The 144,179-nt window shown below is 37.4% G+C and overlaps 1 protein-coding gene and 1 pseudogene across 1 annotated transcript; both read right to left on the reverse strand.

Moving 5' to 3' along the window:
- Nucleotides 1-22,209: 22,209 nt before the first annotated feature.
- On the reverse strand, nt 22,210-86,899 carry LOC130868510 (protein SET-like; annotated as a pseudogene).
- Nucleotides 86,900-95,324: 8,425 nt separating this feature from the next.
- On the reverse strand, nt 95,325-97,701 carry LOC130867966 (heat shock protein HSP 90-beta-like). The gene is given in 2 exon segments (XM_057760191.1): nt 95,325-96,922; nt 96,925-97,701. Coding segments are annotated over 2 exon segments (2,160 nt in total). The 5' UTR covers nt 97,628-97,701; the 3' UTR covers nt 95,325-95,465.
- Between the last annotated feature and the right edge of the window lie 46,478 nt (nt 97,702-144,179).

Genomic DNA, 144,179 nt, shown 5'->3' on the forward strand with positions numbered 1-144,179 from the left:
ACTAACCAAGGAAATGAAAGATCTATTTGACAAGAACTTTGAGTCTTTGAAGAAAGAAATTGAAGAGGATACCAGAAAGTGGAAGGATCTCCCATGCTCTTGGATTGGTAGGATCAACATTGAAAAATGGCAATTCTACCAAAGGCAATTTGTAAATTCAGTGCAATCCCCATCAAAATCCCAGAACTTGAAAGAACAGTACTAAACTTCATATAGAAAACAAAAAACCCAGGATAGCCAAAGCAATCCTTTACAATAAAAATACTTCTGGAGGCATCACAATCCCTGACTTCAAACTCTAATACAGAGCTACACTTCTTTTTTTTTTTTTTTGGTTTTCGAGACAGGGTTTCTCTGTAGCTTTTTGGTGCCTGTCCCAGAACTCGCTCTTGGAGAACAGGCTGGCCTTGAACTAGCAGAGATCTGCCTGCCTCTGCCTCGCGAGTGCTGGGATTAAAGGCGTGGCAGAGCTACACTTCTGAAGACAACCTGGTTTTGGCATAAAAACAGACAGGAGTACCAACCTAACTGAGTGGAAGACCTGGAAATTAATCCTGGTACCATAGAAACTGAGAGAAACAATTAATAAATGGGACCTCCTGAAACTGAAAAGGCTTTGTAAAGCAAATGGTCAACAAGAGACTGCAGAATGGGAAAAGATCTTCAACAACCCCCACATCAGGCAGAGGTTTGATCTCCAAAATATACAAATCAAGAATTTATTTAGCAAAAGAAGAAATAATCCAATAAAAAATAAAGAACTAAACAGAGATCTCTCAACAGAAAAATCTGAAATGTCTGAAAGACACTGAAGGAAATGCTCGACGTTATTAGTCACCAAGAAATGCAAATCAAAACAACTCCAAGCTTCCATCTTATACCTGTATGAATGGCCAAGATCAAAAACACTGATAACAACTTATGCTGGAATGGTTGTGGGGTAAAGGAAACATTTCTGCATTGTTGGTACGAGTTCAAGCTGGTACAGCCCCTTTGGATATCAGTATGGTAATTTCTCAGAAAATTAGGAAATAACCTTACTCAAGACCCAGCAACACCACTTTTGGGTATATACCCAAAGGATGCTCAATTGTACCACAAGGACATGTGCTTAATTATATTCATAGAAGCATTGTTTGTCATAACTAAAACCTGGAAACAACCTAAATGTCCCTTAACCGAATAATGCATAAGGAAAATGTGGTATATTTACATAATGGAATAATATACAGCAGGAAAAAATTGACATCTTGTAATTTACACTCAAATGGATCAAGTAAGAAAACATCACATTGAATGAGGTAACCCAGACACAGAAAGACAATTATCATATATACTCACTCATAAGTGGCTTTTAAACATAAAGCAAAGAAAACCAGCCTACAATTCACAGTCCCAGAGAACCTGAACAATAGGACCCTAAGAGAGACATATATGAGTCCAATCTACATGAAAAGTAGGAAATTACAAGATCTCCTGAGTAAATTGGGAACATGGGGACCAAAGGAGAAGGTTGAGGGGAGGGGAGAGGCAGGAAGGAAAGCAGAAAAAAATGTATAGCTCAATAAAATCAATAAAAAGGAAAAAAAGAAAAAAACTTCAAAAGTGTATTAAATTGTCAAATAAAAATTTAACAAACAAAAATACTTTCATGATAAATTGGGGCCTTTTAAAAACTCTCTAATGTTCTCTAAGTAGCAGAAAGCAAAGCTAATTTCCAAAGAAATATATTTTCTGTAGAAAAAGACCACAAGAATATGCCTAAATATAAGTATATTTAAATAATAATAAAAATTGGTGATTCTAAACTTAAAAGGGCAGTCATTTAGTCATGATGCTCTCTAAATGTCATATGTGAAAGAAATCATGAAAACAAAGTGAAGATATTTTTCCTAAATGACCTTTAGTAGTAATTACAGTACTTAATAAGAAATTCAGAAGTTTTCTCTTTAGAACGTGCCACTCTGGGGGCTAATAGTGTTTCTTGAAGATAGTTTAGTCAGACATTAGTGCCCTTAAGAATCAGTGGGTTGGTGTAATAGAACTGGATATTTATGTTTTGTTTTTATTCTTCCAGACAGTCATAAAATTAGTTGTCAGTTATCAGTCAAGTTTGAAAAGATTTTCCAGTATAGTTAATGACATCATATTATAATATTTGACAGAGTGTCTTTAGAACATTTTCATCCTGAAAGTTTTCCTTAAAGGCAGTCAAAGAGATTGATTATTATTGAGATTTTAGAATTAGACTTAGTTTATCCTTATATATCAGTCCATATGGCACTAAATATTGTTGATATTATTATACTATATGAGACTACATAATGAGAAACTACATCAAGAGCTGAAAATACCCAAATTAATTATTATGTAGTTATATTATGGGGTCTTAGAACAGTTTTATATTCTCAATTTCAAATAGGAAGATATTGTATTTGGGGATTCACACTTTTTATTTTTTTCAGTGCAATTGACAAAAATAAGATTTTAAAATTACAAGTAATTCTTTGGCCATCTACATATGATTTTTTCCTGCTAACATATGTACATTTTCTTTAAAGCAATTTTTTAAAAACTTTGCTTTATTTAGTGAATATGTCAGTAAGAGTAATTCAGTGATCATCAATGATCAAAGATACTTCTAATGAAAATCCAGACTTCTGAAACCATGTGTCCTATTATAGCAACTAAGAATGTAACTTTCTGGAGAATATCTTCTTTTTCCAGTATTACACACAGGTTGTACCAAATATGAACTAAAATTTGAAACAAATTAGATGATCTAAAACTTTTAACTACTTGGTAGTTACTAGGAGGAAAGTGCAAGCTATTAAGGTTTAATGACCATAGTTGAAGAACAGCTTAACACTTGCTTTCATAAATGATAAAAGCATATAGAGAAAATCAGCCTCAGCCGGGCAGTGGTGGCGCACACCTTTAATCCCAGCACTCGGGAGGCAGAAGCAGGCAGATCTCTGTGAGTTCGAGACCAGCCTGGTCTACAAGAGCTAGTTCCAGGACAGGCTCCAAAACCACAGAGAAACCCTGTCTCGAAAAACCAAAAAAAAAAAAAAAAAAAAAAAGAAAGAAAGAAAATCAGCCTCAGTATCTCTCAAGAAATTGACAGCATCTTCCTCAGAGAACAACCAAAGGTGACCGCTCTTACTAATTGTTAGCATTCAGCATAGTACCTTGCATATTGAAGATGTATAACATTTCTTATATTAAATGCTTGCAGTGCTTCATTGCAACAACATTTCTCCCTACATGGTTTTTATTTTGACAAGTCAAACATGAATCATGTCTCATTTTCTGAAAACAGGAGAAGTAACTGTAGCTATTCCAAAGCAGAAGAACAGAAATTATTTGGCTTTTGAAATAAATTGAAGATGAAAGCTTCTGATTGAATCACTAACAAATATATTTTATAGAGAAATTGTACTAAGTAAACAAAGTGAAAGTGTTGTTCTAAGAAAAATATAACTCAAAATAAAAATAAAATGGGAGACATGACAGAAGATATTATAAAAAGAAATCAAGCAAGAATAAGCAATTATAAGCCCTAAAAATTGACAATTTAGAAAAAAATGGATACATTCTTGGAAACACATAGTATAAAACACCAAATTAAAAAAAAACTAAAAAATCCACATAAAACAAAAAGGAAACTGAAGTAGTATTTTAGAACATCTTATCAAAAAGCATTACTAACTTTTCTGCTGTATTCCCCTAAATATTTAAAGAAAGTTAATATTGTTGGTCATTTTTTTTAAAATATTTAAGAAGTAATATCTCTATACTAATTTCCTTTAACACTATATTAAAACAGATAGAGCGTTTATATGTATTTTGGAGATACAATGTTATAATTAGATAAATTTATGAAATGTTTGTAGTCTAATTATGTAAGTCATTTTTACATTTCTTCAAATACTTAATATTTGTCTGTACTGGATACTTTCATTTTCATGTGATTTTGAAGTATATGTATTCTTTATAATGTTCATAGAGTGTTGTTTGAAGTTTTTGTCTTACCTGGTTCCCACAGTCATTAAATCCCAAAGAAATCACACAGGGGTCTACATTAGTTATAAACGGATTGGCCCATTAGCTCAGGCTTCTTATTAACTCTTATAACTTATACTATCCCATTATTATTGTCTATGTTAGCCACATAGCCCAGTGCCTTATTCAGTGAGGCAGTCATATTTTCTTCTTCTGGGGATGAATCTAGACTGCAGAGGAATGAGCTTTCTTCTTCCCAGAATTCTTCTGTTCTCATTGACCAGCCTCTACTTCCTGTCTGGTTTTCCTGCCTATACTTCCTTCTTGGCTACTGGCCAATCAGCATTTATTTAAAGTTTAATTGACAGAATACAGACCATTGTCACACACCACTTCCCCCTCTTTAAAAAAAAAAAAAGACAAGAACTCTGAATCTAATATCCTTTGTTTAGCTTTTCTCCTGATCATTAGCTGTAACAACTTGTAGGCAACATGTTAAACAAAGGAAGATATCCATAGTCCATTATTTGAGAATGTGAGCGTTGTATTCCAGACTACTCCCTGCTGGTTGGGGCACTAATAATCTTATGGGGACCTAAAGGAAATTTAGAATTATCATCAATTCCTGACTAGAGAATCCTGTGAGGCTTGATCATCTCGGGCAGTAGTCTTGAATCTGTTCTGGATGTAGAACTCAAACATCTGGCCCATTTATTCCTGCCAGAGATTTCTCAGGTGGTCTTTTTTGATCAAACCTGATTTTTCTTAATTCAGAAAAAATCCATATCTTCTCATTCTCTGTCTAAACAAAAGTAAAACCTCTTCTCCAAAGTAACATATCTTTTGACTTCAATTTTGATGTCAAGGTATTTTAAAAATACCTATCTTGGATTAATTAAATGGCATTTATAAGCAAATATCTTTTAGAAGCTGCTCCTTCCTCAGCATTCATACAATTCAAAGACAACATAATAATATACAGTATCCAGACTCTTTGTGTATTTTCCATCTTTATGTGGCTTTATTTTAACATCTATTTCTTTTATTTTTACTTTTAATTTTTGGCTTTTGAGACAGTTTCTCTGTGTATCTTTGGCTGACCTGTAACTCCCTCTGTAGATGAGGCTGTCCTTGAACTCACAGAGGTCTGTGTACCTCTGCCTCCCATGTGTTGGTATTAAAGGTGTGTGCCACCACACTCACCTATACTATTTCTTAATTTTAAGGACTTTAACCTTTAGTCTGCATATATATTTAACACACTGTAAACCATTTAGAGGTTTTCTTCATCTTTGATTTTCTCTATACTTTATATCTCTCTTCTTCTGAACACATGAGTCTTTAATTTGATAAGTGATATGGTTAAGGATAAATCCATTGCTTTGGCAGTTGGATCCGGCCCATTTCTTAACTTTCTGAGATTCTAGCCTCATGGAAGAGGTACCAGCTGTAGCCATGTTTATTGCCACAACTCTATTGTATTTCAAGGTCCCTGCCAGCAAGCAAGCTTCAGCAGTGTGCTCACAAACCACATCCAAATGCTCTGTAGCTGGATATCTGCCCAAAAGAGTCAGAGTTTGCCCTGGTAGAACTGCCCAGAAAGCCGGCATTTAAAAATGGCATGGCTTTTTTTCCTGTTATGGTTGAAAACCAAAAAACATGTGGTCAGCTTTTCATCAACACCATTTAAGTCTTTTGAGGTAGGACCTTTTAAAAGAGCTGCAAAGTTTTTCAGCTAAACTGAGTCAGGAAAACTCTCTTATTTTTTTTCTCTTTATTTTATTCTTTTTTAATTAAGATTCTACCTCCTCCCTGTTTCCCATTTCCTTCCCCCTCCTCCCACACATTGTCCCTTCCCCCTACTCCCCTCCCCCACCCCTCACTCCTCTCTCCCTCCCCCCACTCCATTCCCCCTCCCTCTAGGTACTGAAGAGCAGTCCAAATTCCCTGCCCTGCGGGAAGACCGAGGTCCTCCCACTTCTATCTAGGTCCAGGAAGGTGAGCATCCAAACAGGCTAGGCTCCCATAAAGCCAGTTCATGTATTAGGATCAAAACCTAGTGCCATTATCCTTGGCTTCTCATCAGCCTTCATTGTCCGCCATGTTGAGAGAATCCGGTTTCATCCCATGCTTATTCAGTCCCAGTCCAGCTGGCCTTGGTGAGCTCCCAATAGATCAGTTCCACTGTCAGAGTGGGTGGGTGCACCCCTCATGGTCCTGACTTCCTTGCTTGTAATGGCGTAAATGAATGCAGACAGATTGTAAAAATATATACAGCTTTAATGGGGAAATAGACTTACAGAACCACAGGTTCCCGCGGAGAACAGGAAAGCAGAAGAAGGGGCAGCTGGGAGCACGCCCGGCAGATTTATATGTAAACATTAGCCCAAGGCGAACACGCCCCCAATGGCAGGGCTTATCCCTACATCTCCCCCTTTTGTCTAATTAAGATAGAACTAAACCAAATACAACTATATACAATAATAACAAATAATAAACATAACAAACAATATAGAGAACAAAAGTTTTGCTAAACATTCTATCTCAAGGAGTCTAAATAATGTAGAGAGTAACTACAATTATATAATCTTCAACTCCATCAAAGATCTGAGAAGGGAATAAATATTACTTAACAAATGAGATATATTCAAAATGTGCAACAATTGATCATGTATAGAAGTTTGCCAAAACACATGGAACTCATCTTTCTGATCATTATTGCTTGTAACAGTAGGCATGGGGCTTCCTAATTGTCCTGACGAGGCACGTTCTCTTCAGTAACTGGAAATGACTGAACCATGCTTGCCATGGGGGCCTGTGAGGCCCCCCTCTCACGTTTCCCGTCTGTTATCAGGTTGCCTTGTTTATCTCTTGTAGACCTGCATTCATTCTTCCAATGTCTGCCTTTTCCACATCTTCTACATAAATCTGAAGGCTGAGTCCTCTTATTTCTGTTATTTCTAGAAGATGCATTATTATTATTTCTGAAAATCCATTGTCTACAATTCCTTTTCATATGACCCATTTTGCCACAATTAAAACATTTGGTATTCTGATGTCTCCTTTTACCATTGGAAATTGCTTCTTCTATCCATGCTTCAGTGCCATAATCAAATGTATCAACATTCAGTGTATGCAAGACCCATTCTTCTAAGGGCGCTGATCTGAGCTTTAAAGGCCCCAAAATCCTTTTGCATTCCACATTTGCATTTTCATAAGCCAAAGACTAAATCATTATACATCTTGCTTCTGGGTCAGATATCCCTATTTGTACAGCTTTAGTTAGTCTTTGTAAAAAGTCAGTAAAGGGTTCTCTCTGACCCTGTTTAACACTGACAAATGATTCCATTCTCTGTCCTGGGTCTTGTACCTTGTCCCAAGCCCTTAAAGCTGCTGTAGTACACATGGAGAGTGTGTTTTCATCCAAATTAGCTTGTTCCTGAGGGTCGGAAAAGAGCTCCTCTCCTAGAATTTAATCTAGGGAAATCTCAATTCCCTTTTGCTCTTTTCTGCTGTTCTAAAAGTTTAGCCTCTTGCCTGAATAAGCATTTCCATTTCAATTGCAGTCCACTCTCAAGGACCGCAGAACTCAATTGTAGCCAGTCAGAGGGCGTTGCTCTGCTTGTCATGGCCAAAGATTTTAGCATCTCTTTAACAAAAGAGGCATGCTTCCCAAAATTCATAAAAGCCTTTTTAATTTCTTTGAGATCATTCATACAGACAGGCTCCCATGTATCTTCCTTGATGACCCTAGGGTTTCTGGAACCAACCACTTTCTCTGTTGTTATTACTGGAAAGACAGGTAGAGCTGTAGGTAGAGCTTTGCGGGAATTGTCCCCGAGAGATTTACTCACAGATGTAGTTAAAATTTGCCTTTCTACCCCTTGCTCTTCTTCATCAGAATTTAGAAATTCCTCACTCTTTTCAATTCTATTCACCATTGCCTTCTTCAATGTCTGAATCTCCTGTTCATAATTATGTTCCAAAGCCTTCATTGTGGATTCTAAAGTATGAAGTTTGTCCATTAGAGATAACATCACATCTTTGGACATAATTTTTATAACATAAACCGTGCCTTCTTGTATTGACAATCTTTCTGCCAATCTGTCATAAGCTTTAGACAAAATCCGATTGCCACATTCAGTGGCTTTGATTCTCTCAGTTAATGTTTCAGTTCCTACATAAAGAGACTGAAGCTTATGATCCAAATCAGCTGTTCCCTCTTCCATAGTAATGAATTTCTCCTTAATATTAGTCGTTAATGTTTCAGTTCTTACAGAATGGGACTGAAGCTTATGATCCAAATCAGCTGTTCCCTCTTCCATAGTAATGAATTTCTCCTTAATATCAGCCATTAATGTTTCAGTTCCTACAGAAAGGGACTGAAGCTTATGATACAAATCAGCTGTTCCCTCTTCCATAGTAATGAATTTCTCCTTAACATCAGCCTGTACCTCTTCTAAATTTTGCTCATTTTGTCGAGTTGTGTTAAACAAAGATCTGTTCTCTGCCTGAAGAACTTCAAACTGATGCTTGAGAAGATTGTTGTCATTCTCAATTGCTTTAAGCATTCAACCTCTGCCTTAAGAATTCTGGATTCGTCTCGTAAAGACTTTATCATATTTCTATTATCAAACCATATAGTACCAAGGAAAAGTATGAATCCCAGAAAGATCCATAGCTGTGGGTTGACAGACACCTCTTGTAAAATCTCCTACATGGTACAATAAAAAAGGCTGTTAAAGTCTTGAATGGTAATACTTTCAGACATTTTTCTTATTTATAAAAGAAAATTATTTACCTGTAATGACGTTTACCTGCCAGTGGTGGCTAAAGAAATGCACCTGAGTCCACATGGTCTAAGCTAGAGATGGTCTGAAACAATTAACTCAAAACCGAAAATTATTGTACTGCCTGAGAAGTTATATTGGTCGCAGAAGGGGTCACTTTGTATCAGACCAATTCTGCTGCTGTGGCGGCTTTTGCTTCAAAACCACAGGTGCTTCTGCTAATTCAGGCAGCGGGGTTCTGCTGCAAACTTAGCCAAGGCAGGCAGGGAACGGTTAACGTGCTCTGGCCCGAGTAAGTCTGAAGGACGGGGGGAGGGGCACGCAGGCTAGGCATATATGGCTGAGTGGGGGTCACCGCTTTCGACTGTATCATGGCCTGGAGTGGGGGAAGCGAAAGCAAGTCGGGAGTGTGCTGTGAAAGCTAGCGGGGTATGCTCACAGGAGCCCAATTGCGCTTCCTGAGCTCCTGTAGCTAACTTGCTCGCAAAGGCTGGGAAAGATCGAGCTTGCACCCACCGTGCTGGGGTGGGAGCAAAATAGCCCCACGTTGGGCACCAAAATGTAACGGCGTAAATGAATGCTGACAGATTGCAAAAATATATACAGCTTTAATGGGGAAATAGACTTACAGAACCACAGGTTCCCGCGGAGAACAGGAAAGCAGAAGAAGGGGCAGCTGGGAGCACGCCCGGCAGATTTATATGTAAACATTAGCCCGAGGCGAACATGCCCCCTAGTGGGAGGGGCTTATCACTACACTTGCTCATATTCACCCTCTTTCTGCTCCTCATTTGGACCTTAAGAGCTCAGTCCATTGCTCCAATTTGGGTCTCTGTCTCCATCTTGATCCATCGCCAGATGAAGTATATAAGGTGATATGCAAGATTTTCATTAGTATGGCTATAGGATAGGGACATTTCAGGTTCCCTCTACTCAGTTGCCCAAGGTACCAGCTGGAGACATCTCCCTGGACACTTGTGAGCCTCTCTAAAGTCAAGTCTCTTGCCAACCCTAAGATGACTCCCTTAATTAGGATATATATTTCTCTGCTCCCGTATCCACCCTTCCTTTATCCTAACAATCCCATTCCCCCAAGCTTCCCCCATCCTACCCTGTCACGTTTCTCACCCCATTTATCATTAGCCCCATGCCACCTCACCCCCAAGTTCCCAGTTTTTGCCCGGCAATCTTGTCTACTTCCCCTATCCAGGCAAATGACTATGTGTTTTTCTTTGGGTTCACCTTCTGATTTAGCTTCTCTAGAATCACAAATTATATGCTCAATGTCCTTTCTTCATTGCTAGAAACCAATTATGAGTGAGTACATCCCATGTTTATCTTTTTGGGTCTGGGATACCTCACTCAGGATAGTGTTTTCTATTTCTATCCATTTGCATGCAAAATTCACGATGTCATTGTTTTTTACCACTGAGTAGTACTCTAATATGTATATAGTCCACACTTTCTTCATTCATTCTTCATTGAACGGCATCTAGATTCTTTCCAGGTTCTGGCTGTTACAAACAATGCTGTTATGAACACAGTTGAACAAATGCTTTTGTCATATGATAGGGCATCTCTTGGGTATATACCCAAGAGTGGTATTACTGGGTCTTGGAGTAGGTTGATCCCAAATTTCCTGAGAAATCACCACACTGATTTCCAAAGTCGTTGCACAAGTTTGCATTCCCACCAGCAATGGATGAGTGTACCCCTTACTCCACAACCTCTCCAGCAAAGGCTATCATTGGTGTTTTTGATTTTAGCCATTTTGACAGGTGTAAGATGGTATCTTAAAGTTGTCTTGATTTGCATTTCCCTGATTGCTAAGGAAGTTGACAATGTCCTTAAGTGTCTTTTGGCCATTTGAATTTCTTCTGTTGAGAATTCTCTGTTCAGTTCAGTGCCCCATTTTTTAACTGGGTTCATTAGATTTTAAAGTCTAGTTTCTGGAGTTCTTTATATATTTTGGAGATCAGACCTTTGTCTGTTGCAGGGATGGTGAAGATCTTCTCCCAGTCAGTGGGTTGCCTTTTTGTCTTAGTGACAGTGTCCTTTGCTTTACAGAAGCTTCTCAGTTTCAGGAGGTCCATTTATTCAATGTTTTCCTTAATGTCTGTGCTGCTGGGGATATACATAGGAAGTGATATCCTGTGCCCATATGTTGTAGAGTACTTCCCACTTTTTCTTCATTCAGGTTCAGTGTGGTCAGACTGATATTGAGGTATTTAATCCATTTGGACTTGAGTTTTGTGCATGGCGATAGATATGGACCTATTTTCATTCTTCTACAGGTTGACAACCAGTTCTTCCAGCACCATTTGTTGAAGATGCTTTCTTACTTCCATTGAATACTTTTAGTTCCTTATCAAAAATCAGGTGTTCATAGGTTTGTGGGTTAAAATCAGGGTCTTCTCGATTCCATTGATCAACTTCTCTGTTTTTATGTCAATACCAAGCTGTTTTCAATACTGAAGCTCTATAATACAGCTTGAAGTCAGGGATGGTAATGCTTCCAGATGTTCCTTTATTGTATAAGATTGTTTTGACTATCCTGGGTTTTCTGTTTTTCCATATAAAGTTGATTAATGTCCTCTCAAGATCTGTGAAGAATTTTGATGGGATTTTAATGGGGATTGCATTGAATCTATAAATTGTCCTTGGTAGAATTGCCATTTTTACTATGTTGATCCTCCCAATCAAAGAGCAAGGGAGATCCTTCCATTTTCTGGTATCCTCCTCAATTTCTTTCTTCAAAGACTTAAAATTCTTGTCAAATAGATCCTTCACTTCCTTGCTTAGAGTTACCCCAAGATATTTTATGCTATTTATGTCTATCGTGAAGGGTGATGCTTCCCTGATTTCCCTCTCTGCTTCCTTATCCTTTGTGTATAGGAGGGCAACTGATTTTTTGAAATTGATCTTGTATACTACCGCGCTACTAAAGGTGTTTATCAGCTGTAGGAGTTCTTTGCTGGAGTTTTTGGGGTCGCTTATGTACACTATCATATCATCTGCAAATAATGAAAGTTTAATTCCTTCTTTTCCAATTGGAATCCCTTTGATCCACTTATGTTGTCTAATTGCTATTGCTAGAACTTTAAGCTCTATATTGCAGAGGTAAGGAGAGAGTAGACAGCCTTGTCGTATTCCTGATTTTAGTGGGATGGCTTTGAGTTTCTCTCCATTTAATTTGATATTAGCTGTAGGCTTGCTATAAATAGCATTTATTATAGTTAGGTATGACCCTTGTATCCCTAAACTCTCTAAGACCTTTATGATAAAGGGATATTGAATTTTGTCAAATGCTTTTTAGCATGTAATGAATTGATCATATGGTTTTTTTCTTTCAGTTTATTTATATGATGGATTACATTGATAGTTTTCCGTGTGTTGAACCAGCCCTGCATCCCTGGGATGAATCCTACTTGATCATAATGAATAATTTTTCTAATGTGTTCTTGGATTTGGTTTGCCAGTATTTTATTGAGGATTTTTGCATCGACATTCTTGAGTGAGATTGGCCTGTAGTTCTCTTTCTTGGTTGAGTCTTTGTGTGGTTTTGGTATCAGAGTAACTGCATCTTCATAAAAGGAATTTGGCAATGACTTCTCTGTTTCTATACTGTGAAATACATTAAGGAGTATAGGTATTAGGTCTTCTTGGAAGTTCTGGTAGAATTCTGCATTGAAGCCATCTGGACCTAGGCTTTTTTTGGTAGGGACGTTTTTATAACAACTTCTAATTCTTTGCGACTTACACGTCTATTTAGATTGTTTACCTGGTCCTGGTTTAACTTTGGTATATGGTACTTATCTAAAAAAGTGTCCATTTCTTTTACATTTTCCAATTTTGTGGCATACCGGCTTTGTTAATAAGATCTAATGATTCTCTGAATTTCCTCTGTGTCTGTGGTTATGTCTCCCTTTTCATTTCTGATCTTGTTAATTTGGGTATTCTCTCTCCACCGTTTGATTAGTTTGGATAGGGGTTTATCAATCTTGTTGATTTTCTCCATGAACCATCTTTGTTTCATTGATTCTTTGTATTGTTTTCTGTGTTTCTATTTTGTTGATTTAAGCCCTCAGTTTGATTATTTCCAGTCTTCTATGATGGAGCAAGGTCATTGGTTAAAAAATAAAGAAAGTGCGCCCAACATGGAGCTCGAAACCACAACCCTGAGATTAAGAATCTCATGCTCTACTGACTGAGCTATCAGGGCCATTCTGTAGTAGGAGCTGCAGGCTTCGTTCCTGCCACTCAGCTCCTGGTCACCTGGCTAGCTTATACCCCGAAATAACAACACACACACACTGTATTCTTTTTAACACTGCTTGGCCCATTATATCTAGCCTTTCTTGGCTAACTCTCGCACCTGGAATAGCACATTTCTAATAATGTGTGTAGCACCCCAAGGTGCGCTTACCAGGAAGATTCTAGCCTACATCCATCCTGGGTTAGAGCTTCATCGTATCTGCCTTGGCGATGAGCTGCATGGCATCTGTCTCTGAGAGGAGCTGCCTTTCATCTGAGCTTACTTTGTCTTCCTCCCAACATTCTGTTCTGTTCACTCCACCCCCTATGTTCTAACCTATGAGGGCCAAGCAGTTTCTTTTTTTTTTAACCAATGACCTTCCTCCATCACTTCTACTCCTCCTAGGTGAGTCTGCTTCTTTTTTTTCTAGAGCTTTCAGGTGGGCTGTTAAGTCTCCAATGTGTGCTTTCTCTGTTTTCTTTAAGTGGGCACTTAGTGCTATGAACTTTCCTCTTAGCACTGCTTTCATAGTGTCCCATAGGTTTGAGTATGTTGAGTCTTTGCTTTCATTGAATTCAAGAAAGACTTTAATCTCTTTCTTTATTTCTTCCTTGATCCAGGTGTGGTTAAGTAGTTGACTGTCCAGTTTCTATAAGTTCGTAGGCTTTCTGGGGTAGCATTATTGTTGAATTCTAACTTTAATCCATGGTGATCTGATAAGACACAGGTGGTTACTAATATTCTTATAACTGTGGATGTTTGCTTTGTTACTGAGTATGTGGTCAATTTTCGAGAAGGTTCCATGAGCTGCAGAGAAGAAGGTATATTCTTTCCTATTTGGGTAGAATGTTCTATAGATATCTGTTAAGTCAATTTGATTCATTACCTCCCTTAATCCTCTTATTTCTCTCTTAGGTTTCTTTCTGATTGACCTGTCCATTGGTGAGAGAGGAGTGTTGAAATCTCCTACTATTACTATGTGTGGTTTGATGACTGTCTTGAGTTTTAACAATGTTTCTTTTACATAACTGGGTGGTTTTATATTAGGGTCATAGATATTCAGGATTGAGACTTCATCCTGATTAATTGTTCCTGTTATGAGTATAAAATGTCCCTCTCCATCTCTTCTGATTGATTTAAGTTTGAAGTCAACTTTGTTAGAAATTAGTATTGCCACACCTGCTTGTTTCTTAGGTCCATTTGCTTGATAAACGTTTTCCCAGCCCTTTACTCTGAGTAGATGTCTGTCTTTGTGGTTGAGGTGTATTTCTTGTAAAGAGCAGAATGTTGGATCCTGTTTTTGTATCCAATCTCTTAGCCTGTGCCTCTTTATGGGTGAGTTGAGTCCATTGATATTAAGTGATATTAATGACCAGTGGTTGTTAATTCCGGTCTTTCTTTCTTTCTTTCTTTCTTTCTTTCTTTCTTTCTTTCTTTCTTTCTTTTTTCCTTTGGTAGTAGAGTTTGCGTTTTTTCCCTTCTTCGAGTTGTGCTGGTGAAAGATCATTAGATGTCTGAGTATTGTGGGCATTGTTGGACTCCTTGGGTTGTGATTTTTCTTCAATTACTTTCTGTAAGGCTGGATTTGTGGCTATGTATTGTTTAAATTTGTTTTTATCCTGGAAAATTTTATTTTCTTCATTTATAGTGAGCAAAAGCTTGGCTGGGTATCGTAGTCTGGGCTTGCATCCATGGTCTCTTAGTTTCTGCAGTACATCTATCCAGGACCTTCTGGCTTTCATAGTTTCCATAGAGAAGTTAGGTGTATGTCTGATAGGTTTACCTTTATAAGTCACTTGACCTTTTTCCTTTGCAGCTCTTAATATTCTTTCCTTATTCTGTATGTTTTGTGTTTTGATTATTATATGGCGAGGAGATGTTTTTTCTTTTCTTCTTCTTTTTTTTTCTTCCAGTCTATTCAGTGTTCTGTATGCTTCTTGAACCTTCAAAGGAATTTCTTTCTTAATGTTGGGAAAGTTTTCTTCTATAATTTTATTAAATATATTTTCTGGACCATTGAGCTGTACTTCTTCTCCTTCTTCTATCCCTATTATTCTTAATTTTGGTCTTTTTATTGTGTCCCAGATTTCCTGAATGTTTTGTGATGAGAATTTTTTGGTTTTGCTGTTTCCCTTGATCAGTGTGTTTATTTTCTCTATGGTATCTTCAGTTTCTGAGATTCTTTCTTCTATCTCTTGTAATCTGTTGGCAGTACTAGTCTCTGTAGTTCCTGTTTGTTTACCCAGATTTTACATCTCCATCCTTCCTTCGGTTTGTATTTCCTTCATTACTTCCATTTCATTCTTCAAGTCTTGAACCATTTCCCTCACCTGTTTGATTGCTTTTTTTAATTTCTCTTAGTTTTCTTGGGTATCTTTGAGTGATTTATCCATTTCCTCTACCTTTTTGTTTGTAATCTCTAATTGATTATGGCAGTTTTTTGCCTCCTGTTTAAGGTCCTCTATTATTTTCATATAATTCACTTTTGAGTACAATTTTTCTAATTATTCTGGCGTAGGGTGTACAATTCTTATTTTGTGATTCCTGGATTCTGGTGATGTCATGTTGCCTTTCAGGTTGTTGGAGGAATTCTCGCATTGGGGCTTGCCCATCTCTTCCTTCAAATGGAGACAGGAGAGGTCTGGTGTCTTGGTCCAGTCTTTGCTGTGACTGACTCTCTGGGTGTATCTCCTCAGTGTAGAAGCAGGAACTGCTCCCTTCCAAATGAATTCCTCAGCTCCGAAACATGGACGCCTGGTAGTCCAATGATCCACGGACAAAAGAGCGAATGATGGGGGCAGGGCTGGGTTGAGTAGAATACAAGACCTTGCAGCACAAGCTGAAGGTGCCTGCGCTCCCTTTTGGGCGTCCTTGAGGCCTGCCCGGTAGGCAGGCACTCTCCACTCTGAGTGAGTAGCCTTAGTGTAGGAGCAGGAAACTGTTCCTGAACAAAGGACCTTGCAGACAAGGCAGGCTTGCGGGGGGGGGGGGTCATATGCAGAAAAGAAAGCCCTGCAGCAGGAGCTGAGGGAAGGGGGTTTGTGCTCTCTTCCGGGACAGTCTGCTCCTGGATAGCACACACTCACCCATCCAGAAGGAACTCCTCAGCACCTAAACAGGGACGTCTGGTAACCCAATGAGCCGGGAACAAAAGGAAGAACGTGGCGAGTAGGGCGGGGTCCAGTAGAGCACAGGAGACCCTGCAGCCCCAAGCTGAAGGTGCCAGTGCTCCCTTGTGGAGGACCTTGAGGCCTGCCCGGTAGGAAGGCACTCACCGCTCTGGGTGAGTAGCCTTAGTTTAGGAGCTGGAAAATTGTTCTTGAGCAAAGGACGTAGCAGACAGCAGGGCAGGCTTGGGGGGGCCTGGGGAGCTGGGTCGTGTGTAAGAAAATGGGCCCTGCAACAGGATCTGGGGGAGGGGGGTTTGTACTCTCTTACAGGACAGTCCGCCCATGGACAGCACACACTCACCCATCCAGAAGGAACTCCTCAGCACCTAAACAGGGATGCCTGGTAGCCCAATGAGCCAGGGACAAAAGGAAGAACATGGTGGGCAGGCTGTGGTCCAGTAGAGCACAGGAGACCCTGCAGCCCAAACTGAAGGTGCCAGTGCTCCCTTGCGGGGAACCTTGAGGCCTGCCTGGTAGGCAGACACTCTCCACTCTGGGTGTGTAAATTTAGTGTAGGAGCTGGAAAATTGTTCTTGAGCAAAGAACCTAGCAGACAGCAGGCAGGAAACCTCTCTTAAATGAGATGCATTTGCCTCTAGCAAACAAAGCCCACCTGAGAAAATGCTACTAGCAATAAGCAGTGCTTACATCTATTCTTTTCTTTTTAAATTATTTCCTTAGCTCTCTCAGGCTTTATGTGGATGTAGTTGCCCCATGTTAGGCACCATTTGTTGTCTGAGAGTTTTGTCCTGCCTGGTTCCCGCAGTTGTTAAGTTCCAATGAAATTACACAAAGGTCTATATTATTTATAAACTGATTGGCCCATTCACTCAGGCTTCTTATTAACTCTTATAACATATGCTATCCCACTAATCTTGTCTGTGTTAGCCATGTAGTTCAGTACCTTATTTAGTGAGGCAGTCACATCTTGTTTCTTCTGGGGCTGGGTCAGGACTGCAGAGGAATGTGCTTCCTTCTTCTAAGAATTCTCCTGTTCTCATTGACCAGCCTCGACTTCCTATCTGGTTTTCCTGCTTATACTTTCTTCCTGGCTACTGCCCAATCAGCATTTATTTAAAATATAATTGACAGAATACAGACCATTGTCCCACACCAATAGAGGACAGTGTCTGTCATTTGTTATAAAACACTGTAACTGATTCCTTTTCTCCAACTCTACTTGGTATCCACTATTAACCTTTCTTTGTACTATACTATCTGTACCTTTCAAGATTATAATGATCATTTCACTCTCTATACTTGTATGAGATCTACATACCTTTCAAAAGTGAAAGATAATATATAAAATATATGTACTGATCAACACTGGTATCTAAGGCTCAGGAATCATTAACAAAGGGGGGTCATAAAGAAAGTAAAAGCCAGACTATCACGGAGTGGTGTTTGCTTTGTGTACTGGCTAGTTTTATGTCCAATTGACACAAGCTTTAGTCATCTGAGAGAAGGGGACCAAAAATGAAACCATAAAATCAGGCTGTGAGCAAGTCTGTGAATCACTTTCATAAACAGTGGTTGGTCACTACTCATATGAGGAGTAATTAGTTGAATCATATTAGCTTTGTTTTCCTGGTGTCATTGATACCTCTCTCTCCTACAACCTTTCCTCCCTCTCTTCCACAGTATTCTAAGATCTTTTTCTAATATTTGACTATGGGTATCTGCATATGCTCCCACAGAGCCTCTTTGGTGACAGTTGTGCTCTGATAGATGTGTAGAGCAGAATATCATTAGAAATCATTTCTTTACCTTTTTACCAGTGGTTTGGTTTTATCCTAGGTCTCTAGCCTCTGGTATCTGGCCATTAACTGGCCACATCCAGAAACTTTGTGAAACTATTCTTCCAGCACATCTTGCATGCAGGACAAATTGTAGGTTGAAGATTTAGTGGTTTGATAGATGTCTCAGTCCCACCAATGTAAGCCTTTCCCAGTTATAAAAGATGTCCTGTAGAGATTCCATATTCCTGCAATACTAGGAGTCTTTTCTAGGTTCACCCTCATAAACTATAGGGAATTTCTACTGCACTAATTTTCCCGAAATGACCCCCAAATTCTGACATCTCTCCCAGGAATCTGTCCATAATCTCTTCCCTTCCACTATTTCTTTCCTTTTATTACTTTTTATGGTTAACATCTCTAATACCACATAAAATAAGAATGATGAAAGTGGATATCACTATCTTGGAGATTTTGTGAGATGAAACTAATTTTACTCTATCCAGTATTAGATTTGCTAAGGATCATATATTGCCTTTTATATGTTTATGAGTGTTCTTTGTTCTAGAGATTAATACTTGACAGTGTTATTTGTTGTTGAGTATAACTTTAAAAACTTTTTCTCTATGTATATTGAAATAATTTTTTTTGTTGTTGTTTAATGTGCTTGAAATAATGGACTCTTTTTACCAACCTTTACATGTTGACTGATCATTATATCCCTGGAAGAATTACATCACAGCCTAACTAAGCATTTTGTAGAATTGTTTTTCTTTGGCTATTCTATTCATTTTGTTATTTTTTAAACTTATTAATCTATTTTCATCAAAATTACTTTGTTATTTTGTTATAATTTTTAACACATTATCCATTTCTAATTTTATTTATCTAATCCCCATTTTTTTAATCTAGCAGATGTTTTACAATTTGCATCTTTAAAAAATGTGGTGGTGGTGCAAACATTTAAGCTGAGCACTGTGGGTTTGAGAGAAGCCTGGGTTACAGAGCAAGTTCATGGAAAGGCTTCAAAGCTACACAGATTAATCCTGATCAAAAAAAAATAAATAAGTAAAACAAACAAAAACACCCCAAATCTGTCAACTTACTCCTTAATAATCATTCCATCAATTGTGTGAATGTCTTTTCTGAATGTGTTTTTTTCAAACTACTAATTTTGGTTCTAGATTATAGACCCAAATGCTTTTTAGATATTTGATATAAATAATTAGGTTGTCTACTTGAAATATTTTTCAATATAGCTATTTGTTTTACTACAAACTTTACTTTTAGTACAAGTTCTGATCTATTGCATGGGTTTTTAAGCTCTTGAACAAGTGAACTTCACCATATCTAATGAAATAAACCAAATATAGAAAAATTTGACATACTTCCCTTGATAGGTGGAATATGTATTTTACATAAATACAGAAAATCATATTAAAATTTAAAAATGGGATTTATAGCTAAATAGAAATTGGTCACACTATTGGATGTCAAGTGGAGCTGAGGGTGTACATCCACTAAAGTAATGTTAGAAACGAACAAATACAAATAAATATATGTAGCTCATCCAAGGAGGTAGAGAATATACATTAGCATACAGCTCAGGTGAATTTCCTTGAGTCCAACAACCAACAAAGTCACAACTCATGTGTAGTTAGGCCATAATGTATTCCTGGGGAAAGGGGTGAGAAGGTGCCACGTCATCAACAGTCCAGTGAAAGGAATAGAGCAGACTCATTTATTTAACAATGGGTAAAATCTTCTGTGTCTGCCCCGTACACAGGTGTTCCTATCTGTTGATATTGCATGGCCAACCCCCCCATTGGCTGACATAATCAGTTCCTGATGCTAAGCCCTCAGGCAGCATTATATGGTCGCCTCTCAATGGGAAGGCACAATCAGGACCTCTGACAGCACCATGCAGACTTCAGGTTGGCTCCTCTTGGACTGGTATTCCTTAACTTCCCACATATCCACCCCTTTTTATTATATGGATGCTCAGTGGGTCCCAGAGTTCTTTGTTCTGTCCTTGTTGACCCTGCCTCAGGAGAGTTCACCAACTTTACTGTGCCTACCTTAGGTTGGCCTGCCAAACAAGCTCTTACCCATTATTGATTATTAGCTCTCAAAAAACATTTATTCCTGGAAAGCTGCCATGGTGGGGGAGAACAAGCAGCAGATAATCAAGCATGAATAACCTTCTATGAAGAACTGTGAAGATGCTGAAGAGCCATTAACACCTAAAGAGTCACCTTAGCTGTTATTCACTTCTATCAGATATGTTGCAGAGACAGTTTAAGAGAATAATGATTAGCAATACTAAACTACCAATTAATGTATATGTAAGCATCCAGGAGGGATGAAATAGCCTTTTTTATTATGTCAAACTTTTTAAAAAAGATAATTGTCAAAGGCTATATCTTCTGCCCTTAATAAATTTATTTTGGGGGGACAATGCTTCAGGAGAACTTATTATGAGCCATTGTGAGCCATGTTACAATTACAATTGATCATCACAATTGATAATTCAAATGTCAACCCACCCGAGAAATTATTTTCAGATGGAGGAATCCCGACTGGCAATGCCAGTAGGGCACTGACTCTGAAAATTGTTGCTATCATCTGTAATTTTATTTCTGCAATAACAGCTATGTTATCTCCCCAATACCATGCATTTTCATGTAAGGTATACGAGTAACCTCATGAATACATCTCAATTTATGGGCACACATATTTGTAGATGGTCAAAAGGATGAATTCTCTCTATAATATGTTCTTCACATTATGGAGAGAAACTTAGAAGTCTGTTCTCTATCATTATCCTGAGAGAGCAAGCTATTCATACATGTGTCCTTCTGGACAGATCACAAATGGAATGTACATAGATTTTACTTAAGAAATTGCAGGGTTATGGCCTTGTAAGACCTAAGCCTTCAGAAGATTTATGATAAGTTAGGGTGGTATTTCAGGTGGCTGTCCTTGTTCTATCTTAGTCCTTCAAGAGGCCAATAGCACCTAACTGGCTAACATTATCTGTATATTATTAATCACACTTAAGGAATGAAAAATAATGCACATATTCTTTGCCTTTTCCTTAGATATCTCATTGGTTTAGATTTCTCCCTTTTTAAACTGTGGGGGACAGAGCTGTAGCTCTGTTTAGCTACAAAGTAACCAATAAGTTTTGCTACATTTCCTCAAAGAATGCCTGTGTCCTTTAGAATTTTCCTTTTTTTATTATTAACAGGCTGCTAATGAACCTGTGTGTGTGTGTGTGTGTGTGTGCTGAGAAATTCATAGATAGAAATAAAATATATGAGAAATGGTTGAGAAGAAATAAGAAGAAAAAGAAGGAAGAAAGAATGAAGAGTAATTATAACAGGAATGAATTGGAACAGAGTATTGTAAAAAAGAATTGGGATTTGGAATTGAAGCAGAAAATTAGAGAAAAGAAACTATAAACAATTAGGACAAAAAATATGGTACAGGGAGTAAAATAAAGAGGAAAAAATGAGGAGAACAAAAATGGAAAGAACACGTGAGAGAAGATTCTTTTCATACAGCCATCAACCGTTAGTTCACACACTTATTGTGGCTTCACTTTTGAACCCTGAGTCAAGACTTTCAAGATTGGCCTTTAAAGGTATTCAATAGCAATGAGAGCAACAAAGAGGAGCATATACATTATGCATCCTGGGTTATTTACTTCTTTGTGGAATCAGGCTGATCCATGGTTTGGTGTACATTTCTTACCAGGATCCATATTGGTGTCAAGGCAGTCTGATGAATAACACAAACATACGCTCTTCCATTTGTTAGTGGGAAGGCTGGTCCTGCCATTGGATGGAGATAGGATTTCTCCATCTTACCAGAGGCAGGGTTGTCTTCCTTGGCAGAGATTCCCAATGCTTATAATGTGCACTGACCCCCCTGTTATCAAAATTGAGAAAGTTCATATGGAAAAGAACCTCTGATAACACCAGATGAGGATCTCTCCTAGCCTCTGGCAAGATAGTCATGGCCAAGAGCTCCTTAAGAACTCTGTTCTCTCCACAAAAGCTTGTCCCTGTGTACTGCAGGGGATGTCAGTAGTATGGGAAATCTTCCAGGACCCCAAAAAGTCATTGAATTGTTGAAAGGAAAAGGCATGGCCTTTATAAGTCTTAAGTACCACCATGACTACCATTGCTTATTTAAGGGTGTTAATAGTGTTGAATTGTTAAAAGGAAAAGGCATGACCTTTATCAGTCTTAAGGTACCACCATAACTACCATTGCTGATTTAAAGACCTTGATAGCATTGACAGCTTCTACCTAGAAAGGGCAAGGACATAAACAAAGTAAGGTATCTATTATAACTTGTACATATTCAAGTTTTCAAAAGGAGGCATAGTGACAGCTTCTACTCAGAAAGGGCAAGGACATAAAGAAAGTAAGGTATCTAATATAACTTGTAAAGGAGGCATAGTGGATATATGCTGGAAAAAGTTGTAGTGGTCACTGAGGAGCCACATGGCAAAGGACTATTATTCTCACCTTTATGTGTGACCATAAAAATGGATTTAAACTAGAAGAAACAGAAGCAGGGCCAGAGGTGGCAAGGAAGAGTTGGCAGTTGGCTCTGCATCCCGAACAGCATGCTGGGCTTTGGGGTATGGAGGCTGGGGTGCTAACAGACGGTTCAGCCTGAGGGACTCCAGGTGATTATGGTACAAAGGATTGGTATTGCAGATGAGGCAGGAGTCAGGCCTAGGAATGCAGCTATATGTTTTAGTCTGACAAGGTGCTGGCCAATGGTCCTGTCAACAATTCTAATATCCACAGACATCATCACACCTATCCTGATTTCTACTGGATTAGCCCCTTTGCTGACCTTCTCAAAAACCTCCTTGGCAATAGAACATGCCAGAATAGTAGCAGTGGTAGTGCCGCCCCCCGCATCTTCACTTGAGTTATTGGCAACAACTTGAAGAAGTTTAGACCTGATATTTTTAAATTTATCCTTTAAATTATTTGCCTTTGCAACACTAACCCCATCTTTTTATACTTTGGGACTTCCCCAACTCTGTTCAATAATCATTGTTCTCCCCTGTAGTCACATTGGTGGGCAGGGCTTGCCTAGGTAGCTGCCCTTGTGTAGGAGCTCAGTGGGGTCTAAGCCTCCAAGCAGGTTGTTGAATCACAGAGATTGCAATGAAAGAAAGGGACTCTGACTAGATGAGCTCAAAAGCTATACTAGAATTCCCTGTTCCATATGCCAGATGTAGCTGGGTTCTAACATCTTCCTGCAGGAGAGGGTGAGAAGACACAATGTCAATGGATACAGATACCAGGAGTTTAGTTATAGATATACAACAAACTTATTTATTTAACAATGGGGAAAACATTATATATCCTCCTAGCCCCTGGATGTTCTGATCCATTGACATAGCCTAGATGTCCGTCATTGGTTAGGCATGATCAGGACCCTTGACAGAGCCTCTTTCTAGACACTCAAACAGCATTGGGTGGTCACACCTCATTGGCTAGGGCACTAGCAGGACCTCTGACAGCACTAAGCAGACTCCACATGTGATAGTTTGAAAAAGTTGTTAGATAGGAGGTATAGAGCCTAATGTCTTCTTTGGTGACTTTGGGTCTGATTTTGAGATAATAGTTCTTATTCCTCCTATTTGGAATAGTAATGAATATTGGAAGTAGATGAGTTGTCTCAAATCTTAAAACTCATTGCTATGTAGAATTTACCTTGACTCTCGTATGATGGAACTTGGGATTTTAAGGGAAACAAGATCATTAATACTTTATTGGACTATAGGAGACTAACCGTTATTATATTTGGGATAATCATACATTTGGAATCCAGGAATGGAACGTAATGGGTTGGATATGGCTTGTTATTAAAATGATCACACTTTCAAGATTTGATTGCAAGCAGTAGAAATGTGAGATATTGCAGGAATTTTAGATATAGGTCATATCCTTAGGTTCTTGGGTAATTTCACACACCATTCTTATTAAGAAATAATTTATTTCTTATTGACCTTATTCTAAAATGAGAAAATTTCTACAAGATCTTGAAATTGTACAAAAAATCACACTGTCTTCCAGTTGGGTGATTGGTCTTTTATTACCACCTAAACTTTTCATGATTGTGAAAGAAAATACCAAGACTGTCCATTTTTAGCAGAGTAACAAAGTGAAAATAGAAGAGGGACTACTAAGAAGAAAGAGAATATTAAAGACAAGGTTAAAAAAAACATAAGATGGCAGCAGCTAAGGGTACAATTGAAAGAAAATAAATATAAAAATGTGATCACAGAACCTAAAACTTTCTTATATCTCAGAAAGCTGCGGCACAATGCTTCTTCAACCCTTGGCCAACTTGTGCTATATGCTTGTCTTAAATATGTGAACAAATGTAGAAAGACAACAGTTCAGAACAAAGCACATTTACAAAATTAGATGTTGTGATAGAACAGTAAGAAATTGAAGGAAAGAAAACTATAAGAGTTCAGTTTGTCACTGTGTCATCACTTGCCTGATATAGGTACAGCCTGTTCCATGAATCATGCACACCTCATTGTTGGTAGACAAAAGAGAGAGAGAGAGAGCATTGGAAGTGAATATTCCAAAGAAACTTTTGTTTCTGAAAACCATTATGCTAAGTACTCAAAGAAAGAAATATCAAGACAGTATAAAGACTGACTCTGCATCTATAGGAGGCAAGTGATGACATCCAGATGTCATCATTGTATAGAAGCTAGATATATAAGTTTTGGAAGTGGGTGGTAATGTAAGATTATTCTTTGAAATCAAATCAAATTAACCCTAGGGAATTCATCAGATTTGAATAGAAATCTATAAATTATTGAAAGATAATATTTGAAAGCCACACAATCAAAGAATTAATTTGCAAAAGATATTAGGAATCAAAACAATTTGATTGCTGGAAAGCAAATTAAACAATTTAAAAATGAGAAATTGAAGCTTTTACTTTATGAAAGAATTGTTAACAGAAATATCAGTGTTTATCTTGTGCTTTGCTGTCCCTTTAAGGGACAAGCCACACCCACTCCCATTACCTCTGACCTGCCCGCACCATCTTCCTTTTCCCTCTTTTGTTTCTTCAGCATGTGCACGCGTTTCTTCTCTTCCCCTCTTTCTCTCTTTCTCTTTTCCCTCTCTCTCTCTCTGCCTCTCTCCCCCAATAAAATGTTTTATGCCTATCTCTGTGTTTACGTGTCTGTTACCCGCCACCACAGGCCGCACGGTGTGTGCCCTCCCGCTGGTGGGAAACTGTCGCCACTTATCGCTGGCTCTGCCAGCCTGCCTTGGGAAACATTTTAAGAATAAGATTGGTGCCACGTGACTCCTAAACTGGGTTCTTTTCCACTTCGCCAGCTTTCCTAATTGCTACAATCGGCTCTTCTTTTGGTGAGTGTCTCCCCTTCTGCTACGGTTGCTTTCGTTCTGCTGCGGTTGCTTTCCTTTGCCAGAGCCATGTTTGGATTGGGTCCCGGGGGCCGGTCCACCCGCGTTAGCACCGCACACTTCCCGTGCAGTGCATTCGACTGGAGACTGGGTCCTCAGTGTGTTTATCTTTTCTTTCCATTTCCTTTCTTTCCTTTTTTCTCTTCTCTCGACGGTTATGGTTAAGCGTCGCTCGGAGTGGTGCCCCCAGCCTTCCTGGTTTCTGGGTCGCCAGGATCCAGCTAGGCCATAGCACCCCACCCGTGGACAAAGGATGCTTTTCCACGCGGTCCTGCGTGTTCCTTCTGTGGGTTTTCACGATTTTGGCTCTGGATAGCAACCGGCTTCCCGGCTTTTTCAATTCCAGCCATGGCATGGTGCAGTTTTTTTTTCAGTTCCAGCCTCATGGTGGTCGCCATCTTGGCTGGGAACCAGGCCACGTGACCACACTCTCCTGGTTTTACTCTGCCTCTTCACCCATTTCTCACTAAACTCCTCATGTTAACTCGGTTAAATGTGTTTTGAGCAGGCGTCCACATTGCCCAATTCTTGTTCACTCTTTCTATGTATAATAATTGTTTATTACATCTCATTTCAGACTACAAAACATGAGTCTCATATTTAAAACTGGTATGTACCTTTAAGTCTCTTAAGCTGTTCTCTACCATTGTCGGTTCTGCCACTAACCTTATATTACAAACAGTTCTTTGCCCTCAACTGCTCAGAGATCTAGGGAATGTGATATTTAAATACTTAATTATTAAAAAAAAACTTTTCACAACAAAAAAGGGACAGGTTGGCTCCTAGCAGCAGCTCTCTGCTCCCTCCAAAGAAGACAAAAGACAGACACGTGCAGAACAACGTCCTTCTGCATTTCGCTTCAACTGCAATGTGCTGACCATTGTGCAAACCTGCCTTTCGTCTAATGTAAAGACCTCCAGACGTGGACGAAATTGCTGGAATCGACAGCCTAGCTGCTCAGGTCAAGGTAGGCCTGTCTTCCTACAGATTTCTTAGCCCACAGTTTCTTCTGCAGCCTGACAGGCCCTGCGCTAAACAGCAAAGGTCAAATACAACCTTCAGCGACCAGGAGGACCCCCCATAAAAAGAGTAGCTCTGAGTGCCAATCAAGTAAGCTCTCTGTCACTTTTTAATCAGTAACTCAAGTAAAATCTTATCCTTCTCAAAGATCTCTGACAGTTTGACAACTGAGAGGTTTCGCCAGGTTGAGGTTTTGCAAGGTGACCTCACCAAAAGGGAGCCGAATTAAGAAATCCATCTTAAACAGGTCAGATACCCCCTCAATTCCCTGGTCCTAAAATTTTTTTTTCTTAATTTAACTTTGTTTTTGTTCTGCCAATACCTTAGGGACACCAGACAATTTTCATGCCACAGACACCAGTCAAAGGCAAAGAAACCAGCCATGCCAGGATGCGACCAGCACCCAGCCTTCTCTCACGCCCCCCAAAAGACGACGCCCACAATCAGCAGGAAGCAGTCTTGAGAGTTCGCCGCCCCAGTTTCTTTGGGCTGTGGTGTCTCGTCTCCTGCTTTTTATTATAAGGAAGACCTGGGAATGTTGTGCTTTGCTGTCCCTTTAAGGGACAAGCCACACCCACTCCCATTACCTCTGACCTGCCCGCGCCATCTTTTTTCCCTCTTCTGTTTCTTCAGCATGCACACGCGTTTTCTCTGACTCTTTCTCTCTTTTTCTTTTTCTCTTCCCTCCCCCTTCTCTTCTCTCTCCCTCCTTCCCTTTCTCCCCTTTCAATAAATGCTTTTATGGTTACTTTCTGTGTCCATGGGTCTGCTCACAACTGCTGTGCATTGGGAACTCTGCGGGACCCACCAGAGCTTGCTGCTCCATGAGCCCGCGGAGTGCCACCACAGGCCGCATGGTGCGTGCCCTCCCACTGGTGGGAAACTGTCGCCGCTTATCGCTGGCTCCGCCGGCCCACCTCAGGAAACATTTTAAGAATAAGAGTTTTAATGGGGAAAAAGAATGCCCTTAAATACACATCTTATGGCAATAAACAAAGACCTCACTACCAAGAATAGTTTACATCTCATTAATTCTTTTATCAAAATGGATCAGTAGATATCCCCAGTGGCAGGTTATTGTTAATTTAATTAGTTACCATCTACACGATGGCAATGCTCTATTACTTAATACATCATTAACTTACAAGATCAAACATGGGAAAAATTGAGTTGATCACCAACTGGAAGCTTCACTTTTACTGACTAGCATTCATAGAGCTCACTATTAAGGGTGAAAAACAATCATCACTATCACCAGCTAAGAAACTTAAGACCTATAACAGTGACCTGCCTGTAAATTATATTGATTGATACAATATTGTGACACATGTTGAGGGAGTAACTAACCATTTTATTGTTGTTGGTGTAAGGTTCACTCTATGACATGGAACCCATACCTGACATGGTTAATGAAATGAAGAACATGAGAGTGCATAGGTTATGGACCCTAGTGTGAAACCTACTACTATTATTTGCTACAATAACACAGTAATAAAATGAGTTCTAATTATGTATTGATATATTCTTAGATAAGTTCATCCCTCATCCCTCACCAGAGAAGCTTCTTCTTTCAGTAAATGGTACTTAACACAGAGACCTGAAAATTGAACAATATGTATTGAAAAGGAGATCTTGGTTCACTCATTTCTAAATAGGATGTCTTTACCAAATACCTTACCTTAAAACTAAGAGGAGGAAAAAGATTATAACAATGAGAGGTGGACACCTCCAAGGAAAAATGTTTTTAATATATGACATGGATGCTACACATATTAATTCAGAAAGACTGTGACAGGATGCAAAATACCTGCACTAGCTATAGCCAGAAGAATACTAGCAAAGAGAAATGGAAGTAGACACAAAATTTCACCCCTAACCAAGAAGCTATTTGAGACTGATAGTGAAGGGGAAAGGGAAAATCAGTCTTTTCTTTGGATGACATTGTGTTTATCAATCATACAATGTCGCAGGCTTCACGTTAAAGAATAATTCATGAGCCGGGTTGTGGTGGTGGACGCCTTTAATCCCAGCACTCGGGAGGCAGAGGCAGGCGGACCTCTGTGAGTTCGAGACCAGCCTGGTCTACAAGAGCTAGTTCCAGGACAGGCTCCAAAACCACAGAGAAACCCTGTCTCGAAAAATCAAAAAAAAAGAAAAAAAAAGAATAATTCATGAACACAAAACATACTCCATGTTTTTTTTTATGATTTCTCTTTGGTTTGGTTTGCTGTCTTTTGTGTCTTCCACATTTTACTAATTGATTAATTTTAAGAGAGAAACAGAACATGAAATTGAATGGGCAGGGAAAATCTGGGGGGATTTGGGGAGAGGAAAGAATATGATAAAAATATAGTATATGAAAAACATATAAAATTGATGAAAATGGATGCAGCTCATACATGTTTGGTAAGAATAAAAATGAGTACAGATAAAAGTGAAAACATTGTAAAGATTTCTAACAAACTTAAAATATAATCACCATATAACCATTAGTCTTTTTCTGGGTACTTATAAAAACTATTTAAAGTCAGCTTGTCAAAGGTATAATTGCATTTCAGTGTAGAGTGTAGACCTATTGAAATTAGTCCATGTATTCAACATACCTAAATATTTATCAAGAAAATAGAGAGAATGTCACATGCAAGGGGAAATTTGTGTACCTCCAAAGAAGGAAAACATGACTGTTTGATAACATACTTATAATGAAGGTCACTTTGATAAATGAAACATATTAGGCGAAGAAAGGCAATTGCTACATGTTTCAACTTTTAAATACAATTTAAAACAATATATCACACAGAAAGCTAGAGTCAATGGTGCTTACAGATGCTAGTGGAGAAATGATGGTAGTTAGGACATTAAATACAATATATATATATATATATATATATATATATATATATATATATATTATATAGCATGGTAAGTATACTTAGCAACATTTTATCGTTCGTTTCAAATTTTCATTGGGAGTAACTTTCAAATGTTCTCATTGCAAAGTAAGTATATGAGTATATTATGTAAATGAATATAAGTAAAACTGGTGGAAATCAGTATGATTTGATTAATATAGAACTGCAGCCTACTACCATATTTCATTACAACTACAACTTTCCAAATCAAAATTAGTTTTGATTATATTTCTTTATTTTAAAATGAAAAGTGCATCAAAATCAAGTATGCAGTATAAAGCATATGGATTACTATGGCTTCCAGTGGGCTTCTGATGTTCTCATAAATTTAGTGTTCAGTATTTACCCTTATCCTATTCACATTGCCAAGTGAGATCAGGAGGAAACACCACATTTACTGGGATCGTAGATCTAGCTGGCAAAGTAATTTCTTAGATTTACTTATGCTTCTGCAATATTATACTACATCTTCTTCTGATAATATCATTTTTCATAAGGAAAAAGTAAATTTTAGTTATACACAGTTAGTTATGGTTACAATATTAAGTGAGAAATATTTGAGAAGATAAACTTCTGAAAGGAAAGTAACCAAACAAAATAAGAATTGTAATGCTATAAGAAGGCAACACAATCCTAATGAAATCTCCCAGTTCAACAGGAAGTTCCTCTGCAAAGGTAAGTATCAGAGATATAGCTGTTTGGGAAATAATGATCTTCCCATTGTGGTACTGTTTAATAGTTACGGTTTTGGTAGAACCTGAAAGGGCTAACAGCTGAGGGATTTCATTATGTATTATTGGTTATTGAGTTTTGCATGAAATGGAGACTCATGCAACATATATCTAAAAGTTTATATCCACTGCAGTTACTGTAAATGAAGCCTCAACTTTGGTTTCCCAGCTGCCCAGACCAGAATAATCATGAAGAAACTGTATTAATTACAACACTGTTTGACTGATGTCTCAGGCATATTTCTAGCTAGCACTTAACACTTTAAATTAACCTTGTTTTATTGATCTATGTACTGATACATGGCTGTGTCACTATGTCATTTTCTATGTCTTATTTCCTCAATGGCTGGTTGGTAACTGCCTGACTTCACCTTCTTTCTTTCTGTATTTAATTTCCCCATGTACCTATAATCTGCCCTGCCACAGGGAAGCTTCTTCATTAAACAATGATAGTAAATATATTCGTAACATAAAGAGGGGGAATCCCATATCAAATTACCATAATGCAACATTTTTAATTCAATTCTTTTTTTTATTGTGTGTTATGTTATATCCGTGCCATTGCCATTTCATATTTATAATGAATTTACATATAGTTTTGGAATCAGAGTGAGGGATGCACCTTCTTATTTGTGTCATCAATCTTTCATCTTCAAAAATGCATCTATCTTATGTGTAACTCAGACACTCTTAGTCTTTACTATTTCTTGACAGATTTGCTCTTTTAGGAAAGTATAAATTTTAGAGAACTTCATTGTGGCATAATCTGAGGGCCAAGTTGACTGCTCTAGTTTTTTGTCATTTAGAATCCTTGTGTTCCAGATTTTACTTAAGCTGAATACATCTGTAATGCTTCAATATGCTTAGCAAAATAGTCACATAATATTGAACACATTTTATAAAGAATTATATTTAGCAATCAAAATATTAAATAATTTAAGTCCTTGAATGTATATACTAGAGGGGCTCGCAGGTGTCCATTGAGATGTCCCCAGCTGGTACCTTGGGCAACTGAGGAGAGGGAACCTGAAATGACCCTATCCTATACTGATGAATATCTTACATATCACCTTAGAACCTTCATCTGGCGATGGATCGAGATAGAGACAGAGACTCAATTTGGAGCAACGATCTGAGCTCTTAAGGTCCAAATGAGGAGCAGAAGGAGGGAGAACATGAGCAAGTAAGTCAGGACCACGAGGGGTGCACCCACCCACTCTGACAGTGGAACTGATCTATTGGGATCCCATCAAGGCCAGCTGGACTGGGACTGAATAAGCAGGGGTTGAAACTGGACTCTCTGAACATGGAGGACAATGAAGGCTGATGAGAAGCCAAGGACAATGGCACTAGGTTTCGATCCTAATACATGAACTGGCTTTGTGGGAGCTTAGCCTGTTTGGATGCTCACCTTCCTGGACCTAGATAGAAGTGGGAGGAACTTGGTCTTCCCGCAGGGCAGGGAATTTGTACTGCTCTTCAGTATCGAGAGGGAAGGGGAATGGAGTGGGGGGAGGAGAAGAGGAGTGGGGATAGGGGGAGGGGAGTGGGGAGAGGGGGTAATATGTGGGAGGAGGTGGAGGGAAATGGGAAACGGGGAGCGGAGCAGGTGGAAATTTTAATTAAAAAAGAATAAAAATAAATAAATAATGATAATAAAAAAAGAATATTAATAATGCTGTAAAAATTCTATTCATTCCATTAAAATGATCTGTTATAACATATATATATACTCATGTTATAATAACTATCTGTGTTCTACTATTTATTTTTAAAGAATAGAGTTAAAAACAATTTCATTAATAATGATTTTTGATGATTTTCTTGACAATGTGCAGCATTTGTGACTGAATTGCTTGTCACTGTATTGATAAGCAATGAATGATATGTATATTTCTAGTTTTGTATACTCAGAATTATTCGACACTTGAGTTTTTGCTCACTACAATTCAAGAACAATCTCCCTCAAAATTATCACTGTGTTTTATGGTGTAGTAATACATTCAGCACTCAATGTAGTTAGAAATCTCTTACATCATGAAACATTATTTATCTGAGATAAATGTGCCATACTACAATGATGCATCAATATGTGACACTGGTACTTTGTCCTTAAATGTATACAAAAACTCCAGGAAGTAATTCTCTTCTTTGAATTCATCAATATCTAAGAGATAATTTCCAAAAAATCTTCTAAGAGTATTTCCGAGACCTGCAAGGAAGGAAAATATAATCGAAAAGAACAATAGCAAGACATCATGGTTTAAAGACAGCAAAAGTGAATTTTTTTAAAATAATAAGAAAGATACTATACAATTTTAGTAAGAAAATGATTAACTATACTTATATTACTCCCATATTAATTTTTAAAATAATACTAACAATTATGTGCAGTATACTAAATATTATTTTCAGGCAAAGGAGACATGAAAAAACTGATAAGCACCTAATAAATTACATTACAAAATAAATAATTCAAAACTTCATTACAATTCGAAAAACACATCAACTTCCTTATACTGTACTAACTCATTGATATCATAAAAGAGGAAAGTACACAAAATCCTATGAGGTACATGTTTCATGCATTGAAATTACATACGTTAAAATTCTACCTTCACTATGTCTTTGAACTGTTTTTGCAATGACAGAAGATGTACTCACTCATCAACTTTTATTGACTACAATTGAATTTAAACTGTTCTGGATTGCTTGTTTTATTTATTTACTTACTTTATTATTATCATTTTTCAGATGACTGATTTCTAAGGAGAGATAGAAAGTGTGTGGATTCAGGTGGCTGGGAAAGTGGAGAAGATCTCAGAGGACTTGGGGGAGAGGAAACTGTAATCAGAATATTTTGTATAAAGATAATTAGATAAAGAAAAAATTAAAAAAGAATGTAGCAAGCAATACAAGTGAAGTGTTTCCTTCTGTACATCTGCCAAACTTTCTTTACTTTCAGTTAACTTTTAATCGTCACTTTAGAATAAACTAGTAAACATGGTTCTGTCAGTTATCACTGACACTCATTGTACTTGTTAGTTTTTATCAGTTTTGACACAAGCAAAAGTTAGGTTGTGACAGGGAACCTCACTTGAGGAATTTCCTCCAGCAGAGTGGCTGATGGCATGTATCTGGAACATTATAATGATTGATGGTTTGAATGGGAGGGCACAGTCCACTGTGGGTGGTGTCACACCTGAACCTGGTGATGGGCTGTATAAGAAAGCAATATGAGGATGCCATGGAGAGAAGACCTGTAAACTCTTTCTCTACTTCCATGGATTATAACTCCCTTATTGTTTGAATTGTTGCCCTGAATTCCCTCAATGATTACCTTACCTGATATGTAAGCAAGATAAACCCTTTGTTCCCCAAGTTGTTGTTGGTCATAGTATTTATCACACCAGTAGAAAACAAAACTAGGACAGCCATTTAAGCTGGAAGTTTAGGTTAAAAAAGTTGAGCCTCATTCTATTGTTCCAGAAAGCACCTAATAACATGTTAAGAATGAAAAATCTTGGGAATTTATCTTCAAATACAAATTATTATGTAGGACAACTAAATGTTTAAGAATTAAAGTAATGTGTTATAGAAATTATAAAAGGAATGAGTTTTACATTATTACCATAGTTTAAAATACATGTTATTTATATGTAAATTTTCAGGCTATTAGAACAATTTGAAAAATTACTAATATTTTAATCTCTAATTAAAGTGTAGATAAGTGAAACTCTTAAAGTTATAAATCAAGGACAGCAAGATGGCTCAATGAAGACACAGAAACCCTAAATAAAAAATTAGAGCAAACTTAAGAGATAAAAATAAAGCTATATAAACAACATACATAATTAGTGGAAGTCGTGAATGCAGCAAGTTAAAAGATTTGTTAATTCTGCAATCAGGAAACACATCTAAAACAAAGTAAAAAAAGAAAAAGCCCACATCAAAGACAAATAAGAGGTTTACTAAGAGTATGCTGCAAGGATCGAAGAAACAGTTTTACTAAGACAGTGCTAGTAGCTGTGAAAAGATGTAGCTTAGCTGCCAATAAGTATAAACCTGATTTTGGATATGGCATAAAAAAACCCTAAGTTGTTGTCTGTAGAATTGCAAATTCAGTGAAAAACAGAGAATATACATTTTAATCTGCTCCCTTCCCCTTCCTCTCCCCTCCCCTTCAACCCTCTCCCAGGGTCCCCATGCTCCCAATTTACTCAGGATATCTTGTCTTTTCCTATTTCCCATTAAAATTAGATCCATGTATGTCTCTCTTAAAATCGTCACTTTTGTCTAGGTTTTCTGGGATTTTGATTTGTAGGCTGGTTTTCTTTTCTTTATCTTTAAAAACAACTTATGAGTGAGTACATATGATAATTTTCTTTCTCAGTCTGAGTTTTTTCCTCACTCAATATGTTTCCTAGCTTTATCCATTTGCCTGCAAATTTCAATAATTTTATTATTTTTTTTCTTCTGTGTAATACTCCATTCTGTAAATTAACACATTTTCCTTATCCATTCTTCAGTTGAAGGATATTTAGTTTCCTGGTTCTGGCTATGGAAAACAATGCTGCTATGAACATAGTGGAGTACATGTCCTTGTGGCATGATTGAGCATCCTTTGATGTCAAAAGGGGTATTGTTAGGTCTTGAGGAAGGGTGTTTCCTAATTTTCTAAGAAACCACCATACTGATATTCAAAGGGGCTGTACCAGCTTGCATTCCCACCAGCAATTCAGGAGTGTTCCCTATACCCCACAACCTCTCCAGTATAAGTTGTTATCAGTGGTTTTGATCTTGGTCATTCTTACAGGTGTAAGATGGAATCTCGGAGTTGTTTTGATTTGCATTTCACAGAGACAGTTTTTATGACCAATAGTTTTATGTTGTTGATCCAGTTCCAGAAAATGTCAGAGTGAACAGGAATTTAGATGGAAGCAAAACGGTGAGTTTTAAGTCCACCACATACTTTAGCTTAATGGGAAACTATACTGATACATGGGACAAACTGAGTAAACTCACAATGCAACAAACCCAAGGACTGCATGAGCACAGGCAGAATTGTTTCCGTCACCCAATGAGAGGATTTTTTTTTTTTTTTTTTTTTTTTTTTTTTTTTTTTCTTTTATTTATTTTTTTAAAATTTCCACCTGCTCCCCGTTTCCCATTTCCCTCCCCTCCTCCCAAATATTGCCCCCTCCCCCCACTCCCCTCCCCCTATCCCCACTCCTCTTCTCCTCCCCCCACACCATTCCCCCTCCCTCTCGATACTGAAGAGCAGTCCAAATTCTCTGCCCTGCGGGAAGACGAAGGTCTTCTATCTACGTCCAGGAAGGTGAGCTTCTAAACAGGCTAAGCTCCCACAAAGCCAGTTCATGTATTAGGATTGAAACCTAGTGCCATTGTCCTTGGCTTCTCATCAGTCTTCATTGACCGCCATGCTCAGAGAGTCCGGAATCAACCCATGCTTATTCAGTCCCAGACCAGCTGGCCTTGGTGGGCTCCTAATAAATCAGTTCCACTGTCACAGTGGGTGGGTGCATCCCTCGTGGTCCTGATTTTTTGCTCTTGTTCTCCCTCCTTCTGCTCCTCATTTGGACCTTAAGAGCTCAGACCGTTGCTCCAAATTGAGAATCTGTCTCTACCTCGATCCATCGCCAGATGAAGGTTCTAAGGTGATATGCAAGAAATTCATCAGTATAGGATAGGGTCATTTCAGGTTCCCTCTCCTTAGTTGCCCAAGGTACCAGCTGGGGACATATTCCTGGACACCTGCGAACCCCTCTAGAGTCAAGTCTCTTGCCAGCCCTAAGATGGCTCCCTTAGATAGGATATATACTTCGCTGCTCCCGTATCCATCCTTCCTATATCCCAACCATCCCAATCCCCCGAGCTCCTCCCATCCTCCCCTTCTCATATTTCTCATCCCATTTCCCCTTTGCCCCATGCCACCTCACCCGCAAGTTCCCAGTTTTTGCCCTGCAATCTTGTCTACTTCCCCCTCTCCATGCGGATGACTATATGATTTTCTTTGGGTTCACTTTCTTATTTAACTTCTATAGGATCACACATTATATGCTTAATGTCTTTTATTTATGGCTAGAAACCGATTATGAGTGAGTACATCCCATGTTCCTCTTTTTGGGTCTGGGATACCTCACTCAGGATAGTGTTTTCTATTTCCATCCATTTGCACGCAAAATTCGAGAAGTCATTGTTTTTTACTGCTGAGTAGTACTCTAATATGTATATATTCCACACTTTCTTTATCCATTCCTCCATTGAAGGGCATCTAGGTTGTTTCCAGGTTTCGGCTATTACAAACAATGCTGCTATGAACATAGTTGAACAGATACTTTTGTCATTTGATGTGGCATCTCTTGGGTATATTCCCAATAGTGGTATTACTGGATCTTGGGGTAGGTTGATCCCAAATTTCCTGAGAAATCGCCACACTGATTTCCAAAGTGGTTGCACAAGTTTGCATTCCCACCAGCAATGAATGAGTGTGCCTCGTTCTCCACAACCTCTCCAGCAAAGGCTATCATTGGTGTTCTTGATTTTAGCCATTCTGACAGGTGTAAGATGGTATCTCAAAGTTGTTTTAATTTGCATTTCCCTTATCGCTAAGGAGGTTGAGCATGACCTTAGGTGTCTTTTGGCCATTTGAATTTCTTCTGTTGAGAATTCTCTGTTCAGATCAGTGCCCCATTTTTTTTATTGGGTTCATTAGCATTTTAAAGTTTAGTTTCTTGAGTTCTTTATATATTTTGGTGATCAGACCTTTGTCTGTTGCAGGGTTGGTGAAGATCTTCTCCCAGTCAGTGGGTTGCCTTTTTGTCTTAGTGACAGTGTCCTTTGCTTTACAGAAGCTACTCAGTTTCAGGAGGTCCCATTTATTCAATGTTGCCCTTAATGTCTGTGCTGCTGGGGATAAACGTAGGAAGTGATCTCCTGTACCCATATGTTGTAGAGTACTTCCAACTTTTTCTTCTATCAGGTTCAGTGTGTTCAGACTAATATTGAGGTCTTTAATCCATTTGGACTTGAGTTTTGTGCATGGTGATAGATATGGATCTATTTTCATTCTTCTACACGTTGACAACCAGTTCTGCCAGCACCATTTGTTGAAGATGCTCTCTTTTTTCCATTGAATACTTTTAGCTCCTTTATCAAAAATTAGGTGTTCATAAGTTTGTGGGTTAAAATCAGGGTCTTCTACTCGGTTCCATTGATCGACTTCTCTGTTTTTATGCCAATACCAAGCTGTTTTCAATACTGAGGCTCTGTAATAGAGTTTGAGGTCAGGGATGGTAATGCCTCCAGACGATCCTTTATTATATAAGATTGTTTTGGCTATCCTGGGTTTTTTGTTTCTCCATATAAAGTTGATTATTGTCCTCTCAAGATCTGTGAAGAATTTTGAGGCAAAACCTTAACTGTGAGGATTATGCTGGCCTTGAAATAACAAGATTCTTGCCATAGTCTCAAAAATGGTAGGTTTATGCAGATGTATCTGTGTTCTTTTCTAATAGATAAACATTTTAAATTTCTTTTTTAATTTTTTCCTATTTATTTATTTATTTATTTATTTATTTATTTTCAGTTTTATCTGTGTTGACCAGATCTGAGTCTCTGGAATCATCAGGATCTATCACAAAGTGAAGCTTATTTGGTGTTTTTTAGGTTTGATCATCTATGGATACAATGGTAAGAACTCAGTATGCAGTTTATAATTGTGGTCATTTAGTAAAGCAGCCATATTAAATTCTCCCATATGACTTAAGTATCCATGGACTATGGACCGAGTTAAGCCTACTGAGAAAGATTTCCATCAGAAAATGGTTAATTACTCCCACAGTATCACTGTCAATATTGCATCAATAGGCATATCATTGCAGGCCAGTAGTAAAACTTCACAGCTTGGTAAGTCTACTGAATACCTTTCTCCTCTAGTAGCATGCATAGGAACTTTTGAAGCTAGAACTGATTCAAGTATCCCTGAGAAATAGTTTTTAATCTAGAAGAAGTCTAAATGCAAAATTCCAACAACAATCTCACCAGGCTTTCATGCAGGTTAATTATAACAACAACCAGCATGGCACCACAAACCTAAGGATGCAGTAGTGATACAAATACCTTGGTGTTAACCAAGAGATGTCTGATTAGACTAATACTTATTCAATAAGATGGAAATCATACCTGATACTGGAAACCTAGACAAGTACTGTGGGCTATTGAAGTCATGGATATTAAAGGAAAATCTACAATTACTACATTAGTAAACCAACATGAGCTCTAACAAAAACCTAAATACTTGCTCTTATTCCCAAAGATGAATTTTGTCTTCTGCTTTCATCAAGGAAACTTCTCTTTGAAACAGAACCACTACAGAAAACCACAAACAATCAAAATGCAGAGTTATAGAGCCTAGTTCGAATGGTTAAATCTAATACACATTCCCACACATATGACTCAGAGAACACTGTGCAAAATGCAATGAAAATATTCTAACAGCCAGAGAATCAGAGAATGTGTTGTGTGACTGTGTATCCTAGCAATGTCAGAGCATATACTAATAAAGTCTCACGAACATGAGTACTCAAAAATGAGCTGAACAATGATGACATTAATAGATGTACCAAAGTGAATGGGGAAAAGCCCTCAATATCTCCACAAGATACAAAGAGCTAAAGGCAGCTAAGGAAATGCTGTATCAGTAGAAACAATATTTCCCATAGAAGAACACATCATTTGCTTGTGCACTTTCAAATGGTCAATTCAGTAAGAACACATATGATTAACCATCTACAGACTGAGCAGATTATATGTATAAAAATGTTAATGAAAAAGAGTGTAGTAGGAACGGCGGGCCACTTCCTGCCTCCCAGCTCCCGGCCACCTGCTAAATTTACCTGAAATAATTACATGGAAACTGTATTCTTTTAAACACCGCCTGGCCCACTAGTTCCAGCCTCTTATTGGCTAACTCTCATATCTTGATTAACCCATTTCTATTAATGTGTATAGCACCACGAGGTGGTGGCTTACTGGGAAGATTCTTAACCTCCGTCCATCTCAGAGAGGAAAGACAACAACAGTTCATTGAAAATTAATATTCAAATAGATAATCCATGGGCTTTAAGAATATTAATCTATTATCAGGATATAAGGTAAAATGATGAAGACTAAACACAGTAAAGGAGCTCAGACTATCCATTATACACTTTTAATTGTAAGACACGTGATGTCATTGACTATATCTTATAAAATGATTTTCATTTCTTTCTATGGACTTACTTTGCTACATGGATGCACATATTCTACAAAATATCAATGCATATAGGTTTCAGTGGTTGGTATTGCTAAGTGTTTTTTGGCATCATTATAACAGTATTCTGTGAAATGCTGCACTCTTTAGTAACCTTGTTCTATTTGCTATAGATTCCTATTCCCAAATAAGTATTTGTTTGAATCCATTGCCGTTTTTTCCAGACATTAAATTTAATATCATCTGTGTCTGGTGACTTATTATTCACCTGGATAATATCTTTTTTTTACATTTTATTCACATTTATTTTTTTGCTTTTAGTGTGCTCACAGAAAATTAGAAAACCTTAAGCAGGATTTGAATAGCAGTGTCTGTAAGGAAAGTTACATTACAGCTTTACACCAAATTGGTCAACGTTCCTCCAGTATTTACAAAACAAGATAGATGAGATGTTACACAAAACCATTGCATCTGAAGATTTGTTTTTCTTTTATTCTCAAAGACGACTGGAAAAGAAAGCATTGTCTGCTGTAATCAAAAACATACCACAGTATAAACAGTAACCATTTCCCTTATCACAGTTTGGCTGAGTTTCAAATTTGTGTTTAAAAGGTCCAAGATAACTGAAGTTTTACAAAAATGGGCATGGCAGATAGTTGCAAACTTCATGTGCTTCTGAAGGATATCAAGATTTGTTTTTATACAATAGTCACTGTTAAAAACACCCTTCTGGTAATACATAATTACACTTTATTAAGGTCATAACCAGCAATAAACAATAAAGCCTATACAACTTGTATCTCTACATAATCACTGACTGGTACAACTAACATGAAATAAGCAAGAAGTTCCTATCATTTAGATAGCAAATAAAGTAATATGGGCCACTATGGGAAATTGAAGCAGTGCAAAATATTGCCAAGATAATATGCCACTAGAAATGATGGTGTAAAGGCTTAGGTTTTTTTGTTTTTGTTTTGTTTTTTTAAAGAAAAATTATTATGATGAATTTTGTGAGGCAGGTTTACAACACTACAAGTTTTGAATAAGAAGGACAGAGAAAAAATAAAAACACCAATACCCAGATTTAAAAAAAAAGATCATAGTCGTAGAATATCTGTTTTTTAAAAGTTAACTTCACCTTATGTTGAAAATGATGAGCATAGTGAAAACTAAAAAACAAAAGCAATAGAAATATAATAATAGCATCAGTAAAATAAAATAAAAACCCAGAGTGACAGGCTTTAAAACTGTTTGCTAAAACTCAAAATAGCTAAGATGAAATTAGAATTCTCTACCAAAAAAAAAACCTGAGAGTGATTTTTGTTAACAAAACAGAGATAATCTACAACATTCAAATTCTGTCAAGCAAATCTCTTGAATACCTTACCTCACTCTCTTTGTGACTGTCATTTTTCATTTCCAAAACCTAATTCTAATGCAAACTTGTTAGCTTATCTTTCACTGAAATAGTCATATCTTAGCTAGGCTGTTAAGATTATTATTATTCCTTGCTCTTGTTAACTTATTATACACTGATTAACAAAATGAGTAAAATTATAATATTGTGTATGTTGCTTGAGATTATTAATAATAGAAGGCTTAGATGGCAAAATACATATTTAATATTTGTTGGAGAATACTATTTTCAGATGTGTGACTTTTGGTTTTGATTCATTTGTTAAGCTCTATGAAGCTATGATTATTTACCTGTCTAAAACACAGGATATTTCTTTTTTGTTTGTTTGTTTACCTATTTTTTAGAGGCAGGTTTCTCTGTAGCTTTGAAGCCTGTCCTGGAACTAGCTCTTGAAGACCACGCTGGATGGTGGCTCCCCAAAAGAGTCCAAAGAATTAAACATCACACAAGAATTAGGAAAAAGCTCTGAGATTAAAGGAACCTTGTGAAAAAAAATGTAATTTGCGTATACAACATTTAGACGAAAAATAAGATGTAAAACCTAAATATGATCATGTCATTTATTTTAATAAAAATGGGAGCATTCACCAGTGTTTCAGAGGACAAATCAATCAATTATACTATTGTGTCTGTAATTCTTGAGAAATAATAGTAGAAGTATCTAGTTGGATAATGATATATAGATAACATATTTTATATAGGTGGTGCAGTCATCTAATGCTTGACAGGTAATGGAAAGTATGAGTAGGGAAAGTTACTATATAATAAATCTTACACTTCAGAACAGAAAAGTGATGAAACATGACAGAAGGATAATTTAGAGTTCTAAGTGGGGCATGAAATTTTTACTTTAGCTCTTGATTCTTCATTGTTAGGAAGTATTCCTCACAGAGTTACAGGAGAATTAGCATATTCTGAAGAATATATTCAAATTTTTAAATGCATTAGAGAGTTAATAAGGTTAAGATCAAAGTTTAAAAGGTTCCTAATAGAAAACATGACATATCAAATGGAATTCTTAAAGCAAGAAGAGATTTTCAGCATCTTTAATTTATAGCAAAGAACAAATGTAGACTTATAAGAAATGCTAAAAATTTAATTCATAATTTAATGTATCTATTCATCTACTGTAACAAATGATAATATTGAAGTTCAGCACAGACAGATGAATTTATTTAACAAAGATGAAATAAGTCAAAATGAAAAGTCAGAAGTAGAATTTAATTTTGCTTTAACTTATTTCTCAATTTTTAAATTAATATAAGTCAGTACTTTTCACTCATAAAAATTCAAGTTCATGATATTAAATATAATTGAGTGTATTTCATAAAGTTCTCAATTGTTTGACTTAAATATTTCACATATTAACACTGGCAAAGTTTATTATATATTTTAAATTATATGATATTTCAAAAATAAAGATATTAATAGTCAGAAAAAGATTAAAGAAATTGATTAAAGTCACCAAGTTAATCAAAGAAAGATAAAAGAATTCTTAGTCCTCTTGTTTCACTCAAAGTTGGATTTGTATGTGTGAAATACCATTTCTAAATTTATTCTCTTCTGTCTTAATAGAACCAAGTCACCTTACTAACACAAACGATCATGATGTTTTTATTCAGAAACCTGTAAACTTACTTTATCACTATTAGATTAAAATGACTGAAGCATGACTAATAAAAAACTCAAAGACAGATATTGGGATTCAACTTGAAGACCAGAAAAACAAAGCAGTCCTTGCCACTGGTTCTAACCTTGAACTCAGTCCAAAAATGTTAATCCTGCCTTCAAGAAACCTCAGAATAAGAATGAGGTTAAGAGATGTCTACTCATTTTGACCGGTGTAAGATGGTATCTTAATGTTGTCTTGATTTGCATTTCCCTGATTGCTAAGGAAGTTGAGCATGATCTTAAGTGCAATGGCAATGGGTTCTTGATCCTATTGCACGTAATGGCTTTGTGGGAGCCCAGGTAGTTTGGATGCTCACCTTAATAGACCTGGATGGAGGTGGGTGGTCCTTGGACCTCCCACAGGGCAGAGAAACCTGCTTGCTCTTTGGGCTGAGGAGGAAGGAAGACTTGATTGGGGGAGGGGGAGGGAATGGGAGGTGGTGGCGGGGAAGAGGCAGAAATCTTTAATAATTAAATTAATTAATTAATAAAAAAAAATAAAAAAAGAGATGTCTACTCCTGTTTTATAATCCTCTCTATTTCTGGGTTTAAAGGTGTGCAGCACTATTGTCTGGTTTCTATGGCAAGTTAATGTAGCTACTGAGATTGAAGATGTGTGTCATTTTGACCTGGTCTGTCAGGCTGGATAGTGTGGCTGTTTTACCTTTCAGATCCTCAGGCAAGTCTTATTTATTAAAATTAAAATTAAATGCCACTACATGTGACAGCTTTAAAGAAGAATCTATATGAGCTAGTGATAGAGTATAGTAACAGAGTACTTCCCTAGTATAGACTTTATTAACATAGTACAAATAACATGTCAAACAGTTAATTACTTAAACACTTTGAGACATCGAATCATTAGCATTCTGTTGTTTAGGCAGTGAAGCTGCCCTAGGTCCATGTATCCTAAAGGCGGTCACTATCCAGGTGACCACATAGTTATAAAAGAAGGAGCAAAACTACATTTACATATCCTGACCATCTGTTTGGATTAGATAAACCTACTTGTATGAGTTCTTAATGTCGAAAGAACCAAGTAATTACATCCTGAGTTGACACAAACTATGCTTGTCAGCTACTTTAAGCAATCTCTAACTCTCTGACCATCAGACAAGGTGAAAATAGTCTCACATTTTTGGGCTTCCACACCTAGGTAGAGCTATAGCTTTTTTAACATGCTTGAATGCAGGCTGGCATGTGCACTAGTTACTATTCTAATTGCTGTGGTCAAATAATTGATCACTAACAAATTAAGGTGGGAAAGATTTATTTTAACCCACAGTTTGAGATTACAGTCCATCAAAACCAGAAATAAATGTTGGTGTGTGAATCTGACAGATTTGGCATGAGCATAAAACTTGCTACTTCCATCTTGGCTGACTAAATGCAGATAGAATATGGTTTCTGCTACTCAGCTGGCTTTCTTCTTTTTTCCTTTCAAAGTTGTTAATTTTACTTTTAATTTTAAGACTTTCATGCATTAGTATACTGTATTTGTGTCATTTATACTTTTCCCTCTACTACAACAATTATCCCTCTGTCTATTCTCCAGCTTTATAATCATGACCCAATCTTCTGTAACTTTTTTATATATAATCATGTTCTATAAACCTATAGAGCCCAGTTAGTGTTATTCACATGTACATATGTTTAGGACTCACTATGTAGAAGTGAGGAGCCTAACCGCGGACACTTGACTGGAAAAATCACTAATTTTCCCTCATTCCATACCCATTGACTGTCTATAGCATTTCATTTCATCTAAGGGCAAGGTCTCAGTAAATTTTCACTCATCCACGTTGACATATTTACTAGTACAATCTTATTCTGGTATTTTATGAGCAATAAAATTGCTGAGAGTCCATGGAGGGTATACCCTTGCAACTTCTAGAAGATATTAACTTGAAACAACATTTCTATTTCTTTGGTTCTAGACTCCTTCTGTCCATGGTCAGTGTTGTTCCCTAGCTCTTTGGCATAGATGTTGTGTTATAGATGTCAAAGTTGGACTGGACACTCCATGATCATTGGAGTATTAGCTGGAAGGATTTCCCAGATAATTTCCAATATGTTTTCCTTTCTCAAATAAATCTGTGGAAAAACCCCTACAAATACATCCAAATATACAACCCATGGATGTTCTATGTATTTTATTTTCTTAATTTTTAAGTAAAATGTAAAATCACCACCCCCCCATCCCTTTCTTCCAATTGCTCCTGTAGCTATTCTTTGAAGAAGGAAGCTTTAAAGAAAAAGCATACAAGCTCAGAATTGAAAATAATAGATGGTTATTTATTTAGGGGTAGACTCTCAAATCAATATCTTCTGCTGGAATGGAGAACAACAACTCAATCCTACAGCCAGAATAGAGGCTGGACATGCCTTTACATAGGCATAAATACTATGAGGACACACACAAGTGGGTGGGTAACTTAAAGGATAGTGACTGTAGGATTTTCTATTGCAATGCTCCCTGTGTTACTTCTAAAATTACTAACAATTAATTCTATATAATGGCATAGTCAGCTTTCTATTGTTGAGACAAAACATTATACGAAGGCAAGTAATAAAAGAAAACAATTTGCTTAAAGTTAGACTCTAGTATGTCAGAGCAAAAACATGTATCAGAAACAACTGAGAGTTTACATGTTAATCTATAAATATGAGATAGATAGAGAATACTGAGAATCTAAGTTTCCATACATTTCTACAAAATAATGAATGGCCTCTAGCCTAGTTGCCAATATTGTTTCTTTCTAAAATCTTTATACTGGGTTTCCTCAGTTTGCATTTCTCTTAGCACTTCTGTCTTCCAAGATCCCTGTGATATCTAGCAGACATGATCATAAAGCAGATTCCCTGGCCCTTCGACTCATAAACTCATTTTGCTCCATTATCTGTAATATTTCCCTAAATCTTAGGTGTAGGGCTTGTGTTTTAAGTAATATATTTGGGTGGAGCACTAGTTTAGTTAAAATTACTATTGCTGTTATGAAATACCTTGACCAAAGCAACTTGTGGAGAGAAGTGTTTATTTCCATTTATACATCCAGGTAATAGCTAATCACCAAAGGAAGTCAGTACAGGAAGTCAAATAGTCCTGGAACCTGGAGGCATAGGTTGTAAGAGGGCAAGAAGCCAGGAGAGGTCATTGCATCAAACTATGAAGATGAAATCTGGGTTGCATTGAAGACTCCAAGCCCAAGGATAACACCATCCTCAATAGACTGAGCCCTCCACAACTGATCACATTGGAGAAGGAGGGAAGAAAAGCAAATACAATTAAGGAAGTTTTTAAAAGCCTTACAGTATTATTTTTAAATATTATTATTAAATATAATACATATAAGTATATTTGTGTATATATAAAATCATGGCAAGTGAAGTGATGATTGTTCCTCCAAAAGCAGACAACTGTTTAAAATCCTTGGTATCATTCTGCATTTGATAGTAAGTCCCTATTGCAAAGATACAACACTGTTCAAACACAATACTCAGAGAAATTAACCTAGTCATGACCAGTTAATGACCACAAACCTTTTAGGAGTCCCACAAGAGGAACCAAGCTACACAACTGTAATGTACATGCAGAGTACTTAGTTCAGTTTTCTGCTTGTCAGTTCAGTCTCTGCATGCCCCTATGAGCCCAGGGTAGTTGATTCTGTGAGTTTTCATGCAATATCCTTTACCCCTCCAGCTTCTTCAGAAAAGGAGGAAAAAGGGTCATATACTTTTAAACAGTATTGAGACTAAAAGACTATGGCAGCTTTAGAAGTTGGAGTAATTTTTTGGCATTATGTTATGGTCAAAGCCTCTTGGGGCCAAGGAGTGGAATATAATTATTGGGGTGATACTTGCCCATATAGGCTGCTCAGTTAGAACATTCAGTTCCTGTTGAGGGAGCTGCGTTCCTGCCACCCAGCTCCTGGTCACCTGGCTAGCTTATGCCCCGAAATAACAACACACAAAGTGTATTCTTTTAAACACTGCCTGGCCCATTATACCTAGCCTCTTCTAGGCTAATTCTCACATATTAATTTAGCCCATTTCTAATAATCTGTGTAGCACCCCAAGGTGCACTTACCGGGAAGTTTCTAGCCTATGTCCATCCTGGGTTGGAGCTTCATCGCATCTGCCCTGGGGAGCAACTGCATGGCATCTAAGCTCACTTCCTCTTCCTCCCAGCATTCTGTTCTGTTTACTCCACCTACCTATGTTCTAACCTATGAGGACCAAGCAGTTTCTTTATTAATTAACCAATAACCTTCCTCCATCATTTCTCCTTTTTCTGTTTAAACAAAAAGGAAAGGCATTCACTTTAACATAGCAAAATTACCTATAACAAACAATTATCAAGTAAAAATTACAATATTTACATCTATTTTATCTTTATCATAACTAAGGAAAACTATAACTACAACTAACTATCTATTCTTCAACTTCATCAAAGACTCAAGAAGGATACAATATTACCCAAGAAAACAAGAAATAAGCAACTTCCAAACTCTAGAAATAACAGAGACATCTCGCTGCCTGGACAGTCACCCAAAGTTCCTCTGTAGCATTGAGGCATTCATCTTCAGTCTACAGGCCCATAGTATCCAGCAGACTGTTCCATAAAGCAGGAAATTTCAAAGGCAATTCAGTCACTATCTGCTGTGTCTTGCAGAATGTCTCACAGACTCTTTCATGAATTGGGAACTGCGAAAGATCATCTCACCTTTAGGCAAGTTCAGCAGTCCTCTCTCTGCGGGTTCTTTGTGTCCAGTTTATGCAACAGTCCAGGCAAGAGCAGTTTCTTGTCCAAATGGCTAACAAACTCCATAAGGATCCTCTTCAGTGCCCATCTTCTTGAAGTAGATTGGTGCTGCCAGGAGCAGAGTGTCTCATTGTCATGAAAAACCCTAAGTTATTAAAACATTTAAAATGCCATATTCTCTAGCCTTTGAAGAATATGATGAATGCCTGAAATATATCCATGCATATCTAGAAAATCGAACTAACATGACTACAAACTTGACTGTTATAGATTATTATCTATTAACAACCTATATACATTACTTTTTACATGAACTACACAATTAAAATACCTTAATCAAGATCAGAAATACATATACATATAACAAAATTGACCTTAAATTTATATCAATAAAGTCAAATCTATAGCGATGCAAATTATTCATATCTATATCATACCCCCTTTAAATGTAAAAGAAGAATTATAAACAGTATTTGGGAATATGGGCACAGTTTTTTTCTCTCCAAACTGCTTCCTGCTGAATGGGGGTGCTGTTATTCAGATCTTTCATGGTGTAATCTGTGTGTTAGGGTCATCTCAGTCGGCAGTTGAGTGAATTAACTTTCTGAAGGTGTTCACAACAACCTTACAGGAGGGTGTGGTCTATCATACCATATTGGGATAGAAGCAATCCAAAGGATCTCATCCTCTGTGAAAACAAAAGAAACTTCTTTCCAAAGCATCATGTCCTTAGATTCAAATTTTAAAGTCAAGGTATTTTGAAAATATCTATCTTGGATTAGTCCAGCAGCATTTATAAACAAATATCTTTTAGCAGATGTTGCTCCTTCCTCACCATTAAAACAATTCGAAGAGAGCATAATAGCATACAGTATCAAAATTCTCTGTGTATTTTCGATCTTTGTGCAGCTTTATCTTAATCTCTATTTCATTTATTTTTACTTTTAACTTTTTGCTTTTTGAGACAGGTTCTCTGTATATCTTTGACCTGGAATAACTGTGGATCTGGCTGTCCTTGAACTCTCAGAGATAAACCTATCTCTGCCTCCCAGGCATTCGGATTAAAGGTATGTGCTACCACACCTTGAAGTCACAGAGGTCAATCTCCCTCTGCCTCCCAAGTGTTGGGATTAAAGGTGTGTACTACCACACCCAACTACTTTCTTTCTTCTTTTTTTTTACTTTTAAGAACTTTAAATTTTAGCCTGCATATATTTTTCACACACTGTAAATCATTTAGAAATTTTCTTTGTTTTTGACGCTCTCTTTACTGTATTTCTTTCTGTTTTTCTGACCATATGAATCTTTAATTTACCAAGCAATCTCAGTAGGACTAAAGCCATGGCTTTGACGGCTGGATCCAGCCCATTCCTTAGCTTTCCAGCTTCGTGGCTGAGGTACCGACTGTAGCCACGTTTATCGCTACAACTCTAGGCATTTCAAGGTCCCTGCCAGCAAGCAAACTGCAACAGTTATTAAGCAACACTCAAAAAGATCCATAGTCAGGACCGCCTGCTTGAAAGAGTCAGAGTTTGCCCTGGCAGGATGGCCCACAAAGCTGGCATTTTAAAACAACTCAGCTTTTTTCCTGCTACTGCTAAAAACAAACAAGCATTCAGTCGGCTCTTATCAACACCATTTAAGTGTTTCATGGCAGGACCTCTTAAGAGCTGCAGGGTTTTGCAGCTAAAGCTGAATCAGGAAGCCTCTCTTAGATGAGAGCACTTGCTTGCCTCTAGCAAGCAGAGCAAACCCAAGAAATTGCTGTCACCAAGAAAACATGCTTCACTCTATTCTTTCCCAAGCTTTCTCAGGCATTTTGTGGATGTAGTTATCCATGTAGGCGCCATTCTGTTGAAGGAGCTGCGGGCAACATTACCGCCCGGCTCTGGCCACCTGGCTAGCTTATGCCCCGAAATAACAACACACAAAGTGTATTCTTTTAAACACTGCCTGGCCCATTATATCTAGCCTCTTCTAGGCTAATTCTCACATATTAATTTAGCCCATTTCTAATAATCTGTGTAGCACACCAAGGTGCACTTACTGGGAAGATTCTAGCCTATGTCCATCCTGGGTTGGAGCTTCATCGCATCTGCCCTGGGGAGCAGCTGCATGGCATCTAAGCTCACTTCCTCTTCCTCCCAGCATTCTTTTCTGTTTACTCCACCCACTTATGTTGTTACCTATGAGGACCAAGCAGTTTCTTTATTAATTAACCAGTGACCTTCCTCCATCAAGTTCCCATTTGTTGAACCTCATTGGGATGGTATAGAAGATATGATCTTGTTAGAGGAAACGTGTCACTGTACCTTCTTTGTACCTCATACTTACAAATCAGTATGAGAGATCTCAGCTGATCCTAATATCATGCCTTTTATCTAACATCATTGACTCTAAACCTCTGAAATTTTAAGACAATCAAATGACTTCTTTTATAAGTTGTCTTGGTCATAGTATTTTTTTCACATTGATAGAAGAATAACTAAAAGATGTTCTATCTGTATTGTCCTTCCCTTCTTATCCATGATTAATGTCCCTCTACTTTTAATTTTTCTCTTCTGTAGGCATATTTTGTCCAGTCAATTTGATAACATTCAATATCACATCGATTGACATTTGGTCTTTAATTTTTTCCTGAATCTCCAGAAATTCTAAGTGTGGTGATTTTTTTTAGTATCTACTCATTTACATTTTTTAGTACTGTGCCCAGATGCAGGATTTATTGTAATCTCCTAGTGACATTTCATCAATGTCTTAGTACTATTATGTCTTCTGCACCTAGATTGTTCATAATTTAGAGTTCATATTTTTTTTTAAATTTTCTAGGAGAATGGTATAAAAATTATTCCTATCCTTTTGATTTTCTCCAGAAATAGCATAGGCCAAGATGCTATTTCTGACAAGATCTGGGCAGACAAATTATCAGAATCTGGTTCCTTTTCTCTATTTTGGCTTCCAGCACTATTAACTCTGTCACATTACAATCCTTAAACATTCCAAAATTATTATATCACTGTTTAAATGTCCAACATCTATAGCTTTTGCTTTGAAATAGATTTATGTATCATTACCCCCCAAATCAGCCCCACATAATGTTGACTTCAGTAGAAGTCCAATACACTGGATCAAAACATCTTTCAGAGATCCTGATCTAGTTCCAAAGGTCTCTATTCAGATAGTCTTCCAACTGAGAAACATTAGGATAATCATGTTATATGTTTCAATTTTCTGTTCTTAAATTTAAGGTCAAAGTTCTGAGCTTACTACTCTTTCACAAGAACAGTGAGTGGAAATCTCATTCAGTATCCATTGTCAGTATTTGGAAATGCAAATAGACTACTATATATCTATGCATACAGTGCAAGGTTAACCCCAAATCTCAATTACATCAAATGTCAGTGTGAAAGAGAGTTCCATGCACAGTTTTATGTCCCAGAAGAAGTTCCAAAGTACTGTGTACAATTTACTTCATGGAAGTTCCAAGGTGCTGTTTGCATTCTAATTCAAACTTCCCATAGACCAAGAAGCCATTTAGTCCAAAATCATAACTAAATGTGTGACGTTCTAAGCCATGAGTTTATCTTATCAGGGTCTAACTCTGTTCCTTATGTTGTAAAGTTACTTTTTACCATTTAAAATACTAGTTAGAAAACATCTAAGCTTATCTCCAATGGAGAATTGGCAGTAAATACAGACCACGAAAGTAGAAGGTAAGCTATACCAACCCTTAGTGTCATAGCTACACAGCACACTCTTAAGGAAAAGATGTGTTCTGGTTACATCTGAAGACTGACAATGAAGAAATTTGAAACAATTTTACCACAATCTTTGACTCTCTTTGGTATGATGGTAGAAACAGACACTGGGAATATTAATCTTACCCGATGCACATGATCTTTGGGTTTTTTAAAGATCTCATGTTTTACTTTAGCACAGATAGAGCTAAGCTCCAATGAAAAGCAATGATCTTGCATTCATGACCCAAACAGGTAAAGTTACCATCCCCACTATACTGTAAAAAAGGAAGCCAGAGTTGATGGTACCTCGCTAAGATAATCATGCCAACAGTTCCTGTCATATTGGAAAGAACACTTGTCATGGGTCTGTGCTAGACATAATTTGAAACCAGTATTTTTTTATTATTTCTTTACCATCAGAGAGACATCCCTTTCTTGGCTACAGTGTTGGAGTTGTAGAAGGGGAGATGACAGGGATACTTTTTTCCTATATGCTCAATTCCTACTAGGAGGGGAAGCATTGCTGGAGAAGGTGTGGCTTTGTTGGAGGAAGCATCTCACTATAGGGTGGGCTTTAGGGTCTCAGAAGCTCAAACAACTTCTCTTCTTGTTGTGTGTCAATCAAGATTAAAGAAATCTTCATCTTGAATGGGATAAATGGAATGGTGATATCAGGGCAAGCTCTCACCCTGCTAAGCTCCCAGCTTATTAAAAGTAATTAAAGATAAGCTTAGAGACGTATATGGTAGTGCATGCTTTTAATCTCAGCACCCAAGGGGCAGCATCAGTGGATTTCTGAGTTATAGGTTAGCCTGACATATAGTACAAGTTTTAGGATGGCCAAACTTAGGCAGTGAAGGAAACCATCAAAAACAAAAAGCTGATCAAGATGTAATTGAATGTGGGGGCTTTGTTGCAGCCTCAGCAAGTACAGTTTGTCAGTTTTGGCCACATTTTTCTGGCTTTAGAGTCAAGGATAGAAGAAAGGTGGTTGAGGAATCTCCCTCTGTGACTAAATAAAGTCACTGAGGCCATCCACGTATGTGTCATGGGTGTCAATGCATGGAGGTCAAGAGAGGCCATTGTGTGAAACTGTGAAGGTGAAGTGCTGGTTGTCTTGGAGACCCCAAGATATTGTGATGCCAGAATCACTGACACCTTCCAACGAGAAGAGCTAAGAGGGAGAGGAACAAACCCAAGAAAAAGAAGTATGTTTCAGTCAAAAAAGCAAAAAGAAAATGGATATCTGAAGAGCTTCTGATATCAGACATAGAAATGCAGAATTTGGAGTTTGCTCAGCTTGTTTTCTGTCTTGCTTTGGTCCAGTATTTTCTCACTATATGCCCCTTTGGAATGGTAATAATGAATATCCTCTTTCATTATATGTCGGAAATATGTGATCTGCATTTTAATTTTGATTTTACAAGGGTTACTGTTAGAAGATTGCCATGAATCTTGGAAGAGACTCTGAGTTTTAGACCTTTAACAGTATTGAGACTGTGAGAGACTATGGGTCTTTGGAAGTTGGAATGAAAGTATTTCTGCATTATGAGTTGGCTACAAGCCTATGGGAGCCAGGGTGTGGCATATGGTGGTTTGAATAAAAATTACCACTATAGGTCCAAAGGGAGTGTGGAATAAGTGTGGCTTTGCTGAAGGAAATACATTACTAGGTAGTGGATTTGAGATCTCAGAAGCTCAAGCCAGTTAACTCCCTGATCCCTGTGGGTCAAGATGTAGAACTACTTCTCCTGCAGTATATTTATTTGCATGCTGTTATGATTCCCACTAGGATGAGAATGGACTAAATTTCTGAAACTGAAAGCAAGTCCTAATTATTTTTTTTTCTCTGTAAGAGTGGTCATGGCCATAATAATGCTTCACATCAATAAAACCCTAAGAAAGTATTGTTCTTTGTTGCACATCAGAAATTTGTTGTAAGACTTTCCTGTAGACAGCACATACTTTGATCAGAGGACTTAAAGAAATCACACTAACATTGTCCTGGAAACTTTTTCTGTGCTAGACGAGTTTCTTAGTACATAGAGATACTATGGAGACTAATGATGAAAAAAGTCATTAGTAGTCTCATTAAGCAGTGAACCCTGTGAGCTATAATAATGACAAACCTGCAATTGCAATAGTGGTATAAATAATATGGAGCATGCCAAACTCTTTCAGAGATGATTAAAGGCCCACACTACTAGAAGAAACTCATGGATGGCATACTGTAAAACTGGGCAACAGCTCATGGCTATGAAAATCAGATGTTATAGAGGTGAATCTACTAACATTATTTTATTCATTATTAACATTAATATGAACATGGTATTAAGTTGCCTTGTAAATAAATATCTCTATACACATAGATCAGTACAACTCTTAGTCCTTACTATAGAAGCAACTTTGTCAAATGGAGATAGTTAATATGGAGAACAATAACTGGTCCAAGTTCAGAGAAGAAATGTCTATGGAGTCCTACGCCATAAATCGGGCATCTATGTGATACCTCCTTACTGAAAGTTCACAGTACATTGTCGAGAGTAGAAGGAAATACTGTGAAAGCCAGAGTGAAATATAGTCCTAATTAGTCTTAAAAATAAAAAATTGGAGTCATATATTGAGGGTAAAAGCTGAAAGTTCAGATAAGCAAAGTAGTCAGTCACTAGAGAGAGACCTTATGTCTACGAAATCTTAGACTGAATGGGACAATCCTGCCTCTATGAATCCTCAGACAGAAAGGAAAGTACAAAACCTCAGACTGAAAGGGCACAAGATCTTGCCTCCATTCACCTTATATTCCTGTTTCCACTTCCTTCTTGATGCTGAGATTAAAAGCACTAGCCTACCCTGTGCTGGGATCAAAGACCTGAGACTGTCACATGCTGGGATCAAAGGCATGAGATCCCAAGTGCTGGGATAAAAGGTGTGAACCACCCCTATCTTGCTATGTTTCTCTTTTAGGGCAGTTCACTCTTGTGTAGCCCAGGTTGGCCTTGAAGTCCTAAGATTCCTGTTTCCTCCTAAGTGCTGCCCTTAAAGGTGTATGCCACCACTGCCTGGTCTCTATATTTAATTATTCACAAGCTCTGCCCTGTGATCTCCAGACACAAACAAAATATCATATAACACCAGAGGTCTTGGAGGGTGGGAGTAAAGTGATGTCTTCTACAAATAAAAAAACTGTTATATTCTTGAACTAATGGCAGTAGAGGATTCCTGCTTAAGTCTTGTACAAGACTTTCACAAAATCAAACCTGCCAACATTCTAGCATGAATGTAGTGGGATAAAAGAACCCCCAATTTCTAACTGAGGAGCTATTGACAGTTGTTTGTGCTAAGGAAAGAAGTGTCAGCTTCTTTTTAAATTAATTTATTTATATTTTCTTCTCACATACATTACATACTGATTGCAGTTTCCCCTCCTTTCTATCCTCTTATCACCTATTCCTTTCTTCATATTCCCCTAGATCCACTCTTCCTATGCTTCCTTGCAGAAAACAGCAGGTGGCTCAGGGATATCAAGCAAACACAGCACATCAAGTTACAATTAGACTAGGTACATGCTCTCATTTCAAGGTTGAACAAAGAAACCAGTAGTAGGAAATGGGTTCCCAAAAGAGACGAAAGAGCCAGAGACAGCCCCGATTTCCACTGTTAGAAGTTCAACAAGAACACCAAGCTGCAGAAGCATAGTATATATGAAGAGACCTAGATTCTACCCATGGGCCAAGGAAGAATTCAGGGAAACAACACCTTTCATGGGAGGAGCAAATACTATAAAATACCTTAGGATAACTTTAGCCAAGAATGTTAATGACTTATATGACAATAACTTCAAGTCTTTTTAGACAGAAAATGAGGAAAATATCTAAAGATGGAAAGACACTAATGCTCATGAATCATTAGTATTTGCATACTAAAAATGTTAATCTTACCAAAAGAAATTTATAGATTCAGTGCAATTGACATCAAAGTTCAAACACAATTTTTGGCATACCTTTAAAGAATCATACACAATTTCAAATGGAAAACAAAAACAAAAAAAGATAGACAAATAATCCTGTAAAATAAATGAACTCTGGGATGTATCACCATGACTGAATTCAAGATCTACTGCAGAGCTATAGTAATAAAAACCACATGGTACTGGCATAAAATCTGTAAACAGAGATCGCACTAAAATTTTCCCAATCACCCAGACCCAAATAATAACACAGAAAATATATTAATTACAACACTGCTTGGCTGAGGCTCAGCTGTATTTTTAGCCAGCTCTTGCCTCTTAAATTAGCCCATTTCTATTAATCTATGAATCAACATGAGGCTGTGACATACCGGTGGCTTCCAGGATCTTTCTCCTTCAGCAGTTACATTATGTCTTTTTGACTCTGCCTACTTTCTCTATATAGCTCTTCCAGCCTAGCTATGCTCTGCCCTACCTTAAGACAATGTAACTTATTTATTAACCAATGGTAATAAAACATATTCATAGCATGATGTGGGAGTGTCTTCTGTTTTGTGTTGATTTCATTGGTTAATAAAGAAACTGCCTTGACCCTTTAATAGGACAGAAAATTAGGTAGGCAGAGTAGACAGAACAGAAAGCTGGGAGAAAGAAGCCAAGTCAGGCAGTGGCCATGATTCTCCGACCCTAGACAGATGTAGGCTAGAATCCTTCCTGGTAAGCTAGCACCTCGTGGTGCTACACAGATTATTAGAAATGGGTTAAGCAAAATGTGAGAATTAGCCAATAAGAGGCTATAGCTAATGAGCCAGGCAATATTTAAAAGAATATAGTTTCCATGTAATTATTTCGGGTAAAGCTAGCCAGGTGGCAGGATGCAGCCTGCCTCTCCTATTACTACAATAGCATACATGAGGGAATTCCACATCAACACATAGAAAGACTTATCAATAGAATAAATTCTAAGACCCATTCATAAATCCACACACCTATGAATAACTGATTTTTAATAATGAAGTCAGAAATATACAATGAACAAAAGAAAACATCTTTAACATATGGTGCTATTCTAATTTGATGTCTATATGTATACTAATGCAAATAGATCCATATTTATTGCCCAGTACAAAAGCCAAGTCCAGGAGGATCAAAGGCCTCAATATATAATCAGACACACTGAACCTTACAGAATAGAAAGTGGGGAGTAGCCTTGAATGCACTGATGCAGGAGACAACTTCCTGAACACAACGCAAACCTTGCAGGTACTAAGACTAAAAACACATAAATGGGACCTCATGAAACTGAAAAGCATCTATAATGCAAAGGACACTGTCAATTGTACAAAGTGAAAGCCTATGGAACAGGGAAAGAGTTTTGCCAACTCCACATCTATAATATGGCTAATATCTAAAATATATGAAGAATACAAAACACTAGACATAAAAAGGAACCAAATAAGCCAACTAAAATTGGGGTACAGATTTAAACAGATCTTTTACAAGAGGGATCTCCCATGGGTGAGAAATACTTAAGGAAATGTTCAACATCCATAGCCATCAGGTAAATGCTAATCAAAACAACTTTGAAATTTTCTCTTGCACCTGGAAAAATGGCTAAGATCAGAAATGCAAGTGGCAGCTCATTCTGGTGAAGAAGTTTTGGAGCAACTGAACACACCTCTATTATTGGTAGAAGTGCAAACTTATATAACCATTGTATAAATCAGTATGGCTTTTTGTTATAAAAATTAGAATTTATCTACCTCAAGAACCAGCTGTCTCACTCCTGGGCCTATACACAAAGGAAGCTCCAACCTACCACAAGGATACTTGCTCAACTATATTCATAGAAGATTTATTCATAATAGGCAAAACCTGAAAACATCCTAGATGTCTCTCAATTGAAGCGTAGATACAGAAAAGTTTGTGATTTTTATTTTAAGGGTGTTTATTGACAACATTTTTGTTGGTATTCATATACTCATGAATATATTAGCAACATTAATTGGTCTCAGTGGGCTACAACATTATTTTTTCAAAAGAACATGAAGTTACTTAAGGGATGCAGCTAATGGAGATGGGTTAAATTAATATGTGAGAGTTAGGCAATAAGGGGCTAGGGACAATAGGCCAGGCAGCCATTTAATGAATACAGTTTAGTGTAATTATTTCGGATAAAGCTAGCCAGGCAACCCGGCTGGATGAAAAGCAGCCCGCTCCCCTATTACAACAGAGTGGCTGCCCAACATGGTATACTAACTCCACGTAAAACCCAAGAGGGCTTAAAAAGGAGAGAGAGTGTGTTTAATACAGCATTTTGCTGTTTGTGGGTGGCGTGCTGCCTAGACAATTTCCTGACTCAGCAGCCAAAAAAAAAAAAAAAAAAAAAAAAAAACAAGGCTTCCTGGTCACTACCACCAGTGCAAACTCCCAGCTAAGGAGCATTTGTGGGCCCACTTGGGGTCAGGAATAAAGTAGCTGAGATCATGCCCATGGCTCAACTCTTCTTGCCTGGGTAGGCAGCTGGATCAGGCCTATTAGAAAGTGACGGTTTTGAAATACCAGGTTTTGGGCTGTGCCACCATCGCGATTTCTGTCTGGCTCCTATGGGAGACAGAGCTTTAGAATGAAGCATTTGGAGTCAAGTGCTATGATTTGTTTGATGACAAGACTTGCTATGTGCCTAAAAGGGGGACATTGTATGCCACAGCTCAGAGGCACAAGCAGTTCCACCATGCTAGCAGTGTAATATGCATGGCTTGGAGGCAGGAGAGGCTCTGTCATCTTGGACTGGGCATGGCAAGCCCACAATACCTGTTTTTGACCTAGGAATGTAACAACATAGATTCTTAAGCACTTATCAATTTAAAACTGCAAAACAAAAATGTTCCTGGACAGTAAAGAATTACAGATTCACAATAGGACAGATTCAGACATAAAAGACCTCTAAATTGGTCATAGTGTTAGAAATACATAGGCTTGGGAGAGAAAAGAAAAAGAATATAGGGAATAAAGCTAATGCCTTAAAAAAAGGGGTAAACTCTTTAAAGAGACAGAGTACAGATAGTTATAGATTAAAAGAAATAAAAATAAACCACATAAAATGGAAAATTCACAGAGATTATATACATTGTGTTTTATTTAATTTTTTTGACTGTGAAGAAGCTAAATACAGAGAGACATTTCATTATATGGGCCGCCAAGCTAAACCAGAGTGGATATCATAAGGTTATTATGATTTCACAATTTGGGTATAAGGATATGATGCTTTGGAAAAGAGGATGACCTTTTGTTTTCACAGAGGATGAGAACCTGTGGATTGCTTCTATCCCAATATGGTGATAGACCACACCCTCCTGAAAGGTTGCTGTGAACACCTTCAAAAATTACTTTACTCAACTGCTGACTGAGAGGAACCTAGCACACAGTTTATACCATGAAAGACCTAATTAACGGTGCCCCCATACAGCAGGAAGAATTTTGGAGAGAAATAACTGTGCCCATATTCCCAAATATTGTTTATAAATGTTCTTTTATGTTTAAAGATGGATATTATATAGATATGAATGATTTACATTGCTATAAATTTTGTCTTATTGATAGAAATTTAAGGTCAATTTTGTTATATGTATATGTATTTCTGATCTTGATTAAGGTATTGTGATTGTGTAGCTCATTTAAAAATGTAATGTATCATCAGGAAATATAGGTTGTTAATGGATAATCATTGATAATAGTCGAGCTTATTTTGTCATGTTAGTTAGATTTTCTAGATATATAGAGATATATTTCAGTTAGATAGGCATTCTTCATATCATTCAAAGACTATAGAATATGGCATTTAATGTTTTAATAACTGACGGTTTTTCATGACAATGAGACACGTCTGCTCTTGGCAACACCAGCTACTTCAAGAGGAAGATGTACATTGAAGAGGCTCCTTATGGAGTTTGATAGCCATTTGGACAATAAGCTGATCTTGCCTGGCCTGTTGCATAAACTGGACACAAAGAACCCATAGACAGAGGATGGCTAAATTTCCCTAAAGGTGAGATGATCTTTCAGGGTTCCTGATTCATGAAAGAATCTGCGAGACATTTTGTAGGATATAAAAGAAAGTGACTGAAATGTCTTTAAAATTTCCTGCTTCATGAAAATGTCTGCTGGATACTATGGGCCTGAAAGGAGAAGATGGATGCCTCAGTGGTACAAAAGAACTTTGGGTGATTTTACAGGCAGCAAGATGTCTCTGTCATTTCTAGAGATTTGGAAGTTGCTTACTTCTTGTTTACTTAGGTGATACTATATCCTTCTGGAATCTTTAAAGGGGATGAGGAATGGATATTTATAGTTTTACTTAGTTATGATAAGAGATAAAATAGATATAAATGTTGTGATTGTAATTCTTGTTTGATAACTATTTTGTTATATGTAATTTTACTATGTTAAAGTGAAAGCCTTTCTTTTTTGTTTGAACAGAAAAAGGAGAAATGGTGTACGAGGGTCTTCTTTCTATGTGTTGCTTTCATTGGTTGAATAAAGAAAACTGCTTTGGCCTTTGATAGGGAAGCCCTTAAATGGGTGGAGGAGACAGAACATAATGCTGGGAGGAAGAAGGAGGCTGAGGCAGAGAGCCGCCATGGAGTCAGCCACCAGGTCAGACATGCTGAATCTTTCCTGGTAAGCCACAGTCAAGTGGTGATGCACAGATTTAATAGAAACAGGTTAATCAAGATGTGAGAGGTATCCCATAAGAAGCTAGAAATAATGTGTCAGGCAATAATTTAATTAATACAATTTCAGTGTGGTTATTTCTTGTATAAACTAGTCAGATGGTGGTAATGCAGCCTGAGGCTCACACTACAACAAAGGCATGTGTGTTGAGGAGTATCTGTAGAATATGTAGGTAGTAGTGGGGAAGTTAAATATATCAAAATTATTTTAATATTAGCTTTGTAGTATCCATGCTATAAAATAAGGGAAAAATTGTAGACTTTTCCCCTGTATCTTAAAAATATGTGAATATAGGATCAAATGTCTTCTTTGATGCTTTAAATCTATACTTGTTGCCCACTAAATGAAAACATAAGTCAATTTGGAATGAGAAACTACTTTTTTTTGTTTCTTTGAGATGTCTTCCTCTTACATAGACATTTTCCTACTACAAATCTTTGGTAACCCTTTGTTGTCTAATTGGTTTCCTTTCTTAGGAATATCATAACATTTGTAGTCAATGCTGCAGTTTATATTAAAATTGTATAATTTATATTTCTAATAATAGTTGTTTTCTTAGGCTTTTAATTGTTTGAATAGACATCAAGACCATAGAAATTATTATAAAGAAATCATCTTTTTAGGGGGATTTGCATACAGTTCCAAAGGTTCAGTCCATTGCCATCATGTTTTGCAACATGTCAGCATGCAAGCAGACATTGTGCTAGAGTTGAGCTTGCTATAATATGCAGGGAAAGAAAGTTGACTGAGACAATGGGCAGTATCTTGAGCATAGAAAACCTCAAAGACTACTTCCACAGTGACACACTGTTGACAGAGGTTTCTGTCCCACCTAGTCCAAAGGGCACCCATCAACAAATGGCACCAACATGTACAACTACATCCACATAAAACTTGAGAGAGCTTGGGAAGCAATTCTAGACAGAAAAGATCAGAGTTAAGCACAGCTCCTTGGTAGCAGCATTTTCCTGGGTGGACTCTATTTGTTAGAGGCAAGTGCATCTCATTTAAGAAAGGCTTTCTGACTCTGATTTAGCTGTAAATACCTTACAGTTCTTTTAAGAGATCCCACAACTAATCACTTAAATGATGTTTATGAGTAGCCAACAGTTTGCTTCTTGGTGGGGGCAGAGATCTTGATACTCCCTAGAGTTCTGGCAATAAACATGGCTCCCACCAGTATCTCAACCATAAAACGAGACTCTCAGAAAGCTTAGGAATGTGGTGAATGCAGCTGTTAAAGCCATGGCTTTATTCCTAGCCATGTTGCTTAGCAAATTAAAGACTCATGTGGTCAGAAAAAGAGAGATATATAGTAAAGAGAGATTCAGATTAAAAAAAAAAACACTAAACAGTTTACAGTGTGTTTAAAAATATATGTAGACTTGGGAGAGATGAGAAAAAGGATAAAGTCCTTCAAAAAAGACAGAAAAAGCGTAATTGGATGTGGTAGCACACATCTTTAATACCAGAACATGGGAGTCAGAGGCAGGCAAGTTTATGTGAGTTCAAGACAGACTGATCTACAGAGTGAATTTCAGGACAGCCAAAGATACACAGATAAACCCTATCTCAAAAAAAAAAATAAAAATAAACAAAAATTAAAAATAAAAATAAAAGTAATAGAGTTTAAAATAAAGCCATGTAAATATGGAAAACACAAAAAGAATCTGGATACTGTATGTTATTGTTTTGCCTTTGAATTGTTTGATGACTGAGTAAGGAGCAAAAGCTGCTAAAAGACAATTGATTATAAATGCTGCTGCTGGATTAATCCAACCTAAATATTTTGAAAATGCCTTGATTTCAAAACTTGAGTCAAAATATATGTTACAGGAAACAAGCATCTGTGGATTCATTCTGTGTTAATAAAAATCAGGTTTGATCAAGGAAGCCCCCCACCCCTGAGAAATCTCCTTAAGAACAGATAGACAAGATATCTGAGTTCTACATCCAGACCAGCCTCAAGACTACTGGCTGAGATGATCAAGCCTCAAAGAATATTTCAGTCAGGACTTCACCATAATTCTAAATTTTTTATATCTCCCCATAAGCTTGTCAGCATCCCCAATCAGCAGAAAGTAGCCTGGAAAACAACACTCACGTTCTCCAAAAATGGATTATGGATGTTTTTCTTTGTTTAGAATGTTGGTTACATTATGGATAATGGTCAGAAAGAAAGCTAAACAAAGGAGGTTAATATCAGATAATTTTGAAAAGAAAAAAAGGGGGGAGTGCTATGGGATAATGTTTTTGTACCCTGTAAATATTTGTCACTTGTATTGTTTTAATAAAATGTTGATTGGTCAATAGCCTGGCAGGAAGTATAAGTAGGGAAACCAAGCAGAAGTATAAGCAGAGCAACTGGAATAGGAGAATTCTGGGAAGAGAAAAGGCTCAGTCTGTAGCCGTCACCCAGGTACAGAGGAAGCAGGATGAGAATGCCTCACTGCTAAAGTTACCAAGCCATGTGGCTAACACAGACAAGAATTATAGGTTAATGTAAAATTTAAGAATTAGTTAATAAGAAAGATGAGATAATAGGCCAACCAATTTATAATTAATGTAAGCCTCTGTTTCTTGAGACTGAATGGCTGTGGGACCAGGTGGGACAGAAAATTCTATCAACAACACACTTCCTCAACAAGGTCATACCCACTCCAACAAAACCACACCTTCTTATAGTGCCACTCCCTATGAGTTTGTGGGGGTTAATTCCATTCAAATTTCCACAAATATTATTTTGAAATACATATGTACAATTATTCAATGTTTAACTAGGTTTAATACTCAACATTCAATTTATAAAACAAGTCCAATTCATTGCTTTAAATATGCTTATAGCATATAACCTGTCCATTTACTATCCTCTTGACATTGTGAGATGATTTTCTATATTACATCTCTTATTTTTCACAAAAAATAAGGAAAAAATTAAATTGTTAATAATAATTGATTGAACTAACTGGGTAGTGTACTATTGTTTTTATATATAGTAAAATTATTTATTATTTTATATTATTTATTCTATTTCTTATAAGTGGTCTCACTGTAGCTGGCCTGGAATTCATTATGTGGAACATAATGTCTTTAAACTTGGAGAAGTTTGCCTACCATTGTTTTATGAGTTCGAGGGTTAAAAATGTGTTCCAACTTGTTCTTCATATTTTACTTTTAACACTTATTACTTACAGAGAACATATGTGTGTGAAAAACAGAGTAGAATTTGAATGAATCAGTACTTCACTCTACAAAGTGCTTCCCAAAGACTGAGCCATCTCACAAGCCTATAATACATTTGTTTTTGGTCATTGAGTTAACTGAAACAAACTAATATTCTAAAAGCTAATTTTGACTTAAACAATTTTAACATAACAAGGATATTTGTACATGTATTTTGAAATACCAAATGCTGATTACTGTTGCGTTTTACCTTACGTTTTTCTGGAAAGAGAAAGTGAGAGGAATATAACATCATTGTTTATTTTGAAAGTATTGAATGATTTTAGCTACTGCACAAACGTAAAAAGATTACAAGCTCTTTTTTTTTATCATTTGAAGAACAGATGTATTAAAGACCCTGGTTGGAATATAGATTTTAAAATTCTAGTGTGTTTGTTATTTATTGATGGAATACTTGTATTGACTCAGAACACAATAAGAGTTCTCACTCAAGCCTCCAACTATTCATACTCAAACACTCTTTAAAAATGTTCAAATCAATTACAACACAGAGTGGTTTAAGTCCAGCTGGATGTGGAACTAAGAAGATCAGTTGTTATTTTGTTCTTTCCACTAATTTGGTGGTAATACTTTCTATTATACCATTCCATTTTATAAATATATTGGGTAAAGTTTCTCTCATAGGGAAAACAGTTTAAGATAGGTTTTATTTGTAAGGTCAAACATCAGTAATCTGACAGGTAAGTATTTCTCAGATACCTTTTATAATAATGTTCAGTTTTATTTATCAGATGTAAGACAGAAATTGACAAATAGGGTCAGTATTTTGTATCGGAGACATGGTTGTTGGCAATCTAAACAGTCTTGCATATCACTCAAGTTTCTGTTAATATATACACACCCATATGAAAGTCTATGAAACTAATGTTACTGTACTCTTAGCAAAACTGCTTATTAACATGTATCTCACCAGACTCGAAGACCTCTCATTTTATTTGTGATTCCTAAATGGTCCAGGAAAAAATGCATATAGCTACAAAGATATCTGTTACAAGTTAAAAAATGAAGTCAGAGGTAGCTTAAAAAGTGAAATCAGAGGTGGCTACTATGTTTCAGAAAATATTACCATGAGGGGCCTATAAAAGTTGTATTGATCTTGATGTGTGAGGTACATTTATCCTATAAGCAGGGAGTTACAGAGCAAACCAAGTGTTCTGAAATGTGATATTTTTAATTCTATTTCTCAAATTTTTAATGTAAAATAAAGGCAAAGACGTAACTCACAAATGCCAGTTTGGAATTATGATTAATAAAATGGTTATTTATTTAAAAGGGAAAAAACTTACAGATCACCTTCACAGACAACAGGCCTCTGCACAATCAGGAAGGGAGCCTAGTCGCCCGAAGCCGAGCAGGAAGTAAGAGAGAGTGAGGAGGGAAGTGGCCACTTTTTTAAAGGGAGAGATACCATGCCCCAATGGGCTTTTATCTCAGCGGCTATTGGCTGGAGGAGTGGAAGGACCTCCCACAACAGTAAAATTGTATACAAGTGTGAGAATATAGCTCTTCGAGAAATACTTTCAAAGAACATTTTTGTAGTTAGTTAGTGGGAAAGAATTGTATTTGGTATTGTATCTTTCTTATACAAACTACTTTTTTTTTAATAATCTACTTCAATTTTTACTTCAGTCTAGTTATTTGTGATTTTGCCTTTAGTAGGATAGATGTTAATATGAAACTTGTACTTTTAATTTTTAATTTTAATTAAAAATAAATATAACTACATTATTTCCTCATTTCTTTTTCCATCCTCTAAAATATCCCATGTATTCCCATCTTGTTCTCTCTAAAACTTATGATCTATGGTCTCTGTTTTTTTTTTAAAGAAAGATGTTACATATACAAAGTCTTTATTTTAATAGTTTTATTCATTATTACCACAACATAGGGCAATCTTGAATGGAGATCTATAACTAGCAAAATAAAATTCTTCATATTTATAGACATTGTCCAAGAACAATAAATCTATATAATCTAGTAAGACAAAAATAAGAATTCCAGGAGTAAGATACGTCTTTGAAAATTTCTTATTTTACAAAAATTGAGGTTAATTAATTATAAGCATAATAATATTAACAATAGAAAAAGATGAAAAATCATGATAGTTAACTAAAACAGCTATAATACACTCAGCTTTGAAGTTTTCTATATCACTTTAAAAACTTAACAAATACTTCTGATCTTCAAACTATATGTGGATAAGGAACAATCAGTAGTTAAATTTGGGAAATAATTATTTCTTTTTTTTTTTTTTTGGTTTTTTTTCGAGACAGGGTTTCTCTGTGGTTTTGGAGCCTGTCCTGGAACTAGCTCTTGTAGACCAGGCTGGTCTCGAACTCACAGAGATCCGCCTGCCTCTGCCTCCCAAGTGCTGGGATTAAAGGCGTGCGCCACCACCGCCCGGCGAAATAATTATTTCTTATGAAATACTATTATACTGTTTTTCTTCTTTATCTTTCCTGTTTATTTTTTTCTTTCTATTTGTTAATCGTGTCATTGGGGATTTGAACCTAAGTTTTTCAAATGTTATGCAAATACTGTACTAAGTGACAAATCCCCAGTTGTGTCTGTACAACTACTGATTTTATATATATATATATATATGTATATATATATACATATATATATATATATTTCATTATTTATAATCATGTCTGCTTGTGTGTATAAACTTGTGACTAAAAGTGCCTGCAAAGGTCAGAGGCATTGGATGCCCTGGAAGTGGAATGGAAAGAGGTTGTAAACAAACAAATATGGATGTTGAGAATCAAAATCCAGGCCTCTTGAAGATGAAAAAAAATTTGCTTAACCACTCAGCCATATCTCCAACTCTTATGTTCAATTTTTTTATTATCACTTATAGAATAAGAGATTTATGTGCTGCTTGTATGATAGACCACAATTATATGATCAGTCTGAAATTTTTGAGAAGTGTAGTTTATGATTTAGTGTGTAACTTAAAGATAGCCGCTTGGTATCAGGGTATAATATATTATGTCTTCTCATACTTCTGACAATTTATTCTCCAATTAAAAATAACAAAACTGATTTTCTAGAGTCTGTTGCTTTTTTGTGTCTTGATTTGCATTTTAACAGAATTTGAGTTATCAGTAGTGTAATACTACAAAGTTTATATTATGTGTCTCTAAGATTTTCTACATGCATCCAAAACAAGACCTTGTAACATGAGTCTCCAAAGATTTTTGTTGCACACAATTAAATACAGTCATATTATTCATTCTCTCAGTGTCTGTACTACAAGCATTATATTTAGGAACGGTTTCCTGTGCCAATGTGTTCAAGTGTACTTTCCACTTTCTCTTCTATAAGATTCAGTGTGGCTGGTTTTATGTTGAGCTCTTTGATCTGCTTGGACTTGAGTTTTGTGCATCGTCATCTTTTTTCCTTCTTCTATATGTTGATATCCAGATATGCCAGCACCATTAAATATACTTTCTTTTTTCCATTTGATATTTTTTTTTTGCTTCTTTGCAAAAAATCAGGTGTTTGAAGGTGTGTGGATTAATATCCGGGCCTTCTATTCAGTTCCATTGGTCCTCCTGTATGTTTTAATGCCAATACCTGGCTGTTTTGAGTACAGTAGCTCTGTAGTAGAATTTGAAGTCAGGGATTGTGATACCTCCAGAAGTTCTTTTACTGTTCAGGATTGTTTTTGCTATCCTGGGTGTTTTGCTTTCCATATGAAGTTGCTACCATTCTTTCAATTACCATTCTGTGAAAAATTTTGTGGGGATTTTTTTGGGATATTGCATTGAATCTGTAGATTGATTTTAGTAAGATTGCCAATGTTACTATGTTAATTCTATCTACTCAAGAGCATTGGAGATATTTCCAATTTCTGAGGTTTTCTTCTATTTCTTTCATTAAATATTTAATGTTCTAGTCATACATTTCTTCCATTGTTTGGTTAGAGTTACTCCAAGATATTTTATGCTATTTTGTGGCTATTGTGAAGGGGATATTTCTCTGATTTCTTATTCAGCCCATTTATCATCTATGTACAGGAGGGCCACTGATTTGTTTTTAGTTAATCTTATATCCTGGTACATTACTAAAAGTATTTATGACTTGTAGAAGTTCCTTGGTAGACTTTTTTTTGATTGCTTATGCAAACTGTCGTATCATCAGCAAATAGTGAGAGTTTCACTTTTTTTTCTTTCCGATTTGTATCCCCTTAATCTCCATTTGGTGTGTTATTGCTCTAGCTAGGACCTCAAGAATAGATATGGAGAGATTGGAAAACCTTGTCTTGTTCCTGATTTCAGTGGGATCCCTGTGAGTTTCTCTCCATTTAGTTTGATGTTGGCTGTTGGCTTGCTGTATATTGCCTTTATTATATTTAGGTATGTTCCTTGTATCCCTGTTCTCTGCAAGACCTTTATCATGAAGGGTGTTGTATTTTGTCAAAAGCTTTTTTTCTTATATTTAATGAGATGATCATGTCGTTTTTATTTTTCATTTGTTTATATGGTGGATTACATTGACATATTTTCATATGTTGAACCATCCCTGCATCTCTGGGATGAAGCCGACTTGATCAGGGTAGATGATGGTTCTGATGTGTTCTTGGATTCAATTTGCCAGTACTGTATTTAGTATTTTTGCATCAATGTTCATGAGTGAGATTGGTCTGTGATTCTCTTTCTTAGTAATTTCTCTCTGTTGTTTGGGTATCAGTGTAACTGTAGCCTCATAAAAAGAATGACAATGTTCCTTCTGTTTCTATTGTGTGTAATAATTTGAGTATTGGTATTAGTTCTTCTTTGAAAATTTTGTTCAATTATGAGCTGAAACCATCTGATCCTGGGCTCTTTTGGTCGGGAGACTTTTGATGACTGTTTCTATTTCTTCAGCAGTTATAGGTCTGTTTAATTTGCTTATCTGGTCTTGGTTTTATTTTGGTAAGTGATATTTATCCAGAAAGTTGTCCATTTCCTTTAAGTTTCCCAATTTTTTGGAACACAGGTTTTTGAAATATGACCTGATGATTCTCTGTATTTCTTCTCTGTCTGTTGTTATGTCCCCCTTTTCATTTCTGATTTTCTTAATTTAGATTATTTTCTCTCTGCCTTTTGGTTAATTTGATTAAAGGTTTGCCTATTTCATTGATTTTCTCAAAGAACCAATTCTTTGTCACATTGATCTTTGTATTGTTTTCTTTGTTTCTATTTGGTTGATTTCAGCTCTCAGTTTGATTATTTTCTGCCATCTAGTTCTCTTGGGTGAGTTTGCTACTTTTTGTTTTAAAGTTTTCAAATATTCTGTTAACTCACTAGTGTGGGATTTTTCTAGCTTCTTTATGTAGGCATTTAGTACTATGAACTTTCCTCTTAATGCTGCTTTCATTATGTCCCATACATTTGGGTATGTTGCATGGTCATTTTCATTGAATTTTAGGAAGTCTTTAATTTCTCTCCGTATTTCTTTCTTGACCCATTAATGATTATGGTAAGTATCATTTAATTTCCATGTGCTTGTGGTCTTTCTGGAATTAGTATTGCTGTTGACTTCTAGTTTTAAACAATGGTGATATGATAATACACATGGGGTTATTGCAATTTTTTGTATTTTTTGAGTTTTTTTGTTACTGAGTATGTGGTCAAGTTTTGAGAGTGTTCCATGAGATTCTGAGAACATGATATATTCTTTTATGTTTAGATGGAATATTATATAGTTGTCTGTTAAGTACATTTGGGTCATAGCATTTGTTAATTCCCTTACTTCTCTGTTAATTTTTTGTCTCACTGACCTATCCAGTGGTGAGAGCAGACTGTTGAAGTCTCCTACTATTAGTGTGTGGGGTTTAATGTATGATTTAAGCTTTAGAAGTGTTTCTTTTACATATAAAGGTACTCTTGTATTTGGGGCAAAAATGCTCAGTATTGAGATTTTCTCAAGATGGATTTTTTCCTGTGACTAATATGAAATTTCCTTCTTTGTCTCTTTTGATTGATTTTAGTTTGAAGTCTATTTTATTAGATATTAGGATAACTACACAAGCTTGTATTTTAGGTTCACTTGATTGGAATATTTTTTCCCAACCCTTTACTCTGAAACATTGTCTGTCTTTGAGCTTGAGGTATCTTTCTTGTATTCAAAAGAAAAATGGATTGTTTTCATATCTAATCTGATAGCCTGTGCCTTTTTATATGTGAATTTAGACCATTTTTATTAAGAGATAATAATGACCAGTTATTGCTATCTTTTGTTAAATTAGTTTTTATTGTCGGTGATGTTATTTTGTGCATTTTCCCCTTCATTGGGATTTGTTGCTATGAGACCATCAATTGTCTGTTTTTATTTTGTTGTTGTTGATGTAGCCATCTTCCTTGGGTTGAACTTTTCCTTCTAATATTTTGCGTTTGTGGCTGGGTTTTGGTTAAATCTGGCTTTGTCATGGAATATCTTGTTTTGTCTTTCTCCGGTGATTGAAAGTTTTGCTGGGTATAGTAGTCCATCTGGCATCCATGGTCTCTTAATAGCTGCATAAAGTTTGACCACAACCTTCTGGCTCTCATTGTATTCAATCAAAAGTCAGGTGAAATTTAGGTAGATCTACCTTTATATATCACTTGTCCTTTTCCCTTTGTAGATCTTAATATTCTTTCTTTATTCTGTATATTTAGTGTTTTGATTATTATGTGGAAAGGGAACTTTTTTTATACAGTCTGTTTGGTGTTCTGTAAGCTTCTTGCATCTTAATAAGCATATCATTTTTTAAGTTGGGAAAATGTTCTATGATTTTGTTAAATATATTTTCTATGCTTTTGAGTTGCACTTCTCCTTCTTCTATGCCTATTATTTTTAGGTTTGTTCTTTTTATAGTGTTCCATATTTCCTGGATATTTTGGGTTAAGATTTTGTTAGATTTAATGTTTTCTTTGACTGATGAGTACATTTCCTCTATTGTTTCTTCAGTTCTTGAGATTCTCTCTTCCATCTCTTGTATTCTGCTGTTTAAGCTTGCATGTGTAGTTCCTGACCATTTTCTCATGATTTCTGTTTCTATAATTCCCTCAGCTTGTATTTTCTTTATTGTCTATATTTCAGTTTTCAAGTCTTGAATAGTTTTGTTCATATGTTTGATAGCTTTTTCTTGGTTTTCTTTAAGGGATTTGCTGATGTTTTCCATTTTTTTGTTTGTCTTTTTCTCCATTTCTTTGAGGTAATTTCTCATTTCTTCTTTAAGAGTTTCAAACATTCTCCTGAAGTTATTTTTAGGTCATTTTCTTCTGCTTCATCTGTATTTGTTTTTTCAAGTCTTGCTGTTGTAGGGGCTTTAGGTTTTACTGTTATTGCTCTTTGCAGTGTTGTGTGTGTTCTTACCTTTTCTACTCTTCTTTTCCTCCACTTGGTATTGTTGGGACTGTCTGTAATTTTGTTGATTAATCTTCTGGGTGCCAGTGAACCCAAGACTCAGATGGTTATTCCTGTGAAGTGTGCTGTCTGAGGGCTGCTCTGGCTCAGGTTGCTCTCTCAGTTCTTGTTCACATGTATCCCTGGACTGGATCTGATCCTGCTCCTGTGGAGCTCACTTTGTCAGGCCCACTCTGGCCTAGGTAGCTGGTTCAGTCTCGCTCTTCTGGAGCTCCCCACCTCAGGCCTTCTCTGGCCTAGGTCACTGGTCCAGTCCTGCTTTCCGCAAATCACCCTGGTCTGGATCTGCTCCTGCTCTCCTGGAGTTCACCATATGAGCCCTGTTCTGGCCCATGTTGCTGGTTCAGTTCCACTCCTGTGAAATTTGTTGCCTCAGCCTGCTCCAGCCCAAGGTGATGTTCATTGCCTCAGGCCCATTTTGGCCTAGGTTAGTGACTTTGACCTGTTTTTGTAAACTCTGGTAAGATCCCTTCCTGCATAGGTCCCTTGCTTAAAGTTGGTCCTGCAAAGATCTCTGGCTCCAGTCTACTCCTGTGGTGTTCCCAGGCTCAGGTATTCCCAGACATGTAGAGGACCTGGCCCAAGCTTACTCCCTGAGAAGTCCCAGACTCAGACTTGGACCAACAGAGGATTCTGACTATTCCCTTTGATGTCCCAGAGCAACACCCAGACCCACAAAGGTCCTGGCTCAGGCCTACTCCCTCTGAGGTCCTAGTCTCATCCTGGAACCACAGAGATCTCTTGTTCTTGCCTACACCCTCAGAGGTCCCAGATTTGTGCACAGACCTGCAGAGGTCCTGGCTCAGGCCTTGTTCCTCAGAGTTGCTAGACTCATGCCCATACCCACAGGTGTCCTGGCTTAGGTCTACTCCCTGGAAAGTCCCAGATTCATGTTTGGACCCGCAGTGGTCTCTTTGTCTGGCTCACTTGCTCAGCAGTTGATTTTTTGTACCTGTTTCTGTGGAGCTTGCTGTCTCAGGTTGGCAGTGGTCCGTGTTGCTGGCTTAGTCCTGGTCTGCAAATGTCCCTGGACTGTATCTGCCACCGGCTTCTGTGGAGCTTTCTTTTTTAGGTGCACCCTGGCCTAGGTAGGTGGTTCTTTCTGGCTCCTATGGATACCACTGTCTCAGACTTGCTCTGGCCTAGGTTGCTGACCCAGTCCTGCATCCACAAACCACCCTGGTTTATATCCATTCCTCCTCTCATGCAGTTCACAGTCTGTGGCTTGCTCTGGCCCAGGTTGCTTGTTCTGTCTATGTTCTTTCTATAGTGGATTAATTATGTGCGATACTCAAAAAATATCTTTAAGATGAAATCTCTGACAATTAATAGTTGTTGAGAGAGGAAGACTCAGTCATCTCTTCATACATGCTCCTTTATAACATCATATTTCAAGTAGTCATCACTAAACACATGTATATATGAGTAAGACTAAGCAGGTTATTATTATAAATTAATATGCACTTATATGTAAAAGCAATTGAAGAAGAAGATGCCATGACCTTGAGAAGTGGAAGACATGTGAGAAGATTTGGAGGGAGGAGATCTCGACACATTACACATACCTGAAGCTCCCAAAAATGTAAAAATTAAAATAAAAATTGATTGAGGTATGAGGCTTTAGCAAAATAGTTTAGCATGTTCTATACTTCAAGAAGACTCATATTCTCTCCCCAGCACCCATACTGGGTGGCTTAAAATTACCTTTAACTCTACTTCCAGGAGTTCTGATTACCTCTTTGGGTCTCCACAGGCACCTTCACTTATTTGCATAAATAGAACAAGCAAGCAAATACACATAATTAAAGCTAAAAATAAATATCATTCTTATAAATGTTGAGGTCTGAAAATAAACTCAGTACATTGTAAAATTTTGAAAAATCAGAACATAACATTACAGAATTATGATTCATGTCATTCCTGACACATGTCTCAATTCCATAATTGCTTTGTTAGGTTTTATATTATTGTCATAAGGTATTATTTTAAGGAATGCAAGAAGAAACTCTAATTTAGCATATCCAAAGAGAAAAATGTGCTTTTAAAAATATGATATAAGTTTTGTCAAACATGTTGGGTAAAAGTTTGTGTTTTGCATGACTGAATTAGTTCTCACTTAACAATAAAATTCTGTTAAATCAAGTGATATAATAGCTCCAAAGAAAGGCACCAGTTACTGAAACTGAAATACTTGGTTTTAATATATTGTCATCTATCACAGTAGAATGTGGCCTTAAACACATGGAATTAATTCTGAGAGACAGGGCATTTAATCTTAGAGTTTTTTTTATCTAAGTGTATTTTTTTATAAAACGTTAATTATGTAAAGGAGCTAGCATCCTGATAACACTGAAATACAGTTAGACTGTGTAACAAAGGAAAATCTGCTAATTTGTGGGAGTGGATAATTAACTATGTGGTTATTCAGGTGGACAGTATAATGACAATTAGTGAATTAAGTAAGTATGAAATTTAATTTGAGGGTGGAGATGTTCATATATTATTTTAAGGCTTATTCAAAGATTATGTAGGAAATGGAGACATCAACTAGTGTGAAAGAAATGCTGTTAATAGTATTACTGGTTGTTCTATTATTAATTCCTAGTGATATTTATTTAGCAAAAATACTTGTATCTTTGTTGCAGTATATTTTATATTTTTCTCAGTTAAATTTATTTGTATTCCTTTTTGAACATCATTGTAGTATGATACTTCTGTTTGACATTACTAGATTAATTAATTATATTATCACGAATATGTTACATAGTTGGGTCTTATGGTTTTTGCAAGTTTTAGTACATGTCACCATACTCTCATGTTACTTAATTTAATCTTATAAAGATTTAAATATTTGTCTTCTTAAAATCATTTTCTACTACATTTATTTCATTCCCATAATAAAGATACACTAACCAGGATATGATTTCTTCTCATCCTAAATTGTCAATAATGTTGTCTTTAATATTTAAAACTGTTGTTTGAAAGTTCTATGCCTAGTAGTTTTCATATGAATTGTTAAATAAAATATATTTGATGCTGTGTCAGTATTTTTAAATATTTTTTGAGTATGGTTGTTCTGCTTACACATCTGTGCACCATATGCACCCAGTGTCTGTGGAAGTAATAAGATTATCAAATATTCCAGAATTTGAGTTACACATGGTTATGAGATGCCTTGTAGATTCTGGAAATTAAACTTCGCTTATCTGGAAGAAGAGCTAGTATTCCTAACCACTAAATCATCTCTCCAGCCCTACATCTTATCTTTTTAAAAAAGAAATTTCTTCAGGAATGCATTCCAAATACTTTAATATTTGTTGACAATATATTCCTCACATATTCTTTTCAGTTTCTGCACTATGTTTTTTTATTTCTTCACTCTTATTCTAAATAATTTGTTTTGTTCTTTATTTCTATTTTGCATCCATCTTGTAAAAGTTTCTCAATTGATATTTGATATTGCAGACATTTTGAATATTTTTTTCTTAATATTATTCAGCTATGTCATCAATTTCTATGCTCATCTTTCTTTTTGCTTTCTAAATATTTCTGATTATTTTCCTTTTTAGGTACATTGATATTCATCTTAACTTCTAATAAGTAGTATTAAGTACAATATAAATTGTATCAGGCCCATTTCTAGGTCATATTTCTATTTTCTTTTTATTGTAAATATTTTGTGATTTATGTTGTAATTTTTCTTCTCCAATAAACTCCTGAGAAGTGTTTCTTATTTGCATATATATATATATATATATATATTTATAACTTAATTGCATTTTGGTAAGAGAATTCAAAGATGCATAGTGGTAAAATTTTGATAATTACTATTATTTTGTGATTCATACTTTCATTAGTTTTATAAGCAAACAGTATATATATAAAATATATATTTTCTGATCATTCTTTGTAATATTTTAAATATATCTGTTAGGTTGTTTGGTGTTATTGAAATGTATTTTATGCTTATGAAATTTTTATTTATTTAAATCACTAGTTGAGTCGAAAAGTCTTAGATCTCATAAAAAGTTGATCCTAATATATTCATTTTTCAATGTAGTTTTATGTATTTCTGCTTTACCTACTTAGGTGTAGGTAAACAAGTGATATGCTGATAAGTATTTGAAAATCAACATTATACATAGAAAAATAAATACTCCCCAATGCACAGTGATTGCTAATTGCTATATCACAAATCATTTCACCATGCTGTCAAACTGAGCTCACTACATACTATGCATTGAAAAGACAGAAGTCATCTCTCATTCTTCTTCCAGAACCATAGTCTTCTCAGTATTCTCTTTGCCATAAGGTATTCAGTCTCTGACACATTTTCTACTTTATTGTTGTTTTGCTTAACTACAGGTACAAGAATATGAAGGCAAGTGACTGTATTCTCCATTCTCTAATGCCATGGATCATATATACTCAATTTCCTTAAGAGTTTTGTCATATATTTTAGTCCCAGTGAAAATAAAGTTAACAAATGACTAAAAATGCTATGTGAGGAATGGGATATAAGTTGTTAATAATCCTGAGCATGTGGATCTTAAATATTTAGAATTGGTGTACTCTAAGAATAGGGAAAAATGTGGAAGTGATTTAGAGAAAGCATGAGAGAACATAGTTGAGCATATACTTTTGTTGTATGATAGGGCATCTCTTGGATATATTCCCAAGAGTGGTATTGCTGGGTCCAGGGGTAGGTTGATCCCGGATTTCCTGATAAACCGCCACACTGATTTCCAAAGTGATTGCACAAGTTTGCATTCCCACCAGCAATGAATGAGTGTACCCCTTACTCCAAAACCTCTCCAGCAAAGACTATACGTTTTTGATTTTAGCCATTCTGACAGGTGTAAGATGGTATCTTAAAGTTGTCTTGATTTGCATTTTCCTGATCGCTAAGGAAGTTGAGCATGACCTTAGGTGTCTTTTGGCCATTTGAACTTCTTCTGTTGAGAATTCTCTGTTCAGCTCCATTTTATAATTGGGTTGATTAGTTTTTTACAGTGTAGTTTCTTGAGTTCTTCATGTATTTTGGAGATCAGACTTTTGTCAGTTGCGGGGTTGGTGAAGATCTACTCCCAGTCAGTGGGTTGCCTTTTTGTCTTAGTGACAGTGTCCTTTGCTTTACAGAAGCTTCTCAGTTTCAGGAGGTCCCATTTATTCAATGTTGCCCTTAATGTCTGTGCTGTTGGGGTTATACGTAGGAAGTGGTCTCCTGTACCCATGTGTTGTAGAGTACTTCCCACTTTCTCTTCTATCAGGTTCAGTGTGTTCAGACTGATATTGAGATCTTCTTAGATGCCCTTCAATGGAAGAATGGATGAAGAAAGTATGGAATATATACATATTAGATTACTACTCAGCAGTAAAAAACAATGACTTCTTGAATTTTGCATGCAAATGGGCTAAAATAGAAAACACTATCCTGAGTGAGGTAAGCCAGAACCAAAAAGAGGAACATGGGATGTACTCATTGGTAATTGGTTTCTAGCCATAAATAAAGGACATTGAGCCTATAATTCATGATCCTAGAGAAGCTAAATAAGAAGGTGAACCCAAAGAAAAACATATAGTTATCCTCCTGGATATTAACCTTCATCAGGCGATGAAAGGAGACAGAGACAGAGACCCACATTGGAGCACCAGGCTGAAATCCCAAGGTCCAAATGAGGAGCAGAAGGAGAGAGAGCACGAGCAAGGAAATCAAGTCTCCGAGGGGTGCACCTATACACTGAGACATGGGGATGTTCTATTGGGAAATCACCAAGGCCAGCTGGACTGGGTCTGAAAAAGCATGGGATAAAACCGGACTCGCTGAACATAGCAGACAATGAGGCTTGCTGAGAAGTCAAGAACAATGGCACTGGATTTTGATCCTACTGCACGTACTGGCTTTGTGGGAGCCTAGGCTGTTCGGATGCTCACCTTACTAGACCTGGAAGGAGGTGGGAGGTCCTTGGACTTCCCAAAAGGCAGGGAACCCTGACTGCTCTTCAGGCTGCAGAGGGAGGGGGAGTTGATTGGGGGAGGGGAGAGAGAAATGGGAGGCGGTGGCTGGCAGGAGGTAGAAATCTTTAATAAATTAATTAATTAAAAAAGAAAGCATGAGAGACTATAAACCAAACTTAATGGTTGATATTGTTGACTATCAGAGGACGAAGCTGCTGACAAAAATGCAGACAGTGATGCTTATGGTTACAGATAGATAAAAGAATTCTACTAAGGAATTGGATTAAGTGATTATTCTTCTTATATTCTCACCCAGCCTTATATTATTCTCTTAAAGGCAGGGTAAACAAGCTGAGTACACTGTAGGCTATCAACTTAAATCTTAAGTGACCTAAAGGTGAGTTATTATATTGGAATGTGAGATTCCTATTTTTTAATGTAAGAGATATTTTCACAGTAATGCATCACCACAGAGAAGAATAGAGAAAGTAACTGCTTAGTTAGGATTTCTTTTCCTGTGAAGTGACACCACAACCGTAAGAACTCTTATAAAGAAAAACATTTAGCTGGAACTGACTTGCAGTTTCCCATTTTTACTACTTTATCATCATACCGAAAAGCATGGTAGCATGCAGGCAGACATAGTGCTAGAGAAGTAGCTGAAACTTCTATGTCTCGATCAACAGGCAGCAGATGGAGATAGTTCAACACTGGGTGTAACTTGAGCATATGAGACCTCAAAATACACCTTCACATGGAAGGTTCTTCTAATCAAGCCACACCTCCACCAGTGAGAACACAACTAGTAATAGTGACATTACTTATAGGCCAAGTAATCAGACACAGAAGTTTATGGGGGCCTTTCCTATTCAAATGACCACAGTAAACAAACCAAAACCTTTCTTCAGGTGACTGACTGTAAATGAGCCATGATATAAATATTGAGTCATCCACTAGCCTTGGTCATGCTGAACAATATCTCCGCCCTAATTCTGATCTAGCTGATTTGTTTAGATGTCATATAACTACTTTAAAATCTAAGAGTCAGTAGCTCCCCTTTGTAAAATATACTTCACTTCCCACAAGACACATATCCACAAACTTGGGTCAATGGCATAGTATCCTTTGCTCACATTGACTCTTGGAGTGGTTGCACACTGAATGTGGAAGAAGAGGATTTAAGAACCTAGAAATATAAAAAATAGGCACTACTGATATAGGAGGAAACCATTTTTCTGTACACCACTTACTGTGCAAATCTCAGATATTTTGTCTCATATTGTATATTTGCAATTCTGAGAGAGTAGTTCCTGAGCTCAGTGAGACTTGACTTTTCTTTTTGTTTACAGTTTCACAGATGGGGTTTGTCTATTATTTTTATTTTGCCCACACAGACATTTTTAAAATTCTTTGATGTTACAAGAAGCCACTTGTTTGTTCTCTCCCAGAATGAAAATAACCACAGAGATACTATATTATTTAAAACACTGCTTGGCCCATTAGCTCTAGCTTCTTATTGGACTAACTCTTATATTAATTAAACCTATTTTTATTATTCTGTATATTGCCATGTGGCTGTGGCTTACCAACAAAGATTCAGCATGTCTGACTCTGTAGGCTCCCTGGTGTCTCTCTGAATCTGCCCTTCTTCCTCTAAGCATTCAGCCTAGCTTTCCCTGCCTACCTAATTCCTATCCTGTCTACAGGCCAAGGCAGTTTCTATATTCATTAATGGCAATCACAGTACACAGAGGAGACTCCCACATCACCTCCCCTTATCTGCGTAATCAAAAAGGAAGGTTTTAACTTTAGCATAGAAAAATTACATATAACAAAATAGGTATCAAACAAGAATTACAGTTATAATATTTATATCTACTTTATCTTTTATCATAACTAAGGAAAACTATAATTATAATTATAAATTCTTCAACTCCATCAAAGACTCCCGAAGGATATAATATTACCTAAGTAAATAGGAAGTACATTGTGAGCAACTTCTAAAACTCTAAAAATGACAGAGACATCTTGCTACCTGGACAGTCACCCAAAGCTCTTCTGTACCATTGGGGCATCCATCTTCAGCCTATAGACCCATAGTATCCAGCAAACTTTTCATGAAGCCAGAAAATTTCAAAGACAGTTCTGCCTATATTCTGTGTACTAAAGAATGTCTTGCAGACTCTTTCATGAAGCAGGAATCCTGAAGGATCATCTAACCTTTAGTTAAGTTCAGCAGTCATTTCTCTGTGGGCCCTGCATGTCCAGTTAAGCAGTCTAGGCACGAACAGTTTCTTGCCCAAATAAGTAGCTCCATAATGAGCTTCTTCGATGCCCATCTTCCTCTTAAAGAAAGTGGTGCTGCCAGGAGCAGATGTGTCTCATTGTCATAAAAAGTCCAAAGTTATTTTAAAAAAAATAAATGCCATATTTTAAAGATCTCTGAAAGATTTGAAGAATACATATCCATCTGAAATACATCTTTGTACATCTAGAAAATCTAACTAACATGATGACAAGCTTGACTATTATAGATGATTATTTATTAACCTATATTTCTTAATTATACATTGCATTTTTAAATAAACTACACAATTACAATATCTTAATCAATAACAGAAATATACATATAACAAGATTGACTTTAAATGTATATCAATAAAACAAGATTTATACCAATGCAAATCTCTATAGTATATCACCCTTTAAATGTAAACAAACAAAAATGTAAATAAACAATATTTGGGAATATAGGTGTAGTTCTGTCCATACTGCTTCCTGCTGTTTGGGAGCATTCTTAATCAGGTCTTTCATGGTATATCCTGTGTGCTAGGTTCATCTCATTTAGCAGTTGGGAGAATTATTTTCTTTTGAGGGGTGCTCGCAGCAACCTTTCAAGGAGTCTTGTTCCATGAAACCACATTAGCCTGGAAGTAATCCACAGGTTCTCATAATCTGTGGAAACAAAGGAAGAATCTATTTTTCAAAGCAACATAGCCTTAGACTCAAATTTGGAAGTCATAATACCTTTATAATATATATATATATATATATATATATATATATATATATATATATATATATATATATATATATGTTGGTTTAGCTTAGCAGCCCATACAATAAAATGTCTTTCTGTACTTAGCTCCTTCATAGTCAAAAAATTCAAAGAAAACACAATAATATTCATAATCCAGACTCTCTGTATATAGTCCATCTTTACATGGCTTATTTTTCCTTACTCCTTTTAATTTATGACTGTCTGTACTCTGTCTCTTTAAAGACTTTTTTCTAAAAAGCAATTTACTTCTTTTTCAATTCTCTATACTCTTTTTCTTCTCTCTTCCAAGCCTATTACATTTATCTAACACAGTGACACATGTAAAGTTATTTTATGTCTGAATCCATCCTTATTGCATTATCTGTAATTCTTTACTGTCTTGAAGAGCTTTTAATATGGTAATCAACTTGGTTGTAGCTGCTCTGGGTGTTGGCTCCACCTCTCTCCACTTTTAAAATGGTAGATATACTGCTAAGTCTGGTAGGAGCCACATTCAGCCATTTAACTCTCTCTGAGAATGAGCGTGCAGCATATAAACCCTTTTTAACTTATTAATAGCTAAATCTGCCATGCAGCACACTGTGAGGCCTAGAAATATTTCTGTGTATGGAGGCAGGAATCTGCCATGCTCTCCTGCTTATACACACCTAGGAGACCTGATCTCGCTGCCTACCTCAGCAGGGAGCACTGAGCGATAGGCATGGTCTCAGCTGATTTCCTTCCAACCCTGAGTGAGCACACAATCACCTGAGCCCACAAATGCTATTCAAGTGCTCCATAGCCAGATTTTGCACTGGCGCATGGCCCAGGAAGTCCTGTTTTAAAACCATGCGGCTTTTCTTCCCTGATGTGGCCAAACCAGGAAATCCTTTTCCAAAGGAGCCACGCCTCTGCCCACCTCTATCAAACAGAGCCCACCAAAGAAAATGCCACTACCAAACCATGCGTAACTCTGTTCTTCTGTCCTTTTTAAGCTTTCTCAGGTTTAAATGGACTTCCGTCATGTTGGTGCGCCAATCTGTTGGCTGCAGATTTGTACAAGGAGGGCCTGCTTGCTTGTCCTGGCCACCCAGAACTGAATTCACCACATAGAAACTATATTAATTAAAACACTGCTTGGTTCATTAGCTCTAGCTTCTTATTTCTATTAATCTGTATAATGTCACGTGGCAGTGGCTTACCAGCAAAAATTCAGCATGGCTGACTCTGACAGCTCCATGGTGTCTCTCTGACTCTGCTCTTCTTCCTCCTAGCATTCAGCCTATGTTTGCCTGCCTACCTAAGTTTTACCTATCAACAGGTCAAGGCAGTATCTTTATTTATTAATGGCAATCACAGCACAAAGAAGGGAGTACCACATCACTTTGTTTCATTTCCCATTCTAAAATCCAATTTTATGTGTTTTACCGGATTGATGTAGTGATTTTGTTTACTGATACCATATCTTGGAATAGCTTCACATTTATTTGTTTCTACCTTGTGATGACATAAGACAGTACTAGTTTTTTTTTTTTTATTTCTTGCCTTTCAGAATCTCACTTCTTACATCTCAAAATACCATAATGAATATTCAATGTTGGTTGCATCCAACTTTTATTATCTCCATATTGAGAATCTTTTCAAGAGTAATAGAAACAGACTTCTGCCTAGAGGAGAACTTAATACCACTAGTTACCTAAAACAGTGTAATTCATGTCTACATTCTAAACGTTGATCTTATACCTATTGCTCTTATATCTGTAGTTCTTGGTCTTTATTGAAGAAGTTTCCTGTTGCGGTATATGAAGATCATCTACAATACAAGTCCTAAACCAAAGGCACAGGGAACATACTGGAGATTGCAATGGTCAGAGGACCAGAACATCTGCTGCCACATCATGTCTCCTATTCCTCTGTATATTAAAATGGAATATTGCCATGAACTCTTATCATTATGTCACCTAAAAAAACCTGTACAATGACAAATACAGATGACATGTTAAAACCTATAGGTAATGTCTCACAAGACTCTGCCCCCTAGATCAGTAGTAGTCAACCTTCCTAATGCTGTGATCCTTTTATATAATTCCTCATGTTATGGTGATCCCAATCATAAAATTATTTTGTTGCTACTTTATAACTGTAATTTTTCTACTGTTAAAATCTGTTATGTAAGTTTATGTTATGAAACTTTGTGATCCACTGGTTGAGAACTGTTCTAAGAACAACAGGCAATTAATGGCTGTTAAGAGAGGATGAATCAGTCTTACTCAGGAATTAGCACCGTGATAGTTTATCAAATCTCAAATGACTATCCATAAATAAAAATATAAATGAGCAACACTAAATGAATTCACCAGGTTTGTTTTATATGCATATAATACAATAGTTAAAGAAGAGGTGAGGAATTTAGTGTTGCCATAGGTGATTTGGAAGTGGGAGAATATAGGGTGAAAATGAGACACATACAGTACTCATGTATGACATTCAAGAAACAATAATAACAAAAAACTTTGAAAATGGAAGAATGGATTTATAGGAATATGGGAAATATCTGAAAAAGCGAATGATTTGCAAGGCATGTGCTCACATTTGTAAAGCAGGATTCACATAATATTTACTTTAAAGAGTTAGATGAAAACTAAAAATAATAAATAAAGTTTAGCTGTGGTGGCTTATACCTTTAATCTCAGCATTTAGTTGGCAGAGGCAGGTAGATCTCTGTGAGTTCAAGGCCAATCAAACCTACAAAGTGAGTTCCAGAACATCCAGGACTATATAGAGAAATACTGTCTCAAAATATAACTAAAATAAAAATATTAAATGAATGCTAAATAAAGTTATAATTGATCAGACACAATTATGTTTGCTCCTTATCATGAAATAAAAGAGAAAAAAATTTCAAATAGCAGTTTATCATGGATGAAATATTTGATTCTATATCCTGTGCCACTTAATCCAGGCATATTCATAAATGCCTGTAATCTTAGCACTTTAGAGTTGGAAAGAAGAGGATTAGAAGTTTAGTGTAATCTGTAGTTACAGAGTTAGTTCAAAGTCATTTGGGAAGATGATAAAGAAACAAAGACAGAAAAACACAAAGAAACATTGAGAAACAGAAATTAAGAGAGACAGAAATATATTTCACCTAGTGTGGTTTGAAAAGAAATGCCCCCAACGGGACCGGCTCTAGTGTGGTCTTATTGGAGGAAGTGTGTCACTGTGGAAGTGGACTTTGAGGACTCATATATATTGAAGCTACCACCCCGTGACACAGACTACTTTCTGTTGCTTGAAAAATGTAGAACTTTCAGCCATTTCTCCAGCACCATGTATGCATTTATGTTGCCATGTGCCACCATGGTGACAATGGATAGAACCTCTGAACTGTACACAAACCACCCCAATTCAATGTTTTTTTCTTTATCAGAGTTGCCATGGTCATGGTGTCTTTTCACAGCAATAGATACCCTAACTGAGACACCTCTTACATCAATTTTGGCCAGTGTATGATGTCTGCTTCAATTTTTTCCTAATGGAAAAGTTATTACAATATTTTTAAATATCAGTTTAGTATTGTGTGTAAGGAGACAGTTTACATCAACTTTTATGTAATTTTCAAGAATATTGGATTTGGTTATTGAACATCACTTATTCTTGTCATTTTATGTCTAGTTGACAAAACCTAGAGTCATTTAGGAAGAAGAAGCTTCAAATGAGCAATTGTACCAATAAAATTGTTCTGCTGGCAAAACTGTAGGAAATTATCTTAAATACAGATTAACGTGAGAGCATCAAGACCACCGTGGGTGTAACAAACAGTGGACTGGTGGTGATCCTGGGTGATATAAGACAGGGGGTTGAGAAAGTCATGAAGTAGCAAGCCAGGAATCTGCATCAGTTTCTGCCTCCAGATTCCTGCTTTGAGTTCCTGTGTTGACTTCTTTCAGTGATGGCTTTTATTTAAAATAGATTCTAAGGCAAATTAAAATAAAGCTTCCCCTCTCCATGCTTGTTTTGGTAATAGTGTCTTATTGCAACAATACCAAGACTAAGGCAAACAGTAGATTCCTTTTGATTTTTGTTTTCAATGATGTATGTATTCCACTACTAGTGATTATTTTTAACATCAAGAAATTGCATTTTACTACAGTAGATTAATGTGTCTATTTTAGTTAAAATGACAAGAATAATGGAGGTAGGGCAAACTGTGAGCAGGATGTATTGTATGAGAATAAATAAAATATTGACAACAAATACATGCAAGATATCTTTATGATAATAAGCATAACTAGAGAATCCTTTTTTCATATTATGATATTGCAAAACTTATGCATTCATAAAGATTTTCAAAATAAATCACAATGTGAGCTCTTAATAGATGATTTAAATTCTAAATTACACTTTTAACTTATAGATATTGAAATAATTTTCTAGGATCAAGTCAAATAACCCTGCATATATATATATATATATATATATATACATATATATAGAGAGAATTATTTTTATTTATATCACATAACATGATCAAAAAATGTAAATTTTTGTTATAAAAAGGATTCTTTATGAACATGACAGATAATATGGATTGTAGTGCGTACTGTAACTATTGAGACTTAAAGACATAAGGGTTCCTTGTGATTTTGATGTGTAGAGAATTAACTTAGAAAATAATTTTCGTAGAATCAATATCTTTTGTTGACAGTAGTAAAGATGTTTCTTAAAGACTGGCAGGAGAGAAAAGAAGATCAATATTGCCCTATAAGCTTCAATTTGGAAGCTTGTCAACATTGTCTGCATTGTTTTAATCAGTCTTATCTGTCTTTGTTATATGTCAAACAATTCACTACTGTAAATATAAGGAAGTGGTAATGAATAGTACCAATTTAAAAAAGTCATTATGGATTTAAGCTCTATATCCTTAAAAGAGTGTGAGCCCGCATAATTTTTAACCAGAAGCAATTTTAAATGGGAGATATAATATTGGCCATTAAAACTAGCAGGTAAATTAGAACCAATATAAAACCTAATCTATTTTGAGTTCCAGTTCCCTGCTTATAAATTTTGTTAGCAACTTGTGAAATAAAAGAGTGGCAATGACCTATATTTTATCAAGTACACTTCAAAGTAACAATGGATTTGTGCATACATAAAATTTGAAATTACACACTATCCATCTAGACAGATTTGCTTACACTTTGCCTTTGGATGGAGTAGTTCCATTTATAAAATTTTATATATCAAAAAGCTTTGAATTTGACCAGGCTGTCCATTAATCATCTCTGAAAAAGAGGCATTTAAATTTTAGCTCTATTTTACAGCGTTAAAAAGCTTATGTATCAGGTAGCTTTCCAAAACATTATTCTCTGCACAATGGCGTTGAGCAGACAAAACTTCTTTATCCACCCAGATTCACAGAGTCTGAGAGCTTTGCTACATACCTGGGACAGTGCACTCCCAACCACCCCAAAGACTGCTGACTCTGAAAGCCCATTTCCTTGGTCGGTTCAAATTGCCAATGAAGACCCACCAGCAGCTGTCCTTCGTACAGATGGCATTAGAGCAACAAGTCTGTGACATGGTGGGAGCAGGTGCTGTCATAATATCCAGGCAACTAAAGGCCCATTGAAATAATGCCAAATTGAGATAAAAATCATGGGACAAGTCCATTGCAGCAAACTGTACCCACATCACCCAGTTACGGAGACATTAAGACATGAAAACATGATTCACATCCCTTTAACTCAATCTGCATAGCCCTGAGGTCATCCTGCAAAGTGAGTATCAAAAAATATGAAGTTAGGGAGACAAAGTTTGACATGATGTCATTATGCAGGTCAAACTTGGAACGTCATGTTGAGCTTCTGTTCTGATAGAAAAGCATCCGGTCCTTTGTGTACACATTAGTTTTATTGTAACAAAGCAACTTGTACACTTCAATATTTAAAATGAGCATCTTTTCCTTCCAGTGAAAACCAAAAAACTAAAAATAAAATAAATTAAAAATAAAGTTACAACAGAGAATGTGAACTCCAAATAAACCCCTGCAGGTTCTGCTGATTCTCCCATTGAGTGGTAGGGGTCAAGTCATCATTAGGAGAGAATTTTATTTTAGAAGTGTCATCTTAAACTACAAGGATGTCTGTTAAACATTACAATTAAAGATGCCAAAGGAGAAGCCATGTTGTCACAATGCCCACTTACCCCCCTAGACACCTCAATCCCACCCTTGCTGACCTTCAAACCTCCCCTTTTTTCATTTTATTAAACAACAGAAAGTAAACAGATACATGTTGGTAAATGCTGTCTGTATTCACATAGATACAGTGTAATCTCTGAGCCCAATATACAGAGAAAGGAAAAAAGCTAGAATTCTATGCACTACTACACAGGGGCCTAGCACCCCCCAGCCTCCAGCAGAGCCAAAGGGGCTGGAGGGCTTTTCTTTTTTCCCTACAGCGCACGGTGTTGGTGGTTTTGAATCCACAGTTCAAGACAAGAAAAGATAAAAATGAATGTAGAACTGAGTAGTGGAGATTCTTTTCCCATTGTATTTTGCTCAAGACATTTCCCCCAAAATAAGTTGAGAACCATGGTGTTGAGAAGCGAGACCTCAGAAACAGGGCAACTGAGCACAAGAGGGATTGGGGACGGGAGGGAAATGATTGCAACTTGCTCCCAGGGACTGGAGAAATTTAAAAAATAAAAAGAAAATAAAAAAGAGAGTCGGAATCCATCAGTCTTCTGTGCGAGTCATCCTCGCCTTCATACTCCTCTCCTTCTTCCCCTTCATCATCATCTTCATCTTCTTCATCTTCATCTCCTTCCTCATCAATATCTTCCAAGCCTTCTTCCCCTTCATCATCATCGTCATCATCTTCTGCCTCTCTCTCTTCATCGTCCATATCAGGAACCAAATAGTACTGCAAGGGGTTTGGCCAAATGTTGTCTTTGATGACCTCTCCTAACTCATCTGCACCTGCATCAGAGTGGTCAGTAAACCAAGTAAAGAACCTCTCTGGCTCTTTGTGTTGTCTCGTCCTTCTGGCCTTATTCTGTGTTTGACTGGAGCGTTTTGCCAAATCCTTTCCAGATTTCCATTTGATTTCAGTGGACTTTGAGGATGGGTCACCACTCTCATTCAGAAGAAATTCTTTGGAGAGAACATTATTTTCGAAGTAGGGATTTTCATTAAAATAAAAATCCATTCTGTAACCTGATTTAATGTCTTCAAATTCTGTTACTTTAACTCTGGTTAAATAATGCAGAGCCTCTTCATCTTCCTCCCCAAGCAGTGCAGATACTTGTGGATGGTTGACAAATGTGGTTACCCCAAAATTTAGGATTTTAGTGATCAATTCTGATCTCTTCTGAAAAAACGGTTGGTGGAGTTTGTTATATTTTTGTTCTACTTTTAGTATTTCCTCACTTGCTTGTTCATTAAGTCTGTCTATTTCATTTTGTACTTCGTTAATGTGTTCAGTTGCGTCTAGCTGTTCTTTTTCTTAGGTCTTGTCAGCCTCATTGTGTTTGGAGTTGCGCTCCTTTTTACTGGCTTTGGCCCTTGGCGCCTACATGGTGCCCTCCGCGGTCAGGGCAGGGAGCGGGGAGGGGGAGCGAAGGGACGGCCAAGGGGGCAGCCAGCGGCTTCCCCTCATGCCACAAGACACACACTTGCTCGTCTTACCCCTGGCTGCCTGGCACTGCCCGTGGGGCCTGACGCTGAGGCAGGCCCAGGCAGGTTGTGTGTTGTGGTGGGCCCCTGGCCTGGGCTCTTGCTGAAGGTGGGGAGGCTGCAGCGCCTTGGCTGGACTCCAACTCGCTCCCTGTGCTCCAGCTGGCTTCTGGATTGCTCGAGCCTCCTCCTCCTCCTACTGTTTGATTTTTTTTAAAGGATTTGGAGGCATTTTGGACATGAAATGTCTATTAGTCTTTTGGGAAGAGGAACATACAGTTTGGACTTTAAGTATCTCCCAGAAAGACTCATGTGCTTGGTTAATTTGGAAGAGAATTGGTAGCAATATTTTGGAAGGACCTGGAAAATTTATGTAGTAAGAATTTTGTGGAAAAATTAAGTCAAAGAAGGATATCATTGATGCTGCTATCTATCTATCTATCTATCTATCTATCTATCTATCTATCTATCTGTCATCTATCATCTATCTCTCCTTCTACCATACATCCTCATTGCCATGATATTTTGACATCATTATGTCTGCCCGCATAGTGCTGAAATTACAAGTGTGTTCCATTACAGGAGAAACTTTTAGTTAATTTTCCTTTGTCCCCCAGCATAAAACTTTAGTCTTCCTGCTTGCAAGGAAAACATTTTATCTACTCTGCTGTCTCTTGAGCCTTGCAATGTGGTCTAAATGATGAGATCCATAGTGAAAAGAATCAATGGGAATAATTCTATTTTTATTTATGAACCTTTTATATTAAATATTAAATCCTGAGGGCACTATTTTATCTCATGCTGGATCATATTAAATGTTACACTGTGAATTCATGAGTTTGAATTTATTAAGATAATTTGGAAGTGCCAAAGACTTAATTCAATTCTAATTTATTATCCCTAGTTTCAGTAATACTTGCCAATTATAATAAAGTGTGTTATAAAAGATATATATATATATATATATATATATATATATATATATATATAGAGAGAGAGAGAGAGACTCAAAGCCTTGAAATAATCTGGGCAATAAAAGTAACATCTATCACCTCATATATCTGAAGAGAATTTATTGATATATTATATTAATAAGTTTCTTATGCAGCATCTAAACAAAGACGATTATTCATCTTTATTCTATGATTAATGGGGATGGAATTGGCTTAGATCTAAAAAAGAGTTTCATGAACTTAATAATAATGTTATGCATTAAATTCTTCAAGCTTAATCATAGTGAGTAATTGACCTTCCATTTATTCTTACTCACCAACACCCTATCAATTACTAATAAATTTTCAACCTTGGTAAGTTTTATTTTACTTTTTATTTCTTTTCCTTTTTTTGAAACCACAAGTAGAGAAAGTGATGATTTGTCCTTCTGCACCTATCTTACTTTAATTCAAATAATTACATTTGTGATATTACAGTGTTTCTTGTGTTTATAAGACTTTACAATATACATTTACTCATTCTAAGCTTTTGATTTGGACACTTGATTGATTTATACTATGATTCATTTATAATAGACAAGCACTTCCTGTTTGTACTGGTATTTGTTTAATTACTTTAGTTTTTTAAGTTCTTTTGTTCTTTTCTTCCTTTTGTTTTCTTGCTATGTAATATGAATAAGTTTTGAGGTGGTATGTTTATTCCTTTTTAAATTTTTACGTATGATGTATATGTTATTCCTTGTTGCTTTACATGAAGCTCTCATAAAACCTATTGTCATAAAGGTATTTTAAAGTTGAAAATTTTAATATAATTGTACGTAAAACTCTTACTTGGTTTGCATTGTCCTCCCTCATTTTTTATTACTAACAAACTTAGAAACTTAGTTGCTCACTGCCAGAAAACAGAGATTATCTTAAAAAAAATGTGACTTCCAAGAAGCTATGTTTAACTCTGTTCTTTTGTGTCTAGAATTTCTTCCCAAACTCTCAGGTTTTATCTGGATGTATTTGGCCCACTGAGTGCCATTTGTAGACTGCTTGTTTGTTTCCTGGCCACCCAGACACAGATAAACACACAGAAACTATATTAATTCCATCACTCTTTAGCCAATAGCCTATGCATATTTCTAGCTAACACTTACATCTCAAATTAACCCATTTTTATTAATCCGTGAATCACTACAAGGTTGTGGTCTACTGGTAAGGTTCTTGTTGGCAACAGGCAGCTTTATCCTTTGGCAGCTACATGGTGTCTCTCTGATTCTGTCTATTCTCTCTATATATATCTCTGTTTGGATTTTCTTGCCTGGCTTTTCTCTGTCAAGTCTTTGGACAAAACAGCTTCTCTTTTAACTAATGGTAATAAAACATATTCACAGCATACAGAGAGGGAATCCCAAATCATTTCATCCTTAAATACTATCAAATCAGTTTTTAGAAACATTTTAGTAAATATATTTCAGGGAACATAAACATTCAAGAAATTACAGTAACCATAAAAATGCTATTCATGTCTGAGGAAAGGCAAATTTTCTGGTATTCTATTGTATGTCTGTATTATGCATTTCCTTCTTTATTTTTAAGGACACATATGGGGAGTGACCTTTCTTAAGGACATCTCTGTTTCACAAAAGACAGAGAGAAATTTCTCTGGATTTCAAATCCCCTTTGCATGAATACAGAAACCATGGCATATTCTGCCTAATCAATTGGTTCTGTTTGTACGCAGTTAGATCTCTGGGAGAAATATATACTTAAGAAATATGGAGACAGGCATAAATAAATAAAACTGCAGGGTATTTTTCTTATCAACCTTCTGGTAGGAATAAAAATGACTCATGTGATATGCTCAGTACAAAACTCAAACAAACTTGGCTACTGAGGATATCAAAATCACTCATGCAAGATCTGCAATCTAAAGCCTTCATTTCTGAGCATCTTTCAATATGTGAGATTGTAAACTACAGCTATTCTTGTTTATAGGGAACCTTAGCTGCTTCCACCACTGATGAATCCAATTGCCAATAAAACTGATTCAGATCATGCACATTTTCCTCACTGCCATATATTGTTCCCTCTGGCAGTCTTTTAAAACCATTCCTCAATTTGAGTTCCAGTTCCCTTGAGACACCCATAATTATATGACTATTGCTACAAAACTCATCTTTGTCAGAGTGTTCAGTTCGTAACCTTGCAGAGTCAATTCACTGTCTCACTATGCTTTTTCTCTTTTGGAGTTACCTGAGCTATTTCTCTAAGATACAGCCAGATAAAAGCTGCTTCTGCACTTTCTCCATCCTGGAAATTCCAACTCAGCAGTCTTGGTAGACTTTGAGTATTGATATAGCATCCCAAGCCATTACAACAGTGCCAAACAAGACTATAAAATATGTATGTACAAATCTCTCCAAAGACCCACAAAGGAAATTATCCTACTGCAATGCAAGCCCACTGCCAAGACTGGCACGGACAACCTGACCATGGAGTGCTGCCTATTCTGGCTCCCGTGGTTGACTGTCTACAAATTGTTGATCCTTCTTCCCATCCTAGCTTCTGACAGCACCAGTACACTCAGATTTGTAGCTGACTCCTGTAACTCCTCATGCATGCACATTTATAGTTCTTCCCCTCAACCTCCTGTACAAATAAAGGCACCATAAACTCATTGGAACTTTCAGAAAACACTTGCAATTTTATGCAGACAAGCCTACTATCTGCACCAATACTGATATCCCTGTATTTACCTTCAAAAATCTCTCTTTGCCATGATGTGTATGGATGCAACTGGCCACTAAAGCTATGAACATGTCTGTAGTTGGACACCATGATTTGAATAACTTTAGTGTTGATTCTGGTGTCTAACGCTACTTGTCTGGAATGGTATCTATCTTATCTGTCAGCATAGTTGAGAAATCAAACTATGCATTCAGTCTCTTAAGATCTTTAAAAGTAAAGATGCCAGTGACTACCTATGTGTTAAAGTCACAGGCTCTAGCTATGAGATGACAATACTCATTGGCATTTAGAGTGACAGAAACTGAGACTCTGAGTTAGTAACCCCAGTGTCGCAATACACCTCCTTTCTAGACTTCTGTGAATATATGTCACTTTTTTTTCCACAGCATTCTATACTCTATGGAAAAGGTGAAAGCATCTTCTAATATACAGATCACAAATGCAAAAGAATAAAGAAAAATTTGTTCCATTTGACATCATTAAACGAACACTACAGATTAGTAACTGTCTCAAAATTGAATACTTCTGTACTGGAATATTTGGCATAACCTAAATCTGTGTTCCAAGATCATAAACACTCAAATTTATCCCTAAAATAGACTTTTATTCTCTTTAAGGTCTAAGCTATCTTTCTTTGTTTATTTTTGTTTTCATATAGTGTTAAGTCTCATAATAGGGAAAAGTTACTATCAATAAATGGTGCTGGGGATACAATAAACAATAGCAACAACTAATTCAAAATGTATTGAACTGTTAAATTTTAATACCTTAAACTCCTGAACTCCTGATAACACACATCAAAAAAATATAAAATCACTGTGAATTTCATTATGAAATTTTGTATGTGTCACCAAATACAGAGGGAAAAAAGTAACAATGAACAAGTGAAACCATATCCAACTTGAAAGCTTTGTACTGGAAGTAAAATAATAAAATTATTACCAATGTAATGACAAGAAATTGCTGCCTGGTTTCTATTTAATGATGAGTTTATATCTAAGATAAAACATTTTCAATTTTTTTTTAATTTGTGGAATCTCCACATTGTGTTGCATAATTGGCTTTGTTAATGTAGGTTCTCTAAAATTCTCTGCGTTATTGCTGACTTTTATCTTTCATCTTCTAGATAATATTTATTTACTCTGATAGGTCGGAGATGATATCATAGCGTGATTTTAAGTCTCATGTCTTTAATGATTGATGATTTTGTCTTGTTTTCACCCATTTTTGAACATGTCTGTTTCCATTGCTCATTTTAAAATAAGGTATTTTCTTACTACTGATTTGTTTAACTTATTTACACTAGTTATATGTTAATCATTTATTAAATACACACTGCATAAATATGTTTCTCTGTTCTACAGGTGAAATTTTTACTCTGTGTTTACTCAGTTTTTATTTTTAACTGTATATGCTTGCATGCATGTTGGTGTACCACATTTGTGCCCATAGCATGTAGAAGCCTGAAGAAAAGATCAGATCACTTGGGATTAATTTTACTGGTGCTGTGGGTCACCATGTGCATGCTAGGAATTGAACTCAGGTTCTCCAGAAGAGCATCAAGTGCTCCTAAGCACTGAAACTTCTCTCGATCCCACATCATTTTTGATTTGTTTCATTGTAGAAAGATTTCAGTTCGCTCCACATTTGGTTTTGCCGCCTCTGTTACTGAATTCATAATAAGAAAATGTTGCCCAGGTAATGACCCAAAGGTTTTCTATTTATCCGTTTTTTTTTTTTTTTTTTTTTTTGTTGTTGCCTTAGATTCCTGGTATATATAACTCTTAAATGGGTGTTTTTTTTCTTTTTTATTAATTAATTTATTTAATTATTAAAGATTTCTGCCTCTTCCCCGCCACCACCTCCCATTCCCTCCCCCTCCCCCAATCAAGTCTTCCTTCCTCCTCAGCCCAAAGAGCAAGCAGGTTTCTCTGCCCTGTGGGAGGTCCAAGTACCACCCACCTCCATCCAGGTCCATTAAGGTGAGCATCCAAGCTACCCGGGCTCCCACAAAGCCATTACGTGCAATAGGATCAAGAACCCATTGCCATTGTTCTTCAGTTCTCACTAGTCCTCATTGTCCATTATGTTCAGCGAGACCGGTTTTGTCCCATGCTTTTTCAGACCCGGCCAGCTGGCCTTGGTGAGTTCCCGATAGAACATCCCCATTGCCTCAGTGTGTGGGTGCACCCCCTCGCAGTCCTGAGTTCCTTGCTCGTGCTCACTCTCCTTCTGCTCCTCCTTTGGATCATGAGACTTCAGTCCAGTGCTCCAATGTTGGTCTCTGTCTCTGGTGTTTTTAATGTACATGATTTTCTGTATAAAACTTGTTTTTTTTTTTTCTGTATAAAACTTGTAAATAAGAAAGCACTACATTAAAAAATTTACCAAACCCAAAGTTAGAATCTTTTATTTGGTTTCTGGATAGTATGACATTAGTTACTTTTGTCTCCATATTACTATATAGTTGCTAAATATTTTTTGAAGTACTTACTGCCTTACTGTGTGCTCTTGGTACCTTTGGCAGTTTTGTTTAAAATCATGTGGTCATAAAGCCTAGATTTATTTCTGAGTTCTCAAATTTATACAATACAAAACCTCAAAACTGTTTTAAATGAGCAGATGGAAGAGTAAGCAATTAAAAAAAATTAATTTCTCAAATCATGCTTTGGACCACAAATCCGGTTTTTCTGGTAACACTAAAATGGTAAACATTAGCTTTGGCTTTCCTTGAAATTTCAGTTATCATATGAAGAGAAGGAACTAACTAAACTTTTTAGAGTTCCTTTAAGGCAAAGCTACTGTTTTCCAACTTAGCAGAATGGATTCTGAACTCTACAGACAGTTAGGGTTGAGATGTGACATTGCAAACTGTCACAATCTTCACACACTATTTCCTTCTCATTTTAAAAGTTAATCCAGCTGCCGGATGGTGGTGTTGCATGCCTTTATTCCCAGTACATTGGAGTCAGAGGCAAGTGGATCTCTGTGAGTTCGAGACAAGCCTGATCTATAAGAGCTAGTTCCAAGACAGGCTCCAAAGCAACACAGAGAAACCCTGTCTCGAAAAAACAAAAACAAAAACAAAAACAAAAGAGAGAGAGAAAGAAAGAAAGAGAAAGAAAAGAAGTTAATCCATCCCTCCCGCCCCCCCCCCATATAATTAATTCTAAAGATTTCATTGCTCTAGGCATTAAGCATGTGACTCTTGGTATGCTCACACGGTATAGATATAATGAACTCACATATTGTTGTGACATATGTCATTCCAAAATTAATTACAAAAGGATTTAAGAGGTCATATGCAGGATGTAAATGAAGATTTCTTCTTCCCTTTCATTTTAAATAAACCTTAGCTCTGTTTTCCAAGGCTGTGATCTCTTTGTGTCCCAGCGAATCAGTGAATACTTTGTGACAGTAATAAGTAGGCAGGAGCACATGAAGGCATGTGAAACACACATATATAGTACCTTTGTCATGTACAGGATGAAAATACAATATATCTGACCTCTCTCTGTGCTATGTATTTGATTTATCAGGCAAATCCATGTTGCCTTAATGAAAGTCATATCTCATAACCTTCAGAGAAATATTTCAGAAGATTAGTTAGTAAATATTTAAAAAATAATGTTCCTTAGAACAGATCTCAAAACTGACATCAATAATTCAGTAAAGACCAGCACACTGAAAGAAAACCAGCTTTGTAGCTGCAGAGTGTAAGCTGAAAATTTTTGTTAAAACCTGGAAGATGCAACAGTTTAAGCTAGGGCACAAGGGCATAAACAATATATGACAGGAAAATTGATGGAATGTCTAATAGATCAGGTGATGATAGTCATAGCAAAGACAGTTTGGGTTTGGGACTAAGGATATTTCTCAGTGGTAGAGTATTTTATTACCATGTACAAGTCCTGAATTTGATCCCACATCTATAAAACACAGGTGTTATATTCACAACCCAACTGAAGAAGTATGTTTTTCTATGTGGTACAATATTGGGCAGGACCAGCTTCAAGAATAAGAAAAAAAATATGTCAAAAAGCATTATTTTTTCTTCCCATCAAAACTGATGGATAAGTCAGCTTGAACACTCTTTAACATTGGATATTTTGAATAATGAGGGGAGCAGTAGAGCACAAACTCTGTTCCCTAGTTGTTTGGTTACTGAACCCCAAGTGAGTAAAGCATGCTACAGGAAGTGGTTAAGTGCTTAGGCTTTGGATTGGTTGGTTGGCATTAGAAGGCATGCTCCAAGATGATTGTTTATTATCTTGAAATTTTCTTATACACCCAGGGGAATTTCCTGCTGGACAGGACAAGTTTGATGTAAAAACATAGATTATTAGTCCTCTATATTAAATATGAAATGGGTCTTGAAATCTACAAGTATCCTTTCAGTAGTGAGTTTAGCTACATTCAATGCTGTTTTATTCATTTTCTTATATATTTGGATGTCTGTATTCATGTCAATCATTCCATTTTTGTATTTTTGTCTTACTTTGTTGTTTTTTATGTATCTATTTATATGATTTTTTTGCATTCTCTTTATTTTTGCATACTTTTAATTCTGGAACAAAATAAACAAACAAACAAAAAAAATCCACAATACACAATACCCAACCCTGCTATTCTGTGGGAGGGGATTTTCCTGCCTTAAGGCACAAGACAGGGTAAGAGATCCTCTATCATGAGCAGAGAGCCAGGTAGGTCAGGGCCAGTCAAGGCTGTTGGGGGAACACAGGGAAACTATACAGAGGACATGGTCTTCCCAGGGCATCTCTAATCTACTTCTTCCATGCGGGAGGCATCTGCATCACCCTCAAGTGGGGGGATCTCATCAGGAACAGCAGCACTGGGCTCCTCTGCTGTCACCTCATCTTCATCAATGCCCAGGCCTAGTTTGATCATGTGGTAGATGCAGTTGGAGTGGGTCTGGGGATCCTCAAGTGAGAAGCCAGAGGAGAGCAGAGCAGTTTCAAACAGCAGCACCACCAGGTCCTTAAAGGCTTTGTCATTCTTGTCAGCCTCAGCCTTCTGCCTCAGGGTCTCCACAATGGGGTGGTCAAGGTTGATCTCTAGGTGCTTTTTGGCCATCATGTAACCCATTGTAAAGTTGTCTCGAAGTACCTGGGTCTTCATGATCCTTTCCATATTGGCTGTCCAGCCATAGGTGCTTGTCACAATGCAGCAGGGTGAAGACACAAGCCTATTGGAGATTGTCACCTTCTCAACCTTCTTATCCAAAATCTCCTTCATGAGCTTGCAGAGATTCTCAAACTTTGCCTTGCTCTCCTCCATATTCTTCTTCTCTTCCTCATCCTCTGGCAGCTCCAGGCTCTCCTTAGTCACAGAGACCAGGCTCTTTCCATCAAACTCCTTGAGCTGATGGACGCAATACTCATCAATAGGTTCAGTCATGTACACCACTTCAAAGCCCCGCTTCTGCACACGTTCCACAAAGGCAGAGTTGGCCACCTGCTCTTTGCTCTCACCAGTGATATAGTAGATGGATTTCTGTGTCTCCTTCATGCGAGACACATATTCTGACAGGGAGGTCATCTCATCTCCAGACTGAGAGGTGTGATAGTGGAGCAGCTCAGAGAGGCCGTTAGTCGAATCTTCATGGATCCCAAGCTTTAAATTCTTGGAGAAGGCCTCATAGAATTTCTTGTAGTTCTCTTTGTCTTCAGCCAACTCAGAGAAGAGCTCCAGGCACTTCTCCACGATCTTCTTGTGGATGACTTTCAGGATCTTGCTCTGCTGCAGCATTTCTTGGGAGATGTTCAAGGACAGGTCCTCAGAGTCAACCACGCCGCGGATAAAGTTGAGGTACTCAGGTATCAGCTCGTCACAGCTGTCCATGATGAACACATGGCGGACATAGAGTTTGATGTTGTTCTTCTTCTTGTTTTCAAAAAGGTCAAAGGGAGCTCACCGAGGAATGAAGAGCAATGCTCTGAATTCCAACTGACCTTCCACAGAGAAGTGCTTGACTGCCAAGTGGTCCTCCCAATCATTGGTGAGACTCTTATAGAATTCACCATACTCCTCTTGAGTGATGTCATCAGGGTTTCTGGTTCAAATGGGCTTAGTCTTATTCAGCTCTTCCTGATCAATGTATTTCTCCTTAATCTTCTTTGTTTTCTTTTTCTTATCTTTGCCACTGTCATCCTCCTCATCCGATCCCACATCTTCAATCTTAGGCTTCTCATCATCCTTATCTTCCTCCTCTTCTCACCCTTCTCTTCCTCTGCCTCATCATCACTGATCTCCTTCTCTCGTTCCTTCTCCAGATACAGGGTGATGGGATAGCCTATGAACTGTGAGTGCTTCTTCACCACTTCCTTGACCCTCCTCTCCTCCAGGTATTCTGTCTGGTTTTCTTTGAGGTGAAGGATCACTTTGGTGCCCCGACCAATGGGCTCACCATGGTCGGCATGCACTGTGAAGGACCCACCAGCAGAGGACTCCCAGGCATACTGCTCGTCGTCATTGTGCTTTGTGATCACAACCACTTTCTCCGCCACCAGATAGGCTGAGTAGAACCCAACTCCAAACTGCCCAATCACGTAGATATCTGCACCAGCCTGCAGAGCCTCCATGAAAGCCTTTGTGCCAGACTTAGCAATGGTCCCCAAGTTATTGATGAGGTCAGCCTTGGTCATGCCAATGCCTGTGTCCACCAAAGTCAGCGTGCCCTCCTGAGGGTTGGGGATGATGTCAATTTTCAGCTCTTTACCACTGTCCAACTTGGAAGGGTCTGTCAGGCTCTCATAGCGAATCTTGTCCAAGGCATCAGAAGCATTGGAAATCAGCTCTCGAAGGAAAATTTCCTTGTTCAAATAGAAAGTATTGATGATTAAGGACACGAGCTGAGCAATTTCTGCCTGGAAGGCAAAGGTCTCCACCTCTTCCTCTCCATGGTGCACTTCCTCAGGCATCTTGACAGAAAAGCCAAGTAGTAGCACAGAGCAGGGTGGGCACGGAGCGCGTCCGACCCGCACGCCAAGCCTAGGCTGCGAGGGGGTGACTCAAGAGAGCTCTGATTTTATTTTTGAGACCAGATCTGAGAATGTAACATAGGCTGCCATGCAATTTACGATCTCCATTTCTCAGTACCTGGTGTCTGGATCTCTTATATGCACCATCACATCTGTTTTCTTTTTATCATTTAACCAATGTATTATTAAAAGCATTCTTACATATTTTATTTTTATGAATTTCTGTGTTAACAATGCTGTGACTGACAAATATACTGGGTAGTTTAGAATTTTTAATTTATTTCCATTAATGTTACATGTTATAGCCATAAATGTATTATTTCTCAATAAAAATTATGGTAAACTTTATATATATATATATATATAAAATTGTTCTAAGTTTATATATATAATCTTTCTAAGGTTTTATATATATATATTACTGTTTGTAAGTATAATACTTTTCAAACAACATGTATAAATGGTTGACAATATTAGTAAATTTTTTCATGTGTTTATTAGCTTTTTATGTATTCCTATTTAATCTTGAAAAGGTGACTACAATCAGCAAATATAATTTTACTTATGTATTCTTCTTTTTGTTATTTTTGCTTCATGCATTAGACTAGTAGTTTTCAACATGTTGACTGTGACTCTTTTGAGTGGAATTCAAATTTTACTTTCATACTGGTAACATATTAGATATTCTAAATATCAGATATTTACATTATAATTCATTTGAGTAGCCTAACTACAGTTATGGAGTATCAAAGAACTAATTTAATAGTTGGGGTTCACCACAGCATAAAGGGACTGCATTAAAGTGCTATATTACAAAGGTTAAAAACCATTGCATTAGACAGTTGTATGTTGTCTCTACTTGTATATAAATATTTGTGCAACTGCAATTGTACATGTATGCATAGGTTTACATTCATGTGGATGCACATACATGTAGAGACCTAATAACAACCTTTGTGTCATTCTTCAGGTACAACCTACCTTGATTTCTGAAGCAGAGTCTCTGATTGACCTGGAACATACCATTTAGGCTAGACACATTGGCCAGCAAGTCTCAAGGACTTGCCTTTCTGCCACCTCCTCAACAATAGAAATATCAGTCCATGCTACCATGTCAAGTTATGTATTTTAATTTTTAGGATTTATTTATTTTATATATTAGTGTTTGGTCAGCTTGTATATATGTACACATGCCTGGTGCCAGTGAAAGCCAGAAGAAATCATTGGATTCTCTGGAACTTGAGTTACAGATGGTTTTAAGCCACCATGGTGGGTGCTGGTAATCAAACCTTTGTCCTCTGCAAAAGCATCAAAGGCTCTAAACCACTGAGCCATCTTTCTAGACCCTTTTATTATATTTTAATATAGGTTTATGGTCACTGAACTCAGGTTCTCATGTTTGGAACTTAAATACTTTCTATTAACTTAGCCAAAATTAGAAAATTTTAAAGTTCAGAATATCAATTTTTATAAATATACATAAAGTTTATAACATGGTTTTTCTGGATACATACAGATAGCAAAATCATCTATTAATTGTGTAAGTTAACATGAACTACTGATAATAAGTAGATTAGTACAAGCATTTGGGGAAAATTATAGTGACATATCTTTGAATTGAAATAGAGCAACTGTTGTGGGAGCTCTTTAAGTCAATAGCTGTTTAGATAGCAGCCAATTTGGTCATGGTCTCAGGTACTATAAGTACTATACAGATTACAAATATGCACAGCTCTCTTTTCTGCTGGATTCAATTCCTGGTTTCTAGCCCAAGAAAGAGGACTGTGAATCCTTATACTTACGATGAGTTTATAGACAAATAAATTAACCTTTTTTTATACTCCATATTGGACTATTATAGAACTCATTAATATGTCTACAATTTGATCATCTGTTAAGGGTTGGTAATAAGTCATATGGGGTATGTGGTGGAAATGAAGTAGGCTCAGCTCAGAGATCTCTTTTGGAAAAAGCAAGGAGTGAATGGACAGGATGAGATAATAAGCAATTAGTTTATCTACTTGTGAGCTTTTAGTTATAGACAGTTTAACTTGGTATTGATTCCTGTATATTGATACAAATTCAAATTATATTTGTTATATTGAATATACTCCTATTTATGCTTAAAATGTTTATGCATCTATTAAAAGTCATTTTGACATTGTATATATGCATGCTTCCACTTCTGCTTAAGATATTTTGAATATTGATGCAATTTAAGAACATATTTATCATATTTACCATATATTTCTACTTCTGATCAAGATATATATACATAAATATATACATATATGCATATATATATCCATATTTCTTGCATTTTGAGGTTATTGGCTACATTTGATGCACATTTGCTTAAAGATTGTTTAATTTTTTAATGTGATGCTTTAGTCTTTCTTTAATCTACATATGTATTAACAATTATAGGTCAATAGTCACCCATGTTTGTCATACTGATAGACTAGTCAGGAGCTTTAATCTTCAAACATTTCAAAGAACTGTAGAATATGTCATTGAAACAATTCAAGAGGGATTCTTTTCATATGAGACAAGTTTGCTCTCAGCAGCATGAATATATTCCTGAAATAATGTTGGGTATTGTGGACACTCCCCTTGGAGCTTGTTTTCTTCTTGGCAAAACTGGGCTTTGAGCTTAGAACTGCTTCTGCCTCAACTACTGGAAAAATGCATGCACCATACAATCAAAACAATGCTTACCAAACCTTACCAAGACAGTGTAAGACTTTTTTTCTTCAAATTTTGCTGTCTCTGAAAAACAGTCTGTGAAGTACTCTCGGCCTTAGTCAAAGTTGTTTGCCCAAAATTTGAAAATGAGATGTTGGGTGATTGCCTAGTTAGCTGGTTGTCTCTGTCATTTTTTGCACATTTTAGAAGCTGCTTGATTGCACTTGATTTTTGCTTAGGTAATATTATTTCCCTTCTCAGTTCTTTGATGGGCTTGGAGATTAGACAGCCATAGTTAATTTCCTCTCATGATTTAGCCAAGACATTTCAAATATATGACTTAGACTTCTTAAGATAGGGTAACTATTGAAATATTAAGCATATATTTCTTACTTGATATTGTTCATCCTGATTGTAATTCTAATTTTTATGTATGTTTCTGCCTCTTTTTTCTGGACAATACTTGATATTTGTTCTTATTGTATACAGTTTTGCATTAGGCTTAGAACCCTCTTATTTAGACAAAAGGGGAGGTGTTGTGCAAAATACTTCAGCCAATATCCCTTTAGATACTTGCCCATTTTTGGTGTGGTCTCAGGTACTATAAGGGCAGGTGAAAAGTATTCATGGCCCTGTTATCTTCTGGATTTTGATCCCAGTTTCCAGCACAAACAGAGGACTGTAGATTGCTACCCTTATTGTGAGTTTATCTCCAAATACATAAACTTTTCTTATACTCCATTCTGGGCTATTGTGGAACTCTTTGCTTTGCCTACAAGTAACCATTTGACATTCTATTCCCTCTTATCAGTATACACTAAATTAATGAACATATCTAAAATACTTTTGCCTTCTTGAACTATTTTCCTTTATTATTATAAAATATCCCCATGGTAATTATTTTCCATTAAGTTAAATAATAGTAACAGTTGTATCAAATTTCTTGTCCTTAAGGTGTAAGGTAATGGTTTCTGTTTCTTTTATTTTTTTAAATCTTTTTGTTAAATGTGTTTCTTATAAGTAAAATGGACATATCTTGCTTTTATTCGTTCCACTATGATAATTTATTACTTCTGATTATTTTAATTTGATTTGTATTTCAGATAATAATTTTATGCTTGCATTTAAAATACAATATAATTCTTTGGCTTCTCTTATATACATTTGTTTTCATGTTCCTTTATTATCTTTAATGACTCCTATTTGATAAATGGAGAATTTCATGTATGTCTTCCTACTTAAGTCTTTCTACCTCTAATATGCTCCTTCTGTATTCTTTTTCACTTGTGTCCTATTATCCCCCTTTTTAAAGTATTTCCCTTTAGTTTACTGAGTTATAATTGGAACTTCAATTAAATAAGTAGAAATAAAGAGTTGAAACAAACATCTACATGTGAAAGAAAGCTTACAGTGTTCAACCTACTGGTATTCATCTTGCTTGTTATATTTTTCCCATTTTGTTCATTTACCTGTGATATAAATGTATTTTTTTTATTATAGAAGAAAATTTTTCCATTGGGAAAATTTCATACATTATTATTGTCCATTCATTATGAGAGACACCTAGGTTGTTTCCTTTTTCTACCTATTGTGAGTAATGCAACAATATAAATGGATGTGTAAGTAGTATCCCTGTAGTCATATATGGAGTCCTTTGGTTATATATTCAAGAAAGATATAGTTAGATCATTTCCTAGTTCTGTTTCTAGCTTTCTGAGGATACTTCTGACAAATCTCCATCTTAAATGCATCAAATTTTACCCCAACAAAAATGAAAAGGAATCCTCTTGTCCCATATTCTCACTAGTATTTCTTCCTATTTGATATGTTAATGATAAGCACTGAGACTGAAATGAGATAAAATCTTGGAATAATTTTAATCTACTTTTCACTAATGGTCAATGATTCTGTACACTTTTTACAGATTTTTCCTAGTCACTTACATATCTTTTGAGAAATCTGTTTAATTCTGTAGCCAATTTTTAGTCATATTGTTTGTTTTTTGGGGGTTTAGGTTTTTAGTGTGGTTATTTTTACTTTTGTATATTTGGGGGAGGAGAGAAGGGAAGGCCGCTATCTTTCTGAGGACATAAAGCTAGTCTGGGTTTCTAATTTTAAAACATTCTGCTAGGAAATTCCTTCTCGTTCCTTTGAGAATAAGGGGTGAGTGTCTCGCACTTAACCCTAAATAAACCTGTCTTGCAGTTTGGTCTATATATGTCAACCCCAAATTAGGAGTAGGAACTCTCCCCAATTGGTGTCTTTGAGCTCCTAACTAGCTGGACTATGTGCATGTCCACTAAACTTTTCCTTTGCTTTATGTTCTCGACTGGATTCCAGTGGCGGTATCTCTGGGGGTTTCAACTTGGCCACAAAATATTTTGCAGTAGCTCTAACCAAACAAGTGGAAGACTTGTATGACAAGAACTTTAACTCTTTGATGAAGAAAGAAATTGAAGAAGACACCAAAAAGTGGAAAGATCTCCCATGTTTTTGGCTAGGTAGAATTAACATAGTAAAAATGGCAATCTTAACAAAAGCAATCTACAGATTCAATGCAATTCCCAGCAAAATTCTTCTCAAACCTCGAAAGAACGGTACTCAGTTTCATATGACAAAGAAAAAACCCAAGGTACCCAAAACAATTTTGTATAATAAAAGAACATCTGGAGGCATCACAATCCCTGACTTTAAACTCTACTACAAAGCTACACTCCTGAAAACAGCCTGGTATCGGCATAAAAACTGACAGGAGAATCAATGGAACTGAATCAAAGACCCGCATATTAATCCACATACCTACGAACACCTGATTTTTGACAAAGAAGCAAAATACTTAAAATGGAAAAAAGAAAACATATTTAACAAATGGTATGGCATAAATGGATATCAGCATGCAGATGAATGAATATAGATCCATGTCTATCACCATGCACAAAACTCAAGTCTAAGTGGGTCAAAGACCTCAACATAAAGCCTGCCACACTGCACCTTATAGAAGAGAAAGTGGGAAATATACTGGAATGCACTGGCACAGGAGAACAATTCCTAAATATAACCCCAGTAGCACACACACTGAGAGAAGCCCAAATGATTTAATACCCAATCCTAAATTTTTGGTGCTGTTTGAGAATAAGAAAGTATGTAATTGAGGACAGGCATTGAAATTTCAAAGTGTCACATCACTTCCTTTGCCCTCTCTGCTTGTGTTTCAAGATAGAAGCTCTTATTTACCTGCTTCAGCCACTATGACTACCTGTTGCCACACTTTCCTGGTGTGATTGTGATTAAATCTTATCCTTCTGGAGCTGCAAGTCCAGATAACTCCATTCTTCTATAAGTTGCCATGAGTTTGTATAAACATTGAAGCTTAGATGGAAAGCAATCTCCATTTGGGAGCCAGAAAATACTGAACATTACAACTCAGATGAAAAAAAAATGTTCTGGCCATAGGAAACCAAAAGCAAAAACAGGTCACAGTATGTATAGCAGCTTAAAGGTCTTCTCTGATAGGAGAGGGTTTCCTTTGAGAAATTTTTACATTTCAGCTCCAGTCTGCAGAATTGTAACAACTCTGCTCTTCTAGGGCAAGATTTCCCCAGTGAAAGTGTTACAGCCCTGCTCTGCTCTGCATTCCTCCAATGCACTCCAGCTCTGGCAAAAAGTTGTATTTTTCCTCTGCTCCAGTGGAAGAAGCTCTTACCCAAACCTCATTCAAGACATTTATCAGGAGGGAAGAATCCAGAAGAGCAGTTGCCTTTACCAAGGTGGAAGAAGGGCAGCAGCAAATTGAACAGGCACTGGCTTATATAGGCCTTATTAGATGGTGAAAGTTTTACAGGGAGAATATTTTCAGAGTGGGATTTGGTCAGTTTTCATTCCTTGAACTTAGATTGCCTAGACCTTGTACTCAGGAATTGGTTGGTTTTCTGCTTAGTTGGTCAGGTGAGGCTTTATCTCTGTTTTTAGAGCAAAGTGCCTTTCATTCACTGGCCCTGTAGAACCCTAACCCCTTATTCTCAAAGGGGTGAGAAGAAATTTCCTAGCAGAATGTTTTCCCAGGAAGATAGTGGCCTTCCCCTCTCCCACTGGAGAGATACCAAGCACAAGGTCATTTAGCTTAGCCCTGGAAGCCACCTGGTACAGGCTCATAAAGAGGGCCTAACTCAGGAGCAGTGTGACTTTGCTCTAAGAACAAGGAAAAAGCTGAATTAGAAAAATGGGATGGAGAAAAAGTCCTTGCACCGTTGCCAAAAGCTTCAAAAAGTCTTTGTAGTTATGCCTTTAAAAGCTTACCCCACAGAGGAGATACAACTCCTCTCTACCTCACTACAACCAGGATGGACATGAGTTCCAAACATGTTTGTATTGTGCTTATCACAGTCTGTGTGGTCTCTGGTGGTCTCTCTCTGGAGGGTCGTAATCTGGGCACAACATTTGGTGAGTTGGCTGAGAACCCCAGAGATTCCACCAGAATGATGAAAGTTTGGAGGTTTATTAGCATCTACCGGTGAGAGAGCACTCTTTGCCTTTTGTCTCTTGTTCTTTGTCTCTGTCATTTTGTCTCGTCTGTCTGACTATGGCTGCTTTGGTTTTGTACTGGTCAACCAATTTGGATTTTTTTGTTTTGACAGGTGTTCTCTGAAGCTGATGCACTTGCACAGAGACCCTGGAGAAGCAAGGAACACCTTGTCTTTCATTTCCAGACAGGGAACTTTCTGGCCCTGGGTCATTTCCAAAGAGGGATGGGAATTCTCCAAGTCCAGTGTCATTTCTAGACAGAGGCCTTCCTGGCTCTGTGTCATTTAGAGACAGGGAGTTTTGCTCCTGTGTCATTAGACAGGGATGGGAATTCTCCCAGTCCCAGATCATTTCTAGACAGGGGACTTTCTGGCCCCAGGTCATTTTTAGACAGAGAGTTATGTATGCTCCTGGGACCCAGTCCAGGGTCAGTAGACAGGGGCCAGCATTCTCCCGGCCCTGGTTCATTTGCAGCTAACTCAAAGACAGCTGTTTGGTTTTCTCCCACCGTGGAGAGGGGATGTCACCATGTGTCTTGTCCTGGAAATTTGTCAAAGTCTCTTTGTGTTATGTTTTGGTAATTGTTGCTTTGTTTTCTTTCTCTCTCAACTTCTATCTTCAAGGGTCTTAAGACTCCTATGGAGCCCAGGCCCCCTCCCCACAGCCCTTAGGGATGGAAAGGAGAGAGGCAAAATCTTGGAGAGCACCCAAAAGGATCGAGCACAGGGAGTGTAGGGAATGCATGCTTGTGACTTGGAATGTCTTTGGGACTGCTACATTGGATGAATGGTGATCCCCTTGGAGTTCGGGAAAACTGCTGTCTCTTTGTTTATTATATTTAAGACTGGACTGAGGAGGACTGAATAAAAATGAGACAAAACTTAAATGAGAAATGCAGATGACTTTACAGCAGCCCATCTAGGGTCTGTATCCCTAGCCCTGAGCCAGGTCTGATGGCAAAGAATACACTGCCTGGGTGCTGAGAACTAAGCCTTGAGACTGCGGGGAATGCAGTGTGGCAGAGGATCTTTGGGACCTTCAGAGCTACAAGGCCAGGTGTTGTAGTGTGAGGGGCGGGGCTGCGTCCCCGGCACCCAGCCGCCCGCATGGCTTATGCCCCAAAATAATTACACAGAAACTGTATTCTTTTGAACACTGCCTAGCCCATTAGTTCCAGCCTCTTATTAGCTAGCTCTTACATATTGATCTAACCCATTTCTAATATTCTGTGTAGTACCACGAGCTGGCTTACCAGGGAAGATCTTAACCTGTGTCTGTCTGGAATGGGAGAATCATGGTGACTCACTGACTCGGCTTCTTTCTCCCAGCATTCTGTTCTGTTTACTCCGCCTATCTAATTTTCTGTCCTATCAGGGCCAAGCAGTTTTCTTTATTAATTAACCAATGAAAGCAACAGATAAATCCAAGACCCACCTCCATCATTTCCCCTTTTTCTGTTTAAACAAAAAAGACTTTAATTTTAACATAGTAAAATTACATATAACAAAACAGTTATCAAGAAAGAATTACAGTTACAATATTTATATCTACTTTATCTTTTATCATAACTAAGGAAAACTATAACTATCTATTTATTTTTTAACTCCATCAAAGACTCCAGAAGGATATAATATTACCTATGCAAACAAGAAATCCAAAACTCTAGAAATGACAGAGACATCTTGCTGCCTGTACAGTCACCCAAAGTTTTTTTGTACCATTGGGGCATTTGTCTTCAGCCTTCAGGCCCATAGTATCCAGCAGACATTTCCATGAGGCAGGAAATTTTAAAGACAGTTCAGTCATTTTCTGCTGTGTCCTGCAGAATGTCTTGCAGACTCTTTCATGAGTCAGGAACCCCGAAAGACCATTTCACCTTTAGGCAAGTTTAGTAGTCCTCTCTCTGAGGGTTCTCTGTGTCCAGTTTATGCAACAGTCCAGGCAAGAGCAGTTTCTTGCCCAAATGGCTATCAAACTCCATAAGGAGCCTCTTCGATGCCCATCTTCCTCTTGAAGTAGATTGGTGTTGTCAGGAGCAGATGTGTCTCATTTTTATAAAAAGCCCTAAGTTATTAAAACATTAAATGCCATATTCTGCAGTCTTTGAAAGATATGAAGAATGCCTATCTAGCTGAAATATATCTATGCACATCTAGAAAATCTAACTAACATGACTAAAAGCTTGACAATTATTGATGATTATCCATTAACAACCTATATTTATTACATTTTTAAATGAACTATACAATCACAATACCTTAATCAAGATTAGAAATACATATACATATAACAAAATTGACCTTTTGTTTTTATTGGTTAATTAATAAAGAAAACTGCTTGGCCTTGATAGGACAGAAAATTAGATAGGCGGAGTAAACAGAACAGAATGTTGGGAGAAAGAAGCCGAGTCAGTGAGTCACCATGATTCTCCCACTCCAGACAGACACAGGTTAAGATCTTTCCTGGTAAGCCAGCTCATGGTACTACACAAAATATTAAAAATGGGTTAGATCAATATTTAAGAGCTAGCCAATAAGAGGCTGTAGCTAGCCGGGCAGTGGTGGTGTACGCCTTTAATCCCTGCACTTGGGAGGCAGAGGCAGGTGGATCTCTGTGAGTTCGAGACCAGCCTGGTCTACAAGAGCTAGTTCCAGGACAGGCTCCAAAACCACAGAGAAACCCTGTCTCGAAAAACCAAAAAAAAAAAAAAAAAAAAAAAAAAGAGGCTGTCGCTAATGGGCCAGACAATGATTAAAAGAATACAGTTTCCATGTAATTATTTCGGGGCATAAGCTAGCCATGTGGGCGGCTGGGGGCCGGGGACGCAGCCCTGCCGCTCCTATTACAACAGCCAGGGAGCAGCAGCACCTGGAATAGAGCAGGTGGCAAAGTCATCATGCACCCAGCTGAGGGCAGAGGAATGCCTCTTGAGAAGGCAGGTGGTGGAACTAATGACTGAGAGAGGCCTGCCTGGCCAGAAGGTCCTGAGAATGGAGTACAGGTCCCCTCCAGCTCCTGCTGCAGGGGCTTCTTTTTTCCACATGTCCCTGCTTCCTCCCCAAGCCTGCTCTTTTGTCTGTGAGGTCCTTGGCCCAAAAAGAGTTCCTGATCCTGTACTGAGGAAATCTATCCAGAGGGGTAAGTGTGCCTGCCCCCACAGAAGGTCCCAGGAATGGAGTACAGGGCCCTTCCAGCTCCTGCTGCAATGGCTTTTTTGTTCCACACGACCCTGCGACCCTGCCCCCCAAAGTCTGCCCTTTTGTCTCCAAGGTCCTTGGCCCAGCAAGAGTTCCTGATCCTGTACCGAGGAAATCCATCCAGAGGGGTAAGTGTGTGCATGCCAGGCTGGATGGACCCAGGTATGGAGTAACAGGCCCCCTCCACTTTCCTAAACACTTCTGGACATACAGCAAGGTGTCTCCTAGGCTACTGGCTTTCTCTAGTTACCCCATCGCATCTTGCTCCCAACCACTCGTTTCCATCTGCAGGGTCCTTATATCCACCAGCACAGCCTGCTTCAGGGCAGAGAGAATCTGAGAGCCAGCTCCACTACAGACGGGTACTAAGAGAGGGCAGACCAAGAAAATCCCCCAAAGTACACAATCAGTGACAGCAAAGGTTAAACCAAGACGTCAAGACTCTCCTGGTTGCATTTGAAGGAAGAGATGGACAGGTGCCAATGCAAGAATTCCTCTAACAACCTGAAAAGCAACATGACAACACCAGAATCCAGTGAACACGCAACAGGAAGAATTGAACACCCTATTCCAGAAGAAGTAGAAGAAATTGACTTTAAACATAACATTATAAAAATAGTAGAAGCCATTAAACAGGATGTGAAAAACTCCTTTAAAGAAATGAAAGAGCAAACAAACAAAAAGTTAGAAGAAATTAATAAATCTCTCAAAGATACCCAAGGAAACCAAGAAAAAGCAATCAAACAGGTAATGGAAATAGTTCAAGACTTGAAGACCAAAATGGAGGCAATAAAGAAAACACAAACGGAGGGATGGCTGGGTATGGAAAATCTGGGCAAATGAACAAGAACTACAGAGACAATATAACCAACAGAATACAAGAAATAGAAGAAAGTATCTCAAGCGCTGAAGGTACTATAGAGGAAATAAACTAATTAACCAAAGAAAACAGCAAATCCAACAAATTCCTAACACAAAACATCCAGGAAAACTGGGACACCATGAAAAGACCAAACCTAAGGATAATAGGGTTGGGAAAAAGTATTCCAATCAAACAGACCTAAGAAACAAATAGGTGTGGGTATACTAATATTTAAGAAAATTGACTTCAAACTAAAATCAATCAGAAGAATAAAAGAAGCATTACTAATACTTAAAGCACAAATCAAACCCCACACACTAATAGTAGGAGATTTCAACACTCCTCTCTCACCAATGGACAGGTCAATGAGACAGAAACTTAACAGAGAAATAAGAGAACTAACAGATATAATTAATCAAATGGACTTAACAGAAATCTATAGAACTTTCCACCCAAATAGAAAAGAATATACCTTCTTCTCAACATCTCATGGAACCTTCTCAAATATTGATCACATAATTGGTAACAAAGCAAATATCCATAGATACAAAGAAATTGTAGTAACCACCTGTGTACTATTGGATCCCCATGGAATAAAGTTAGAATTCAACAACAATTCTAACCCCAGAAAGCATACAAAATCATAGAAACTGAATAGCCAACTACTGCAACACCCCTGGGTCAAAGAAGAATTAAAAATGAAACTAAAGTCTTCCTTGAATTCAATGAAAATAAAGACACAAATTACACAAAATTATGAGACATTATGAAAGCAGCGATAAGAGAAAACTTCATAGCACTAAGTGACTAAGTGCCCACATAAAGAAAATGGAGAAAACTCACATTAGAGACTTAACAGCACACCTGAAAGCTCTAGAAAAAAAAAGAAGCAGATTCGCCCAGGAGGAGTAGAAGACTGGAAATAAACAAACTGAGGTTTGAAATCAACAAAATAGAAACAAAGAAAACAATCTAAATAAAAATCAATGAAACAAAACCCTACTCAAACTAATCAAAAGAGAGAAAACACACAAATCAATAAGATCAGAAATGAAAAGGGGGAATAACAAGAGACACTCAGGAAATTCAGAAAATCATTTAGGTCTTACTACAAAAGCCTGTATGCCACAAAATTAAAAAATGTAAAAGAAATGGACATTTTTTAAGATAAGTACCATATTACAAAATTAAATCAAGACCAGGTGAACAATTTAAATACATCTATAAGTTGTGAGGAAATAGAAGCTGTCATCAAAAAGCTGCCAAACAAAAAAAAGCCCAGGACCAGATTGTTTTAATGCAGAATTCTACCAGAACTTCCAAGAAGAGCTAATACCTATAAAACATAATTTGTTTCACATAATAGAAACAGAACATTCATTGACAAACTCTTTTTATGAAGCTACAGTTACCCTGATACCAAAAATACACAAAGACTCAACCAATAAAGAGAATTACCAAACAATCTTGCTCATGAATATTGATGCAAAAATTCTCAATAAAATACTGAAAACCAAATCCAAGAACACATCAAAAAAATTATGCATTATGATCAAGTAGGCTTCATCCCAGAGATGCAGGGCTGGTTCAACATAATGTAAACCAATCAATGTAATCCATCATATAGATAAACTGAAAGAAAAGGCCATATGATAATTTCATTAGTCTTGGAGAGATTAGGGATACAAGGTTCATATCTAAATATAATAAAGGCAATATACAGCAAGCCGACAGCTAACAACAATATTAAATGGAGAAAAATTTAAAGCCATTCCATTAAAATCAGGAACAAGATAAGGCTGTCCACTGTCTCAATACCTCTTCAATATAGTGCTTGAAGTTCTAGCAATAGCAATAAGACAACATAAGGAGATCGAGAGGATTCGAATTGTGAAGAAAGAATTCAAACTTTTATTATTTGTAGATGATATGATAATGTACATAAGTGACCCCAAAAATCTCTACCAAAGAACTCCTACAGCTGATAAATACCTTTAGTAATGTGGCAGGATACAACATCAACTCAAAAAAATCAGTAGCCCTTCTGTACAAAAAGAATAAAGAAGCAGACAGGGAAATGAGACCTTTCATGCTAGCCACAAATAGCATAAAGTATCTTGGAGTAAACTAACCAAGGAAGTGAAAGATCTATTTGTCAAGAACTTTAAGTCTTTGAAGAAGGAAATTGATGAAGCCAGGCAGTGGTGGTGCATGCCTTTAATCCCAGCACTCAGGAGGCAGAGGCAGGCGGATCTCTGGGAGTTCGAGGCCAGCCTGGTCTACAAGAGCTAGTTCTGGGACAGGCACCAAAAGCTACAGAGAAACCCTGTCTTGAAAAAACCAAAAATAAATAAATAAAAAATAAAAATAAAGAAATTGATGAGGACACCAGAAAATGGAAGGATTTCCCATGCTCTTGGATTGGTAGGATCAACATAGTAAAAATGGCAATTCTACCAAAGGCAATCTTTAGATTCAATGCAATCCCCATCAAAATCCCAACAAAATTCTTCACAGACCTTGAGAAAACAATAATCAACTTTATATGGAAAAACAAAAAACCCAGAATAGCCACAATCTTTACAATAAAGGTACTTCTGGAGGCATTACAATCCCTGACTTAAAACTCCATTACAGAGCTACAGTAATGAAAACAGCTTGGTATTGGCATAAAAACAGAGATGTTGACCAATGGAATCAAATCAAAGACCCGGATATTAATCCACAAACCTATGACCACCGCATTTTCAATAGAGGAGCTAAAATTATACAATGAAATAAAGAAAGCATCTTTAACAAATGGTGCTGAAATAACTGGATGTCAACCTGTAGAATAATGAAAATAGATCCATTATCTATCACCATGCACAAAACTCAAGTCCACATTGATTAAAGACCTCAATTTAAATCCAACCACACTGAACCTGATAGAAGAGAAAGTGGGAAGTAGACTGCAACACATAGACACAGGAGACCACTTCCTAAATATAATCTTAGCAGCACTGACAATAAGAACAACAATTAATAAATGGGACCTGTTGAAATTGAGAAGCTTCTGTAAAGCAAAGGACATTGTCATTAAGACAAAAAGACAACCTACTGAATTGGAGAAGATCTTCACCAACCCCACATCAGACAAAGGCCTGATCTCTACAATATATAAAGAACTCAAGAAACTAGACTTTAAAATTCGAAATAACCCAATTTAAAAAAATGGGGTACTGAACTGAACATAAAATTCTCAACAGAAGAAGTTCAAATGGCCAAAAGATACTTAAGGTCATGTTCACCTTCCTTAGCAATCATGGAAATGCAAATCAAAACAACTTTGAGATACCATTTTACACCTGTCAGAATGACTAAAATCAAAAACACCAATGATAGCCTCTGATGGAGAGGATGTGGAGTAAGAGGAACACTCATCCATTGCTGGTGGGAATGCAAACTTGTGCAACCACTTTTTAAATCAGTTTGGAAGTTTCTCTGGAGTCTACCTACCTCAGGATCCAGCAATACCACTCTTGGGAATATACCCAAGAGATGCCCAATCATACTACAAAAGCATTTGTTCAACTATGTTGATAGCAGCATTATTTGTAATACTCAGAACCTGGTAACAACCTAGATGTCCCTCATTGGAAGAATGAATAAAGAAAGTGTGGCATATCTACACATTATGGTACTACTCAGTGATAAAAAACAATGACATCTTGAATTTTACATGCAAATGGATTGAAGTAGAAAACACTATCCTGAGTGTGATAACCCAGACATAAAAAGATGAATATGGTATGTACTCACTCATTAGTGGATTCTAGCCATAAACAAAGGACATTGAGCCTATAGTTCGTGATCCTAGAGAAGTAAATAATAAGGTGAACCCAAAGAAAAATATATAAAGATCCTCCTGAAAATTGGAAGCAGACAAGATTGCCGGACCAAAGGTGGGAGCATGGGGGTGGGGATAGGGGTGAGGGTGGTGTTGGAAGAAGGGGATAGGGGGAGGGAGAAGGGAAAGACTGGGGATATCTTGGGGGAGTGGGAGGGTGGAGAAGGAGGAAGAGTGGCTATAGGAGCATGGAAGAAGATATCTACATTAAGGGAGCCATTTTAGGGTTTGTAAGAGACTTGGCTCTAGAAGGAATACATGTGTCCAAAGGGATGTTCCCAGCTAGGTTCTTGGACAGTAGAGAAGACGGTTCTGAACTGGCCTTTTCCCATACCCACACTGAGGAATATCTTGAATAACACCATAGAACCTTCATATAGTAATGGATGGAGATAGAGACAGAGACCCATATTGCTGGACTCAGCTCCCAAGGTCTAGTTGAAGAACAGAAGGAGGGAGAAGATGAGCAAGGAAGTCAGGACTTCGAGGAGTTCATCCATTCACTGAGATGGTGTGACTGATCTAATGGGAGCTCACCAAGGCCAGCTGGACTGGGATTGAAAGAGCATGTCATCAAACCATACTCTATGAATGTGACTGACAATGCAGGCTGACTGAGAAGACAAAGATAATGGCAGTGGGATTCGATTCTACTTCATGTACTGACTTTTTGGGATCCTTGTCAGTTTGGATGCACACCTTCCTTGGCCTGGATCAAGGGGGTAGGGCCTTGTACTTCACACAGGGATGTGTACCCTGCCTTCTCTTAGGACTGGAGGGGGAGGGAAGTTGAGGAGCTGGAGGGATATGGAAGGAGGGGAGGAGGTGAAAATTTTAAATGATATTTATAAAGCAATAAAAATCAAAAAAGAGAAACAAACAAAAGAGCTGACTAAATAGGATGAAAAAGAAGACAAATGACCTTGTACACATGACAGACGCCCCCCAGACTGCCCAGAAGGGCTGCTTTTGTTTCTTTTGCCTTTGAAAAAGCTAACCCAACAGAGGAACTCTGAACTCCTCTCTCTACCTTGCTGTGGGGTTTTGGAGACTGGGATTTCCAGGCTATCCCAAAATAAAACAATAAAAGCTTGTTTATAGCAGTCTGGTCTTCTCTGGTTTCTGGTGGTCTCTCTGTGGGTTGTAATCTGGTCACAACATCAAGGGGGTTGATTTTGCTGAGCACCCCTTCCTCTTTTAAGCAGATTCTTCTGCTTCTGTGCATGCTCCCTGCTCCCCCCAGCAGTTATTTTCTGTGCTGTCTAGATCACAAAGCTGGGTGTTGACAGAGGGCTAGCTCCTAGGGACAGTTCGTCTGCACTTTTGCAAAGGTTCCTATTTCCAGCTAATTCTTGATGCTGCAAAGAGATCAAAACCAGTGTCTTAACCAGCTCCTGACCAAGCAAAGCTTTTTTAATTTTTTATGTCTTTGCATTATGTTATGGTATTTGTGGCTATTGTGAAGGGTGATGCTTCTCTGATTTCTTTCTGATCCCATTTATTATCTGTGTAAAGGAGGGATACTGATTTTTGTTCAGTTATCCTGCTATATTATTGAAATTGTTTATGAGTTTTAGAAGTTCCTTGGTAGAACTTTAGGGCTTGCTTATGTAAACTATTATATCATCAGCAAATAGTAAGAGGTTGAATTCTTTTTTTACATTTGAATACACTTGATCTTCTTTTGTTACGTTATTGCTCTAGCTAGGACCTCAAGAACTATATTGAATAGATATAGAGAGAGTGGGCAACCTCGTCTTGTTCCTGATTTCAGTGTGTTGCTGTGAGTTTCTCTCCACTTAGTTTGATGTTTGCTGTTGGCTTCCAACATATTGTTTTTAATATATTTAGGTATGTTTGTATATGTTCATAGCAGCATTGTTTGCCATAGCCAGAACCTGGAAACCACCTAAATGCCACTCCATCAAAGAATGGATAAGGAAAATGTGGTACATTTACACAATGGAGATATAGTAATACAGAAGATATAGTAATACAGGAGATATAGTAATACAGAAGAAAAAGATAATGACATTTTGAAATTTGCAGTCAAATAGATGAAGCTAGAAAACATCATATTGAGTGAGGTAATCCAGACCTAGAATGACAAATGTCATATATATTCCTCATAAGTGGTTTTTAAACATAAAGCAAAGAAAAACAGCCTATAAATCACAGTCCCAGAGAACATAGACAACAATGAGAATTGTAAGAGAGACATACATGGATCTAATCTACATGGAAAGTAGAAAAAGACAAGATCTCCTGAATTGGGGGCATGGGGTTCATGGGAGAGTGTTGAAGGGGGAGATGAAGGCAGGAAAACACAGAAAAATGTATAGCTCAATAAAATCAATAAGAAGAGGTAAAAAACAAAAACAAAACAAAACATTTGAGCTTCTGGGGAAAGCTTCTCATTCAAAGAACCATGTATTTTCTTTTATTTTTGTTATGTGTATTTGTGTGCATTTTTATGGGTATATATACATGGGTTCAGGTTTGCACTGAGAGTGTAGATGACAGATTCCCCTAGTGTTCAAGTTACAGACATTTATGAGTGCATTCTGAAAATGAAACCCTAGTGCTCTGCCAGTTTTTCATTTCTCCCATCCCCAATGCCAACTTTAATCAAATATGTGCAGAGTTTTCACAAGAAATATAACTGAACTATAAAAGATAAATAAATTTGTCCATTTTTCTGTAAACACAATTGCAACTTTAAAGATTTAGTAATTTACCCAAAATATCTAATTAAAATGTAATAGATCACTTTTGAAATTTATGTGACACTAAATTAATTATTTTACCTTTAAAACCTGTTTATGAACTTAACACTCATGAATAAATATTATTTCCACATTTTATATGAGTTGATTATGTATGTCTTTTTCAAATGAATTGTAATATATTGCTTGTGTTTGCTTCTAATGCCCCACTTAAAATGTTAGGGAATATTGAATCATTCTATGGTTTTCAATGTTATATATAATGTGGCATCCCAATGTTTTACTTTATTGTGTAATTTAGAGTTTTATAGGCCATAGATTCTTCAAAAATATTAACTAGTATTTGTTTGATATAAAAGTTAATCCAAGGCAGTCACCTACATGCTTTTTTACTTAGGGTCTTTCTTGAGCTATTTAAATATGACATAGAAGTGATTAAAGATTTTAGAAATTATAAGCAATTTGGCTATATTATCTATATTAAAAACAGTATATATGCATTTTATTTAAAAATTGGCAGAAGGGACTGGAGAGATGGTTTAGGAATTTGAAGAACTTGCTCTTCTTCCAGAAGACTAGGGGTCACTTCTCAGCCTCAACATGACAGCTATCTAAGTCTCCAATTCTAGAGTTTTCAACACCCTCCTAAAACTTTTTTGGGCACCAAAATTACAAATGGTGTACAGACATTTACATTTAGGTGAAACACTCATATACATAAAAAACAAAAGCTTTGTTATATGTTTTTAAGGTTTTTTGTTTTATTTCTTATATTAAGTGTTTATGTGTGTGTATACAAGCATGCATGTCTGAACATACATTTTAAATTGTAGCAGTTATGTGTAGAGATCAGAGGGAGTTTCTTGATAATCCTTTCTCTATTGCAGTGTGTAGTATCTGGGGATTGATCTCAAGTCCTCAGGACTCCACACAAGCACCTCTACAAGTCACACCATCTCCATAACAGAAATTCTGTTAGCTATGCATTTGAAGAGTTTCCTATTTTTCAATAAAAAATGTGTTATTTAAATACACATTTGTTGCACTTCAACATACAACTTAATAAAAGTGTTTATATTTTAGTAAAATTCTAGTATCACATATGTGACTCAATAGTCAAAATAATAAATATTTAAATCAACTATTCCAGTTTTCTAAAACTGGTATCTATTCCATATGGAGAACTCTCATAAAATTCTGATACTATAAATCTGTGCTATAATGGTAAGTCAATTTTCAAAATCCCTTAGAATTTTCTATTATAGCTTTTAGCATCTCAAATAGCAGATGAATTATATATGAGATTTTTTCCATCATTAATTTTGGGTGATACAACATAAGCCTGTATTTTCACTGATGAAAATATGTTATTATTACTGAATGTAATGAATGTAACACAGTTTGAAAAATGAATATACTTAATTTTTAGAACAAAGTCTTTGTGATATTTGTACCTAAGAAAAGAATTTTAAGAAACTATCAAAATGAATTAAATGATAATAGAGAATGGTGTACAAGTTATTGCACATCAAGGAAAATAGATAATTATGTTCTTTCAAACTAACAGAAAATGCTTAATGTGGTTGGAATAAAAGCAGTTTTGCTTTGTGAAAGCAAAAAAAAAAATGAGCCCTGTTAATGGATCTTGAATTCCTCTTGAATATGAAAATAGAAAGACCAATCAGAAAATAACTGTGTTTAATGAGGGTGAAGAAAGTAAACTTTTGGAAAGACTATCAAAAAAGAAGCAAAATGCACAAAATTCTCATTTTTAACATCTTTTACTTGAAAATTAGTAATAGTTACTCTTTCTGTTTTAAAAAAATGATGTCCAAAGTTTTGTTAAAAACATATATTGACTACTAAGAATATAAACTGATTAATATAATGAAAATTAATTACTTGTATATTAAATTGATATGTGATTATTAATATATTGTTAAGAAAAACTATTAAATAAGTCATGGTACACTTTTATATATGCATGTTTTGGTTGGCTATGTAAATTGTGATTCATAACCTTATTTAGAAATCCAATTTGGGGTTTTCGCCAATACTTTCTCAAGAAGAAAATAGATAAAACATACCTACTTGATGAGAACAACTTTAATATAATTAGTATTTTATTATGATTTTATAAAACTAACGTAGAAAAGAAAGTCAATATTTTTTCTTTTATAATAACTGTAATGATGCAATATAATGAAAATATGTCTTACATTCTAAGAGACAGGAACTTTTGCTGTATCTCTTAGCCATAGTTAATAATATGCCTTGACACTACTTAAGACTGCTCTCTTACTGCTTATTCAGCCTGTTTTTTTTAAACTGTCTTTAAGAAAACTCTGTAGTAATCACCTTAACTTGCCTTTAATTTCCCACATAATCAAGTTTTACAACATATGCTACTGTATAGCTGTAATTTTAGGCTATGTTCTTTTCCGTACTCCAGTCCAGAACAATGCATGTGCATCATTTATTGAAAGCAGCAAATGCATAGGTCAAAACTATCTTCAAAAATCTACCATAAATTTTTGAAAATATCTATTTATATGTAGTTATAAATTAACAAGGTTTTTATTTTTTTATTAATTAATTTATTTAATTATTAAAGATTTCTGCCTCTTCCCCGCCACCACCTCCCATTCCCTCCCCCTCCCCCAATCAAGTCTTCCTTCCTCCTCAGCCCAAAGAGCAAGCAGGTTTCTCTGCCCTGTGGGAGGTCCAAGGACCACCCACCTCCATCCAGGTCTATTAAGGTGAGCATCCAAACTACCTGGGCTCCCACAAAGCCATTACGTGCAATAGGATCAAGAACCCATTGCCATTGTTCTTCAGTTCTCAGTAGTCCTCATTGTCCATTATGTTCAGCGAGACCTGTTTTGTCCCATGCTTTTTCAGTCCCCGGCCAGCTGGCCTTGGTGAGTTCCCGATAGAACATCCCCATTGCCTCAGTGTGTGGGTGCACCCCTCGCAGTCCTGAGTTCCTTGCTCGTGCTTACTCTCCTTCTGTTCCTCCTTTGGATCATGAGACTTCAGTCCAGTGCTCCAATGTTGGTCTCTGTCTCTGTCTTCTTTCATCGTCTGATGAAGGTTAATATTCAGGGGGATGCTTATATGTATTTCTTTGTGTTCACCTTCTTATTTAGCTTCTCTAGAATCACGAGTTATAGTCTCAATGTCCTTTATTTATGGCTAGAAACCAAATATGAGTGAGTACATCCCATGTTCCTCTTTTTGGGTCTGGCTTACCTCACTCAGGATAGTGTTTTCAATTTCCATCCATTTGTATGCAAAATTCAAGAAGTCATTGTTTTTTACTGCTGAGTAGTACTCTAATATGTATATATTCCATACTTTCTTCATCCATTCTTCCATTGAAGGACATCTAGGTTGTTTCCAGGTTCTGGCTATTACAAACAATGCTGCTATGAACATAGTTGAGCATATATTTTTGTTGTATGTTTGGGCATCTCTTGGGTATATTCCCAATAGTGGTATTGCTGGGTCGAGAGGTAGGTTGAACCCGACTTTCCTGAGAAACCACCACACTGCTTTCCAAAGTGGTTGCACAAGTTTGCATTCCCACCAGCAATGGATGAGAGTGCCCCTTTCTCCACAACCTCTCCAGCAGAGGCTATCATTGGTGTTTTTGATTTTAGCCATTCTGACCGGTGTAAGATGGTATCTTAATGTTGTCTTGATTTGCATTTCCCTGATTGCTAAGGAAGTTGAGCACAATCTTAAGTGTCTTTTGGCCATTTGAACTTCTTCTGTTGAAAAGTCTCTGTTCAGCTCAGTGCCCCATTTTATAATTGGATTGATTAACCTTTTACGGTCTAATTTCTTGAGTTCTTTGTATATTTTGGATATCAGACCTTTGTCAGTTGCAGGGTTGGTGAAGATCTTCTCCCAGTCAGTGGGTTGCCTTTCTGTCTTAGTGACAGTGTCCTTTGTTTTACAGAAGCTTCTCAGTCTCAGGAGGTCCCATTTATTCAATGATGTCCTTAGTGTTTGTGCTGCTGGGGTTGTACGTAGGAAGTGTTCTCCTGTGCCCATGTGTTATAGAGTACTTCCCACTTTCTCTTCTATCAGATTCAGTGTGTTTGGACTGATATTGAGGTCTTTAATCCATTTGGACTTGAGTTTTGTGCATGGTGATATATATGGATCTATTTTCATTCTTCTACAGATTGACTTCCAGTTTTGCCAGCACAATTTGTTGAAGATGCTCTCTTTTTTCCATTGTATACTTTTAGCTCCTTTATCGAAAATCAGGTGTTCATAGGTTTGTGGGCTAAAGTCAGGGTCTTCTATTCTATTCCATTGGTCGACTTCTCTGTTTTTATGCCAGTACCAAGCCGTTTTCAGTACTGTAGCTCTGTAATAGAGTTTGAAGTCAGGGATGGTAATGCCTCCAGACAATCCTTTATTGTATAAGATTGTTTTGGCTATCCTGGGTTTTTTGTTTTTCCATATAAAGTTGATTATTGTCTTCTCCAGATCTGTGAAGAATTTTGATGGGATTTTGATGGGGATTGCGTTGAATCTATAGATTGCTTTTGGTAGAATTGCCATTTTTACTATGTTGATCCTCCCAATCCAAGAGCAAGGGAGGTCCTTCCATTTTCTGGTGTCCTCTTCAATTTCTTTCTTCAAAGACTTAAAGTTCTTGCCAAATAGATCTTCCACTTCCTTGGTCAGAGTTACCCCAAGGTGTTTTATGCTATTTGTGGCTATCGTGAAAGGTGATGCTTCTCTGATTTCCCTCTCTGCTTCCTTATCCTTAGTGTATAGGAAGGCAACTGATTTTTTGGAGTTGATTTTGTATCCTGCCACATTACCAAAGGTGTTTATCAGCTGTAGGAGTTCTTTGGTAGAGTTTTTGGGGTCGCTTATGTATACTAACAAGGTTTTTAATACTGTTTGTTGTCTGCATCAGCTATGATCAGTTAGATTCAGCGACTTAAACTCTTGTAAAGCTATCAAAGATTTCTGTAAACTTTCCCAATCCTTCCCTGTGTGATGTTTTATATGCAGTTAAATAGACCAAAGTGAAACTCTTTATCAGGGCCAGACACTGACACACATAGTCACACAAACAGATACTCAAAAAACATACATAGAGATAGAAAACACAGAAGGCACAGTCATACACAGAATGACCAATACAGACAAAGGGACCAGCAGATTTGCAAGACACTATTCTTCAGATTCTTGTAGCAGAGAGACAGATAAGAAAATATGAAGAGAACATGAAGTTTAGAATTCAAATTTGTAATCAATCTTGGTTAAATTATTCCAAGAGGAAATGCTTTTATTTATTTCTTTACTGTGACACCAAAATATTTTTGTTAACTGGGAGTTATTCACCATGTATATAATCTACCAATTAACAAATTATGCTCACTAAAGAAAATGCATTTGTCTGTGTATTTGTGATATGTGCATACCCATATTTGTATGTGTGAATGGGAACATTTCTCTGCCATGATAAATGGGTGGAGTTCACAGGACAACCTTGTGTATCAGTATTGACCATTTTCTTTATTTGAGACAGGATTTCATTTTTGTTTATCCACTTCATAAGCAAAGTTAGCTGACCCACAATTTTGTGGAGAATCCTTGTGTCTGCTCCCGTTCTTTTCAGAGAAACACTGCATGCACAGACACCTGTTCTACTTGTGTGTGTTTTGTGACCACTGGAACTTCAAACTCAGATTGTCAAGCAAGTTCTTTTATCTCTTGAGGATCTCCTTAATGTTAAAAGGTACATCTTTTTGACTGATCATTTATGATCAAAGTTAACAATTCCAGATATGAATAATTGTCCTAAAATGAGAAAATATACCAAATGTTTAATAAAAAGAAAGGAAAAGAAAAACACGATTCCTAAACATGAGAAAAAATGGAGAACTTTATATCATTAAAATTATTTTCAAATTAAAAACCACATTTTTAAGATATTGCCCATTTTTATATTATATTTTGCTTTATTATTATTATTTGTTTTATGTTTCACAGAGGTATCAGTAAAAATAGCTTCAAGGATTTTGTTTTTTCTAATCGAAGAAACATGTTTACGTTTTGCTGTTGCTCAATAAAACATCTTCCAACATTACTATGCCTATAGATATCAGCAAATGTCATCATAGTGAATTTTATGAGAAAAATCAATATTTTCATTTTATTTATCTCTGAGGTTATAAATGGATTGCAGCCTATCTATTATTCCCATCATGTACATGGCTTTATAATAACCTACCTATAGGCAACTACCTAGTTGTAAATTGAACCGATATAATACCCTCTGGCCATAACTGAACAATTTATTAAAGATGCATTCATTGTCTTAGAAAGTTTGTTTTCTTTTACTATTTTCTTAAGGAAACACACAATATATGTGTGTATATATATATATATATATATATAGCAAATATCAACTAAGCTATAGGAAATATTCTTATTAATGACTGCATCTTTTTCATGATATTTATTTGATTACTTATCAGTAAAATTTCAAGATACTGTCAAATCACTAAATGCTAATTTAAAATTATTTAATATACATAAGATGTTTTAGAAAAGTCTATTTTTTTGTGAAAACACACTAGATCATATGAGATACCTATTTAACAATGAAGCTTTTGAAATTTAGAAAACAAGTAGCATTGCTGTAAGCTAAATACTAAAAGTGCAAAAAGTGTTGAAGATTCCCAATTATCTATCTCTCTAATCTCTCATCAGTGCATCAGTGTTTTCTATTATTAATGTTTTATAATTGAAACTTCTGACTTAAATTATATGTATATATGTGTGTGTGTGTGTGTCTGTGTGTGTTTGTGTGTGTATGTGTGTCAGTGTGTATACTTACTATATGTATGGTAATTATATATGTGTATATAATATAATATAATACATACAGAAGGACAGATGGATGGATAGAGATAGATAGATAGATAGATAGATAGATAGATAGATAGATAGATAACTGAAAGATAATTAGTATATTGCATCTTCATTCATTCATTCAGTATGAATGAATAGGACATGATCACTACCTTGCCAATCCTTTCTGTTCTGCCTACTCCTCTTCTCTACTTCAAAAATAATTGACAGTCTTTTGACTATCTCCATGGTTGACTTTTCAAGAAGGTTACATAGTTCTCTGTTCAGTTTATTTCTCTTATATAAAAATATACATTTGCTGGGCAGTAGTAGCACACACCTTTAATCTCAGCACTCAGATCTCTGTAAATTCGAGATCGGCCTGGTATACAAAAGCTAGTTCCAAGACAGGCTCCAAAGCTACAGAGAAACCCTGTCTCAAAATAATAAAAGAAAGAAAAGAAAAGAAATACATATTAAGTATACATATCATTTTATGTTTTGAAAGATCATTTTAAACATTTATTGTACTATTCATAATTAAATTATATACCAGTGCTTTTTTGAGATCCATAGAAATACTAACATTCTATTGTAGCACATTAACATTCCCATTACTACACAAAGTTGTTGTTTCTGTGTGTATGGCAAGAATACCTAAACTAAACTCATTTTTCAAGTCCTCGAGTCCTCATGCTGGACCTACAACCTCTTAACTTATTTTCTATTATGCAAAATTTGCCCTTCAAATATATTTCCACTCTTTAATGAACTCTAGAAGACACTACTTTGCTCTCTAATTATGCAAATTTTAATAGGTTTATATTTTGTATACAAGATGTAATGTTTCTAATTGTACTCTTGACTAGTTTCATGTAGTCTAATATTCACCAAGCACATACACTTCTGTGGCAAATAATGATACAGAGATTTTTTATAAATAATACTTCAGTGTTTATGGATAATAAAATAAATATCATCAGTTCATTCAAAAATTTAGGAGAAATTAACTAGGTTATAGTCAAACTTAGGGTTTGTACCAAAGAAATTCTAATATAGGATTTTGATAGTAGCTAATAGTTACAATAATGATGAAGAAAGGTAAAGTTGGGAAAGGTGCTGAGGAATCAGATGAGCAGGTATTTGATAAAAATAAATGCAAAAAATAAATGTGTTTATAAATGTCACATAGAAGCCTTTCATTTTTTAAACTAATTTTTAAAATATTGATTTTTGTAATTTAAATGATAAAATTAAAGCAGATGTCAGAAAAATAAAAATATTTATTTCAGACTTTTGTATCCCATTTCCCTCAAGAAATTGGATAGTCTTGAAAAAAATGATCAACACTGAGAAAAATACAATTTGCTTTAGTTGAGTCAAGAAGAAATTGAAACACTAAGAAGACCAATTGTAAAGAGATTTATTAAATAATAAAATGATTCCTTCAATTTTATGACTCAGCATTTAAGAACACTTGCTGCTCTTCCATAGAACATGGAGTAAATCCCCATCACTCACAATTTTTATTCCCAACCAGGTTTATTCCACTTCTAGAGGATAGAGTACCTTCTTTTTTATTTTTCAGATATCATGTAATCATATGGTGCACAGACATACATATCAGGCAAAACAAAACACTCAACTGTATTAAAACAAACCAAACACTAAAACCTCATTAAGGTAATCTTCATTGCTGAATTTTCCAAAGACCAGGCTTTTTTGAAATTTTCTGAAAAGGTAACTGAAAGTCCATTTTATCATACTTGTCAAAAATATCACAAGTAAAGGAAGTTATGAGTTTATCTTTCTGGTGATTATCTATATAAATATTCTAAATAAGTCAATCATAGTATGATATTCTTGTTATCCTAGGCCTAGGAAAAATAAAATGAAAACTTATTTGTTTTGATTTTTTCTTTTCTTGAAAATTAATTGTTTTCATACAATGTATTCTGATTACTCTTTCCCCTCCTCATCCTTCTCCTAGTTTTTCCATATCTTCTTATTCATCTGAATGCACACTCTTGTCTTTCATTAGAAAACATGCAGGAATCTAAATAATAATAATAGAATAAAGTAAGATACTTTATAAGCATCCAAATTGTAATATGACAAAACTCCAAAACAAGAAAAAGATCCAAAGGGAAAAAAAAAACATAAGAAACTCATAGATACACAAACAAATGTGTTTACAGAGAAATCTGATAAAATTCAGAAACCAAATGCCATAATACATATACAAAGTGTCAGAGACCAATTTCAATAAATTTACCAGGGTAAGGACATAGGGATTAGAAAAATAAGTAAAGAGAATGGAGACATAAGTGAAAATAATAAAACAGCAACATAGGATAGTACCAGAGGGAGTTCCAGTAAAAACTGAAATCTACCTGTTTTTTTTTTTCATATGCTTTTATACCCTAATGCAAAAGGGAGAAGAGGCAAAAGGTTGCAAGATACAAAGGATGACTAGAACAGATACTTTCTTCAATACTTTGAGACATTAAACCATTAATTTATTATAAAAATCATTTGGTTGTTTAGACAGTGAATTCACCATATTCAAAGGAAGAAGCAAAAGTATGCTTGAATTCTCTGAACTTCAATTGGGGTGGATTGGATCTGCATTGGCCATCCTAATGTTCAAAACACCAAGTAACCACACCCTAGGTTAGGGTGTGTAGGCATACTTGTTGTCAACATCTTTGAGCAAGCTAAAAACCTCTGAAGAGTGGTATGGGACAATGGTCTGTATTGTGTCAATTATATTTTAAATAAATGCTGGTTGGCCAGTATTCAGACAGGAAGTATAGGCAGGACAACCAGACAGAAAGTAGAAGTGCATCAATGAGAAGAGGAGAATTCTGGGGAGAAGGAAGCCCATTCCTTGGGAGTCAAGACCCAGCCCCAGAAGAAGACAGATGTGACTGCCACGGTGAATAAGGTATCAAACCACATGGCTAACATAGAAAAAAATAATGGGCTAATATAAGTTATAAAATTTAATAAGAAGCCTGAGCTAATGGACTAATCAGTTTATAACTAATGTTGACCTCTGTATGATTTCTTTGGGACTTAACAATTGCAGGAACTAGGCAGGACAAAAACCTCTACAACAAATGACTTGCCACTGTGAGGCTGACCAAATCTGCTTAAAAGCCTGAGAAAGCTTGAGAAGAAATTCTAGACAAAAAGAGTAGATTTAAGCAAGGCTTATTTATAGCAGCATTTTCTCAGGAGCGTTCTGCTTGCCTGAGGCAAAGGCTCTCATTTAAGAGAAGCTTTCTGACTCAACTTTAGCTGTAAAACCTTGCTCTTTTAAGAGGTCCTGCCACAAACCACTTAAATGATGTTGATGAAAAGCTGACAGCATGCTTTTTGGTTTTAAGCTGTAGAAGGAAAAAAGCTGCACTGTTTTAAAATGCTGGCTTTCTGGGTCATCCTGCCAGTGCAAACTCTGACTCTTTCAGGCAGGAGGCCCACCTACAGAGCATTTAAATGTGGTTTGTGAGCACAGTGCTGCAGCTTGCTTGCTGGCAGGAACTATGAAATACCATAGACTTGTAGCAATAAACATTGCTACAGCTTGTGCCTCCACCATGGAATCTCAGAAAGCTAAGTAATGGCATAGATCCAGCTGCCAAAGTCATGGCTTTAATTCTAGACATATCACTTAGTATATTAAAGACTCATGTGATCAGAAAAAGAGAGATATACAGTAAAGAAAGAGTCAAAGACAAAGAAAACTTCTAAATGTTTCACAATGTGTTAAAAATATATGCAGGCTAAAGGTTAAACTACTTAAAATAAAAGAGAAAGAGAATAGTTATGTGTGGTGGTACATAACTTTAATCCCAACACATGGGAGACAGAGGCAGGCAGATCTCTGTGAGTTCAAGGTGTGGTAGCACACAACTTTAGTTTGAGCACTTGGCAGGCAGCAACAGGAAGATCTCTATGAGTTCAAGGATAGCCTGTTCTACAGAGGGAGTTCCAGGACAGCCAAAGACACACAGAGAACCTGTCTCAAAAAGCCAAAAACTAAAACTAAAAATAAAAGAAATAGAATTTAAAATAAAGCCATGTAAAGGTGGAAAACACACAGAGAATATGGATACTGTATGTTATTGTTCTCTCTTTGAATGGTTTGAATGCTGAGGAAGGAGAAACAGCTACTAAAACATATTTGTTTATAAATGTTGCTGGATTAATCCACGATAGGTATTTTGAAAATATCTTGACTTCAAAGTGGAAGTCAAAAATATGTTACTTTGGAGAAGAGGTTTTGCTTTTGTTTCCATAGGAAATGAGAGGCTGTCGATTCATTCTGAGATAGAAGTATCAGGTTTGTTCAAGGAAGACCACCTGAGAAATCTCTGGTAAAACACATGGCCTAGGTGTCTGAGTTCTATATCCGGAACATATTCAAGACTGCTGCCTGCAATGATCAAGCCTCACAGAATTCTCCAGTCAGGTCTTGATCATAATTCTAAATATTCTTTAGGTCCCCATAAGATTATCAGTATCCCCAACCAGCAATAAGTAGACTGGAATACTACATCCACATTCCCCCAAAATGGACTATGGATATTGTCTTTTTGTTTAGGATGTTGGTTACAAGTTGTTATGGCTAATGGTCAGGAGAAAAGCTAAACAAAGGATATTTGATTAAGAATTCTTGTTATTTAAAAAAAATATAGGGGGAAGTAGTGTGGGACAGTTGTCTGTATTCTTTCAATTATATTTTAAATAAACACTGCTTGGTCAGTAGCCAGGCAGGAAGTATAGGTGAGACAACCAGACAGGAAATAGAGGCGGGTCAAGGAGAATTCTGGGAAAAGGAAAGCCCATATCTCTGCAGTCCTGACACAGCCACAGAGCAAACAAGTTGTGACTGTCTTGCCTAAAAGGTACCAAGCCATGTGGCTAACATAGACAAGAATAATGAGCTAGTTAATATAGGACTTAAAAAGAAGCCTGAGCTAATGGGCCAATCAATTTATAGTTAATATAGACCTCTGTGTGATTTCCTTGGGAATTAATGATTGCAAGGACTGGGTGGAAAAGAAACCTCACATTTTGGGGCCTACACACATTTCTCCCTTTTTATTCATTTTAATAAAGACTGAACTTCTGCTATAGGATAGATGATCATATCTCCCTTAGGTGAACATTTTCCTGTTTTCTAGACTTACCCATCATTGGTATATTCAATTTAATTATAAATGATCCTATTTAATGCAGCTTGTGCTGAAGGCATAAGTCATAAACAATCCCACACCAGTTTGGAATTATGATGAATAGGGTGGTATTTATTTAAAGGGGAAAAAACTTACAGATCACCATCCCAGACAACAGCCCTCTGTGCAATTAGGAAGAAGTCTAGTTGCCGGAACCAGAGCAGGAAGTAAAAAGAGCGAGGAGGGAAGTAGCCGCTTTTTTTTTTATTCTTTTTTACTTAAAATTTCCAACTGCTCCCCGTTTCCCATTTCCCTCCCCCTCCTCCCACATATTGCCCCCTCCCCCCGCTCCCCTCCACCTATCCCCACTCCACTTCTCCTCCCCCTAGACTACTCCCCCTCCCTCTCGATACTGAAGAGCAGTCCAAATTCCCTGGCCTACAGGAAGACCAAGGTCCTCCCACTTCTATCTAGGTCCAGGAAGGTGAGCATCCAAACAGGCTACGTTCCCACACAAAGCCAGTTCATGTATTAGGATCGAAACCTAGAACCATTGTCCTTGGCTTCTCATCAGCCTTCATTGTCCGCCTTGTTCAGAGAGTCCAGTTTCAACCCATGCTTATTCAGTCCCAGTCCAGCTGGCCTTGGAGAGCTCCCAATAGATCAGTTCCACTGTCACAGTGGGTGGGTGCACGCCTCGTGGTCCTGATTTCCTTGCTCATGTTCTCCCTCCTTCTGCTCCTCATTTGGACCTTAAGAGCTCAGACGGTTGATCCAAATTGGGTCTCTGTCTCTCTCTCGATCCATCGCCAGATGAAAGTTCCTGTGCCATTCTCCTTGGCCTCTCGTCAGCTCTCATTGTCCACCACATTCAGAGAGTCCGGTTTTATCCCATGTTTTTTTCAGTAGCAGTCCAGCTGGCCTTGGTGAGCTCCCAATAGATCGGCCCCCCTGTCTCAGTGGTTGGGTGCACCCCTCATGGTCCTGACTTCCTTGTTCATGTTCTCTCTCCTTCTGCTCCTCATTATAACCTTGGGAGCTCAGTCCGGTGCTCCAGTGTGGGTCTCTGTCTCTATCTCCATCCATCGCTAGATGAAGGTTCTATGGCGATATGCAAGATATTCATCAGTATGATTATAGGATAGGTTCATTTCAGGTTCCCTATCCTCAGGTGCCCCAATGAACTAACTGGGGACATTGCCCTGGGCTTCTGGTAGCCATTCCAGGTTCAAGTCTCTTGCCAACCCTTAGGTGGCTCCCTTAACTAAGATATGAGTTTCCCTGCTCCCCCATCCAACCTTCCTTTACCCCCAATCACCCTGATTCCCCCAGTTCCCCTCATCCTCTCCTTCACACTTTTCTCTCCCCATCTCCCCTCATCCCCTTCCCACCCCACCCCCCAAGATTCCCATTTTTTGCCCATCAATCTTGTCTATTTCCCATAGCTGGGAGGATATCTATATGTTTTTCCTTGGGTTTACCCTCTTATTTAGCTTCTTTAGGATCACAAATTATAGACTCAGTGGCCCCTATCCATGGCTAGAAACCAATTATGAGTGAGTACAGCCCATGATCTTCTTTTTGGGTCTGGGTTACCTCACTCAGGATAGTATTTTCTATTTCCATCCATTTGCATGCAAAATTCGAGAAGTCATTGTTTTTTACCGCAGAGTAGTACTCTAATGTATATATATTCCACACTTTCTTCATCCATTCTTCTATTGAAGGGCATCTAGGTTGCTTCCAGGTTCTGGCTATTACAAATAATGCTGCTATGAACATAGTTGGACAAATGCTTTTGTCATATGCTAGGGCATCTCTTGGGTATATTCCCAAGAGTGGTATTGCTGGGTCTAGGGGTAGGTTGATCCCAAATTTTCTGAGAAACCGCCACACTGATTTCCAAAGTGGTTGCACAAGTTTGCAGTCCCACCAGCAATGGATGAGGGTACCCCTTTCTCCACAACCTCTCCAGCAAAGGCTATCCTTGGTGGTTTTGATTTTAGCCATTCTGACAGGTGTAAGATGATATCTCAAAGTTGTTTTGATTTGCATTTCTCTGATTGCTAAGGAGGTTGAGCATGACCTTAAGTATCTTTTGGCCATTTTAACTTCTTCTGATGAGAATTCTCTGTTCAGTTCAGTACCCCATTTTTTAATTGGGTTAATTATCCTTTTAAAGTCTAGTTTCTTGAGTTCTTTATATATTTTGGAGATCAGACCTTTGTCTGTTGCGGGGTTGGTGAAGATCTTCTCCCAGTCAGTAGGCTGCCTTTTTGTCTTAATGACAGTGTCCTTTGCTTTACAGAAGCTTCTCAGTTTCAGGAGGTCCCATTTATTCAATGTTGCCCTTAATGTCTGTGCTGCTGGGGTTATACATAGGAAGCGATCTCCTGTGCCCATATGTTGTAGGGTACTTCCCATTTTCTCTTCTATCAGGTTCAGTGTGTTCAGATTGATATTGAGGTCTTTGATCCATTTGGACTTGAGTTTTGAGCATGGTGATAGATATGGTTCTATTTTCATTCTTCTACAGGTTGACATCCAATTGTGGCAGCAGAATTTGTTGAAGATGCTTTCTTTCTTCCATTGTATACTTTTAGCTCCTTTATCGAAAATTAGTTGTTCATAGGTTTGTGGGTTAAAATCCGGGTCTTCTATACGATTCCATTGGTTGACTGCTCTGTTTTTATGCCAGTACCACGCTGTTTTCATTACTGTAGCTCTGTAATAGAGTTTGAAGTCAGGGATGGTAATGCCTCCAGAAGTTCCTTTATTATATAAGATTGTTTTGGCTATCCTGGGTTTTTTATTTCTCCATATAAAGTTGATTATTGTCCTTTCAAGATCTCTGAAGAATTTTGATGGGATTTTAATGGGGATTGCATTGAATCTATAAATTGCCCTTGGTAGAATTGCCATTTTTACTATGTTGATCCTCCCAATCCAGGAGCAAGGGAGATCCTTCCATTTTCTGGTATCCTCTTCAATTTCTTTCTTCAATGCCTTAAAGTTCTTGTCAAATAGATCTTTCACTTCCTTGGTTAGAGTTACCCCAAGATATTTTATGCTTTTTGTGGCTATCGTGAAAGGTGATGATTCTCTTATTTCCCTCTCTGCTTCCATATCCTTTGTGTATAAGAGGGCGACTGATTTTTTGGAGTTGATCTTGTATCCTGCCACATTACTAAAGGCGTTTATCAGCTGTAGGAGTTCTTTGGTGGAGTTTTTGGGGTCGCTCATGTACACTATCTGTATGCTTCTTTAACCTTCATTGGTATATCTTTCTTTAGGTTGGGAAAGTTTTCTTCTATAATTTTATTAAATATATTTTCTGGACCGTTGAGCTGCGCTTCTTCTCCTTCTTCTATTCCTATTATTCTTAGGTTTGGTCTTTTTATTGTGTCCCATATTTCCTGAATGTTTTGTGATGAGAATTTGTTGGCCTTGCTGTTTTCTTTGATCAGCGTGTTTATTTTCTCTATGGTATCTTCAGAATCTGAGATTCTTCTATCTCTTGTATTCTGTTGGGTATGCTTGCTTCTGTAGTCTCTATTCGTTTACCTAGATTTTCCCTGTCCAGCTGGCCTTCTGTTTGTGTTTTCTTCTTTGCCTCCATTTCAGTTTTTAAGTCTTGAACTGTTTCCATTATCTGTTTGATTGTTTTTCCTTGGTTTCCTAGGGTATCATTCACTGATTTACTCAATTCTTCAAACTCTCTGTTATACTTCTCATCCATTTCTATAAGGGCATTTTTTACATGCTGTTTAAGGGCGTCAATCACTTTCATAAAGTCAATTTTATCTACTTCTTCATGATTAAGGTGTTCATGTCCTCCTGTTGTGAGGTCGCTCGGTTCTGGTGGTTTCATATAGTTTTTCAGATTGTTGGGTGAATTCTTGCATTGGCGCCTGCCCATCTCTTTCTCCGAATGCTCCCCTATGGATCTTCTTTTACCGGATCAGGTCTCCTTGCCTACTGATGTACTTTCCCAGTGATGGCACCCTGCAGTGATAGCTCTCCTGGTGCTCCAGTGATGTCTCTCCTGGTACCAATATCAGATCTCCGTGCCCAAAGACGGCTCTCCTGGTACCCAGATTAGCTCTCCCACTGATGGCTCTCCTGGTGCCAAGATCAGATCTCCGTGCAGGTTGGGTAGTTCATAAACAAAGCTCCTACCTTGCTTGGTGCAGGCAGGCCAGTGAACCAAAGGAAGTCTCGCCTGCCTACTTGCCCTGAGGAATTGCCCCCAGTGCCAGACAGACTGAGCTGGATGGTGTTATGTGCCCAAAGAGGAAAGGGGGCAGAAGGAAGAAGTGTTCTGGATGCAAGCTGGGTGGGACAAGAAGAGAGAGGCAGTATGCAGGGTGTAGAGCCCCTGCAGGGAGCCCAGGGAGTATAGGGTAGGGGATGAGGAACTTCAGAGTTCCCTGTCCAGGGCTGCTTCCGCCGCCGCCGGTCAGGTCACAAACTCACCCCGCTGCTGTCTCTCCTGGTGCCTAGATCAGATCTCCGTGAAGGTTGGGTAGTTTGTAAACAAAGGCCTTACCTTGCTTGGTGCGGGCAGGCTGGAGAAACAAAGGAAGTCTCGCCTGCCTACTTGCCCTGAGGATTTGCCCCCAGCGCCAGACAGACTGAGCTGGATGGTGTTATGTGCCCAAAGAGGAAAGGGGGCAGAAGGAAGAAGGGTTCTGGATGCAAGCTGGGTGGGACAAGAAGAGAGAGGCAGTATGCAGGGTGTAGAGCCCCTGCAGGGAGCCCAGGGAGTATAGGGTAGGGGATGAGGAACTTCAGAGTTCCCTGTCCAGGGCTGCTTCCGCCGCCGCCGGTCAGGTCACAAACTCACCCCGCTGCTGTCTCTCCTGGTGCCTAGATCAGATCTCCGTGCAGGTTGGGTAGTTTGTAAACAAAGGCCTTACCTTGCTTGGTGCGGGCAGGCTGGAGAACCAAAGGAAGTCTCGCCTGCCTACTTGCCCTGAGGATTTGCCCCCAGCGCCAGACAGACTGAGCTGGATGGTGTTATGTGCCCAAAGAGGAAAGGGGGCAGAAGGAAGAAGGGTTCTGGATGCAAGCTGGGTGGGACAAGAAGAGAGAGGCAGTATGCAGGGTGTAGAGCCCCTGCAGGGAGCCCAGGGAGTATAGGGTGGGGGATGAGGAACTTCAGAGTTCCCTGTGCAGGGCTGCTTCTGCCGCCGCCGGTCAGGTCACAAACTCACCCAGCTGCTGTCTCTCCTGGTGCCTAGATCAGATCTCCGTGCAGGTTGGGTAGTTTGTAAACAAAGGCCTTACCTTGCTTGGTGCGGGCAGGCTGGAGAACCAAAGGAAGTCTCGCCTGCCTACTTGCCCTGAGGATTTGCCCCCAGCGTCAGACAGACTGAGCTGGATGGTGTTATGTGCCCAAAGAGGAAAGGGGGCAGAAGGAAGAAGGGTTCTGGATGCAAGCTGGGTGGGGCAAGAAGAGTGTGGCCAAGTAGCTGCTTTTTTAAAGGGAAAGAGACCACGCCCCAATGGGCTGGTATCTCAGCGACTATTGGCTGGAAGAGCGGAAGGACCTCCCGCAACACCTCCCCCTTTCGTTTAAGTAAGAGAGTTATAAACCTACTATGAAATTATATACAATAAGTACAAATATCCTATTCTAACTAGCTTAGGTCTTGTATAATAAATAGCTTGGCTAAGTCATGAGTGGAAAGTAACTACATTTATATAGTCTTCAACCCCATTGAAGATCTGAGAAGGGAAATAATGTTACCTGAGTAATTAGGAAGTGTAATCAAACAACTTCCAAAACATGCAACAAATCACAGAGAAAACTAGCTACCTGGACAGTCACCCAAGGTCACGTTTGCAGCGTTGAAGCAACCAACTTTGGCTAAGGCCTAACATAACTGATATACCATTTTCAAAGGCAAGAAACTTGTCAAAACTATCTTACCCTGTCTTGGCAGGATATGACAGTCCTGTTTTTTCCATTCACAGATACTCTGTATTTCTGTCAGTGGTTGAGATATGGGCATTTCTTTGCCCAAAGGCCAGTTCAGCCAAGAAGAAAGGCTCCAGGTGGATTGTCTTTGGTGCTCAACATTCTCTCGGGAATAGAGCGGTGTTGCCAGGAGCAATTGTGTCTCACTACCACAAAACTCTGAGTTAGATAAAAGGCCATTTTCTACAGCTCTTTGAAGAGGTTGTAGATTATCTATCTATACTGCGTATAATCTCTATGTATCTAAAGAACCTGATTAGTCTAATTATAAATGACAAACTTAGAATACTATTGATCTATATAATTCTCAATACCTATCTAACTTAAAGACTAAGACAATAAGCGACTGTGAAACAAATGAGGACAATGACCTCCAAATATAAACAATGTACAAATATACATTGCAGTATGGTAAATATATATCAATACACAAACAATATGTAAGTATCTTAATCAGAGGTAGAAATGTACACTGCAATATGGTAAATATATACAATATATAAATATATCAATACAATATATGTCAATACATAAAAAATGTTTTTAAAAAGAGGTAGAAACATGCATGCATACAATAGTCAATATAATTTCACTTTGCATCAATATATAAGAATCGATACCAATACATTTGTCTCAAAACAATAACTCACAAGTACCAACAAGTACCAATCTATTATCCCTCTTTTTTTTTCTAATGATCCCTGAGCTTATAAAATTCCTTTCCCAACCCTCAACCGTATACTAATTATAATCAACCCCTAAATGATGTCCCTAAACCCAAGGGCAAACTTTACTGGGAGAGGGGACATTGTCCTCTAGAGTTACTTCCAGCTGTCATGGGGGCGACGTTCTTTCTGGGGGATCCTTTTTTTAAAATGATTAATATAATGGTTATTTATTTAAAGGGAAAAAACTTACAGATCACCGTCCCAGACAACAGCCCTCTGCGCAATTAGGAAGAAGTCTAGTCACCGGAACCAGAGCAGGAAGTAAAAAGAGTGAGGAGGGAAGTACCCGCTTTTTTAAAGGGAAAGAAACCACGCCCCAATGGGCTGGTATCTCAGCGGCTATTGGCTGGAGGAGCAGAAGGACCTCCTGAAAACATTGTGCTAAAAGGATCTTATCTGTCTTTGACTGATGAATCTGTAAGTAAGAGGTTAAATGAGAAAAACATCTTTAGGCACCTTGTGCCTTTGTGTTGAAATAACATGGGTCAATGAATACCAGACTAACTAAAAGATAAACCAATTATATTTTTCTCTATTATAAGGGGCAAACTCATGAAACAGGAACAAAAAGTTCAAGCTCAGTTGTGTAGCATAGGAACTGAACTGCCCATGCCTTGACTACAGACAAAGTTCATGGTGTCTGGTCTGGATAATGAGGACACAAGAAAAAGGACTGCCAAACCTTGCCAAGGGTAAGACATTTCTGAAAATTTTCCTGCCTCTGAAAATGGTCTGTCAGTGACACTAGGCTTTAGCCAAAGTTGGTTGCTTCAAAATTACAAATGAGATTTGACTGATTGCTCAGGTAGCCAATTGTCTCCGTCATATACTGCTCTCTTTGGAAGCTGCTTGATTGTACTTCCTGCCTATTCAATTAATATTATCACCCTTCTCAGGCCTTCAATGGGGTTGAAGATTAGATAGTCTTAATTACCATCTTCTTATGATTTAGCCAAGCCATTTCCAATGCAAGACTTAGAATCTTTACAATAGAATGTCTATTGAACATTTAGCACCTGTTACTTGCTTAATATTTTTTATGTTTGTTGTAATCTTAATTTTATACCTGATATCTTTTCCCAGCATATATAGCTTTGTATTGTTTTTGGAATTCTCTTATTTATACAAAAGAGGGAGGTGATGTGGAATCTATGTCAGTCAATGATCTTTAAGAGGACCAGTTAAGGGCGTGATCTTTTGAGTACCCAGAGAAAAATACTGGGCCACCCAAGGTTCGATCTCTCTCTCTGTACGTGCAGTCATCTCATTAAGCCTTATTTTCTTCCTGTGAAAAAAATCACAAATATGCCCCCAAACATATATTATTACTGGGATTATATATACTGGATTATTTCACAATCCAGTGTAAGGGTCTTTCCATCTTGCTTTAGCAAAGTTCTCCTTGGAGCCATCATGCCAAAATCATTCTGTGGTAGACTGATCATGGTAATCCACATTCAAATAGTTTAGAATAAAGGGACATGATTTAAAGCAATTCTTAGTGACTGGGTCTATAATGCCTCTTTATTTATTTATTTGTTGAAGTTGTGTAGTACATGCACAGTAATTGCATGCCTTTTTAGAGACTTCATTTGTTTAGTGGCTTTTGTGAACTGCCTGAGGAAACTAGAAGCATTCCTCGCCTTAATAATCTCACTGAGGGACTTAAATTTCCCCTGAAAGTAACAATAAATAGCAACATAAGCACTGGATATCTTATTAACAGTTTGTAAGCTATCTTTCTAATCTAAACTGCAAGTCTGTCTAGCTGACAGTCTTTAACTTGCTTATTTAGCAGACAATTGCCCAGGCAGGGCAGACTTGTGCTGCAACCCACATCTGCCTGCTAGGCTAGGATAGTTAGCTATGTTTTTTGAAGATTGGTTGCCTGCTAGGGCCTGGCAACTGGCTTCTGTTTGGCTCTGCTTGTTCTGCCAAATGAAAGCCATGCTCTATTCCCTGCTTGGTTGTCTTGCCTAGGTACTTGGGAAAAGGAGGCTGGTTCTTCTTGCTTTTTGTGCCTGGGCAGGGCACAAGACATGCTTTTTATGTTTAGCAATCCTATCAGAGGTTAGTGTGGGTGGCAAATTTACAGGTTCCCAGGTGTCTGCCATTACAGTGACTTTGAGACCTCTGCATCTGCAACTTTAGTGGGGTATAGCCATGCCACTTTAATTACATTTGTTTTATTATTTTAAATCTTATAATTTCAAAACTCAGAGAACTTCCGAATCCTCCTATCTGCTACAAAGCCATAGATTTACCCATTATAGGGTCCTTGGCTCATGGCCCTATTAGTCTTTAACCATTTCTCATAAGCCTCTAAACTTTGTTTCCTGACTTTTCTGACTCTGCACCATGGAGTGAAGCAGACTCATTTAGCTGACTACAGCATGGGTGCATGAGCTTCTGCAATCTCTACAGTAGCCCAAAGGCTGTAACTCTATGACCACAGCCTAGATCCACAGCTCAGGCTTTGTGGCAAAGGCACATATTGTGTCCTGTGCTCCCTTCATTCTTTCACCGGCTCAGTAGCTGAACTGCAGCTCCATGTCCAGAGCACTGCCACTTGCCTTGGGTGAAGTAAGCACTGCATTTTGTCCTCTCCAAGTCCAGGAGCAGCCCAAAGATGGCAGTGGGTATACTAGCAGTGGTGAAGTATACTGTTTACATGATCTACAAACTCTGAAAATCTCTGCATTTGTTTATACTCCATCCCAGGTTCTTTGGCTATCAAAATACACCCAAGCATATGTACAGAGAATTGAATACTATTTTCTTCTCCCATATTTACAAATATTTACAGCTGTACTCCCAATATAATCATTGCCTGCCACACCAACTCCAGTGTTGTCTGTGTGACATGATATATATCATTATGCCAGATGGGAGCTACATGTCCTATGGGACTAGGCTTCCTGGAGGTCAATGGCAGATGGCCCGGTATTCGCCACTGCTGAGGCATAGACGGGTTTCTCGAGTAGCTGGCTATATGGAATATGAGCTTTGCACAAACTTTTTTCATAATAATGATAGTCTTTATATATACAAGACAAGGATCATTCTCTTCAGGAACAGCTCTGGGATAGGGAATCACAGTATGGGAATGTATAAGACTACAGCAGAACCCTTGTCATACACGGGATGTATGATGAGCAAGGGAATAGATGGGTTAATGTTGGTGGACAAAGACTGTTATATTATACTTTGAACTTTATAGATAGTCTTGCTAGATCCCAAACCCCATAGTGTCTGCTGCATAAGAAGGTACTAAAAAGTATATTTTAAAATGTGCAGAGAACTGATTAGGCATATTTGGTCACTAGATGAAATAAAAAGTTAGGAAGAGGAAGGGCCATGATAGTGATAATAAGGCAGAAACTTTCTATTCATAAGATGAAACCACTTGCCTGAGGTTTACATTCCCAAGGACAAGATTTTCTCTTCTAAGGATGCTTTATGTCTAACACCTGTTTCTGATAATATACTTTTCTTAAATATTGCTGATGTGACTAAAAAAGCTTTCATACTGTGCCAACCAATGATACATGACCTTCTGATTTGTTCTTTGAATATTATATAATGAAAACATGAATTCAGTAAAATTACAGCAGATTCCAACCACTCTCTTGTGTGTTGTGTCTGTCTGTCATTCGCCAAACTTGTGCCTTCCTGTTACCAGGACCCTGCTTCTCCCACGGTCTGAGTGGCTCCCCTGAGCCGGTCCGTGGCAATTGCCCCTTTGTATTAATTTTCTATATTAATATAAGTCCTCACCTTTTATTTTTATACTTGTGGTGTCTCATTTATGGAAGATGCCCATCATGTTTCTCCATTGTACTACTGGTCACACATCCCTCTATTTTGGAGTTTACTTGTTGCCCAAAGTTTAGCACAATTTGTCAGAGAACAGCTTTGACAAGTATAACACTTAGTAGGGTATGGGCATGAGGATTAGAAAAATTAGTAAAGAGAATGAAGACACAACAGAAACAGGGTAGTACTTGGAATAAGTTTCAGTGAATACTGAAATGTGCCTGTGTTCCTTTGTTTTAATTGTTTTTATTTTTTCCATTCAAAAAATTACATTTTCTCCCCTCCTCCCATTCCCATCCTGCCCACTCACTCACCCTCCTCCCTCTCCATCCCTCCTTAAGAAAAGGCAGGGAACCTTGCCCTGTGGGAAGTCCAAGGCCCTCCCCACTACATCCAAGACTAGGAAGCTTTGCATCCAAATAGACTAGGGTCCCAAGAAGCCAGTACATGAAGTAGAAACAAGTCCCAGTGCCTTTATCAATGGCTTCTCGGTCAGCCCCATTGTCAGCCACATTCAAAGAGTTTGGTTTGATTGCCCAACTGGATTTGGTGAGCTCCATCAGAATAGGAACACTGTCTCAGTTGGTGAACCAACCCCTTGTAGTCCAGACTTCCTTGCTCATCTTCTCCCTCCTTCTGCTCTTCAACTGGACCTTGGGAGCTCATTCCATTGCTCTGATGAGGGTTTCTGTCTCTATCTCCATCTATAGCCAAATGAAGATTCTATGGTGATATTAGAGATAATCATCAGTGTGATAGCGGGCAAGGCCAGTTCAGGCACCCTCTGCTCTGCTGCCCAAGGACCAAGCTGGGGATATCACTGTGTACACCTGGGATCCCCTCAAGAGCCAAGACTCTTGTCAACCCTAAAATGGCTCCCTTAATATAGATTTATTCTTCCCTGCTCTTATATCTGCCCTTCCTCCATTTCCACCCTCCCACTCCCCCAAGCTCTCTCCAGTCTTTCCTTTCTCCCTTCTCTCTAGCCCTCTCCCCTTATCCCACCCCCACCCATACCCCCACCCCTATTCGCTCAACTTTTGCCCAGCAATCTTGTTTCCTTACAATTTCCAGGAGGATCTATATATATATATATTTTTCTTTGGGTTCACCTTGTTATTAGGCTTTTCTAGGCTTGCGAACTATAGGTTTAATGTCCTTTGTTTATGGCTAGAGTCTACTAATGAGTGATATTATATTCATCTTTTTGTGTCTGAGTTATCACAATCAAGATAATGTTTTCTATTTCCATCAATTTTCATGCAAAAATCAAGATGTCATTGGTTTTTACCACTGAGTAGTACTCTAATGTGAATATATTCTACACTTGCTTTATCCATTCTTCCATTGAGGGGCATCCAGGTTGTTTCCAGGTTCTGGCTATTACAAATAATGCTGCTATGAACATAGTTGAACAAATGCTTTTGTAGTATGATTGGGCATCTCTTAAGTATAATCCAAAAAGTGGTATTGCTGGATCCTGAGGTAGATTGATTCCCAATTTTCTGAGAAACTGCCAAACTAATTTCCAAAGTGATTGTACAAGTGTGCATTCCCACCAGCAATGGATGAGTGTTCCCCTTACTCCACATCCTCTCCAGCATAGGCTATCATTTGTGTTTTTGATTTTAGCCATTCTGACAGGTATAAAATGGTATCTCAAAGTTGTTTTGATTTGAATTTCCCTGATCGCTAAGGGGGTTGAACAAGACCTTCAGTGTCTTTTGGCCATTTGATCTTCATCTGATGAGAATTCTCTTTTCTATTCAGTACCCCATTTTCTAATTGGCTTAATTAGAATTTTCATGTCCATTGTCTTGAGTTCTTTAAATATTTTGGAGATCAGACCTTTGTCTGATGTGGGGTTCGTGAAGATCTTCTCCCATTCAGTAGGATGCCTTTTTGTCTTAATGACAATGTCCTTTGCTTTACAGAAGCTTCTCAGTTTCAGGAGGTCCCATCTATTCATCTACTCACTCTTGCTCTTGTTAGCTGTGCTACTGGGGTTATATGTAAAATGTGGTCTTTTGTGCTCATGTGTTCCTGTCTACTTCCTACTTTCTCTTCTATCAGGTTCAATGTGGTCAGATATATTGGGATATTTAATCCATTTTGACTTGAGTTTTGTGTATGGTGATAGATATGGATCTATTTTCATTCTTCTACAGGTTGACATCCAGTTATTCCAGCACCATTTGTTGAAGATGCTTTCTCTCTTCCATTGTATACTTGATGGAGGAAGGTCATTGGCTAATAAAGAAGCTGCCTTGGCACATTTGATTGGCCAGCCTTTAGGTGGGTGGAGTAAACAGAACAGAATGCTGGGAGGAAGAGGAAGTGAGCTCAAATGCAGGGCAGCTCCTCTCAGAGCCAGACGCGATGCCGCCAGTCACCAGGTCAGACATGCTGAATCTTTCCCGGTAAGCGCACCTAATGGTGTCACGCAGATTATTAGAAATGGGCTAAATTAATATGTGAGAATTGGCCTGGAAGAGGCTAGATATAATGGGCCAGGCAGTGTTTAAAAGAATACAGTTTGTGTGTTGTTATTTTGGGGCATAAGCTAGCCAGGCAGGCGGGAGCTGGGTGGCAGGAATGCAGCCCCAGCTCCCCTTCAACAGAATGATAACTGTTTTGTTATATGTAATTTTGCTGTTAAACTTAAAGCCTTCCTTTTTTTTGTTTAAACAGAAAAAGGGGAAATGATGGAGGAAGGTAATTTGCTAATAAAGAAACTGCCTTAGCCCATTTGATTGGCCAGCCTTTAGGTGGGTGGAGTAAACAGAACAGAATGCTGGGAGGAAGAGGAAGTGAGCTCAGATGCAGAGCAGCTCCTCTGGGAGCCAGATGCGATGCAGCCAGTCACCAGGTCAGACATGCTGAATCTTTCCCGGTAAGCGCACCTAATGGTGTCACGCAGATTATTAGAAATGGGCTAAATTAATATGTGAGAATTAGCCTGGAAGAGGCTAGATATAATGGGCCAGGCAGTGTTTAAAAGAATGCAGTTTGTATGTTGTTATTTCGGGGCATAAGCTAGCCAGGCGGCCAGGAGCTGGGTGGCAGGAATGCAGCCCCAGCTCCCCTTCAACATATACTTTTAGCTCCTTTGTTGAAAATCGGGTGTTCATAGGTTTGTAGGTTTATGTCCGGGTCTTCGATTCAATTCCATTGGTCAATGTCTCTGTTTTTATGCCAAAAACAAGCTGTTTTCATTACTGTAGCTCTGTAATAGAGTTTGAAGTCAGGGATGGTAATGTCTCCAGAAGTTCCTTTATTGTATAGGATTGTTTTGGCTATTCTAGGTTTTATGTTTTTCCACATAAAGTTGAGAACAATAATCAAAAACCCCAGAAGTGCCTGTGTTCTTTCCATATACTTTTATACCACAGTATAAAAAGGAGAAAAAAAGGCTGCTTTAACATGATACAAAGAAAAACTAGAACAGTTGCTTTCTCCAATAATTTAAGACATCAAACAATTAATTCATTCAAAGAGCATTTTGTTTTTTAGGCAGTGAACCCACCCTAGACCAAGTATCTGGAAGGCAGATTGACTCATTAGGTCAAACCTCCTAATTCAAAAGAATGAACATAAGTATTCTAGAATTCTCTGACCTTCTGTCAGGGTGGGGTGAATCTACCTGTATGGGCCATCTTAATGTCCAACTTGCCAAGTAACCACTCCCTAGGTCAGAGTATGTAACCACACTTTCTGTCAACAACATTGGGCAAGCTAAAACTCTCTGACTTTCAGACAATGTAGAAATCCACTCACATTTTTGGGCATCCACACCACAGAACCTATAAGGTTAGCAAACAAACAAATAAACAGACCAATACCAAAGGCTGAGTTAATGTGAGACAGAAAACCTTCAAGGACACATTTGAGTTCTTTTATGATGGTTATCTCCTCCTGGGAATGGGGTATACCTTAAGAGTGGCTTGTTTGTGAGACTAATCTCTAATGGCTTTGCCAAGCAGTGGGGAGGGACTTGGTCGTGCCCCAAATTAATGTACCAGACTTTATTGACTCCCTAAAGGAGCAATTACGAGTTGGGAGGAGTGGATAGGAGGTGGGCTGGGGGAGATGAAGGAGAGTAGAAGGGGTTGGGAAAGAGAACTGTGATTGGAATATAAAAAGAAAATTTTAAAAATTAATTATAAAAAATGTCAAAAAAGAGGTGTTTGGGTTTTTTTTTTTCTTTTTTTCCCTGCAGTGAGACTCCCTTGAAGATTTTTATTTGCAAGTAGCTATCCCGTGTAGATTGCTTCTGGTTTAGAAATAGGGTTGTGTGTCTACTTCTTTGAACTCTAAAACCCCATCTGGTATAGACCCCTGCAAGCTATATGTATGCTGCTTTGTGAGTTCATATGTGCTTCAGCCTTGTTTGTCTACAAGTACTTAACTAATGATGTCTTCCATTCTCTCTGGTTCTTTCATTCTTTCTGTTTCATATTTTGCAGAGTCCCCTAAGAAATGAAGGGAGGGATTTGATGAAGACATTTCTTTTAGAGCTGAATGTTCTGAGATTTATCACCCTTTGCATATCGTTAGGTTATAAATATCTGTATTTATTCCCATCTGCTGCAGTAAGAAGTATAATTATTCCACCACAATAAGGCTGCACTTCTGGGTTCTAAATGTGAGCACATGCAGAAGGGCCCTCGGGAGAGATACCTGAATGATTAAAGGGTCTCTGTATGATGCACATGCATGAATTTGTGGTTATGTCTACATATGACTCAGCAAAACCCCTGTGCACATGTGTGAGTCACCCATCATCTGCATCATTAGTGTGTGACACAGTCACGCCAACTCCCTGTGCACATGTCCTAGACAGCTTTTAAAAGCTGGACATGCCATTTCCCTCTCTTTCTATGCACACTGATCCCCAGGCCTATATGCACATCCTCTAATAAACTTCTAAGTGAACTTGTTGTGTGTTCTCTGTTTTCTTCTCACATGTGCCAGGTAATTTCATTGGTGATGAGAAACGAGAGGCTCTCCTGCCCTGAGCCCTTCTCCTGGGTTAGGGATCTGGTACCAGGGATTTTCTCCACAACCACCATGTGTTCCATATGCCTTGAGCATAATTTCTCTGAATAACATTGTCTTCAATTGGTAAATTTCCCCATTCTGGTCACCTTAACTGTTGCTCTGAACTTGAAGAATTGACCGTTGAATTCCAGAAATCCTCTGGTGTTCCTAGAAATGGGGGGACTGCCCCCAACCAAGGTCTTCAAGGCTACGGTTGTGCCCTTGGCTGACATTCATCTCTGGATTCCTTTCCTTACCTGAAATTGTGCTTGGAATGGCCCAATGCCAATCCACCCACAACTGGGGCCCCAGGGTCCTTCAGATTCTTCTTTCTCTTTTTCTCCATTTCTTTTCTTTTCTTTTGTCCCTCTGTAGTAGGGAGTGCAGGGCCCTTTGTTCCATCTCTCCCTGCTATCTTATACCTGAAATAATCACACAGAAATTGTATTGATTAAATTAATGCCTGGCCCATTAGCTCTAGCCTCTTATTGGCAAACTCTCACATCTTGAGATTTCTCTTAAATCTATGTATCACCATGTGATTGTGGCTTAACGACAAGAGTCTAACCTATGTCCATCTCAGGAAGGAGATTCATGGCATCTGCCAAACTGCCCTTCTTCCCAGAATTCTGCTCTGTCTACTCCACCTATCTAAGTTCTGCCTTATCAACTAGGCCAAGGCAATTTCTTTAATAACCAATGAAAGCAACACAAATAGAGAAGGAACTCCTACACCATCTCTCACTGTGAAAGGCTGCTCAGAGCAGCCTCTGGCCACTCCGTGTTTCAAGTTGCTCTCACTGGATCCAGTCATGTCTTGCTGTCCCACTCCTGGCCATGGGTCTTGTGATGCACTGATTCACACCCCTCCCACAGTCGAGAGATGTTTTATTGTATGTCTTTTGGTGTCACAATTTTGTGAATTTTCACAGGTTTTGCTATGGGTAGCAAGATATATGAATACATCAATCCAG

Source organism: Chionomys nivalis, chromosome X, assembly GCF_950005125.1.
Source record: "Chionomys nivalis chromosome X, mChiNiv1.1, whole genome shotgun sequence".
Lineage (NCBI taxonomy): Eukaryota > Metazoa > Chordata > Mammalia > Rodentia > Cricetidae > Chionomys > Chionomys nivalis.